The 103,179-nt window shown below is 37.2% G+C and overlaps 1 protein-coding gene and 1 pseudogene across 3 annotated transcripts; both read left to right on the top strand.

Moving 5' to 3' along the window:
- The first annotated feature begins 3,824 nt into the window (after positions 1-3,824).
- Positions 3,825-90,513, top strand: SLC30A9 (solute carrier family 30 member 9). 2 transcript variants are annotated; one of them, XM_082728777.1, is made up of 18 exons: positions 3,825-4,072; positions 15,155-15,322; positions 29,679-29,741; positions 31,868-31,967; positions 34,333-34,425; positions 34,798-34,880; positions 43,730-43,788; positions 49,422-49,489; positions 51,693-51,795; positions 61,421-61,476; positions 64,258-64,393; positions 67,375-67,414; positions 68,449-68,520; positions 68,979-69,086; positions 71,671-71,836; positions 75,331-75,460; positions 78,129-78,242; positions 86,959-89,374. In XM_082728777.1, exons 1-18 carry the CDS (start codon positions 3,961-3,963, stop codon positions 87,001-87,003), a joined length of 1,716 nt encoding a protein of 571 aa, XP_082584903.1. In that variant the 5' UTR covers positions 3,825-3,960; the 3' UTR covers positions 87,004-89,374. The 2 variants fall into 2 exon arrangements, with proteins under 2 accessions (XP_082584903.1, XP_082584902.1); XM_082728776.1 differs by having other exon boundaries at positions 3,834-4,072; positions 29,682-29,741; positions 86,959-90,513.
- Positions 24,930-26,499, top strand: LOC309863687 (ornithine decarboxylase-like; annotated as a pseudogene). Its single transcript has 2 exons — positions 24,930-25,481; positions 25,609-26,499. The product of its transcript is annotated as an ornithine decarboxylase-like (transcript).
- Positions 90,514-103,179: the final 12,666 nt, after the last annotated feature.

The raw sequence follows: 103,179 nt of genomic DNA, 5'->3' as shown, positions 1-103,179 counted from the left end.
TTTGCCCAACTGTAATGCCTGTAATCTGCTGATTACTCCTTTGAGGAAAGGAGTTAGGGGCCCACATGGTGAAAGATGCATATATATGAACTTATATATAAAAATCTTCTCCCAACTTAACAAAATGAATTGCAGAAGGGGCCATTATTGGAGAAGCTAGGATGGGTAAGACAGCTAGGACCCAGGAATATGGTCATCACTAGAGAAATCACTCTTTCTATTCCTGGATGGAATGGGCAGAGTGAACCTACTGAATGCAAGTGGAGTTACTATCTAGTTAGAACATGTAATAATTGTGATCGAGAAACAAGTTACTTCACAAATAATGTGGGGAGAAAACCCATCAGAACAACCAACCTCTGCCTCTCCCCCTTGTAGCCCATGCGCACACACATAGATTTGGAGTCAGAGGACCTGTGTCTGATTCCGTGTTCTAGCCCATCCTTGCTGAGTGGTCTTGGGAAAATCACTCAACAGCTCTGAAAAATGGAGAGGAGGATTAGCAGCCCGGTCAGACATTATATCAAATTCACATTTCACTTTCTTTACTTATGCAGATGTTTGCCTATACATACAGACTATGTGTGTGCAGACCCACACTGCTTCTGACTACGTTTGTACAGCAGGCGCTGACACACTCGGCTCTGGCCAGGGAGTCTCCCTTTTAGCCACATGTATGCCATTTTCTTTTTGAAGTGTTTAGGTGGGCAAGCTCCCTCCACCCCCAATCCTGCACGAAACAAACATGATGCCCACAGATAGATGGATTCAAAATCAAATTTGTGTTCTTAGCATACCTCATGATAGAACCACTCATTTTATATTGCAATGGACTAAGTCAATTTTCCAAATAAATGGCCAAGTTTGTCTCATGATCAGAATCACTGTTTTCCCAAAGCAATAGACAAGGTGAAACCAAGAAACAGTCAGCTCAATTACGGAAGCAAATTCCTGAAAGATGTAGGAACTTCTTCAGAGTTCATGGAAAACCCTGCAGGTGTTGTAGTGTATGCTAATAATCAAATGACAATTCACTCCTTTCCTACTTCTATTTCCATCTCTCTGACTTAATAATTATCTACATTTAGGCATCTATTTATATCATAAATCCTCATGAAACTATTTATTTGAAGCTGTATGTATGATCATGTTGATCATACATTAAGAAATGTAGGGACATGCTCTTTTGACCTACATTTCAGGAGATAAAAGATCATGTTTTCATTCAGATCATTTGAAAGACCTGGTATTTTCACCCACAGGATAAAACCCACTGATTTGGAAAGTAACCTGCGTGGTTAAAAGCAAGATTTCTGCCTTAGTTTCCTTATCTATAACTTGCTCAAGTGTTATGAATGAGATAATGCATGTGGAGAGTGTGGCGATTAGTAAATGATCAACATTATGACTAATAACATCATTTTTTAAGTAAACCAACATGGGGTTTACCCCAAACATGAAACTCAAACTGAACCCCAAGATCAAGAGTCGCATGCTCTACTGACTGAGCCCCCCAGGCACCCCTAATAATATCACTATTTGAAATCTTGTGTTTATTTTGAAATTTTCTGTCTTGTTTGATAGAAAATAAGCTCCATGATATTGGAATCTAATCCATGTAATACATATAGGCAGCTGCTGAACGTGTCTGAGTGGAGCAGTAAGGCAAAATCTCTTGGTAAGGATAGGATTTCTCATTTAGGATCACAGGAAATTCTCCTAAGGAGCTCTAATACAGATTGCTTCAATTTTCAGCACTTGGTGAAATTTTGAGGACTGTCCAGCAGGACAAGTATATAATAACAATATAGGTCTAAACACCAAGACAGCTGCAGAAATATTTTAATGCAAGTCCATGGAGACCTTATTTGACAGAGCATTTTGAGGCATAAACAAGAAAACTCAGCATAATCTGCTGTGTTCCTCAAATTTATTTGGCAAGTCAAGGCTTCTGGAGTTTTATCAAAATTAATACAGTATCCAAGTTAAGAAACCAGGGGCTACTTTAAGAATCCAAAGCAGGTAAGCATTATAGTGAAGGTCAATGGATATTTACATAAAATAAGAGCTAAGCCTTTATGTATTTTATATCCTAAAGTTGAATTTCTGTTAAGATCTATTTACAAGGAAGAGATAAGAACTTTCCAGTAATATGCAAGTATTTGAGTAATCTTGAGGTTATGAATATTTATGGCACAGCATTTTTATATATCCACTTAATATTTTTTAAGAGAAGGAAGGGAATCAAGTAAGTGGTAAAATTATTATTTTTTAAAGATTTTTGTTTGCGGGGGGGGGGGGGTGAGAGTACTGCAGGAGAGGAGCAGAGGGCGAGGGCTCCATCCCACCATCCGGAGATCATGACCTGAGCTGAAATCAAGAGTGGGCCGCTTTAGGGGCACCTGGGTGGCTCAGTAGGTTGGGTGTCTGCCTTGACTCAGGTCATGATCCCATTGTCCGGTCATTGGGCCTCATCTGGCTCCTCTCTCTTGCGCCCCCCCACCCCCCAAAGTCTCCCTTTGGTTCGCTCACGCCCTGTGTCAAACAAACACACACACACAAACACCAAAACTTAAGGGGGAAAAAAAAAAGTGGGGCTTTAATCAACTAAGCCACTGAGGTACCCTGACCATTTAACGTTTTAAACTATGTTTGTCATAGAAGTTAACTTTACCATTCTTGTGATAATTTCATCACTATGACTTCACTAATCTGGTTATCTCAATTAGCAAAAAAGACTTGATTCTCTCAAAATTAGGAACATGCTCATTTATTTCCCTTTGAAATAACTACTATGTAGTAACATAGTTGAGCTACTCAGATTGGTTTCAAAACAAACGACCATGCCATTGATTGGTTGTACCAGCTACTGTTTTACACCCTTGGAAAAAGCAAATGTACAAAACCTAAAATTCCAGTATCCTGACGCTTATTTTCGATTCTGAGAGACAGAAAATTAAAAAAAAAAAAAAAATACACTGATAATTTCGAATACTGATAAGCATTTGAAGAAAATATACAAGGCAACCGGGTAGAAAATAACCAGCCCTACCACACACAGCCAGAGCAGTTAAGGAAAGCCTCTCCCGAGTTTGCGCTGAGACGCGAACTCGCGTGTCCGGGGTAAACGCCGCGGTGCTTACCGCGGTGAATATCGTTCCTGTCTCTCTCTCCCTAGCACCAGACTGGCTCCTGCTCCGAAGTCTGCACCTCTCCGTTGACTCAGGCAAATCGTGAACACATGCTAGTCTGACTTTACTCCATTACACACGAGACTCAGGTTCAGAGGTTAGCACGGCCATACCGATCCCAAAGCGAGTGCCTGCCTTCATGCACCGGCTCCACGAAGGGGTCTTCCAAAAGAGAAGTACTGCGGCCAAGTACTGCGGCCAGGTTCGGAGAGTAGCGATCCGCAGGTGAGCTGCCGCTTCGGCTCACCCGGGAGGGCTCCGAACGCGGTAGAGAAGGCCAGCATCCTTCCTTCCCACCTGTCTTCCCACTTCCACCACCACCGCTCCCGTGCGCTCAGAAAACAGGAGCAGGCAGACGCCGGAAAGGTCCCTGTCACTTCTCCCACAGCTGCCCCGTTTCGATGAAAACAAGTTACGCGATGCTTTCCACCGAAAGTAAAAGACACAGGTGCTGCGAAAAAACAAAACAAAACAAAAAAACAACAAACAAACGGCGGACACCAACCCTGACTGCAGCCACGTCCTGCCCACGCCGGCCCGTCTCGCTCTGCGGAGACCGGGGCTCAGGGTTTGTGTTCCTCGTTACGTCACTTCCGCCGCCTGCCCGGCAGGCGCCGATAAACGCTGTTACCATTTCCGGGTCAGTGAGGCCGCCTACGGCGGCGCAGGCGTGAGTATTACCCGGTGTCCAGTCTATGGAGTCAGTTGTTCCCCGCGGCGTCGCGGAGGCAGGAGGTGGTGTCCGAGTGGGGGCCTTTGCCCCGCCAGGATGTTACCGGGCTTGGCCGCCGCCACTGCGGCCCACAGGTGTAGCTGGTCCTCCCTCTGCCGGCTCCATCTGCGCTGCAGGGCGGCGGCCCACGGCTCCAGCGAGCGCCAGGGTGAGTGTCCCGCCTCGGCCGCTGACTCCGCGGCAGCCGGCCTGGAGGAGCAGGCCGAGCTCGGCGCCTCGCCTCGGGCATTTCGGCCGCTTGACCTTCTCCAACCCCAGAACCTTCCTTTTGGGTCTGTGTCTTTGCAGTTCAGCTCGCCCAGGTGGCAGAGACCTCTGACAGCTCTCCCAGACCCTGGTTTTCCCCAAGGCCCTAGCACAACTCCCATGGAAACTGGCCGGTAGCTCCCGGGCCGGGTCACATACTTGAAGCCAACCATTTGTAGCAGATAAAATGCTACGTGCGCATCGCGGTGTCCCGCGATGTCAGCCCCTTTCCCCCAGGCAATGAGAAATTACGGAAACCTAAAAGCGCCAGGATCTTTCGAGTTCATCGGCTCCCCTTCGTTGAGCGCTTTTGGCTCAACAGATTTTCTTGCCCTGCTCCTTTTCCCGTTCTCCTAACTTTTCCCCTTAAATGTCCTAAAAAGGAAGGAGGGAGTGAGGGATGGGGGTGCTACTCATCATTTACGAATCACTCTTAAGTGTGAGGATACGACCATGCCACAGTCATTGAATGAATCCAGTTTTGGATCATAAAGCAAGCTGAGTGTTCAGTTTCGTTGAACGATCTTTACGGTGAAAGCGTGTGTAATGGAGCGTTAACTCAGAAAAACGTGGTTGACGAGAATTTTTATCCCTCTCCTTAAACACTCTTTTCTTACTCAAATTTAAGTTGTCCCGCAGTTTCCAAAATAGCATTGAATTTGTAAGTTTTAGTCAGGCTTACCTACGTTTTTGCCATAGCTTGGGATGCCATAACAGCTTGACCCCTCGAAAACAGAGAGAAAAACAGAACCAAATCCGCCCCTAGTCTAATTCCTTAGATTCTCGAGCACAGAGTGTTTACAGATAACATTTTCCAAAAATTCATGTTTGAAAAAGCTTGTAGCATGTTTGTGGCGTGGCAGTAGAAGTTAGAACTTGTAGTCCAGTCAACCAAGTTTAAAAGTAACAAGTTATAGTGACACCTGTACTGTGAAGATAAATGAGAATATATTAGTATCGTTTATTTGCAGTAAATGTAAAAGCTTTTAAAATTTCAGAATGGTTAATTTTAACATCATGTTCTGTGACTTTTTGGTGGGGATAGAAAAGTAGAGGTTTTTTTTTTTTTTTTTTTTTTTCTATATTGGCAATACAGCTGGTTCTCTTACGAACAAAATGAATCTCCAGAAATCCTCAAGTAAACTTTCTAGCATAGTTGATTCTATTTACCAAGCAATTTTGGCATTTTACACTTAAGTTAGGTATACTGGGTAACCTGTCTTCTAAGTCGGTAGAAAGGACTTGAAATTGTGTAATTTGTAATTATATAGTAATAATAGCCATCATCATACCAAAAATTATGTACTCTTTGTTTCACCCATCTGTGAACCACAGATAATAAGTACCTATTTCTTTGGTCAGGATGACTTTGCAAAGTTCTTTGGAATGTTTATCACCAGAAAATTAAGATGTGTTTTCACACTTAACACATAGTAGGTTTTAAAAATAACCTCCTTTGTGAAAATTTAGTTCCAATAATAACTGAAACAGTTTTTAAAAGGACAGCCATTATCGTAAAATTAAAAAGCATTAGGAAAGGGTACTATTTAAGTCAGATGCATGAAAGGAGAAAGTGATATCTGAAAATTTTCGGGGAAAAATAATCTAAAAACAGATGTTTTTCTTTGTCAAGAAATAAAATTTATGCTTCTAAAATTCTTGTATGGCAGAGGGGGTAGACTTACAAAGAATAAGGAGAGAAGGAAACCGTAAGGGAAATTCTTGCTTTATCTGCATACTTAAAAATGAGAAATGCCTATACACTGAAAGCTCAGTTTAAAGGTGAAAAGGAAAATAGTATTGTAGAGCCTTGCCATCCAAAAGAAAGATAACATGAGCCACGTATGTGATCTTGGGTTGTCTGATAGCCATATGTGAAACAGTAAAAACAGATAATTAATTTTAATATTTAGTTTAATTTAATAATTTTAATATTATTTTATCCAGTATATTAAAAATATTTAAATATGTAATCGAGATCAAATTTTTGAGATATTTTACATCATCTTTTTGTACTAAACCTTCGAAGTCCAGTGTGTATTTTACATTTAGCACATTTTAGTTCAGAATAGTCACATTTCAAGGGCTCAGTGAACAGTGACTACTGTACTGGACAGGGCAGTTATAAAATTAGTATCCCTAATTTATGAAGAATTCTTACATACCAGTGTATCTTCCAGTTTAAAAAAAAATGGGTGAAGAATATGAATGAGTTCATAAGGGAGTTCAGATGGCATATAAAAATGTAAAATGTACCATACTTACCAATAAGCGTAGAAATAAAAGCCTAAGGATTTGCTACTCATTGCCTGTCTTACATTGGCTATTTTTTCATATTGATACCTCATATTGAGGGTGCAGGAAAGCAGGAACTCTCTTTTTCTATTGATTGGGACATATAATTCAGTGTTCTGGTGGTCAGTTATTCTTTTATGAAAAGAACTTTAGGGGTGCTTGGGTGGCTCAGCCAGGCTTCTGTCTTTGGTTCAGGTCATAATCTCAGAGTCCTGGGATCAAGGAGCCCCGAATCCTGCTCCTTGCTCATCTGGGAGCCTGTTTCACCCTTTGCCTGCTGCGCCACCTATATGTGTGTGCTCTTTCTGTGTCAAATGAGTGAGTAAAATCCTAAAAAAAAAAACTTTAAAGGTTTATACTTTCTGACCCAGTGATTCTATTTTTTTAAAAGCTTTTATTTATTTGAGAAAGAGCTTGGGGAGGGGTTGTGGGGGAGGAGCAGAGGGACAGGGACAAGCACACTCCACACAGAGCCTGACATGGGGCTCAATCCCAGAACCCTGAAATCATGACCTGAGCCAAAGGCAGAGACTTAACTGACTGAGTCACCCAGGTGCTGCCCCCGCCACCCCCGAGTGATTCTATTTAAAACTATATAAAAAAAATAATCAGATGGGTATTATAATGTGTGCACAAGTTCATTATTCATAGTAATAAATTGATAACATTTATAGTTATAGAGAGTTGGAAACTTAAATATATTATGGTGCCTTTATTATGGGCTGTTGATACATGCAACATTAAAAAAATCAATTTAGAAGAATAGTGACGGGAAAGTGCTTTTAAATATATATGTTTTATTTATTTGTATGAGAGAGAGAATGAGAGAGAGAGAGAACATGAGGTGGGGGAGGGTGAGAGGGAGAAGCAGACTCTCTGCCAAACAGGGAGCCTGATGTGGGACTCCAGGATTGTGACCTGAGCTAAAGACAGTGGCTTAACCAACTGAGCCACCCAGGAGCTTCGGGAAAATGCTTTTATACTATTAGGTAAAAGTAGAAAAAAGTATGGTTAAGAATATATACTGTGCTGGGCGCCTGGCTGGCTCAGTGGGTTAAGCCGCTGCCTTGGCTCAGGTCTCGATCCCAGGGTCCTGGGATGGAGCTCTGCATTGCATAGGGCTCTCTGCTCAGCAGGGAGTCGGCTTCCTCCTCTCTCTCTCTGCCTGCCTCTCTGCCTACTTGTGATCTCTGTCAAATAAATAAATAAAATCTTTAAAAAAAAAAAAAGAATATATACTGTGCTATTAACAATAAGTTTCTCTAGAAAAATTTTTTTATTAACTGTATTTTTCAAACAATCTATAATAAACATAATCCTTTTACATTATAAAAATGTGACTTATTTCTGTAGTAAATATTTCCTTTTTAAGTTTCTCTGACTTTTCATAGAACACTTACTTTATTTTTCATATATTTATGCCTTGCCTCATTTGGCAAAAATTTGAGATGGGAGGCTTCTCCTTTAAGTACAGTATACCAAATTAATGGACACATGCTTTTGCTTAAATCTGAGGTTAATAGAAGTGTAGCTTTAAGTAAAAAGTATAAATTAAATTTTTGTATTTTACTCTTGTCTCTAATCTGACAAGAATTTTGTTTTGTTGTGCCCCCCCCCCCCCCGCCCTTTGAAGAACTAACAAAAGACCATTCTGGCAGGCTGACACCATGATTCTATGTAGTTCAAGTTAATGATAGGATTTGTAGCTGTAAAATGAGGCTAACTATACTATGTTCCTCCTAACTTTTAGTGCGTGAGGTTTGGTTCAGCAAAGAGGTCTGAGGCACTGTTGCTGGTGCTGAGCTGCTGAAGAAGACAGACATAGTATCCTCCTTTATTGGGCAGATACCAGGAATGAGAAAACATGGCTGAGTGCTAGGAAAGAAGTAAACCGGGTGATGGGCTAGAAAGTAGCTACGAGAGGCCATTTCTTTAGATATGCTGAGGAAGCAGTGACTGAGTCAAGTCTTGAAAAATGAAAATGAGCAAGCTACGTGAAGATCTGTGGTGAAGAACAATCTGGGTAGAACAAACAGGAACCCTAGAGACCAGACTACTAGTATTCAGGAGCAGAAAAGAAAACTGCTGTGGCTCGGGTAAGGGAGGGAAGGATATGAAATGAAGTTTGAGAGGTACTGGAGCCTTTTAGGCCATAGGTTTAAAAGGCTATACACACACACACACACACACACACACACATATACACATATATAAATAAATTATATACATATAAATAAATTATATATACATATGTATATATAATTTATTTATATATTTGACAGAGAGAGTGAGAGTGAGCACAGGTAGGCACAGGGAGAGGGAGAAGCAGGTTCTCCACTGAGCAGGGAGCCCGATGCGGAGTTCGATCTCAGGACCCTGGGATCACGACCCAAGCCGAAGGCAGTCGCTTTACTGACTGAGCCACCCAGGCACCCTAAAAGGCAATATTGTAAAAATAGCAGTCTACTTTGTGGAAAATGGGTTTGGAAAGGAGAGCGTGAATTAAAGAGATCTTTTGGGAGTTGCTAGGCAGACAAGGCTGTGGCAAGGCCTTGGTAGCTAGCAATGAAGATGGAGGGAAGTAGATTGCTTTGAGGTATGTTTTGGAATATAAATTATACAATGTGGTAATAGAGGTGAAGTATTTTGGACAGTGGCACTTGGTCAACCCTGAATATATTAGATATTGTTGTTTTTATTTGTCTAAGCAAATATTAATAAGAATTAAGTGCAATAGAAATGTATACCAAGAGGCAGTGCAGGAAGTTGCCCCGATCTCATATTCTTAAAAAAAAAAACCCAAAACCAAAAAACAGAACTTCCCTATTGGTGGATAAAAATCACGTCAGTAATAGTCCTCAAGGCTGAGCTACCTGATCTAGGTTACACTTCGCTTGGTAGATGATAGGCACAAAAGATTTTTCTGCATTTTTGGCTAGCCGAAAGAATTAAAATAAAGTAGATACTGTTACTATTAGTAGTAGTAATAATAGAAGTAATTTAGCAATGACTACATTCTTAGTTTTTAAAAATTTAGGCATTTTTGAAAGTACAGCAAAGTGTTATAGAGTAAAAATTGTGCATAATCTAGATATTTCCCCAGTCACGTTTTTAAAAAGTAGGCTCTGCACCTAGTATGGGGTGCAAACTCACAACCCTAAGATCAGGGGTCACATGCTCTACTGACTGAGCCAGTCAGGTACCCCCGCTAGCCACATTTTTAATAGTTGAAATCCCACTATGTTGTTTTGTCTCTTCCTTTTTTTTAAATGCAGCATGATGAATATTTTCCCACATTCTTAAAAGATTTAAATATATACACAGTGAAAATGTAGGGACCTCTCATAACTTAATTATTTTTCTATTAGGAAATGTTTAAGTTTTTTCCAGTTTTTGCCATGATAAATATTACCACAAAGAACAATTTTTGCATATTATTGTGTATTTAATGGGCCCAGCATGCCTCTGCTGTGCTACTCTGCTTATTATTGTGTATTTTAAGTTCACACTAACCTCTTATAAAATTAAGTATAACATGATCAACGTCAGTGCTTTAGGAATTTGGGGGCAAAACTACTGAAATAGTCTTTTAAGTAAAGAGATTGATCTTTAGAAGGTGTAAGCTACAATTTTGAGTCTCTAGCCCTTAAATGAGCCAGTAATGAAACAGCACAAACTGCAAGAAATCTTTTTGTTTATAGTTATGGTTATTGCAGGAGCAGCATATCCAGAAGATAGAATCGTCAGTTTGCATGAGACAGAGTTTCTTTTGTTGTTTGTTGTAGTGTGAAAAAGAGGGCCAAATTTCCTCTTAAAGCCAGAGGAAATGGTAGGTGACAAACCAGATTGGAGAGAGGAGACAAGTGCTTAACAGCAGTGATTGTGAGGAGCTACAGAGGCAATAACAGTAAAAAAGGCAGAGAGGACTGATTGTTGTAACTAGATTGACAAGATAAGAGTCTCTCCGCAGTCTTGATGAAGATACAGCTCTTATATATATACAGTGATGAGAAGTCCTCGTCCAAGCCCATAGAACTGTGAGCACCAAACTTTCAAAAAGATTAATCTTCTGTGTGTAGCTTATTTTAGATGTTACCTTGAAGAAAGGATATATTAGTGGTGGGTACTATTTTTTTTAAACTGTTTTTCTGCATCCTAGTATTAACTAATGGATTCAGTAATTGATTTAAAAATGGTTCTTTCTTTCTTTCTTTCTTTCTTTTTTTTTTTTTGAAGATTTTATTTATTAGAGAGAGAGAGAGCAAGCACAAGCAGAGGGAGAGGGAGAAGTAGAGTCCCTGCTAAGCAGGGAGCCCTTCATGACCTGAGCCAAAGGCAGGCGCTTAACTGACTAAGTCACCCAGGCACCTGCGCGTTTCCTTTTTTTTTTTTTTTTTTTTTAATGGTTGTCTTTCAGTTGCTGTGTTTTAGATATTATATTTGGCTTATTGAATCAAATGTGGTCCTATATATTTTTTAGAATATAAAATGTTAAAGATGGTAATGTATTCTTCAAGTTTTTGCAGTTTTTGATCTTGCATTAATGCCTGATGTGTACTTTTGAAGTTGCTGATACCTGAAATTCTACTGAAGTTAAAAATTAAGGACTTTTTGGGACAGCTAGCAAAGGTTATTGCTAGGTTAGTGTCTAAAGAATGCAGGAGTCAATTTGAAGAGACCCTTTTGGCCAAAAATGGGACCATTTGACCATTAATCAGAGCAACTAAAATGGATTGAAATAGATCAAATAATGTTTAAATCTACAAAATGATACATACACAAATTACTGTGTCACTACTTCAGGATAGTATGTAGTGAACTCATTATTTTGAGAACTAGTAAGTAAGGAGAAAATTTAGTCTGATTTTCTTGTAAACTGTACTGCTGAGTGACCACATATATGTGGGGAATTTTCTTTTTGAAGTATTCTGACAAATGAAGAAGTGGTAAAATTTGAATATCACCATTTTATACCCACCTAATGGGTAAATGGTTCTGGGCACTGAACAATAGCAGATACTACACAAATAAAGAAAGACAACCAAATATGTGGTACTTGATGAAAACACTTCCACTGCTTTTTTTTTTTTTTTTTTTAAGTAGGCTCTAGGCCCAACATGGGGCTCAAACTCAAGACGGTGAGATCAGGAGCTAACTATACCAGCTGAGCCAGTCAGGCGTCCCAGAACTCATCACTGCTTAGTAAATAGTGTTTGTTCTAATAAAAAGAATCAGAATTTAGATAAAACCTTCACATCCATGGATTTATATAGAAAATACAGAAGAACAGGTTAAACAACACCATGGGAATTAAGTCAGGAAAATTCAGATTGGAAAACTACCAGGACAAAAATTTAAGGTAAATAACTTGATTTCTTCAATTTAAAAATGGCTCTTTAAAAAAAAAAAAAGACATCCTGGGGGCACCTGGGTGGTTCAGTCGGTGACTGAGTGACTCTTGATCTTAGCTCAGGTCTTGATCTCAGGGTTATGGGTTCAGGCCCTGTGTTGAAAAAAAAATAAAAAAAAAAATACATCCTGTGGCTTTCAGGAGACTCAGAAGACATCTCAGTCAACAATAGTAAATGGATCTTATTAGGATCTGTTTATACACAAAAAATTATAACACTTGCAACGGTTGGAAATTGATGATATTTGATGATATAAAGCATTGCTTATTTTTTATCATGGTCGTTTGGCTGTGTTTTTTAGTTCTTGTCTTTTAGAATACATAAGGAAAATTTTATGAATTTAATTATTTTATGTCTGAGGGATGCCTGGGTGGCTCAGTAAGTTAAGCGTCTGCCTTTGGCTCAGGTCATGATCCCAGGGTCCTGGGATTAAGCCCCATGTTGGGCTCCCTGCTCAATGGGGAGTCCCCATCCTCCTTTGCCTCTGACCCTTCCTGCAGCTTGTGCTCTCTACCTCAAATAAATAAAATCTTTATAAATAAACATATAAATAATTTTATGTCTGAGATTTGCATCAAATTAACATGGAGGTGAGGAAGTATTGGTGCAGGTAGATATGAGACTAGGTTCACCATGAGTTGATAATTGCTGAAGATGGGCAATGAGCACCTGGCCATTTATTGTACTGTTTTTTCCTACCTCTGCATATGTTTGAAATTTTCTGTAATGTTTGAAGAACTAAGGAGAACCTTGAAAAAAATCTAGAATCACATCATGGAAATATTTATATTCTTTTTTTTTTTTTTTTTAACACAGAGAAAGATCACAAGTAGGCAGAGAGGCAGGCAGAGAGAGAGGGGGAAGCAGTCTCCCCACTGAGCAGAGAGAGATGCGGGGCTCGATCCCAGGACCCCGAGATCATGACCCGGGCCGAAGGCAGAGGCTTAACCCACTGAGCCACCCAGGCGCCCTGGAAATATTTATATTCTGAGGGAGGATTTTTTCAACTGTGAAGTAGGGACAGCTGGATGGCACAGTCGGTTAAGCATCTGCCTTTGGCTCAGGTCGTGATCCTGGGGTCCTGGTATTGAGTCCTGCATCAGACTCTTTGCTCAGAGGGGAGCCTGCTTGTCCCTCTCCATGATGTTCCCTCTGCTTGTGCACTTGCACGCTCTCTCTTTCTCTCTCTGACAAATAAATAATATCTTAAAAAAAAAAAAAAGACTGGAGTAGTCTCTCTTTAAACACTTTAGCACAGCTTATAAAAGCATTGTATCAGTGGGTGGAAAAAAAGCATCGGTGGCATATTGGCTTTGTTAGGTAATAATCACAAAAGATACCTTGGATTGGACTGACAACACCAGTGGCCATGGTAAACAGGATGCTTTTCTGGAGGGTGCGTTTCTTAGGAAAATTTGCTTTAGTGCTTGCTTCACTGATTTGGCTAATAGTAACAGATTTTACTTTTTAAAAAATATTTATTTATTTATTTGCCAGAGAAAGAAAGAGTGAACACAAGTAGGGGGAGCAGCAAGCAGAGGAGAGGGAGAACCAGGCTCCCTGCTGAGTGGGGAGCCCAATGTAGGACTCGATCCCAGGACCCTGGGATCATGACTTGAACCCAAGGCAGACCTTAACAACTGAGCCACCCAGTCACCCCTAGGCTACACATTTTAATGTGCAAGGAGGTGCATTATTATATTTGCTTTACTTTAGTGTAAGAGTAAGCCTTTAAAAAATAGAGGCAAATGCCCCAAAACATACTGGGCCTTCAACAATTATTTGCCAAATAAGGGAAACAGTAAGTTGACAGAGATAAGTAGGCCAATAGGCAGGCAGAGAGAGAGAGAGAGAGAGAGAGAGAGAGAGAGGAGGAAGCAGGCTTCCTGCTGAGCGGAGAGCCTGATGTGGACCTCGAATCCAGGACCTTGGGAACTTGGACCTGGGATCATGACCTGAGCTGAAGGCAGACGCTTTAACCCACTGAGCCACCCAGGCGCTCCTGGAAGATCATTATTAAGCAGTTAGAAAACTTTCACCCTCAGGGTGCATGGCTAGCTCAGTAGGTAAAGCACATGGCCCTCAATCTCAAGGTGGAGTTCAGTCCCCAAGTTGGGTGAGAGATTACTTAGGGGGAAAAAAAAAGGAAAGAAAGAAAAGTTCCAGCCCTTAAATGCATAACCCTCCACTCAGGAAAAACTTGACTATCTCTAATGATATACCTTCATTATTTCAGCTAACACTTTAAAAAATATGTAAATTATTCACAAGATGTTCAAGGTCTAGTACTCCTAATTTAAAAAAAATAGAGAGAAAGAGGGTCACATGAAAGTAAAGACAGATTTAGTTTTCTGCCACTTCAGTGCAAGTGTGGAATATATTTTTCTTCAGTGTTTCAGCCCTCCAAAGCCCACAGTCAACCAGATGCAGCAGCTGAAGTGCTTTGTAATTAGTCTTCTATTCTTCCTTCAATTAGAATTCCTGTGTACTGAGGGATCTCACCAAATGTTGATCTAATTATCTGATTAAAAAAAATCAGTGACAGTATGAATGATTAATATAATTCACTTATTGATTGTGAAATGAAAGAGGAATAAATCTAGCTAGCAGAAGGACACAGGGTAATTTTGAGGAGGAAGCCCTCCTTACCTCCTCCCTCTCAGAGTTCTCTACTCTAAAAAGTACATTATGCCAACATTTTTTAACATGTAACCATCATATACAAAATAAGAAGTATCATATGTCAGAGATGTTTCAGAAGCGGTGAATGATGAGAATGTCTTATCTGATTTTACATATTTTAAGTTTCCAGGGGCACCTGGGTGGGCTCAGTGGGTTAAACATCTGACTTTGGCTTAGGTCATGGTCTCAGGGTCGTGGGATCGAGCCCTGTGTCAGGTTGCATGAGGAATCTGCTTGTCCCTCTGCCTCTCCCTTTGCTCTTGATCGTGTATGCTCTCTCAAATAAATAAATGAATAAAATCTTTCTAAAGACTTTTAAAAATAAAATTTCCCATATAGATAAATTTATAAATTAGAGAATAAGAATATTATTATTTTTTCTTTACAAAGCATAGTCTCCATACACGTAGGGGTCAATGAAACACCTCTACAGAGAGGGTGGGTTGGCATGTGCTTTTGGGTATTTAGCAGAATGAAAGTTTTATTGTTACTCTGTAAAATTATTTTCTTTCTACCATAGTAGGTATGTTTTATTGGGTATAAAATTTTTCTTGTGAGTTTGTTTGACGTTAATTTTTTTTTTTTTTTTTTTGTAGAATGGCAGAATGTAGTGACATTGGGAAGCTTTTCAAACATGGTTCGCTATAGTCACCCATTTATTTGTACACTGAGTCAAGTGAAGTCATACTCCACAAATGTTCAGAAGGAAGGACAGGGATCACAGACTCTCAGAGTGGAAAAAGTACCATCATTTGATGAAACAGGTGTGTATAAATCTTTTAAAATCATTTTTTTTTCTATATACTGAAATAGCTTGTGTAAGATTATTTGTCCCTTGAATGTTTGATAGAACTTATGTATAAAACTATCTGGGTTAATGTTTACTTTGTGGAAAGCTATTAAACTGCTAATTTACTTTCTTCTAATTTTTCTGCTTTTGACTCAGTTTTGGTAAGTTCTATTTTTTTCTGGGAGTTTGTCCACTTAAACTAAATTTTTAATTTACTGGCATCAAGTTCATAATAGTCTCAGCATTTATAGCTTTATCTTTTTTTTTTTCATTCTTAATGGTGTTTGCCATTTTCTTGATTAATTTTGCCAGAACTCTGTCCATTTTCTTATTTTTCCAAGTAGTATCTTTTTACTTTGAATATTTATATTGTATGTTTGTTTCCTGTTTGGTTAATTTTTATTCTTACTTTAGTTATATCCTCCTGTTTTCTTTGTGCTTATTCTGTCATTCATTTTTAAATGATCAGATAGCTGTATTGTTCATTAATTCTGTACCTTCCTTTTCTTCTAAAGTAGGTGTTTAAGCCACCATAGCTCTGGTGGATTTGACAGACTTTCCTTCAACAGTTGTCCCTAAAATTTCGCTTTATTTATTTTGTAGCTATGTTATTAGATACATAAACATTTAGAGTCATTACATAACACTGATGCATTACACCCTTTCTTTTTATGTAACAACTCTTTTTTTTTTAGTGTCTTTACCAGATGTTATTAGTATTTGCCTGTTTTCCCATCCTTTAATTTTAACCTTTTTTGTCCTGATTTGAATCTTTGTCTAATAATTAGAAATTTGGTTTGTTTATATTTACTGTTATTACTAATATATTTGAGCATATTTCTGCCATTGTCTCATGAGCTTCCTTGTGGGTTTTTAAAAATTTTTTTAAATTTAATTTAATTTTTTGAAGATTTTATTTATTCATTTGTCAGAGAGAGAGAGAGCGCACAGGCAGGCAGAAGTAAAGGAAGAAGCAGGCTTCCAGCTGAGCAGGACCCTGAGATCATGACCTGAGCTGAGGCAGATGTTTAACTGACTGAGCCACCCAGGCTTCCCTGTGGTTTTTTTTTTTTTTTTTTTAACTTCTTTTTTGCCTTTTTTTTTTCTTTTTTCTCTCTGTGTTATCCTTTCTCCCCCATGTGCACATACATACATGCACTAGCTTGGGAGTTAAATACTCTGTGTACTTCAGAGTCTAAAGGTAATTAAAAAGCTTAACATTCCTGTGACTTTAACAATGACACCTGCTCTTCTACCTTAGATGCTGGGACTGGCATTGCTCTCAGTGACCACACTGTCAAGCTCCTTTTCTGGTATGACAGTACATTTGGCTACAGCAACCGGGTGGTGGATGTTATGATCCTCATGGCCTTCAGGGAGTAAGAGCCCTCTAAACCACCACCCTCAGTGAGAGCAGAGGAAGAGAGAGGCCCTCAGCTGCTGAGAAGTATTTGCCGTAACTTATCCCCAATACACTGAGAATCTCCCAACCTCCATAGTTTCCACTCCTTGAAGAAAAGGAGAGGCTTGGAGAGCCCTACATTGTTATGAACACCAATAAAATATGCTCTACCCAGCCAAAATAAATAAAGTCTGTTTTGTATGGGAAAAAAAAAAAAGCTTAACATTTGTTTCTGAAAAATATAAAGAACTTAGAATCCTTTAATTCTGGTCACTTTCTCCCAACGCACATGCTATTTATTGGCTAGTATTTTGTGTCTATTCTGATTTATTCCCTCTATACAATATACATCATTATTTGTTCAAATATCTCTAAAATCCTTGTTAACCACCTTTTCTTATTTCTCTGGTCTTTCTGTCTGATGTAGTACATCTTATACAAGTTCCTTTAGGTGAGGATCTTTTTATGGTAAAGGCAATTTAAGATGTTATTCCAGTGTCTTTTGGGTTCTGTTGCTGTTGAGAAGTCCATATCATGCTTTTGTTCTCATGTTTTTTCTATTTTATTGCTTTTTAAATTTGATTAACTTTATTTTGAAAGTCTTTTTCTTTGGTGTAAACTGCAATTATACTATGTATGTATTTCTGCATACTAGGTATGTATTTCTGTGTATTTATCCTGCTTGAGATTTGTTGGGCTTCCAGGAACTGAGGATTAGTAGTATTCTGTAATTCTCTGTCACTATTACCTTTTCTTGGTTCTCTCTCTTTTTAAAAAATGTATTATTTATTTAAAGATTTATTTATTTGAGAGAGAGATTGAGGAAGCTCATGGGGAGTGTCAGAGGGAGACAGAGAGAGAACCTAAGTAGATGTGGAGTCTGGTGTGCGGGTTGATTTCATCACCCTGAGATCACAACCTGAGCGGAAACCAGGAATCTCACTCACACTTAACAGACTTTGCTACCTAGATGCCCCTTTGCTCATTTATTTTTAAGATTTTTAAGTAATCTATACACCCAACATGGGGGTTGAACTCTAAACCCTGAGATCAAGAGTCACATGTTTCACTGACTGAGTCAGTTTTCAGTTATCTTTTATCTCTTTTTGGAACTCTAAGAATTATGTTAGATCTTTTTGCTTTATTTTCCATGTCTCTAAATCTCTCTGTCGTATTTTGTATTTCTTTATCTTTCTGGCCTGAATTCTGGATTATTTTTTTAGATCTGTCTAGTTTGCTAATTCCCTTGTTAGTTAGCCTCTGGTCTACTGGTTGATATGTATGTTGGGTTTGTGTGTGTGTGTGTGTGTGTGTGTTTTTAAGGTTTTATTTATTTGACAGAGAGAGACACGGCAAGAGAGAGAACACAAGCAGTGGGAGAGGGAGAGGGAGAAGCAGACTTCCTGCTGAGCAGGGAGCCTGAGGCAGGGCTCAGCCTGAGCCAAAGGCAGACACTTAACCGACTGAGCCACCCGGGCACCCTGTATGTTGGGTTGTTAATTTCAATGATTATATTTTTCATTTCTAGAAATTGTTTATTTTTCACCTTGCTTATTTGTTTTCTTGTTCCTTAAGTTTTCAAACTCCTGTTTTATCACTTACCATATTAAATGTGTCTATTTTATATTCTATAAATGAAAATTGTATCTGAAATTTTTTCATTCTTACTGTATTATCTTTTTACTTTGTGTACTCATTCATGATGCCATGTCTTTGTTTTTTAATTGACAATTATTCATTTTCCATGGAGTTTAGTATTTTGGAACTATTCGAAGGATTGAAGATGCATTTCTGCATAGTTTGCTTGTGCCTCACTTAGCTGCTGAGAGTACAGCCTGGGACCAAATTAACTTAAATTCTTTGCGCTAGACTTTTTAGACCACGTTGGTAGCATGAATTCAGACTGCAGACTTGTGTGAGGGCTGACTTAGCCTTATGTTTTTCATCCCCACTATTTAACACCAAAGGAGAGGTTGGCATGCTTTCTTGCTGTTCCCTTCTGTGTGTGTGCTTTTTTTTAATTTTTTTTTTTTTTTTAAGTTCACAGTTATGCTGTCTGTCTAGCTTTTTTTCTGGGAGTCTCCTGTTAGATGTTCCATCTGGAATAGAATGTAGTCATCTTCTATCTCTCATGCCTCTAACAGCAATGGAAGTAGAAGCTCAAAGACTATAAACCTCAACAGAGGGACACCTGGGTGACTCAGTTGTTAAGCTCTGCCTTGGGCTCAGGTCATGATTCCAAGGTCCTGGGATTGACTCCCACATCAGGTTCCCTGCTCAGTGGGAAGCCTGCTTCTCCCTCTCCCACTGTCCCCCAGCCCCGCTTGTGTTCCCTTTCTCACTGTCTGTCTGTCAATTTAAAAAAAAAAAAAAATCTTTAAAAAAAAAACCCACCTCAACAGAAATCTCAGGGGAAAGGTTGCTTGGCTTTGGTGTTCTCACTTAGTCTGTAGAGGTTCAGCTTTCCTTTTGTTTTTGCCCTCTTTGCATCATTTTTTGTGAGCTTAGCAATGTGTTTGAAAAGATTTCGTCCAAGATATCTAGTTTGCTGTGCAGCATTAAAATGAAGTCCTTTATTCATCTATTTATTCAAGAAGTGTTTTAGTTTTAAGGGTTTTTATTTATTCGTTTTGGAGATAGAACAGGGGGAGGAGCAGAGGGAGCGGGATAAGCGGACTCTGCTCTGAGGACAGAGCCAGACTCAGGGCTCTATCCCACATCCCTGAGATCATGACGTGAGTCAGAATCAAGAGTTGGGCGCTAAACTGACTTGGCCATCCAGGCACCCCAAGATGTATTTATTGAACGCTTTTTATATGGCAGCAAAATAGAATGACTCTGACTTTATTACTAAAATGAAAATTAAAACAAAGTTAAGCAAACAAAAATAATACTGCATGGTAAATACCACGGCGGAGGAAATACTGTGTGCTGCAGAAGTACTTAGAGGGGTATTGAACTGAGTCTTGAATGATTGAGAAAGGAGAAATTTTTCCATGAGGAAATGTTACCTAGTTAGGGACCTAAAAGAAAAAAGTAGGTACTGGTGTGATGAATGGTAGAGAAAGGCAAAACCGCAAGTGTTTTAGTGTGATTAGGTTAGTGAGTATGGGACCTGGTGATGATGTTGGTAGTTTTGAGAGCACAAGGAATGAATATCAGGTGGTCAGCAAAGTCAGATCAAGGTTTTGTTGAGGAATTTGGACTTTGTTTTCTAGACACTGGGAATCTGTTAGAGTATTTTAAGTAGGGGAAGTACTTGATCAGATTTAAAGTTTTAGAAAGATAATAGTTGCTTACTAGAAAACCCATTGGAAAGGAAGGAGAGTGAGAGCAGTATTACAAATGAGGGTCTAGACTAAGATAATGGCGATGCTTTTTTTAAGTGAGTAGATGAACTGGAGATTTAGGAGCTGAATAATTAGGACTTGGTGATTGAATTTAGGAAAAAGAGAAGAAGATCAAGTAAAGCATAGTGCCTGGTTACTGACTGGATTGGATGATTGTATAGATGATTCATTGATTTCTAAAATTGGGAATACCAAAACGAGTGTGTATTTTAATGAGAAGATGGTGATTTAGTTTTGGACATCTGAACTGTAGGTGCCTCTGTGACATCTTAACAGATGACTGGTAGGCAGTTGGGTGTGCTGCTTTTCTGCAGTGAGACATCATCATCTCATCATCTCTTGGCTGGATTACTGCCTACTCCCTGGGCTTCTACTCTTTCATGCTCGTTATTCTTCAGCCAAACCAGTCTCCCTTTGGTTCTTAGTAAATAAAAAAACCTCATTCTCATTATAGGGCTTTTGCTCTAGGTGCTTTCTCTTTTCAAGGTGACCTTCTACACATGGCTGACCCCTTTTGGTCACTTATATCTTAGTTAAAATGTCAACTCTGCACAAAGTCATTCTTTAATCATTTCATCTAAAGTAGCCACCCATTCAGTTGGTTAAGCGTGTCTGCCTTTGGCTCAGGTCATGATCTCAGGGTCCTTGGATTTAGCCCTGTGTGGGGCTCCCTGCTTAGCAGGGAGTCTGCTTCTCCCTCTGCCCCTCTGCCTTGCTTGTATGTGTATGCATGTGCTCTCCTTTACTCTCTCTCTCAAATAAATAAATAAAACCTTAAATAAAAATAAAGTGGCCACCCAGTCAGTCTTTAATATTAGCCTAATTTTAATTCTCTCTGTGAGTAGCAGTTAATACCGATTGATATTTTCAATATTTCTTTTATTTCTCATTCCCTCCTTGTTTCTAAAGCCCCATAAAAGCAGGAGACTCAGTGCCTAGAGCAGTGGTTTGCACGAAGTAGGGGTTTAATAAATATTTGTAAATGAGTGAATGCAGAGTTCTAACTTGGGGAGAGATTTAGGATTAGCTATTAACTATATCCAGGAGAAAACTGAAGTCATGAGTGTATCTGGGGCAGTTCAGGAAGGGAGTTCAGAGTGAGGAGATAAGATCTTCCAGTACAGAAATCCCCAGTGACTCAGGGGCAGATGAAAGAGGAGAAACCTGCGGAGAATACTTCAGAAGGAGCAGCCTGGAGAGGTGGGAGGGAAACCACGGGGAATATGGTGTCAGAAGAAGAGAGTGTTTGAGGAATAATAAACATTTCAAGACTACCTTTTCTTCAGTTGGATGCCTTTCACAGGGGAATATGTTACAGATTCCTAGAGAAACCTGTGCTTGTGTTTACAGTGCCTGTTTTTCATCCTTTTTCCTAAGCCCCATCCTCCCTCTGGGCTTCCTGTGCAGTTTTAACCAATTCGTTCTCTTTTCCTTGTGGTGATGGAGAACTGCAGGGACGAATATTGATTGAGAGTTTGCTATTAGAAGATGAAGGGATGGAGAGTGTAATGAGTCCCTCAGTTCCAGAAATAAGCATATTTATTGGAACATAGAAATGGGAAAAGAAGTGATAAAATCATACAATTCAGGAAAAAATATGTTATAATACTCTTCTGAGGTGAACATAGATTCAGGCAAAAGCACTTAATCTTGGTTCTGCTATACAGAATGTTTGAAATTGAAATCCATGACCAGGTTTCTTTTTTCTCCGCTGACTGAAATAAAAATGGTAGTTTATTTTCTTATATTAGAAATACATTGTTTACTGATGGTTTCATTTTGGGCTCAATTTTTCAAAATTTGCTCAGGTCAAATTAGAACTTGTTAGCCATTAGATAGAAAGCAAGTAATTGCTTGATTGAAAGATAATTTGTATATTTAAGGATTTGAGATTGACTTTTGAATAATTCAAATCACATGGTAAAGTCAGGAACAGCTCATTAAGAGGCAGAGACTTGCTAAGGAATCCTTAAATTTTTAAGGAGCATTCAGATGTTTTAAATTTTAGTAAAATTGGTTTTAATTTTGCTAATGACAGCAGATGTGTGGCAAACAGCCAGGGGTTGAGCTTTAAACAAGTGTCTAGAGATATTCATGGATAGACTATCTAGTTATTTATTGAAATCATAAAGATTCTACTCCAGTGATAGAATATAAGTTTATAAATATGTTAGTGTGCCAAATAAGTATTCATACCTGTTTTTGAACCATTTACTTGCATTTCTTGTTTATGATTCTTAGCACTATATTATTAGTAGCATCTAGACAGTTTGTAGTGAGAAAAATATCCAGAAATATCAGTCTTAGAGCAGATTGTTTCATGTGATGTGGTTGAATTACTTTGATCATTGTGAAAAAGTGGGTTGTCTCTGAAACTTTTGACGGTAGATTTTAGCTGTTCAGATACTAGGTGAGTGATGAAATGTTTTCCCTTACTTTTGTCTGTGCTATTCTCTCTTCCTACAACAAAATTTTAAGAAATTGATATATAGATTTTTATAAAGATGCTTTAGAATTTGCAAATAAATTAAAAAAAGACAAAAATGAAATCATATTGAACTGTTTGGTGTCAAGTGTTGTAAGCTGTAGTTATTAATTAGTGTGTTTTAAATTTTTAAAAAAATTTTTAAGTAATCCCTGAACCCAGTGTGGGCTTAACTCACAACCCCGACATTAACAGTTGTATGCTCTACTAACTGAGACAGCCAGGCGCCCCTAAATAGGAGTGTTTGATACTATCATGATGTACTTAGGATTTGATGTATAGTTAAAGCCTTTTGGATTTTGCGTATGTGTTTTAGTTATCAAAACATAATGTATCATGTTAAGTCATTTCTCCAGTTCACTAAAAAAAAACTCTAAGGATATACTAAAAATTAGATGTAAGATTTTTGCTTTTATTTTTTTATTTTTGAATATTTTATTTATTTATTTTTGAGAGAGGGAGAGAGGCACAGAGGGAAAAGCAAACTCTCCACTGAGCAGGGAGCCAGGTGTGGGACTCAGTCCCAGGACCCTGGGATTGTGAGCTGAGCTGAAGGCAGATGCATAACCGACTGAGCCACCCAGGTGTCCTTTGCTTTTATTTCAAAGAGCTTTGTCTTTGTTAGTGCCTAGGCTGTTGGCATGTAATTTACCTGTAAAACCTTTGAAGGAAGGTAAATCAGTGGCTTAGGCAGAAATTCTTATCAAGATAGCATTTTGAATAGATGCTTTGAGGTATCTGTTCTACTTTTCCTTGGAGTGATAGGTAAAATATAGAAAGAGAAAATTGAAGAAACAACTGGACTCAGAAAAAGTTGTGCTGTGTCCAAGGAGTGTAATAGAAGGTGCTGGACTGTGGTCTGTAATCAGACATTGGCCACGAGGGGTTCCGTTTGGTTAGGATAATAAATCTACAGGTGCTACATGCATGGCCAGGTGCTGGAATCAGACTCATTGTTTGAACTTACCCACACGCTCACATATCGGAGGCTAAACTGGCTTCTTCCATTTGTTATGTGAGGCTTTGTCTTGTAGGAAGTTGTAAGTTAGGGAGGCAAGAGGGAAAAAGAGGAATTGGATCCTGCTATTTGCTGGTTTCGAGACTGGATCGAGGGGTGGGAATTTCAAACTGGCGGTAGGAAATCTGGTTCAAGACAGAAAGACCAGATTGAGTTTTGAGGTAGAGCATGAGGAGAATGAAAGGATATATCTTACTCAGAATAGGATACTAATTAACAATTAGTTAATTAATAGGATTGTAATCTCCCAAACATAAAAATACACAAAGGATCATATTGCAATGTGTACATTTCAAATCAACACATTATACACCTTAAACTTATAAAATCTTGTATGTCAATTGTATCAATTAAAAAAATGCATGAAAAATCCTAGCTGTAAGAAAGCCAACAAAATCAAATGTGTATTATCTCTAGATGATGCTAAAATAACAGCCTGAATTGCTTTAAAATAAGTTTAATGTCCTCAGAAAAATAAGTGAAGTACTCATATTTGAAATACATACTGGCAGAGTAAAACCAGAACAAATAAATCTGGAAAAGAGCCAACTAGAAATCTTAGAAATGAAAGTGTAGTCACTAAAATAAAAATTTAATAGATTAGGGGCACCTGGGTGGCTCAGTAGGTTAAGTGTCTGACTCTTGGTTTTGACTCGGGTCATGATCTTGGGGTCCTGGGATCAAGCCCTGTGGTGGGATCAGCTTGAGATTTTATCTCCCTCTTTCCCTACCTACCCCTCTGGCTCCTTCTCACTCTTGAAAAATAAATAAATAAATAAAATTTTAAAAAAGATTTTATTTATTTATTTGACAGACAGAGGTCACAAGTAGTCAGAGTGGCAGGCAGAGAGAGAAGAGGAAGCAGGCTCCTTGCTGAGCAGAGAGCCCAATGTGGGGCTTGATTCCAGCACCCTGGTATCATGACCTGAGCCGAAGGCAGAGGCTTTAACCCACTGAGCCACCCAGGTGCCCCTAAATAAATCTTTAAAACAAAAGTCTTTTTTTTTTTTTTAAGGTTTTATTTATTTATTTGACAGACAGAGATCACAAGTAGGCAGAGAGGCAGGCAAAGAGAGGGGGGAAGCAGGCTCACTGCTGAGCAGGGAGCCCGATGCGGGGCTCCCTCCCAGGACCCTGGGATCATGACCTGAGCTGAAGGCAGCGGCTTAACCCACTGAGCCACCCAGGTGCCCCAAAACAAAAATTTAATAGATCAAATAGTCATCGTCAAGTAGAGGATTAGTAAATTGAATTGACCCTTGTGTGCATAGGGAAGCAAAAAGATTAAAAAAAAAAAAATGAAAAGGCACTTAAAAGGCATAAAGCTCTTGGCTACATTTAATAGGCCATTTTAGAGAGAATAGAGAATTTGTTGGGAAGGCCTGTGGTTTCTTCAACTGCTGTTCTCTTTTAAAACCCATGTGGCAAGCCCTGCAGCAGGAGTAGGAGAGACAGTAAATTCTGTGTTTACCGGAGCATTTTACACTGCTGCACTGAGGGCACATGCATCTTTAGTGGGACTTGGAATTCTGGAGAGTTGTCTTTATGAAAAACTGGTTATAATTTTCTTTAAATCCCATCTCTTAGTTTTCCCTTTTGTTACATTTCGGGGAACATCGAGAAACCATGAACAAATTTAGTAATGCAGAATTTGACTTCCGTTTCTTCATGAAGGCTTTACTGCCAAGGAAATTCTGGACCAAAAAATTAATGAAGTTTGGTCTTCTGATAATAAGGATGCCTTCTCTATTGCAGACCTGGGAGGTATTCTAAAGAAACATATGAGATGGTTAAAAGTTCTTTGGGTCATCCCCTTTTATGCATTCAAATGCAAAGATAGAACCATAGTGAAGACCAAACTTGGGACAGAGATCACAAGTAGGCAGAGAGGCAGGCATAGAGAGAGGAAGCAGGCTCACTGCTGAGCAGGGAGCCCGATGCGGGGCTCGATCCCAGGACCCTGGGATCATGACCTGAGCTGAAGGCAGAGGCTTAACACACTGAGCCACCCACACGCCCCAGATGATGACTTCTGATAGTGAAGTTAAACTGATGAAAATTGCCAAGTTACATCCAAAGGTAAAGTGGGTTTTGCAGATTGCCACTGATGATTCCAAAATAGTTCGTCTCAATTTTAAATTTGATGCCACACTCAAAACCAGCAGGATTCTTTTGGAATGGGTGAGAGAGCTAAACATTGATTCCATCGATGTCAGCTCCTACGTGGGAAGTGGCTGTACGGAGCCTGAGAGCTTTGTGCAGGCCATTAATGCCTGCTGTGTCTTTGACATGGGAGCTGAGGTTGGCTTCAGCATGTATCTGCTTGCTATCAGTGGTGGCTTTCCTGGATCTGAGGATGGAAAGCTTAAATTTGAAGAACTTAGTATCAAATTTATCAGTTATAAACCCTGCACTGGACAAGTATTTCCCGTCAGTCAGACTTGGGATTGAGAATCATAGCTGCGACTGGCAGATATTACATTGCATTAGCTATTGTGCTCGCAATTAATATCATTGCCAAAAAAACTCATATTAAAGGATCACACAGGCTCTGATGATGAGGGTGAGTCGAGTGAGACTATGTACATGAATGATGGAGTATATGGATCATTTAATTGGATCCTTTATGATCGTGCACATGTGAAGTCCCTTCTGCAAAATAGATGCAAACTGGATGTGAGGTACCATTCAGCTAGCGTATTGGGACCCACGTGTGATGGCCTTAATCACATTGTTGAGAGCTGTGATTTGCCCAAGAGGCATGTGGGCGATTGGATATTCTTTGATAAAATGGGTGTTCACACTGTTGCTGCTGCTTCTGCTTTGGATGGGTACCAGAGGCCAGCTGGGTGCTATAAAATTTAGGGGCTGACGTTTGATTCTGTAGCAAATCCTGAATCACGACTTCCTGCCCTAAGTAGAGGACTAGGACGTTAGCCCCCTGCCTGCATCCTGTGCCTGGGAGAGGAGGACAATGCGTTCTCCCGCTCACTGCCTGTCCTTCAGCTAGCATTCGCGTGTGAGTGCCATTCCTGTAGCTGTTAACTTCAAGTCTAGCTTGGGTTGTGGGATTTGAAGGGACAATTTAAATTAATTACTGCTAGTTTTGAAATGTCTTTGTAAGAAAGATTGGCACGGATGCAACAATATGGAACACTAGGGAGATGGAGTCATTTATCTGTGTTCCTGTGGAAACTAATTGAATTTTTTTTTAAAGATTTTATTTATTTATTTGACAGAGAGAGATCACAAGTAGGCAGAGAGGCAGGCAGAGAGAGAGAGAGAGGAGGAAGCAGGCTCCCTGCCGAGCAGAGAGCCCGATGCGGGACTCGATCCCGGGACGCGAGATCATGACCTGAGCCGAAGGCAGCAGCTCAACCCACTGAGCCACCCAGGTGCCCCTGAATTTTTGTTTTTAATGGGAGTTTTATTCACCTCTCACACCCGCTACTGAAGAATGCCCCTCAGCTGCTGAGCAAGCATTTGTAGCTTATACTTTGGCAGAATGGGCCAAAAGCATAGTGTTGTGACCTGTTTTCAAAATAAAGTATCTTGGGGTGCTTGGCTGCCTCAGTCATTTGGGTGGGTGTCCTACTCTTGGTTTTGGTTCAAGTCATGATCTCAGGGTCCTAGGGGCAGGCTCTGCATTGAGCTCTGCGCTCAGCAAGAAGTCTTTTTAGGATTCTTTCCCTCTTCCTGTCCCTCCCTCTCTGCTACTCTTCCTGATAAATTTCTTTGAAAAAATATTTTGAGGGGCACCTGGGTGGCTCAGTTGGTGGAGCCTGAGTCTCTTGATCTCAGGGTTATAAGTTAAAGCCCCACATTGGGTGGAGAGATTACTTAAAAATAAAATCTATATTAAAAAATATCTTGAAATTAAAAAGAAAAAAGAAAAAACTAAGTGACTATCCTGAATTTTGTTTTGAGCTCCAAAAAGGGAATAGATTTAAACATTTGTGTGTATTGTTTAGCTTTTTTTTTTTTTCTTTATTGTGTGGTAACTTATTGTGTATATGCTTTTGTGTTTTACTTCATTACATTTTGGTAAGATTTATCCTAATGGTATATGTGTCTGGTTCATTCATTTTCATGGGGATAATTAGAGTACATACTTTTGAGGGCTGTGTGAATTAAATGAGTTGATAAATGCAAAGTGCTTAGAATAAATAGTGGTTGTCACATAGTAAAGGCTCAAAGAAAGATGGCCATTATTATATTTATAATATTCACTACTATAAAATCTATGACTATAACAGGGTATAACTGTCAATGCTTGTAGACATTTGGGTGGTTTCCAATTTGAAGCAACAGACCAGTGCTGCTCTGAAATACGCATTTACTTTTCTCCTTGTACTCTGTGCAAGTTTCTATTAAGGCAAATATATTGCCCTAGAAGTAGAATTTGCTAGGTCACAGGTTACGCTTGTGTTCAACTATATCAGATAATGGCAACTTGTTTAGCAAGGTAATTGTGTCTGTTTGTATTTCTACCAGCAGTATATGAATTCTCATTGCTCCAATCCTTGCCAACATTAGCTATTGATGTATTTCTTCATTTTCTTCTAATGATGGTTGTAAAATGGCTTCTTGTAGTTTCGTTTGGGTTTTGTCCATAATGAGGCAGCCATTTCTTCATATGTTTATTTGTTATTTACATTTCCTTTCTTTCTTACTGTCTTCTCTGTTTTTCTAATGAGATTTTTTTTCTTGTTGATCTAGAGTAATTCTTAAATATTGGTAGTTATCATTTGTTGATCCTATTTATTAGAAATATCTTTTGCCAATTTGAAGCTTTTCTTTTCTTTTTTTAAAGGATCTTTTGGGCGCCTGGGTGGCTCAGTGGGTTAAAAGCCTTTGCCTTCGGCCAGGTCATGATCCCAGAGTCCTGGGATCAAGTCCCGAATTGGGCTCTCTGCTCAGCAGGGAGCCTGCTTCCTCTCTCTCTACTTGTGGTCTCTGTCAAATAAATAAATAAAATCTTTAAAGGATCTTTTGATGGACAGAAGTTTTGAATTTTGATTTAGCAGAATATACCCATTTTTTCTTGTTTAAGAAATCTGTCTGTACCATAAAAATATTGTCTGTTGTCTGTTAGGTGTGTAAATGCCTTAACATGTAAATCTTTACCTGAAATTGCCTGTTTATGGGGTGAGTTATATTTAATTTAATTTTTATTTAATTACTCATTTATTTTGGGGGGAGGGAGTTGTACAGTTGTCCCAGTAGCCACTTGATAGTCATCCTTTCCTCATTGTATTCCTCATATTGTATCTCTACAATAGTTTTTTTACCCCCAAGATTTTATTTATTTATTTATTTGAGAGAGAGAGCACAAGCAGGGGAAGGAGTAGAGGGAGAGAAAGAGGGACAAACAGCCTCCCACTAAGGAGGGAGCCCAGCATGGGTCTTGATCCCAAGCCCCTGAGATCATGACCTGAGCCAAAGTCAGATGCCTTACTGACTGAGCCACTCTAGGTGCCCCTCTAGAGTAGTTTTGAGTAAAAGAATTCATAGTATGTGTCATCGTTTTGTTCCTTATTTTAAGATTTTATTTATTTATTTATTTATTTGAGAGAGAGAGAGACAGTGAGAGAGAGTATGAGAGGGGGAGAAGGTCAGAGGGAGAAGCAGACTCCCTGTGGAGCTGGGAGCCCGATGCGGGACTCGATCCTGGGACTCCGGGATCATGACCCAAGCCGAAGGCAGTGGCTCAACCAACTGAGCCACCCAGGCACCCTGTTCCTTATTTTAAAGAAACACATCTAAATTTTTCACCATAAGGAAATCCCTTATGTTAATTTTCAAAGTTTGAAAGTTGTATGGGTGTTGAATATTAGTGAATGCTTTTTCTTTAGCTCCTGAAATGATTCTATAGCTCTTGTTCTTCAGTCTGTTAATTAGGGGCATTGATAGGTTTACTAATGTTTGACTACTCTTGAATTCCTAGGATAAATACAACTTGGTCTATCATGTATTATCTTTTTTATACATTGCCAGATTGTTAGCTAATATTAAGTTTATAGGTTTGTATGAAAACAACTACTTATTGTTACTTTTTTTTAATAAACTTTATAGCAGAAAATATAGGCGCTGAACTGAAAGCTCCACTTATTAAGCAAGAGCCTCTCCAAGTAAGAGGTAAATATATTTTATTCTGTTTTTCATTATAATGGTGTTTTGAATATACAAAATTAGTTTATATAGAGCTCTGTATAATTGTATTATTCTGAGTATACTGCCTATTTTTATTTTTCTTTAAATATACTGACTGTAAAGATTTATACTCCTGCTTATAAGCTAATTTCTACTGAAGTTCACTTTGCATTTGGGTTATAAATTTGGTGGTAATTATTTTTTCAAAAGCCCAAAGAAGGAAGTAATGGCAAATAAAAGTCACCCATTGCTTTATCATTTTTAGAAAAGTAATGTGATTAAACAGACCAGTACCTTTCAGTTCCAGCACATTCAAATCCAAATAGAGTTTGGACATTCTTGTCCAACTTTCTTTTTTAGGAATAACTGAGTGACGAAGGCAGTCTTGTTTGCAGCTCTGCTCTTTGTAATGAACTATGTCTCCTGTCTACAAAGCAGCGTGTTTGACAAGGGCAATAACTCTGTGACTAGAAGCATCATGGCTTTGACATCAGACAAAAGTGGATTTGGTTTGTGGTTCCAGGATGTATTAACTGTATGGCCTTGGGCATTTTCCCTGTGCCACAGTTTTCTCCCTTTTAAGACTGTGCTAAAAATGGGATTTCTTTTCTAGGATAACCTTGAAGATGATCCATAGTATATATAGTGACAGTTTAAAATAATTAACATTGATAGCTGTCACCATCATCAATACCCTGGCCAGGACAGGCCAATAGGGATTTCCGTATACTTTGAAGAAATCTTTAAAAAGTAATTTTAAAAAACACTCAGTTTTTCAGAAGAAAGAATAATTATTTGCTCCAGAGGAGCTCATCTGGATATAGAATTTTAGGATTATTAGAGTAAGCCAGTTTAGAGACTTGAAACTCACAGAAAAAGAATCCTGAACTTCCTTAGATGTTTTTTCAAATAAAGTTTTGATTTTTATACTGAACTTTATGTTTGGAATGTTCTTCTTATTTTTGCATTCGATTTTAATAGTTAATATGATATCTTAAGAGTCTTTTTTACCTACTGTATTGATGAATCATTTTAGTCTTAATTTGCTCTTCCCACTTCAAAGTACAGAGGAAAACTTGTTAATTAATATCTGAGAATAGAATATGAAGCATCAGGGTGATAGTTAGAAATGGAACACATGACTTTCTATTGTTTTGCCCCTGCTCTTCAGATATTTGCTTATTTTATTTATCTGTGTCATACAATCGAAAGTCTCAGTTTCTGATTTATAAATATAGACCTATATTGGTGTAGTTTTTGATTCACAGGCTATAACTGATGCCAAACTGATACTTTGTTATTGATCTCTGGGTTTTTTTTTTTGTTTGTTTTTTTTTGTTTGTTTAATGAACAACTTGATACTTGGTAGTAGGGAAACAGTTTAGTAGAAGGTAGTATTTTACCTATAATCTGTAGTAAACGTTCTATAATTTTTAACTGATAAAAATATTTCTTATGTTTACTTTAGCTTTCTTATGGACTATGGTGAAATAGTCCAGCAGCTTTAGGCTTTTTTGACTGCAAGTCATATAAGAAATATTAATGACCTCTACTATATATATATATATATATATACACACACACACACACACACATTATTGTATGTAACTGAAACAAAAGCTTTCACAAAACGTACTTATTTATTGTATGTGGTAATGTTTATTCACTTTTTATTTGAATTTTTTATAAAATGCCGGTTTTACCCTGCAGTTTAGAAAACATTGAACAAGCATGTGATTTTTTTTTATTGAAACCTCCTTTTTATTTAGACCCTAGACAATTTATTATTATTTTTGTAGACCTTTTATATTGTATTAGTACAATTTAAACAGACCAGGAATACCTATACAGGGTATCCATTAGACAAAGGGTTGAAATTTGGCGTCAGTTACAGATGACTTAGGAGATAAAATCTAGACGGCTACAAATGGAATTCTGTCCTAATCTGCACTTGGGAGACTTTCTTCTTCTGGTGCCATTCAGTGCATCAAGAAAAACATCAGTTTTTCTATGAAATTCATTAGTGAGCCCTCTTAAATATCAGCATATGTTCATCTTCCAATGTGATTTCTAATGTCCATATTTATGTTTTTTTATATTTTTGGATTTAGTCAAAGCAGTCCTTAAGAAGAGGGAGTATGGACCAAAGTACACTCAGAATAATTTCATCACTGGAGTCAGAGCAATAAATGAGTTCTGCCTTAAATCCAGGTATAGTAGTTGTTTTTTTTTTATAAAATGTGGTAGTTCTAGCTCATCTACATAACCTTGTATTTCTTAGAATGTGTTACTTGCTGCTATCCATGTGGAAATTTTCCCATGACTCCTTCCTAAATTGAAGAACTAATTTGTCCAGTTAAAAAAAATGTTGAAATTGCTAGCTTATGAAACTGAATTCTGCTTCAGTGCGGGCAATCCAGTCTTTCCTGGTATCTTAAATCCAAAGAAGCAGGTTCTTCAAGACATCTGTATCGCACAAGAACTTTAGGAATTTTATTATTATGTTAATATGTGGCATATAAGATATCTTATCAATAAGATATTTGCATATTTGTATGTTTAACTTTTTAAAGTGTTGGGTTTTACATTGAAAAAATAAAATTAAAAAAAAAGTGTTGGGTTTTTTTTTGGCTAGTGGAGTTGAATAATTTAGTTACATATATGTTTATACTCCAACTCTGTTGAGCATAAGTTATTTTTGTTTTCTGATATCTTTTTGTTATGAATTTTCTTATAATCATAGATTTGTTGAGATATTTGTCACAAATTAAAAATTTCCCTTCCTTTCCGTGTTTACCTAAGCAAGCCATATTACATGGAAAATTTCTTGACAATTTAGTTATCAGATTTAGCCTCTCCTCCCCCTCCGCCCCGCCCATCACATCCTCTATGGTTATATTATCAAGAAATAAGAATTCTTATAATCAGTTTTATAACTTACATACCTATTACCAACCAGTTGTGCCATTGATTGATGTAAAACAATGTCCTATTTCACATGGAGTATTTCATTTAGTTCTCACAAAAATTTTGTGAATTTAGTAGATTAGGTATTGCTAGCTCCACATTGTAGGCCAGAAAACATAGTAAAGACATCACTGATGACCCAGCTCATTTACTAAGTCAGCATCATGGGGTTAGAATACATATCTTTGATGCCTTGTCCAAATTTTATACCAATATGTGATGGTTGGTTGTTGATTTATTGTATTGTATTTATTTTAAAGATTTTATTTTTAAGTAATATCCATACCCAGTGTGGGGCTCAAACCCACAATCCTGAGATCAAGTTGCATGCGCCACTGACTAAGCCAACCAGGCAGCCTATAATCTCCCAAGTTTAATTTCATGGAACTTATACCAGCTTTCTTTATAGGCCTTTTCATAACTCTTCTAAAATTTCCATAGGAAATTTGATCAAATTTAGAATGACTGTCGGGGCGCCTGGGTGGCTCAGTGGGTTAAAGCCTCTGCCTTTGGCTCAGGTCATGATCCCAGGGTCCTGGGATTGAACCCTGCATCAGGCTCTCTGCTCAGCAGGGGGCCTGCTTCTCCCCCTCTCTCTGCCTGCCTATCTGCCTACTTGTGATTTCTGTCAAATAAATGAATAAAATATTTTTAAAAAATTTTTAGAATGACTGTTTAGCAGTGTTGATGAATACATAAACCTTGAGAATGGAAAATAAATAACATAGAATTGACAGACACTCTTTATGACTTGATACCTGTAAATAATATTACCATTTAGTATCACCTCACTTAGTATTAATCTGGATATAAACAAGTATGACTATAAATTTTTTTTTAAAGAATTTATTTATTTATTTGAGAGAGAGACAGTGAGAGAGAGCATGAGCGAGGAGAAGGTCAGAGGGAGAAGCAGACTCCCCATGGAGCTGGGAGCCGGATGCGGGACTTGATCGTGGGACTCTTGGGATCATGACCTGAGCCAAAGGCAGTCGTCCAACCAACTGAGCCACCCAGGTGTCCCTATAATTTTTTTTTAAGATTTTATTTATTTATTTGACAGAGATCACAAGTAGGCAAAGAGGCAGGCAGAGAGAGAGGAAGGGAAGCAGGCTCCCTGCTGAGCAGAGAACCCGATGCAGGTCTCGATCCCAGGACCCTGGGATCATGACCTGGGCCAAAGGCAGAGGCTTTAACCCATTGAGCCACCCAGGTGCCCCTGACTATAAATTTTTGATTTAAATTCTTAAGTAAAGGATGTTACTCTAATCCATGTTTTTTTCTACTTTTTTTCATACATCAGACATTGCAGCGGGGTGTCCATAGCAGATAAAATACAAACACTAATGAAGAAATTACATCTCTTCCTATCACGTTATGGTATTTTTAGTGAGCATCAAGAAAAATTTTTATTTTTTCACTGTCTCTAGACCACAATTTTGTGTACAAAATGCCATCTTTAAACTGATTTTTCCAGCCTTAAACTGATCTGTATAGCCTTTAAAGATCAGGATCTAGGTAGTGGCTTTTACCTACCCCTAATAATCCTTCTAAGAACAAAAACTATGTGAACCTTTTCAGAATAAATTCAGCACGTTTCTTTCTTCAGTGATCTAGACCAGCTTCGAAAAATCAGACGACGAAGTCCTCATGAAGATACTGAATCCTTTACTGTATACTTGAGATCAGATGTGGAAGCAAAGTAAGAACATGCTTCTTCTAGAATAAATGTACAAGGCAAATTTTAGATTAATAAAAACCAATATTGGATAAAGGCTTTTAAATGATCTACTTTAAAAGCAGAATATTTTTATCTTTGCAAACTTGTTTGTGAATTACTAATATGTACTAGTTAACTAAAAGTATTTGATAATTTATAAGAAAAGTTGATGTTGAATTTACTTACTATTTAGAGTTAATTTAGAAACATTTTTTAAGTCCTGTGTATTTTTCCTAAAGGACCTTCTGCTTTGTTGTAATCTTTTCATGTAGTTATAGTTCATCTTGATTTAAATATAATTGCAATTAAGGCATTAAAATTGCCCATTGTTGATGGCCATATATGTATGCACAGATCCTTGGAAGTTTGGGGAAGCCCTGAAGCTCTGGCCAGAGAGAAAAAACTGCGTAAAGAAGCAGAAATAGAATATAGAGAAAGTAAGTATATTCAGTTTAAAGTGGAGTTAATTGAAAAGTAAGTTGTAGGTAAAACTTGGACCTTTAATAATTGCACTCCCTAGTAGTTGCATGCCTCTCCGCTTAGGCTCTCTTGGTTCTAGCAAATACTAATTGCCACTTTGGGATTCAGTTACTTTTTAAAAACAGTATCAGGATGCCTGGGTGGCTCACTCATTTAAGCGTCTGCCTTCATCTCAGGTCATGATCCCATGGTCCTGGAATGAATCCTAGCATCAGGTTCCTGGGTTAGTGGGGAGCCTGCTTCTCCTGCCTGCTGCTCCCCTCCTTGTGTGTTTGCATGCTTGTTCTCTCTCACAAATAAAATCTTAAAAAACAAAATAAATAAAATAAAAGCAGTATCTATTTTCTTGTGTTTTTCCTCTATAGCTCTTTTAAGGATGATGAGAGGAAACAAAGCTGGTTGGTGGTTTATTATAAGATACATGAATGTTATAATTTATGGTCTGATTTGAAGATTATACTTGTTCTAAAAGTGATTGTGCTTTCTTACAGAAAAGTCTGTTAATTCAGTTTGCCCGTTTCTACTTTACTTTTCTAATTGTTCTATTTATTCCAGGGAGAGTCGCATGAATTGGGGGAAGGGCCAAAAGAAGGGGGGAGAGAGAGACACACAGACTCCCACTGAACCCAGAGATGCCAGGCTGATCTCATGTCTCATGAGATCATGACCTGAGCTGAAACCAAAGCTGGATGCTTAACTGATTGAGCCACCCAGGCACTGCCTGCCCCACTTGTACTTTAATTCATTCATTCAACAGATATTTATCAAACATTTACTGTGAACTAGAAGCTGTGGTTGATGCTTGAGATTTAGTTGCAAATAAGACTCTCTGGGCATTTAACACTCCAATAGTTGAGTGACAAAGCCACCTTTATAGAATTAGGATTCAGAATTATGTGAGATATAATTTAGCTAATTCTTTGATTTACATATATATATTCATTAATGTCAAAAGTGTTGCACACTTGTGATTTAAAAAAGGATACAAAAATATAAAGAATAAAAGTCTCCTTTCATTTTCTCTGGTCACCATCTCATTTTGCTTCCTATAGATAACTAATGCTGGAAGTTTGGGATATATCTATCCAGAATATTTCTCTGCTGCATTTTCAAATTTTATATACATCATTTTTTTCACTTAAACATAAATTGGTGACACTATACCTATTGTTTTGCCCCTAGTTCTTTATACTTAACAGTGTAACCATAAACATTTCCCCATGTCTACATATAGAAATCTACCTCTCGTTCTTTTTTAACAGCTGCATAATATTCCGCTGTGTGGATGTAATAAGCTTTATGTTCTTAAACTTTTTTTTACTATTACAAAGAATACAACAGTCAGTATCATATTTATTAAATATATAATAACATATTCTCTTATTGCAAATACATAGATAAAATGTTAGTAGTATTTCAAGGTCAAAGGACATGGGCATTTTAAAATTTAATAGAATATTCTCCAAAGGAATATGGTGCCAGTTTATATTACACTTAAAGTGTATGAGGGTGACTATTTTCTCAAACTTTGACAATGCTGGATATTACCATTGTTTTAACTTTGTTGTGTATTTGATGGGCAGTAGATGATATCTTTAATTTTGAGTCTCTGGTGACTGCTGAGGTTTGTTATCTTTAATATATTTATTTGTTTTTCTTAACTCTTCTTCTATGATAATTTTTATATCCTTTACTCCATCTCTTACATTGTGTATCTTTTTAAATTGATTTAATGAGGTTTTGGTAGATTTTAACTCTTTAATTTTGTATGTTCTAAATATTTTTTCTTTTTTTTTTTTTTTTTTGGAGTCACCTACTTTTAAAAAAAATTTTATTTATTTTTATTTCAAGTTTATTTAAACTCCGGTTAGTTAACATATAGTGTAATATTGGTTTCAGGAGTAGAATTTAGTGACTCATTGTTTACATCTAACACCCAGTGCTCATCACAGCAAGTGCCCTCCTTAATTCCCATCACCCATTTAGCCCATCTTGTGTCCACCTCCCCTCCATAACCCTCAATTTGTTCTCTATAATTAAGAGTTTGCCTCCCTTTCTTTTTTTTTATTCCCTTCGCCTGTGTTCATTTATTTTGTTTCTTAAGTTCCACATATTAGTGCAGTCGTACAGTATTTGTTTTTTTCTTACTGACTTATTTTGCTTAGCATAATACAGTAGCTCCATCCACATTGTTGCAAATGGCAAGGTTTCATTCTTTTTGATGGCTGAGTAATACCCCTTTGTATATTTACACCACATTTTCTTTTATCCATTCATTAGTCGGTAGACATTTGGGTTCTTTCCATACCTTGGCTGTTGTTAATAATGGCTGCTATAAACAACAGGGTACATATACTTTGAATCAGTATGTTTGTACGCCTTGAGTAGTGCACCTAGTAGTGCAATTGCTGGGTGGTAGGGTAGCTCTATTTTTAACTTTTTAAGGAACCTCTGTACTGTTTTTCAGAGTGGCTGCTCCAGTTTGGATTCCCACCAACAGTGTAACAGGATTCCCCTCTCTGCGTTCTCATCATCTGTTGTTTCCTGAATTGTTAATTTTAGCCATTAGGGTGAGGTGGTATCTCATGGTGGCTTCGATTTGTACTTCCCTGATGATGAGTGATATTGAGCATCTTTCCATGTGTCTGTAGCCATCTGTATGTCTTCTTTGGGAAAATGTCTAGTTATGTCTTCTGCCCATTTTTAAACTGGATTATTTGGGGGTTTTTTTGGGTGTTGAGTTTGGTAAGTTCTTTGTAGATTTTGGATACTAACCCTTTGTATGTTCTAAATATTTTAAGAAATATTTGCAAATACCTTCTGCCATTCTGCAGGTTGCCTTTTTGGTTTTGTTCTTTCCTTAGCTGTGCAGAAGTTTTTTACCTTCAGGTGCCTGGGTGGCTCAGTCAGTTAAGCGTCTGCCTTCGGCTCAGCTCCTGATCCTGGGGTCCTGGAATTGAGCCCTGTATTGGACTTCCTGCTTAGCAGCGAGTCGGCTTCTCCCTCTCTCTCTCTCTGCGATCTCTCTTGCTTTTGCTGTCACTCAAATAAATAAATAAAATCTTTAAAAGAAAGAAAACAGAAGAAGAAGAAGCTTTTTGTCTAGGTGAATAGTTCATTTCTGCTTTTGTTTCCCTTGCCTCTGAAGACATGTCTAGCAATAAGTTGCCATGGCTGAGGTCAAAGAGGTTGCTACCTGTGTTCTCCTCTAGGATTTTGATGGTTTTGTGCCTCACATTCAGGTCTTTAATACATTTTGAATTTATTTTTATATATGGTGTAAGAAAGTGGTCCAGTTTCATTCCACATGTGGCTGTCCAGTTTTCCCAGCACCAGTATGTTGAAGAGACTATCTTGTTTGCATTGATATTTTTTTCCTCCTTTATCAAAGATTAGTTGACCATATCATTGTGGGCCCATTTCTGGCTTTTCCATTCTGTTCCATTGATCTATGTATTTATTTTTGTGCCAGTACCATACTGTATTGATGACTGCAGCTTTGTAATATAGCTTGAAGTCCAGAATCATGATGCCTCCAGCTTTGCTTTTCTTTCTCAAGATTACTTTGGCTATTTGGGCTCGTTTGTGGTTCCATACAAATTTTAGGACTCTTTGTTCTAGCCCTATAGAAAATGCTGGTGGTATTTTGATAGGGATTGCATTAAATATGTAGATGCTTTCGGTAGTGTAGACATTTTAACAGTGTTTATTCTTCTAGTCTGTGAGCATGGAATGTTTTTCCATTTCTCTGTGTCCTCTTCAATTTCTTTCATAAATACTCTATAGTTTTCCAAGTACAGACCTTTTACATCTTTAGTTAGGCTTATTAGGTATCTTACAGTTTTTGGTGTAATTGCAAATGGGATCAATTCCTTGATTTCTCTTTCTGCTGCTTCATTTATGGTGTATAAAAAATGTGACAGATTTCTCTGTTGATTCTGTATCCTGTGACATTGCTGAGTTTGTGTATCAGTTTATTGCCCTCGCCCCGCAAGGACGACAAGACGCCCTGGTTCGGATGCATCTTCTCTCTCTTCTCTCTCTTTATTTCCGCAAGTCTACACACTTATATACGCTTACATGACCAATCAGTGAGCAGGGTACAGCAGGGAGCGAATCAGGCTGTGCACCTAAACGAACAACTCTGCTAGCAACCAATGCTGTTTACTTCCTCTTTGGGCGTTCTGCTTAGTCTCACGAGGCAATCCTCACCTGGCAACTAGCCAGGCGCCATCTTTTAATGGCGGAGGCCGCCCTGGCCAGGGGCCTGCCTCCGACATCAGTTCTAGCAGTATTTTGGTGGAGTCTTTGGGTTTTCTATGTAGAGTATCATGTTATCTGTGAATTGTTCCTTGCTGATTTGGATGCCTTTTATTTCCTCCTTTTTTTTTTTTTTAACTAGTGAGGGAGAGAGTGGGGCAGGGTAGAGGGAGTGAGAGAGAGAGAGATTGCTAAGCAGACTCCACACCCAGCGTGGATCCTGATGTGGGGTTCATTATCACAATCCTGAGATCATGACCTGAGCAAGAATCAGGATAGATGCTTAATTGACTGAACCACTCAGATGCCCCAGGATACCTTTTATTTCTTTTTGTTGTCTGATTGCTAATGCTAGGACTTTTAGTACTATGTTTAACAGTGGTGAGAGTGGACATCCCTGTCTTGTTCCTGACCTTAGAGGAAAAGCTCTCCCGTTTTTCCCCATTGAGGATGATATTAGCTGTGGGCCTTTCATACATGACCTTTATGATGTTGAGATATCTTCTCTCTATTCCTACTTTGCTGCAGGTTTTTGTTCTGAGTATTTTCTCATCTTCCTTCTTCAGTTTTTGTTTCATTCCCCCCATTTGTGGGAGATTTCAAACATAGAAGTACAGAGGAAAGTATAACCACTCTGCAGGAATCCATCACCTAGCTTTACAGTTACCAACACATGGTCAACCTTGTTTTATCTATATCTTTTTTACCCTCACTCTACTAAATTACTTTGAAACCAGTCCATTTCGTCTTTAAATATTTCAGTGTATATTTATGAAAAAACAGGTATTTGTTTTAGTTAGTTTACATGGTAGTGGTAGTTGAACTGTTTTAGAAAATTCACTAAGCACTGCCTGTAGTAATCTGTCATTTGGTCTTAACATCCTCTCAGTTGCACCTTGGCTGAAGATCTAGGATGGTTTTAGATAGTTTATATTCAGGCAAAGAAAATGAATGACCTTTTGCTCATTATTCCTTTTCTTGACAAAATTGAAAACATTTTTTCTCTTTTCAACTAATCTAGTCAGGAGGAATAAGGAATATGTTTGAGATTCTCATAGTCTTGCAATATATAATATGAAGTCATCTGCATGTTGAGCAAGTGTAGATTTTTTTGCAGAATCCAAGTCCTTCTTTAAATCATTAGTATAACATTTTGAGAAGTAATAGAGAGAATCAATAAATCTTAGTATCTGTGGGGTTTGGGCCTCAGAAAAAGCAAACAGTTGCTGATTATATTCACAGATATGCTAAAGAGAGCTACAGTTAAATCCACAGGAGTGAAATATTGCCTTAAGAGAAATATATATTGGGGTCAGGGAACTTCAGAATTTTGGTATCACTATTCAGTTAAAGGCTTCCATTGGGTTCTTTAAGGTAATAGAGATGCTAATTCAGGATATGATCAAATGTTGTTCCAGTAGGGCAGATTGCATTGGGGAATTAGATGGTTGCACTGCAGTTATAGTTCTGGTTACTTTGGGGAACAGATATAATGTGGCAGGATTAAAATAGAGATAGAGATGCTAGTATCTGAGAAAAAGGTATACGTACTTTTCTTTGACAGGCTTTATTTAGGAGAATCTGAATTCTTCAACTGTATTTCTAAATTCTTTATAGGACTAAAGCTTAAAGGTGACAGTATTACCTTCCCTTGATGAGTTGGTGAAATTTCTAGGTGGAAATTGAGAGACAGTTATGGTCAGTAATATAGGAAGAAAAGGGGGAGAGAGAGTTTTTTGAGAGCGTGGGAGTTCAGTATGAAGAGGGTGAAGCAGTGGGATAGGAAGGAGATCAAGGAGAAGGGAAAGAAGGTGGAGGAGACATGCTAGGAAGGAAAGAACAAAGTAGACAAATTAGTGGTGTTCAAATCATCCCAGTTTTGGCCAATGGGCGCACCTCACGTTGGTTCTGAAGTCCCTTTGTCATAACCCTAGTATTGTGGCATCCTTTCTTTTAAGTATAATAAGTTGTTTCAGGTTTATCTTGTACATGTTTTGCCCAGACTGGGCATTGCCCATCTCTGAAAAGAACCCCATTTTTTTTTTCCTGTGGTAAATAAAATTGAGAGATTGTACTTAGGCCTTTGGGGTACTTTTTTTTTTTTTTTTTTTTGAGGGAGAGAGGGAGGGGTGGAGGGACAAAAGGAGAAGAAGAAAAAGAATCCTAAGCAGGCTGTATGTCCAGCGTGGAGCCTGATGCAGGGCTCAATCTCATGACCACAAGATCACGACCTGAGTGGAAATAAAGAGTTGGACGCCTAACGGACTGAGCCACCAAGCTGCCCCAGTGGTACTCATTTTTTAATAGGTTAACATATTTTTAATGTCTTTCCAGTGGACAGTAATAAGAAATACTTCATTTTCCTTAAGAGAGAAGCTATATAGGCTATTCTGGAAAACTTAATGTTTTCTTTGTTTTGTTTTTTAACTTTTCCTTACACTGAAAATCTTATTCCTTAATCCAATAATATAATTATATTTTTGTTTTACTCTTATATGTGTATACATACATATAGAAAGAACATGGTATAGTTTCAAAATAATAATATCAATATTACTGCCATCAGGATGACCTGAGTGTTAACTTTCATTTTTTTCTTTAGTATATATTCCACTAGGGATGTATAATGTTTCTTTGTTTTAAATACACTTGAAATTTCTGTCTGCATAGATAAACCATCAAATAGATATAAAATGAGGTTCATTTGTTTCATTTTTGCTTCTGATATTTAGAAATAATTTATAGGATTCCAAAGTCACATCTACCAGAAAGAACCATCAGAGAAATTTGGTTTCCATCCTTATCTTCTCCACCCTGTTTGTCCTTCTCACATTGGTAACCATTAAAAAAATCAGTTTTGGAGTTATTTTTTCCATTAAAAAATATGCTATGAAATAGCATGTATATGGTATTAATTCCTTCCCCACCTCCTTTCATAAATAAGGTATACTTTCTGTCTTTGGTTTTTTTATTGACATTATGTCCTGAGGACCAATCTGTAGCAGTAAATAGAGACATTTCTTCATTCCTTTTATAATACTCCATTTTGTGGGGTACAACATGGTTTATTCAGTCATTCCCCCATAGGTTGTTTTCAGTCGTCTGCAATTAAAATAATGATACCATGAGGCTGTACATCTATGAAAGGAAATATTTAAACATGGGGTTTAAGAAAATAAAGTAATAGAAATTCGTTTTTCTTGTATTTTTAAACCTTGAGCTAAAAATTGAAGAACTGGTTCTTCTATCAAGATTAAGTAATTAATATTTTTAGATAATATTGAGAAGAGAATCTTGTATCAAAGTACCTTTCTGGGGCGCCTGGGTGGCCCAGTTGGATAAGTGTCCAACTCTTGATTTCAGCTCAGGTCATGATCTCTGGCTTGTGAGATCAAGCCCAGCCTCAGGCTCTGCAGTAGACACGGAGCCTGCTTAAGATTCTTTTTCTTCCTCTAATTCTGGCCCTTCCTACCCCCACCCTCTAAAATAAATAAATAAATAAAATATTTTTAAAAGTGCACCTTTCTCTCATTACATTTCTCTCTGCCTTTTTTTGTTGTGTTAAAAAGCACAACAGAATTTGTCACTTTAAAGGAATTATTAAGTATATTCACATTGTTAAGAAACAAATCTTTAGGAATTTTTTTCCAAGAGCTTATTCATCACATAAAACTGAAACTCTGTAAACAAATGGTTCCCCTTTTCTCCTACCTGTAGCCCTTGGTAACCCCTGTTCTACTTTCTGTCTCTATGAATTTGACTCATATAAATAGAAGTATACAATATTTATCTTTTTAACTGAGATTTCACGTAGCTTAATGTCCTCAAGGTTTATCTGTATGCCAGGATTTCCTTCTTTTTAAAATCTGAATAATATTTCATTGTATGCATATACTGCCTTTTGTTTATCCATGGACATTTTGGTTGCGTTCACTTCTTGGCTATTCTGAATAGTGGCGCTCTGAATAGGAGTATGTAAATATTTCTTTGAGACTTTGCTTCCTTTTTTCTTTTTCTTTTTTTTTTTCTTTTTTTTGGATGTATACCTCCAGGTGGGATTGCTAGATCATATGGTAGTTTTTAATTTTTTGAGGGACCCTCCATGTTGCTTTCCACGGCGGTTGCACCATTTTACAGTCCCACCAGCATACAAAAGGTTTTCACTTTCTTTACGTCCTTGCCAACACTTGTTATTTTCTGAGCTTGGTTTTGTTTTGTTTTTGGATAATGGCCATTCTGGTGGGTGTGAGGTGATACCTTATTGTAGTTTTAATTTGCATTTTTCCATAAGGCGTTTGATATGAGCATCCTTTAATGTGCTTGTTAGCCATTTGTATATCATCTTTGGAGAAAGGTCTGTTCTAGTCCTTTGCCCATTTTTTATCCAGGTTGCAGATCCAGATTTTTTATAATAATCTGGTACTTTTACTGATAGCCAATAGAAAATATTTAACATAGTCTTAAAGAGAATAATTGTGTTAGTGTAGAACATGACTGATAGAATATGTATGAGCTAAATGTATTTTGTAATTCTTTTTTTATAAAGGGCTGTTTAGAAACCAAAAGATACTAAGAGAATATAGAGACTTCCTGGGAAACACCAAGGTAAGATTTTCTTTCTGATAATGTTACACGTGTATATTTTTGCACAGTGAAATTTTAGTATCAGTCCACTGTGAAATTTTAGCATGTCTGATCATAATTCAAGATTTTCTTAAGCACAGTGTAATTTACTGAATTATATAATCTGTCTCTGTTTGGTTTTCTTGAAATTTAAAAAAAACTGGCACATAATTTCTCTTTAAATTCATAACATGTTATACACCATAAGTATATAGATACAGGTAAGGGAGAAGACTTTATTTTCTTAGGTTTTTAGTAAAATTTAACTCTTTCGTATACACCTTTAAGTTCCTTTGTCCTCTGTCCTACTTCTAACCCTGATTAAATATTCAAACTGCCACTTCTCTGCTTGTACTCAAAAAGTTTAGCCCTTGGACAAGAAAATTACACAGCCATTCTGATTGTTCTTACTTATTATATGAGTATATATAAAATCATGGACACAATATTATTTGACAGTCTTACTGAACTTCCATAATGCATTCAGTCTCTCACTCCGTGAAACAGCTGTTGCGTACTTTTCCTGTCTTCCCAAACTTCCTACAGCCTTCCTCTTCAGCTGATGACCTTGCTTCATCTTTCACTGAAAAAAATAGATGTAATCAGATAAAAGTACCTCACTTTTCATCCCTAGATTTACTAACTTATCTACTTGTGTGCCAGAATACTTCCTATTAGAAGGAAGTTAATACTGAGACCAGTATAGAAAGTTTACCTTTATCATCCTACCTCTTATTCTCTTCTGAATCCTCTTCCTTTGGGCTTTCATCCCCACAACTCCACTGAAATGGCTTTTATCAAAGTCACCAGTACCTCCAACATACCAAGTAATCATGTCCAGAACCAACGTTGCATTTAAACTTGGTTGGGAGATAGCTCCTGTGGAGAAGTGAAGGTCCTATTTGGAGAAAAGACTAGCTGTGCAGATTGTCTCCTTTCTTCTGAGTTACATTTCAGACATTGCTCCCTTTTGGCAAAGTTTTGGTTGGCAGTGATGACGACTCTAGTCATATTTTATTTGTTCTTTTCTTTTATATTCATTGTATTCAGAACTCCTTAATTTCTATTTCCTCTCTGAGTTTTGTGTTTCTGGCATCCCATTGGTGGAATCTTTGCCTCAGGAGCCAGCCTCTTCACTGCTGCTGTGGAATAACATAGGTTCGTGAGACCTGCCTCCTCGGAGAATCTGTTCCTAGGTGTTCTGTTTGTTTCCCATGAAGGGGTTCATGGTCACTAGATTTTTGAGAGTAGCTACTGACTTCTGAACTCAGTGTCACTAGAGGCCTTTTGAGGATTCATACTTGTCAACCTTGAAAAGTTCCAGGGTTTGAATGGAATTTTTTTTAAAGATTTTATCTATTTATTAGAGAGAGTGAGCAAGAAAGAGAACACAATTAAGGGCAAAGGGAGAGGGAGACACAGACCCCCTTGCTGAGTAGGGAGCCAGATGTGGGACTTGATCCCAGGACCCTGAGATCATGACCTGAGCCAAAGACTGATGCTTAACTGACTGAGCCACCCAGGTGCCCCCTAGAATTTGTTTCTATTATACTCTTTTTTTTTTTTTTGTAGTAATAGGCTAACACTTTAATTTCCCTCTACTTTTCCCATATTTTTGGAAAAAACCTTCACTCTCCTACTGAAGATGGTTGCTTTCATTCTCCAGAAATATATGGGGCTATTTCTGTTAAATACTTAATATTTTTAAATTAAATATGAAATTCTTCTACTCCCCCCACCTTTTGATCCACTTGATTTTCTGTGGTATTTTGCTTTGTATTAGAGGAACTCTAGTAGTGATATATATGAACTCACTAGTTCTGGGTCTGCCAATATTCTCTTATTAGAACAGTATCTAACTGTCTGATATCTAATTTCTCAATGTCCTTTTAATACATTTCTCCTTTAATACACCTCTCCTTTCTTGTGCCTTTCCTTAGAATTCTAATTCTGTGAAATTATTTGTGATAGTCCTTTAGAGCATTAGAAGTACCTTTATCTCCACTTGCAGTTATAATTTTGAAGTGTCAGTAGTGCTTTGAGTATTTTATGCTGATTTGCTGGTAGTCGTTTTTGAAATATTGCCACATTTTCTGTTTTTGATCCAATATTTTAAAAAATTATTATCAAAATTTCAAATATATACAAAAGTAGAAAAAATATTTGATAAACCCATCTTCCATTTTCAGTAATTTCCAGCGTGTTGGCCATTCTGCTCTCTAAGGGTCAGTTCTCCAATTGCTTTTATTGTGGAGTTTATGGGTGGCTTTAATAGGATGCTTCCCAAGGGTGTTGTGAATCCTGGCTCCTTGTAGATCTCTTGCTTTTCCTTAGACTTTGTCACTATTTCTGATCTAACAACCAACGTGTTTTCACCTTTTCTTTAATAATTTTTTATCAGCTATTTGAGCTCCGTAAATCTTTTTTTCCTTAAAACATTTTATTCTACTTTTTAAGATCTCATTTTCCTTCCTTGTCTGTCTTGTTTATCCCAAAAGTTCTTGCACCTTTCTTCTAAAGACATATTTCTCATCTTCCACTTTAAACAGCATCTTTTCATTTATCTCTCTGCATTTTTTTTAAACTGTTCCTAAAATAATTTTTTGGAGTTTAGTTTTTCTTTATTCAGCCAAAGGACACAGCACATTTCATTATAATGAAACAAACGTACTCTAGTTTTTATTTATTAATAAACAATAGAACTCAAAAATCTAGAGCCATGGTCAGCGTTTATGGTTTGCAAATCTAAGTTCAAGTAAAATCATATGGATAAGGTTTCTTCCTGCCTAATTCCTGGTCTTAGCTCTGGAGGAAGTTCAAAACAGAATTTGGGGGCATCTAATTGCACATTGTCAAGAGCTGGCCTTAACACTTAAAATCTAGAAGCTCTCGTGTTCTGTTGTCCACAGGGAACGTAGGAGGTGTTTTTTAAAATCCTGGTCTGCAGACCTGACTGCAAAACACTATAAAAGTGAGAAGAAATTTAAATAGGCATTTTTCTCTCCTAATTCCTGATATGAAATCTCACCTCAGCTTTCTTGGCAATAACCAGCCAATTCTATAGAAATTCTATAGAATCCAAGTGTACGCTGCAGCAGCCTGACTTAGAGGACCTGCAGTTTCAGTGCGGGCTATTTGTCCCTCTTCAGGGCCATTGTGGTGTGTGTGCAAGGGAACAAAACTGCCATAAGCTGTGGTGACTTACCAAGAAGTAAGTAACTCTTACATGGCATGACCCCAGTAACAACCTGAAATCTGACTCCTTATTTGTTTTCCTCATCTGTTTTTCAGAGTTCCAATCCATTACATTAGATCTTAAAGACTGTTCTAATCTATTTATTTATTTTTAAAGATTTATTTATTTATTTATTTGATAGGCAGAGATCACAAGTAGGCAGAGAGGCAGGCAGAGAGAGAGAGGGATAAGCAGGCTCCCCGCTGAGCAGAGAGCCTGATTCGGGGCTCCATCCCAGGACCCTGGGATCATGACCTGAGCTGAAGGCAGAGGCTAAACCCACTGAGCTACCCAGGCACCTCAAGACTCTTCTGATTTAGACTTAACCAGTAAAATGTTGACACCTCTACCTGTCTTGTCCAAATACAGAGCCGTGAAAGAACAGAAGAGAATGCCTACCAACTCCCAAAATAAAGGAGGGAGCTCATAAATATGCCCAGCACTCTCTTCTAAATTTACCTTACTAAACTTACTTAGTCAACACCCAGACAGCCACTGGGGAGGAGGGGATGCCACCAGTATGGGGAGGGGGGAAGTCTCTTCTCATGGAAATCCAAGAGGGAAGGAAGAGTCAAGTGCCCGTCACCAGCAGAAGTATTCTTTTTCCTTGGATCACCTTTTCTCTAGGAGCCTAAGATAGTCTTTCTCCTGGTTCTCCTTGGACTTCATTAATACCTTCACTTCCTTCATCTCTTCTGCAAAAAAAACTCCTCTGCTTATTTACTCCGTCTCCAAATATTAGAGATTCATTATAGACTCTTTTATATTTAAATCCCATTAGCAGATCCAACTGGCATTATCTCCAAGACAGATACCTATGTAACTGCTGCTCATCATGCCTCTTATTGAAACCTTAGTCTCAATCATCACCGTCCTTCACCTGGACTACCCTCCTAATTGTTTTCTCCGTCTCTGCTTTGTCCCCATAATTTGCTCCTGCTGATCAAGGAGCCTGATGTGGGACTCGATCATGACCTGAGCCAAAAGCAGATGTTTAACTGACTGAACTGCCCAGGCGTCCCTCTTCTCTGCATTTTAAGCTATGTCTTTGTAAAACCCAAATTAGACTATACCAAATATCTGCTTAAAATCATGGTGCCTTCTTTTTGCCAGTAGAACAAGAGTTATACTCCTTACCATAGTTTCCAAAATCCTGTGGAATATGGTCCCTGCCTCCTTCTCTGTCCTCAACCCCTACTATTTTCCTTGCTTTCTATGCTCTTAGTCACATCAAGCTTATTTTGTCCTTTCCACACACCAAGCTTATTTCTTTCCATGTCTTTAAATGTCCTGTGTGTATACTCCACCTGAAACCATTCTTCAGATTTTTTTCATGGTTGCTGCCTTCTCATCTTTGAACGTCTTTCATTCTCTAGCTAAAATAACCCTTTCCACATACACCCTCCCCCCATACATGATCTTCTCCATTCTGTTTTATTTTCTTCATTATGTTTATTACTATCTGATGTTATGTGTTTGTTTATGGATTTATTCTCTATCTTCCTGGACTCAATTGTGAGATCAGTGAAGGCAGGACTCTTGTTTACTGTCAGGTCCCAGCATCTAGAATTGTGCCAGGCATGCAGTAGTTGCACAATAAATATTTCTTGAATAAATGACATAAGGCAGACTATATGAAGTGCTTTAATAGAAATGTAAAGTTCAATAATAAATGTGCAGCCGAGTGAGTATTCTCTGTGACTGACCAAGAATGGCTTTAAATAGAAAAGTACCAGTTGGCCTAACATGGAATGGGATGAGTAAAAGCTAGACCAATTGTGGTAGAAGATGATGCTAGCATTCCAGGGAGAGGACAGAGCAGGAGAAAAAACAAAGTATACATTGAAGAAACAGCGAAACTACCTTTAACTCAAGATAAATAGCTTTCTTTACTTGGCTTGTTTCTTTTGTTTTGGTTCGTTTTGGAATTCAACATTATCACTTGAGGTCTTTGGTATTTAGAGAGTAATAAGGAGTTAAATTGGAGAAGCATACTTGGCTTTGACTGTTCCTTAAAAGTTAAGTTGCTCAAGAAGTGGAAAAATTTTAGAGTATATTGATTTTAGTTCAATACATTTTTATCATTTTATCCCTAGTGTCTGTGAAACCACCTCAGATCTTTCCTGGCAACAGGCAGGAAATTACTTACAAAGAGACAGTTAAGTTTTTGGAAAGAGATTCACATATGCTCTCAATTTCTGTCTTCTCACTTTTTAACATGCAGATTCTAGAGAAAAGGAAGCAAATAACTAAATCTAGATGTTTAGAGGGTTTGATAGAGGACATATTTTCTGGTGTGTCAGATCACTTATAAGCATCAAACTGTTCTCTGGAAATTTTAGAGATTTTTTGTGTGTTTTTGTCTGTCTGTTTTTTATAGCCACGGTCCAGGACGACATCAGTTTTTTTTAAAGGGCCAGGAAAAGTGGTGATGGTTGCCATTTGCATGTAAGTACCTCTTAAAATAAAAATATCTTATTTTTAATGTGTGTATCTGTGAATGTAAAAATTTATTACTTGGTGTTTAGGTGAAGAGTTAGATGTTTATGTTATTATAGAAGGAAGTTGAATGAACCTTTTTAAATTCTTGTCAGTAAAGTGTTGAAGGAAGAGTCCACATAGATACCCATGCTTGTGCTGGGTCTGTTTTTGGAGTGGTTAGGATCTAAGAATAGTTGCTCTCTGAAAATTCTTTTATTTTCATTGGGGTTGATAGAAGTTTTTTAGAAAGGTGAATTGGCTGAGATCAGTTTTTGAGTAAACAAGCCTGGGTCATATCCACTGAACAATATTTACATTCTTGTTTTGCCCCACTTATCTTGGAAGAACATAACTGATATTTGTGCCTCTTCTTTTTCTTTCTGTCTTCTTGATTCCTATTGTTCTCTTTTTTCTCTTTTGCTGATTAATCTATTTTAGGATATTTAAAAGTATTAATTCTGTAATTCATTAGTTTGTTTATTTCTAAAATATATACATATGACATGTCACGAATTGTGATAGGGTCTTGAAATACAAAAATAGAATTCATAATTCTCATCTTTAAGGATTAGAGTGACACTAGACTTGAGGACGTCATGTACAGTAATGCAGAGAAGAGACAATGATGCACTAAACTGAGATAATGAAGGTAGGGATGGAAAGGCATGTTTAGGTCCAAGAAATATTTAGGAGGCATGGTCAAGGATGGTGCCCAGGCTTCTGGTTTGGACAGTTGGATATCTACGGCATCATCATTGAGAGAAGGATCACTTGAAGGAGGGGCAGGGTGGCAGAAAAGGAAATGATGAGCTTAGTTTTGCGTTTAATGATCTACCTGTAGGGCACCCAAGTGGAGTTGGTCAACAGCATTAGTTCTTCCCATCAGTAACGTGAGGTTAGCAGTTAAAACTTTCTTCATTGGAAGAATGTATGTAATATATGTAAACTGCTTAGTGTAATACCCAGTACATAATAGGTACTTAATAATTTTTGATATAGGTTGGTCTGAAGCTCACAAGGAAAGCTAGATTAGGGACTTAGAGTTGAGAGTTATTGATATAGAGATGATAATTAAAGCCATAGGAGTAATTAAAGATCACCTGGAGAATGTGTATGAAGTGTGTGGAAGAAAAATCCCTTAGGAGGAAACCTTGAAGAATGTGAACATCTGTCTAATGGGTAGAGGAAAGAGCCTGCAGAGGAGACTGAAGAAGAGGAACGGGCAAGCAAGAAAGGAAAGCAAATCTGGAATGAAAGATCAGGGATATCATGGATGCCAAGAAAGACAGTCTTCGAAGAAAATAGTGGCATATGCTTCTGGGGGATTAAGGAAAATACTAAAGTATTTTCAGGAATTTAGTGGCAAGAAACAGTTGTGCTATTAATAATAATCGAGGTATCTGAAACATAAGCCATTGTTAAATGGACCGAAGACTTAACGCAAAATGTGGAAAATGAAGACAGCAAGAGGAAATACAATCCTTTCAAGAAATTATTTGAAGTAGAAAAGAGGAGAAAGGGTAGCTGGAAGGGGAGGTATAGTTTCCTTATTTATACAATGAGGATATTAATATTTATATAATAATAGTGTTACAGTAAAACATGGTAAGTGGCTAAGTGTAGTGCCCAAGATGAACAGTGCCAGTCATTACTGTTGGAATCTGAACAGCTAGCTGTTTATTTTTAGCATTATTATCTTATAGTGTGACTCTGAGACTGCTTGGTCTCGATTTGTTTTCACCTCTGGCATATGGCACCTTCACATCTGGCCTGTTTAAGTAACTAGACTTTCACCAAAGTCTTGGTTTTGTCAGTAGTATGCTGGACAATATCAAGTATAGATCTTTCACCTACATAAGACACTTAATTTCCTTCCTAACTTTACTTCATCCAAATATAAAACATTCTCTTCTCATCAGTTCTCAAGATACACTTAAGTAATTTGATTACACATATCATGTTTCTTCATTGGAATATTTAATGATATCATAATCTGTATTTTTCAAATTTATTCCCTTGTTACCTGAAGTATAATAAATTCTTAAAGGTTAGAGATTCTTTTTAATTTACTTGGAGCAGAATCTAGTATAGAGGTTTACGTACTCAAATAAGCTTTTGGTAGAAATTTTTATCAAAACCTATGCTAAATTGTTTTATCTTTCTCTCCTAGCAATGGATTAAACTGCTTCTTTAAATTTCTTGCCTGGATTTATACGGGTTCAGCAAGTATGTTCTCTGAAGCTATACATTCTTTATCTGATACTTGTAATCAGGTAAGGCGTAAAAGTTTTTTTCTTGTTAATTTTAAAGTAAATTTTTTTTAAGGCTTTAGTCTGAAAGTTGACCTATTTAAAAACAGAATGATTCCTATAGTTGGCTTGAGGAATAAAGTGAAAGTTGTTTTTACTTTTGATGGTGAAGTACATAGAAATTGATCATAGTATTTTATTATTATTTTTTTAAATCAAGGATCTTCTTTATTACTTTTGTTTTTAAGAGAGAAAATGAGGTGAGTGGGTAAGGAGTGGGGCAGAGGGAGAGAGAGAAACTCAAGCAGGCTCCGCACCCAGTATGGAGCCCAGTGCAGGGCTAGATCTCATAACCCTGAGATCATTACCTGAGCAGAAATCAAGAGTCAGATGCTTAACTGACTAAACCACCCAGGTGCCCCTGATCAGATTTTAAAGCAGGTTGTTATGCTTTAAGAACTTACAACAATGGAATATGAAGTATAAGATTATTAGTACTAAGTGTTGGGCAGAGGTTTTTGTAGAAGAGATTCTTATCATTAGGTAGAAATTTGGTCTCTGAATATGACTTCTTATGACTATAAGGACCAATTAAGTTTTTTGAATAAAGCTATAAAATAATTGGGACACCTGGGTGGCTCAGTGGGTTAAGTATCTGACTCTTCATTTTGGCTAAGGTTGTGATCTCAGGGTCTTGGGATCGAGCCCCACACTGGGCTCCATGCTCAATGTGGGGTCTGCTTGTCCCTCTCTCTTTGCTCCTCCTCTGCACTCATGTTCTCATGTGCACGCATGCTCTCTCTCTCTCTCAAAAAAGAAAGAAAGTCTTGAAAAAAATAAAGCTATAAAATAATCACAAGTGATTAGTGAATTAAAGTGATTTCACATTAGACTTTTTTTTCTTTAGATTTTATTTATTAGAAACAGAGAGAGAATGAGCAGCAGGAGGGCCAGAGGGAGGAGGGGCAGAACCTCAAACAGACCCTCTGCTGAGCATGGAGCCTGATGCTCACAATCTTGAGCATCTCACAGTCTTGAGCATCTCACAATCTTGATCACAGTCTCCATCTCACAAGGCTTGATCTCACAATCTTGAGGTCATGACCTGAGCTGAAATTAAGAGTTGGATGCTTAACTGACTGAGCCACCCAGGGGCCCATAAACTGGGATTTTTAATTCCTTTCCTTGAATGTGAATATGAGGAAAGATTTTTATAAAATTAAGAATAAAAAACAAAACCCAAAGTCAGCAGAAGGAAGGGAATAATAAAAATGAGAGCAGAAATAAATGGTATAGAAACTAGAAAAACAATAGTTCAGTGAAACCAGGAGTTGGTCCTTTTTTTTTTTTAAATGAGAGCGTGGTTGCCATACATAAGCAGTGGGGGAGAGAGAATTTTAAGGAGACTCCACTGTTACCATGGAGCTCCACATGGGACTTGATCTTACAACCCTGATATCATGACCTGAGTCAAAAATCAAGAGTCAGATCTTCACCAACTGATGCTTTACCAACCCAGCTACCCTGAGGAACTGATTCTTTGAAAAGAAAAATCAGCAAAATTGATAAGCCTCTAGCTAGATTGATCAAGAACAGAAGGACTCAAAAATCACAAATGAGAGAGAAATAAACAGTATCACAGAAATTCAAAAGACTGTCAGAATATTATGAAAAATTTTATGCCAACAAATTGGATAGCCTAGAAGAAATGGATAAATTAACCTACCAAAACTAAAAGCAGGAAGAAATGGAAAATTTGAACAACTGATGTTGAATCAGCAATCAAAAACTCCAGGGTTGCTTGGGTGTTTCAGATGATTAAGTGTCTGCCTTTGGCTCAGGTCATGATCTCCAGGTCCTGGGATTAAGCCCCTCATCTGGCTCCCTGCTTGGGGGGGGCGGTGGTCTGCTTCTCCCTCTGCCTCTCTGCCCTGCTCATGCGCACGCTCACTCTCTCTCTCTCTCACTCAAATGAATAAATAAGATCTTGGGGGGGGAAAAAACCTCCCAGCAAACAACAGTGCAGGGCCAGATGGCTTCACAGGTGAATTCTACCAAATTAAAGAAGAGTTTAATTAAAAAAGAGTTAAAGAGTATTAAAGAAGAGTTAATAGCTATTCTTCTGACACTATCCCAAAAAATAGAAGAAGGAAAACTTCCAAATCTATTCTCTGAGGCCAACATTACCCTGATACCAAGATCAAATAAAGATATCACCAAAAAAGAGAACTACAGTCCAAACCTCTAATCACATAGATGCAAAAATCCTCAACAAAATACTAGCAAACCAAATCCAACCATACGTTAAAATAATCATTCACCACAGTCAAGTGGAATTTATTCCTGGATTTCCAGAGTGGTTCAGTATTCCCAAATCAATCAGTGTGATATATCACACCAGTAAGAGAAAGGATAAGAACCATATGATCCTTTCAATAGATGGGGGAAAAGCATGTAGTAAAGTAAAACATCCATTCATAATAAAAACCCTGAATAAAGTAGGTTTAGAGGGAACAAACATCAACAAATAAAGTACTTACATGAAAAACTCACAGGGAACATCATAATCAATGGGGAAATACTGAGCTTTTCCCCTAGGTCAGACACAAGACAAGGATGTCCACTCTCACCACTTTTATTCAACATAGTACTGGAAGTCCTAGCCATAACAATCAAACAACAGAAAGAAATAAAGGGCATCCAAATAGATAAGGAAGAAGCAAAACTTTCACTGTTTGCAGATGACATGATATATATAGAAAATCCTAAAGACTCCACCAAGAAACTACTAGAACTGATAAGTGAATTAAATCAAATCTCAGTATACAAAATCACCATACAGAAATCTGTTGCAGTTCTATATACTAATAACAAAGCAGCAGAAAGAGAAATTAAGAAAACAATCACATTTACATTTGTACCAAAAATAATAAAGTCTGTAGGAATAAACTTAGCTAAAGAGGTGAAAGACCCATACTCTGAAAACTGTAAAATACCGATGAAAGAAATTTAAGATGTAAAGAAATGGAAAGATATTCTATGCTCATGATCGGAAGAGCAATAATTGTTAAAATGTGTGTTTTACCCAAAGCAATCTACAGATTTAAATGCAGTCCCTATCAAAATACCAACATTTTTCACCAAATTAGAATAAAACCTAAAATTTTTGTGGAACCACAGAACACCCCAAGTAGCCAAAACAATCTTGAAAAAGAAAACCTAAGCTGGCAGTATCACAATTCCAGGCTTTAAGTTATATTACAAAGCCATATTAATCAAAACAGTATAGAGCTGGCACAAAAATAGACACATAGATCAATGGAACAGATTAGAAAACCCAGAAATAAACCCCAAATTATCCAGTCAATTAATCTTCAACAAAGCAGGAAAGAATATCTAGTGGGAAAAAGTATCTTCCATAAATGGTGTTGGCAAAACTGGACAGCTACATGCAAAAGAATGAAACTAGACAACTTTCTTACACTGTACACAAAAATAAATGCAAAATGCATTAAAGACCTAAATATGATACCTGAAACCATAAAAATCCAGAAGAGAACAGAGGCAGTAATTTCTCTGACAAAGAATTGAGACTACATCAAAATAAAAAGCTTTTGCACAGTGAAGGAAGCGGTCTACAAGACTGAAAGGCAGTCTGTTGAGTGGGAGAAGATATTTGCAAATGACATTTCTGGTAAAGGGTTAGTCTCCAAAATATATAAAGAACTGATACAACTCCACACTCCCCAAAACAAAGAATCCAATTAAAAAATGGGCAGGAGACATAAACAGATATTTCTCCAAAGAAGATATGTAGATGGCCAGCAGACACATGAGAAGATGTTAAGCATCACTCCTTATCAGGGGAATGCAGATCAAAACTGCAGTGAGATACTACCTCACACCTGTCAGAATGGTAACATCAAAAACACAAACACCATTGTGGACAAGGATGTGAAGAAAAAGGAATGCTTGTGTACTGGAGTGCAAACTGGTGTAGTCACTATGGAAGACAGCATGGCGTTTCCTCAAAAAGTTAAAAATGGAATTACCTTATAATCCAGTAGTTGCACTGCTGTGTGTTATCCAAAAAATACAAGAACACAGGGGCATCTGGGTGCCTCATTCCATTCGGTGTCTGCCTTCGTCTTAGGTCATGATCTCAGGACGCTGGGATCAAGCCTTGCATTGGGCTGCCTACTTGGCAGGGAGCTGCCTTCTCCCTCTCCTGATCCCTCTTCTTGTGCTCTCTCTATGTGTTGAATAAAAAAAATAAAATCTTCAAAAAAAAATACAAGACCATGAATTCAAAGGGATACATGCACCGCTCTGTTTACAGCAGCATTATTTACAATAGCCAAGATACGGGAGCAGCCCAAGTGTCCATCAGTAGATGAATGATTAAGAAGTTGTGGGGGATATGAACATATATATTTGGGATATTATTTGCCATAAAAAGATTGCAGTCTTGCCATTTCCAACAACATGATTGTAGCTAGAGAGTATAAAATCAGTCAGAGAGAGACAAATACCATATGATTTCATTCATGTGTAGATTTTAAAAAACAAATGAGCAAAGGGGGAAAAGAGACACAAACTAAGAAACAGACTCTTAACTAATAGTTGAATAGTTGGATATGTAGTTGGCTGTATATGTAATTGGATATATACCAGAAGGGAGGTGGATGGGGGATGGGTGTAAGAGGTGATGGGGATTAAGGAGGGCACTTACGATGAACACTGGGTCATGTATGGAAGTGTTGACTCACTATATTGTATCCCTGAAATTAATGTAACCCTGTCTAATAACTCTACTGGAAGTAAAATAAAAACAATTAAAAAAATTCAGCAAATGATTGTCTCTGATGTTGGGAGAGACTGACTGAAAAGAGGTACAGGAGAATTTTCCGAGGTGATTGAAAAGTTCTGTGTCTTGATGGGAAAATATGTTACAAGGGTATTGATTTGCCAAACCTTTAAGAGCTGTATATTCAGGATTCTTGCATTTCATTGTGTGTGCATTTTACCACAAATTTAGAATTTCCATATGTGGAAATGTGATTACTGAGTGTATATTTTAAAATGTTAAGGAATTAGTATTAATATTTAAAAGTATGATAATAGTATTGTGTCTGAATTTCCTAAAATGCCTTCGAGTTTTAGTCATTCAGGTAAAATATTTTAAGATGAAATGGCATGAAGCTTCCAATTTACTTAAATATTCATGGGGGGTGTGGGTATGGATCAGAGAAAACAGATATGTTACATATTTACAATTATTAAAGCTAAGCAATGGATGAGTTGAATTTATTGAAATGTTCTGTTGGGTTTTTAAAAAATGTTTTACCCATCTCTCTCTATGTTGTCAGTTTCCATAATAATAAAGTGCAAAAAGATGTCATGTAGATTGTGATAATCTTTTTTTAAGCACACACACACCCCTCCCTGAAATCTGGCACAAATATATTCACAAAAGCAACATTAAAAAACTGTTTACAAGTATGTATGAAGATAGTCTGAAATATCCATCAGACTCTTAAATGATTCCCTCTCCTGTTCTATTTGATTTCTTTACAATGAGAATGCTAGTGTTCTAACTAGAAAAACATTAATTTTTGTAATAGATCGAGCAGCAACAGAGGTAAGTAAGTGCTAAAGTCATGTGGTGTTGGTGCTTTGAGAATCCTTGGTAAATAGTTTGTCTTGATTAAAGTGGTCAGAATGGCTTTGATGAAAAAGATTTCAACAGGGCCTTACTGAGTAGATGGAAATTGTATTTCTTATGGTCTTTTGAAAACTATCTTAGGGGCCTTTGGATGGATCAGTTGGTTAAGCATCTGACTCTTGATTCTGTCATAGGTCATGGTCTCAGGGTTGTGAGATCGAGCCCTACATTGGGTTCTTCACTGGGTTTGGAGCCTATTAACAAAACAAAATAAAACTATTTTAGAAGTATAGTAATATTTTAAAAAATTAATTCTAAAGAACTCCTACAACCCCATAGTAAAAGTTCTATCTGATTTAAAAATGGGCAGAAGATCTGAATAGATATTTTTCCAACTAAGACATAGAAGTGGCCAAAAAAGTACATGAAAAAGTGCTCAGTGCTCAGCATCAGGGGGCACCTGGGTGGCTCAGTGGGTTAAAAAGTGCTCAGCATCACTAATCATCAAGGAAATGCAAATCAGAACCACAATGAGCTATCACCTCACACCAGTTAGAAGGACTTATCAAAAAGATAAGAAATAACAAGGGTTGGCAAGCATGTAGAGAGAAGGAAACCCTTGTATGCTATTGATGGGAATGTAAATTGGTACAGATGCTATGAAAAATAGTATGGCGGTTCATAAAAAAAAAATATTGAACTACCAAATGATCCAGCAGTTCCACTTCTGGAATTCTCATCTAAAAGGAAACAAAACACTATGAAAAGATATCTGCACCCTCATGCTCAATGCAGAATTATTTACAACAGCCAAGACTTGGAAACAACCTAAATGTCGATTTTGATAGATGAATGGATTAAAAAAATGTATGTATGTGTACACACACATGCATGGATATTATTCAGCCATAAGAATAAAAAAAAGCCCATCCTGCCATGGATAGACTGTGAGGGCATTATGCTAAGTGAAATAAAGTCAGACAGAGATAGATACTGAATGATCTCATTTATATGTGGAATAAAATCAAAATACCCCCAACTGACAGAAAACAGGTTGGTGGTTGCCAGAGACAGGGAGTAAGTAGGTGTGGGTGAGATGGGTGAATGTGGTCAAAAGGTACAAACTTTCAGTTACTAAAAAATTAATTTGTTTGAATATTTTTATAACTATAGTGTTTTTTTTTTCTTTACCTCTGAGAGACTAAACGACCTCAAGTTTTAGATTTAGACTGTGCCTCTAGTGATACCTAGGTTGGCAACTTCTGTGGCAGCTCATTTTTTAAAACTTTATTGCTAAATAATATATAATACATCACTAATATTAATTGATAGGAACTTATTGAACACCTGAGTTTATAATGTAATATTTAGGAGAAATTAGACTTTGCTTTGTCTTCTGTAAGGAGGTCAAAACAACTAGAAAGATAGTCCAAGGTAACATTTAAGCAGTTGCATGATAGTATGATACTTAAGGAAAAATCAAAAAAGGAAAGGATAATCATGGAGGGGGAAGCATTTATAATGCTTCTTAGCCAGTAGATATTAATACTCATTATGCTGCAAACCAAACAGATGTAGGTTATATTTATATAACTGATACGTATATATCTCTATATATATTAGTGTGTATATTTATTTATGTATACACACACACATTGTAATTGTGCAGAAAAAGGTCTGAAATCTATCTCCTGCTACTCCTACCCCTGTGGGGAGTGAGGCGGACAGGATTAGGGATGTTCTGTGACATCTTATTTTTATAGGAAAAACTAACAAGTTTGGTCCACATTTCAGTTAATGAACAACTTGTTATCCTACACTTCATTTCATGGCCAACCTGAATATTAAGGACTTTAGAAATAATGAATACCCATTGGCTATTTTATAAGCATTATAAACACATGCATATATATATACACAGTGTGAATTAATGAATATTTCAATTTAATTTACAAGTTTAAAAGAATTCTGTGTTAATTTGCTCTCATTTCTTGGTTTGATTCACTGAAAAGCCATCATCTTGTAGGTAGTTTGGTTTTTTTTTTTTAAAGATTTTATTTATTTATTTGACAGAGAGAGATCACAAGTAGGCAGAGAGTTAGGCAGAGAGAAATGGGGAAGCAGGCTCCCTGCTGAGCAGAGAGCCCGATGCAGGGCTCCATCCCAGGACCCTGAGATCATGACCTGAGCTGAAGGCAGTGGCTTAATCCACTGAGCCACCCAGGTGCCCCTCTTTTAGGTAGTTTTAACCTTCTTTTTCTTTGGAATCCAGTAGAAAAAAACTTGTAATACTCTGTAATTAGGGTAGGATTTCCGATATCAAAACTTAAAAGTCCAGTCATGTATTTGTTTTAGCCATTTCAAGATGGTGTAATCTCTATTTTTACTAGAGAGAATGTTTCTGTTAAGGTGTTTGTTTGTTTTTCCCAAGATTTTTATTTATTTGACAGATCATGAGAGCAGGAACACAAGCAGGGGGAGTGGGAGAGGGAAAGCAGGCTTCCTGCAGAGCAGGAGCCCGATGTGGGGCTCAGTCCCAGGACTCTGGGATCATGACCTGAGCAGAAGGGCAGAAGCTTAACAACCAAGCCACCCAGGTGCCTCTCTATCAAGGTTTTTGTAACCTACAGGGAAACCTCATCTATGAAGAATTTGGTTATCTTGAAGCTTTACCTGTCTGATTACTTGATACCGTGCTGACAAAATGGAAAAGCCCCAGATTAGGCAAATAATATCATGTAGGATATTCACTCAGAGGCCTTCTGTTTTAAATAAATAATTCTAATAAGATAATCTTTTTATCTAAATTCACATCAAATTAGAATAGAAAGGAGTAGGCGCCTGGGTGGCTCAGTGGGTTAAAAGCCTCTGCCTTGGCCTAGGTCATGGTCCCAGGGTCCTAGGCTCGAGGCCTGCATCTGGCTCTCTGCTCAGCGGGGAGCCTGCTTCCCTTCCTCTCTGCCTACTTGTGATATCTTTCTGTCAAATAAATAAATAAAAATCTTAAAAAAAAAAAAAAAAGAATAGAAAGGACTTACTAGGAACAAGCATACTAATATCAGGAGTTTCCAGTGGATAACTCTTTTTTTAACAAAAGATGCAATTGAGAAACCAAGTAAGGAAAGGAAGAAAAGATCGAGTCCAGGGAGGATGGAAGGAAGGAGAGAGAGGTGGTAACTAGAATCAAAGACATGTTGGTATTTTTGCCATATTTACTTTGTTTTTGTTTTTTTAAAGAAATAAAATCTTAGTTGTAATTAACCCTACATCTTTATTCCCTCTTTCTATGCCCCAATAATCACTGCTCTGTATATATTGATATGTGTACTTCCTGTGCATAGCTTTGAAGTGTTCGTAGAAATGTGTGTATCTGTATAAAATGTATGGTATTTAAAATTTTAACTATCTTTTGTTTATTTAGCAATATGTTATTTTTCCTATAAAAATACCAGCTATCACCTACTATCCTAATCCTGCTTCTCTCCTCAGAGGTATAAACAGTTGAATGTGTATTCTTTTAGAACTTTTCCTATACCTTACATTATATGTTGTCTACAAAAACGACGTAAGTTTTTTTGTACTTTACACACTGTTCCTAAACTTGATTTTTTTTTTCTTCCACTTTAATGGTATGTATAGGAGCTTTTACCATGTCAGTACAGAAAGCTGTGTCTCCACTTCATTCTTTTAAACTGTTGGAGAAGTAACTGTGGTTTGGCACCACCATAATTTATTTTGCCATTCCTTATTGATGGATTTTTAGGTTTGCTTTCACATTTTTCTTCTTTATAAGCAAAGGTGTTTTGAACCCCTCAGGGTTAATCTTTATTTCTCTAAGGTAAAGACTGAAAACCGGAATTGCTGGGCTGTTGTGTATGTGCGTGTGAAGTAGTTCTTTGCTTTTGTCAGATTGCACACTCCAGATTAGTTCTATTATACTCTCCATCTTGCTAATAATTATTTATCCTTTCTTCTTCTCCATAGGGTTTACTAGCAGTGGGCATCAGTAAGTCTGTTCAAACACCAGATCCTACTCATCCGTAAGGACATTGCCTTTATTTTATTTTATTTTATTTTATTTTATTTTATTTTTGGCAGCAAGTCATTGAAATACAAGCAGTTGAATTTTAGAAGTCTCCTGCAATTTGTATATCTGCATTTTTGTATTAAAGATTTGTTCATTTCTTTCACAATAGTATCTAAGATACAGGATTCAACCACAATGTCAAAATAAACTCAAGATATAATTTGAAACTTGTTTTTAAATTATATTTTTGCTTTGTAACAGCATAGAGATCTTGTCCTCTTCATATTTGATAATTAAAAGCAAAACACATATATTAATCTTAGAGTTTTATTCTACTTTTAGACTAAGAGGCACTGAATCTAAAATTTTAATGATAACCAGATGCCTGGGTTGCTCAGTCTGTTAAGCGGCTGCCTTCAGCTCAGGTTATGATCCCAGGGTCCTGGGATCAAATCCCACATTGGGCACGCTGCTCAGTGGAGAGCCTGCTTCTCCCTCTCCCTCTGCCTGCCACTCTGCCTACTTGTGCTGTCTGTCAAATAAATAAAATCTTTAAAAAAATAAAAATAAAATTTTAATGAAAACTTTTATGAAATTCATGTTTAATGTATTTTAATTCTATTGGGACTTAGTATTCTGCTAACATTTCAAAATTGTTTATTTGTAAAATGAGTATTCTTTTATATTGAGTCACATCAGTTATTTGAGATACATATATATATATATATATTTTTTTTTTTACTAACATAACCCCTAATCCTTTTTTTTTTTTTTTTTTTTTAAGATTTTAAAGATTTATTTTAAAGACAAGCAGGGGGAATAGGAGAGGGAGAAGCAGACTTCTCGCTGAGCAGGGAGCCTGATTCGGGGCTCTGTCCCAGGACCCTGGATCATGACCTGAACCAAGGGCAGATGCCTAATGACTGACCCACCCAGGTGCTCCCATAATACTTTAGAATTCCTTGTGTATCATTTATTTAACAAGTTTCAGTAATAAAATTTGATCCACCTTAGGTCAAAATAATGTACTTTTATCTCTATAAAGGAGTCTATTTCTATATTTTATATAAATGCCTTTTTTTGTTTGTTTTTTGGGGTTTTTTTTGGAAAAATTTTATTTATTTATTTGACAGACAGAGATTACAAGCAGGCAAAGAGGCAGGCAGAGAGAGAGAGGAGGAAGCAGGCTCTCCACAGAGCAGAGAGCCCGATGTGGGGCTCGATCCCCGGACCCTGGGATCATGACCTGAGCCAAAGGCAGACGCTTAACCAACTGAGCCACCCAGGCATCTCAAGACACTACTGTTTTTTTTTTTTATAAACAGTCGTGTATTTTGAATATCTTCAAACTATCAGTAAGCAATTACAGAGAACAACTAGTTTTCTTATCTACGTATTAACATCATTATAGTATTTTACTGTGTCAGGAAAAGAATTTTTTTCTGATTAGTTTTATACACCAAAATTTTAAAAACAGGATAAAATTTTACAGTTTTAGGTTTTGAAGATTTCTTTTTAAGGTATTTTCAACAATCTGTTTAGTGCTGCTCAATAGAATTTTCTGTAGTGATGGAAGTATTTTATATCTCTCCAGTATGATAGTCAGTAGCTACATGTGGCTGTTGAGCATTTGAAATGTGGCTAGTGTAAAGAACTACATTTCAATTTTTATTGTTTAATTTTAATTTAAATAGCATTTTGTGGCTGATGACTAATATGGGATGATAAAGATCTACATAGTTAAAATTTTCAATAAGAACCTACAATTTTTTGAAAACATAGAGAAGGAAAGTAATAGGACTTAATTTAGATCTTAATTTACTTTAACTGAAATAAATATAAATATATATATCCTATTTTACTTTGAGGGAACATTTAGAGAAAGTAAGTTTTTCTAAATCAAGCAGTAGAACATTTTCACATCTATAAACTGATAATTCCCTATGGCAAGATTACTACATATTTGCAAAAATAATTTTAAAAAGCAGTTTTAATTAAGACCTGTTGTTTAAATTTGCATCTGCCAGAAGGGTGCCACAGAGTTTGGCTTTGGGAGTAAATTTCCCAGGAAATATTTTTATTAATGAGTGATTGCTTTCCTCATAAAGTATGTCATGTTTTTGAGCTTCTTAAAACTCAGTATTTTATTGATACATACAATAATAGAAGATAATACACATATTGACCAAAGATTCTTAAAAAATAAATGAGACTTTAAAAAAAAAAACTTGCCATAAAAACACCCAGAAAACTGAAGCTCATAGTCCTAATAATAATAGTTAGAAGTTAATAGTGTGTTAAACTATTCAGAACCAGCCCCAGGTATCCAACATCTAATTATAGGCAAGAAGACCAAATGTTCAGTTAGAAACTGTATTACAGGGTAATTTAAATGTCATCCTCTCCATTAAGCACCTCAATGCATTTTTAAAAAGATTAATTTTATCAGTATTTGTGCATAATAGTAAATTGACTGTATTTAATCAAAACATACTATTGGAAAAGGGATTAGCAAATACCTGAATTCAGTCATATTCACTCTGTTTTTCTATATTTTCAAAGATCTTGCAGGTTTTTTTGCCTTTATATGTTATTTTCTGATTGAAGTTACATTTTAACTTTGATACACTTACATTTTAATATTAAATAATATAACTGATACACTTATTTTAATATAAAACCATAAACATCTTTATAAGAAATTTTTTATTTTCTTTTTCATTGACTTATTTAACATATATTGTAAAATGATTTGTATTTCTTGTAAAGAATACAATTTTTTTCTATTTTTCAGGTATGGATTTTCAAATATGCGCTATATTGCTTCGCTAATTAGTGGTGTTGGTATTTTCATGATGGGTGCAGGATTATCTTGGTACCACGGAATCATGGGATTGCTTAATCCTCAACCAATGGAATCCCTTCTATGGGTAATCTTTTTTCAAGTAATATAAGTATGGGAGAATGCCTTTGTCATATTGATGTTATAGAAAGGGACTAACATATGCCTTTTTGACTCTAATTAAGGGTTATGTGTCTGTAGTTGTGTTTTTTAGAACATGAGTACACATGACCTCTAAATTCATACGGTTCAATGATGTTGAACAAGAGTATCTCTACAGGTACAGGGGCACCTGACTGGCTTAGTTGGTGGAGTGTGCGATTGTTGATCTCAGGGTTGTGGGTTCAAGCTCCACGTTGGGTATAGAGATTATGTAAAAATAAAATCTTAAAAAAAAAAAAAAAAGAGTAACTCTTTATGTACAATCATTAAATACTGACTCCTGGCTTAAAATCTTGGGCAGTTCCATTAATTTCTTGTTATATTGAAGAACAAGAAGATCTCTGTTCATTTTTAGTCCCAAGAATCATCTGTCAGGATTTAAAACATCCAGTGCCACAAGATAGTCATAAGTTGGAATTGTTGTATTTAAAGATGTTTTTTCCACTCATGTAGGTAGGAAGCTTGTACTGGGGAAATGGGAGGATGGGAGCATGGTCACCTAGATTTTCCTAGCTAGGGCTTCTGCCCTTCTCTCTTACCCCTGAGCTTGCCTCTGGCAGCATCAAAGGTAGGGACAGAAGACAGAAAAGTACTACTTTACCGGCACCATCATCATTTTGCATTGGTTTCCTCTGGCCTTTGTGGATGCTTAAAGCTGCTTTTTTCTCTCATTGGAGCCTTCCTGATAATTACCGTGTGGCCATTCTGACTCTAGCTCCTTTGACAAGCACAGATTGGTCATGTGACACCCCCTCTTAGCTTCTGCATCTTACGATGTAGTTCCAGACTCTTTCTGCTGAGGTTGCCTTGCATTTTCCAGAAGGCTCTTTGGGCAGTTGATCTCTTTTTAAGAGACTCTTACTCAGAGTTCTCCTTGGGCCCTGTGTGGTAAAACAGGCATCTTTATTACCCTCTCAGGGAGAGTGCAGTTTGTTTGTTTGTTTTTCAGATGTAATCATCTACTCTGTTGACACAATCTGTATCAGTAGACTTGTCAATAAATTTATTTTTATATGTGCATTAGGCATAGTTCACTGTATTCTCTTCTAAACACTAGGGACACACATCCAGCTTTCTGAACAATCTTAATGGCTTAATAGCTTTCTTCAAAGAATTCTTCACTTTTAGCCTTAACCTTAGCTCTTCCTCATGGGTAAGTGGTATGGAGCTAGGAGTTGTAAAATCGGGCTGGGCATTCTCTACGCAAAGCCTGAAGAGATGGTGTAGCACCTCATTTTGGAATGTGGGAGTACTTACACCCTCATTTGTTCTCAATTGGAATGAATCTCATTGAACATCTTTTCCTCCATTCTGAAAATGCTCAGCTGCTTTATAGATACCTCATTCTAATAGTATTCATCTGTTTTACTTCACAGAGACTAAGTGGTTAATGAAAATTAGTTAAATTTCAATTGCATATAAGTTTTAAACCTACTAGATGCTCAGGGTGCCTGGGTAGCTCAGCCACATAAGCATCTGACTCTTGATCTCAGCTCAGGTCTTGATCTCAGGGTCCTGAGTTCAAGCTTTGCGCTGGGCTCCATGGTAGGTGTGGAGCCTATTAAGAAAAAAAACTCTTAGAGGCTCTTCAGTCTTTTTGCAGCTAAATGAGGTTACATAAGACTATGACTTTTAGTTAATAAATTCAATGTACCATAGACCAGTTTATGTTTATTAAGTATTGGAATCTTTTGCTGGGATATGCTGTTTCCCTTTATTGGGTGATAAATGTGTCTTAAATCCTTTCAGGAAGGAGATAGAAGGATTAAAAAAATTATTGGGCAGTTAAGCTGTTCAAATTCTATTATAGGTTGGCAGTAACATTCAGTAGAGAGAGCCTAGAATTGAGACTGGAAAACCCATATTCTAGTTCTTACCCTGGTATCATTTCTATGTACTCAAGTGAATCACATAGCCCTAGGACATCTCAGTTTCCTTAACAGAATTATAAGAGTATTAGATGAGGCTCAGAATTTCCCAAACTTCTATTTCAGGGAAACCCAGGGTTCCAAAAAGATAATGCTGAAAATTCTACATATGTTTCGTTTGAATTTCATTGAAACTTTAAAAAATTCAAGTTGCTAGGTTGTCTCTTGGTTTAAAGCTTTTTTGCGATTCTTTATTTAATTCAAGTGTGTCCTGTTACTGCGAGGAAGATGATGTAATCCCAAATTGATCACTATTTATAACTGCTTATCTTTCTGAATCTGGTTTGGTATTGGGCATCCAGACAAACTCCAGAACAGAAGTTACATAGTTATGTGTATGGATCTTTCTTTTTGAGTTTCAGAGAGGGAAGGATTATTTATTTATTTATATTTTATTGACATATAATGTATTATTTGCTTCAGGGGTACAGGTCTATGAATCATCAGCCTTACACATTTCACAGCACTCCCCATAGCACATCCCCTCTCCGATGTCCATAACCCAGCCACCCTATCCCACCTCCCCTATTCCCCCAGCAATCCGAGGTTTGTTTCCTGAGATTAAGGGTCTCTTATGGTTTGTGGGGATGGATCTTACTATATCCTGGTATCCATACCCCAGATTTCAAATGTTTGTGTTCATTTTGAACTTCAGAAAAATTTTTATACTAATTTTTTCATCTCTTATGTTATGATTTTAACTTAGGTCATGGTATAACATTCTGTAGAGTGGACAGATTACTCTTCTAAGCCTTAAAAAATGAGATGACCATCAGATTTTTAACTTTTATTTTTTTCCTTTTATGAAGATATACCATCTATTTCCTTGCCTTCATTTGAGCTGTCTCCCATCACGATTCTTATCTGGCTAGGATTTAAATTTATGTTGCATTTTAAACATTATAAACTGTATGCATGAATCATTGTGATTCTCTAATGAAATATTAACTTACACCTTATTTTAATACTTATTTTCTAGGCATATTGTATTTTAGCGGGATCATTAGCATCTGAAGGAGGTATGTACTGTTACTATCTCTTTATTCTTAATTTAGTAATATATATTCAGCAGTCCATTTTTATAAATTGCTAAATTCCACTGATTAAAGAAAAACTATGGAAATAGGAATCTACTTCGAGGGAGTAAGTTCTTTGTATAATGTACTATGTTATTCCTCTAATGGATGTGGGCAAGGGAAAAGCTGTTATTTTGCTCTTGAGTATCTTAATCATAACCCTCAGAACATTTGGAATGGAGCCTAAAAACATACCTATATATTGAATTTTTAAAAATCATCTTTTAATGGGGCACCAGGGTAGCTCAGTCAGTTAAGCAGTTGCTTCCAGCTCAGGTTGTGATCTCAGGGTCCTGGGATTGAGCCCTGCACTGGGCTCCCTGCTCCGTGGGAAGTCTGCTTCTCTCTCTCCCTCTGCCTGTCCCCTGGCTTGTATTCTACTTTTCTTTCTCGCTCACTCTCACTCTCTCACAAATAAATAAAATTTTTTAAAAAATAAAACCTTGGGAAGGTTTTAGTAATGTTAATCATAGAAAGCTGACTCTTTGCAATAAAATATTTCCAGGTTTCTGCAGGTTTCAGCTGTAGCAAGTTTTATGACAGAGAAGTACTACATCATGTAGGAAACTGCCTGATTCATTGCTGTGTTCATAGTGTGCTTACTTACCATACGTTGTCATTTCCAATCCTGTGTTCCCTTAATCTTTGACAGTCTGTAAAATGGTGATAACACCACTGTCTCAAAAGGTCAGAAGGATCAAAAGTGTGTTTAGTGTGGTGCCTGCAACTAGTGCTGTCCAATAAATTAAGGTCATTAAGGTGGTGGTAATGATATTTAAATTATTACGGTTTAGAAATATGGGATTCCTTTCGTTTTGACGATAATTGGAATCTTAATAATGATTAGTTAATATAGAACTTTCCTTTATTGACAACCCTGGCATTTAAAGTGTTGTACCGATTTATTTTGAGATGTCGTCTTTAAAATTTGGAGGCATGCAGTTTTTTTCTTGCTGATATGAATGCTTTTCTTTCAGCAACACTTCTTGTTGCTGTAAATGAACTTCGTAGGAGTGCTCGGGCCAAAGGAATGTCATTTTATAAATATGGTATGTATGTTAGAAGCCAGGTGCTTTACTTCATCTCCTTTATTTTCTAAAATTGCCCAGTACTATTGCTTTTTCCTTATAGGGGTGTACAAAATATATCTTGATGTCTTCTCTGTGTGGCTCTTACATTATATATCATCTCTTTTAAAAAGAGAAATGTAATGTGATAGGAACATGAATACTTTATATTTGGATTTTAACTGAAGTGACCTACAGTTTTTCTATACATCTTTTTATAACCAGAGAAAGTAATTTGACTTTAAATTTCAGTTACTGTCAGCATTTAAACCAATAAATTATGTTTACATTGAACAGGGTTTTTAAAATCAAGATCTCATACATTTTTTAATCTTAATTTTTATCTTAATTTGAGATAGATACTTATTAAAATGTTACATGATGGTATCAGATTGGGATTTCAGAAAGTTTCTTTTCTTGTCTCTACCCCAATGATTAAGTAATGGAAAGTCGTGATCCTAGTACAAATGTTATATTACTGGAGGATACTGCAGCGGTCTTGGGAGTGACCATAGCAGCTACGTGTATGGGCCTTACTTCTATAACAGGTAAATATTTCTTAAGTTACAGGTGATTTATTTGTACTACTTAAATAATTCTCTAATATGTGTGTATTTTCTTTTATATCATTGAATAACTTTAAACCAAAAGATGGTTAAACGCTAATTCCATGCTGATCCTGTATTTGTATAAGACAGATAAGATGATAAAAGCCTTCAGAGTTCTCTCTCAGAAATAAAGAAGGCTGTTGTTAGAGCATTTCTCTAATGTGCTAAACCTTTGCCTTAATAAATTATGCAGCTACTCTGAGCCTAATAAGTATTGATAATATTTGGCCTAGTGACCTTGAAGGTTTATTAATATATGGGAGAGAACTTTATAAACCCTAAAATTGTAAATAAATATATATTGTAGCTCTTCACTTGTCTTCCACTGTTAGTGCCAATAATAACTGCTGTTGCTTTCCTGTTTCCCAGACTCTCTAGTTGATTTTATCCTCATTTTGGTAGCTAGTTAATTTGCAGAACAATTCAGTACAAGCCAGTGAGAAGACAGAGAAATCATTTTTATTTTCTAAAACAAAAGAACCATGTAGTATGAAAAGATTCCATTTCTGAGGATGGAACTCTCTTGGAATGGAACTTCTTCCATGCTTATCCGTTTGTCTTTGCACGTTTGAAGTAATTGTAGGTGATGAGCTTCCACAGTTCTGCATGTTTCTTAAAATATCTGAAATATGAATGAGTCTTACTCATTTCAAATGTACATCTCAAGACTAAACCAGCGTTCTCTGATATTCACTGTGATCCAGAATATTTCTAAAAGTTCTGAGTGTTTTTCTGGTTGACCTTACCATTTTAGACATTTCTTAGACAGATTATCACCTAGCAAAATCTTAGGCTTAAGGAAAGTGTCACTTGATGATAAGTCATCTATTAATAGATTATTTTCCTTTGGATAATAATAAAAGTAGTCAAATCAAACTTTTGTTTTGAGAGTTTTACATTGTTTTAATTAGTTAAATTAATTCATTTAAATTAAATAACATGCCAAGAAATAAATACTTTCCCACTAATATTTCTGTTTTCTATAGGATTATTTATACATGTATATTTTTAAATAATAATTAGGGAAATTTGGATTTTTAAAGAATAGTATTTGATTTTGAACTCTGTAATTACAAGCCTCCTAGTGGATTATATTTTACAAATGGATCATTTTTTTCTTCTTTTTTTAAAATTTTTAATTTTTTATTAACATATAATGTATTTTTAGCCCCAGGAGTGCAGATCTGTGAATCGCCAGGTTTACACACTTCACAGCATTCACCATAGCACATACCCTCCCCAATGTCCATCGCCCAACCAGCCTCCTCTCCCTTCCTCTCTTCGGCAACCCTCGTTTGTTTGGTGAGATTAAGAGTCTCTTGTGGTTTGTCTCCCTCCCGTTCCCATCTTGTTTCATTTTTTCCCTCCCTACCCGCCAAACCCCAATGTTGCCTCTCAAATTCCTCAAATCTGGGAGATCATATGATAATTTTCTTTCTCTGATTGACTTATTTCACTCAGCATAACACCCTGTAGTCAACTGGATCATTTTTAATACCTTAGCACAGATTAGTTTTTTTACTTTTTCAGTGTTATAGTCTAAGTGTTACTAAAACTAGTATGTAAATTGACTTCTTTTTTTAGTAAAATGTATATTCTATCAGGCATTAAGAGAGTTAAATTTAGTACTGACATTTGATCTTTGGGATAAAAAGACTTAATTATAAAAGCCTTGTATGTAAAATTTATTATAAAAATTTAAAATATATTTATGGATGTCTGTTTTGTAAATACAAACCCACACATTCATAGATAATAAATCAACTCTTCTCACTGGTTCTGGGAGAGAATTAAGACCTAACAACGTAAGGCAAAGTTTAGAATCACCTGGAGGGCTTGGGAAGACCAAGAATGTTGGTCCCAACTCTGGACTTTCTGACTCAGAAAGTCTTAGGTGAGGCCTAAGAACTTCATTTTTAGCAAGTTCTCAAGCGATGCTGTTGCAGCTGCTGGTAAATAGCTGTACTTTGAGGACTACTGCTCTAAGTTATCTGTAGCATGCAATAAATTAACTTCTCCCCTTTGTATCTGGAATGCTACTAGCTATGTATCATCCTTGGTTAAATGAAAAGAGAGATCCAGATCATTTTTTGTATGGCTTCATTCTCTCACAGACTCTTGAGAAGAATAAGAGACAAAAAGTGGTCCCTTTTCAGCTGTTGATCTCACAGTGTTGCCAGCGTGGGACAGGAAAAGTGCTACTGATACATTAAAAAGAAATGGATTTTGTTATATTAGTAGTATGTATATGATGTCTCAAAAATGCTCTGAACCCTCACTCATGTAATGACCATATGCAAGAATTAGATCTTGAATAATTAAACCACATAATACGCCTGTGTATTGTGAAGCATATGTAGCATCCCCATTTTGTAGTATAGTAAACTTATTAGGAGAAAGTCATTAAAGGATTTAGGAATGTATCGCAGGTCCTTTGTTTTACTAATTCTGGTTCTTTACTGACTAAAGCTTATTGAAACAATAGAAAATGTGAATTTACTGACCTCTCCTGTCCTTTATTTAGGTAATCCTCTGTATGACAGCCTAGGTTCTTTGGGTGTGGGCACGTTATTAGGCATGGTCTCAGCATTCCTCATCTACACCAACACGGAAGCGCTCTTAGGGCGATCCATCCAGCCAGAACAAGTACAGCGGCTTACTGAACTCCTGGAGAACGACCCATCAGTAAGGTCAGCTTATTCCAGTGATGCTGCTAAGGTTTCCAAAACATACTAAGAAATAGAAATGCTTGGCTTTTAAAAACTTCCAGAAGGGTTTGTGTCTCCCTAGCTTTTAGATAGAACTTTTTAATCTATGACTTTTCAGACTTGTAACCTTAAAAGAAAATAAGTGAAAACATTTAGGAAGCTCCCTGTTTTCTTTTAAATTCTGTGTATCTTTAACTTTTAAAATAAGGAACAGTTAGATAATGTAGTGGGAACAGAAGTTTACAAGCGATTGTCTCCTTAATGTAGAACCACTGTCGTGGAACCTTTGTATTTACTCTTGCCTCGTATTTGTATTATAATTACAAATTGCTATATTAAATTTAGGAAGATTTTTACTCAACGGGGAAGTGATTATCAAATTGAATATAAGTTATACTCCTTTTGAAAATAGACGTTTTGTTTTAGCTCATTTTACAAGTTTTTCTTTACAATCTTTGTCTTTTAAATGATGTAAAAATGAAAAACTGAAGGAGGATCTGGCTGGCTTAGTCAGTAGAGCATGCAGCTCTCGATCTCAGAGTTGTAAGTTCCAGCCCCACCTTGGGGGGGTGGGAATGAAGAACTGAAGACCTAGGAGATAACAGAATCAGAGTTCTAATTAGTACTTTATAGGAAATTCAAGTTTCAGAGTGACATGGAGGGAATAAGCCTTTAAAATCCCAATTTTCTACTAGCTACATATGTGTTAAACTTTAAAAGAATGTATTTTTCTTCTGTGTTATAACCAGATTTTTTTTTTTTTTAAGATTGTTTATCTGAGAGAGAGAAAACACAAATTGGGGAGGGGCAGAGGGAAAGAATCTCAGGCAGACTCCCCTCCGAGCATAGAGCCCAGATACGGGGCTTGATCCCACAACCATGAGATCATGACTTGAACACCTAACAGACTTGAGCCACCCAGGCACCCCTTAAAACCAGAATCTTTAAGTCTTTGAAGAATGACCTGTATATCCAAATCAGTAAAACAAATGAGTAAAATAATACTAGATTTATATTCTAAGCCCTATATTTTTAATCTGGAAAAGTAGTTACCATGCTAGATTAGACTAGAAGTTGAGTATTCTTAGAATTAGTATTAGGCTTAGTACTTGATTAATCCATGTTAATATCCTTTTCCTTATAATATCTTTGATTTTGGTATCAAGGTAATACTGACATTAGAGAATGAGTTGGCTTTTTGTTTGTTTTTTTAAGATTTTATTTATTTATTTGACAGATCCCAAGTAGGCAGAGAGGCAGGCAGAAAGAGAGAGAGAGGAGGAAGCAGGTTCCCCGCTAAGCAGAGAGCCCGATGTGGGGCTCAATCCCAGGACCCTGGGATCATGACCTGAGCCGGAGGCAGAGGCTTAACCCACTGAGCCACCCAGGCACCCCTAGAGAATGAGTTGGGAAGTGTTCTCTCCTCTAATATTTTTTTTTTTTTTAGAAAAGTTTATGCAGAGTTGGTATTATTTCTTTTAAAGTTTGGTACTAGTCACCAGTGATGCCATCTGGGCATGGGCTGTTCTATGTGGGTAGTTTTTTGATTACTTATTCTACCTGTTTACTTGTTACAGGTCCGATCAGATTGTCTGTTTTCTTCTCAAGTCAGTTTCAGTAGTTAGTGTCTTTCTAGGAATTTGTGCATGAGTTCTAAATTGTCTGATTTTTGGCATACAACCATTCATAATTTTCCTTTGTAAGCTTTTTATTTCTTAGGGTTGGTAGTAATGTCTCCTCTTTCATTTTTTTTATTTTAAAGATTTTATTTATTTATTTATTTGACAGAGATCACAAGTAGGCAGAGAGGCAGGCAGAGAGAGAATGGGGAAGCAGGCTCCCCACTGAGCAGAGAGCCCGACACGGGGCTCGATCCCAGGTCCCCGAGATCATAACCTGAGCCGAAGGCAAAGGCTTAACCCACTGAGCCACACAGGCACCCCTTCTCTTTCATTTTTGACTCTAATAGTAATTCGGGTCTTCCTTTTTTTCTTAGCCAGTCTAGCTAAAGGCTTGTCAATTTTGTTGACCTTTCCAGAGAACCAGCTTTTAATTTTATTTTCTGTTGTTTTCTCCATTTCATTAATTTCTGCTCTAATCTACATTATTTCCTTTCTTCTGCTTGCTTTAGTTTTGTTTGCTCTGTTTTCCAGTGTCTTAAGATGATAGTTTTAAGTTTGTCATTTGAGGTCTATCTTTTAAATATAGGCTTTTAGGGGTACCTGGGTGGTTCAGTGGGTTAAGCCTCTGCCTTCAGCTCAGGTCATAGTCTGAGGGTCCTGGGATCGAGCCCTGCATCAGGCTCTCTGCTCAGCAGGGAGCCTGCTTCCAGCTCTCTCTCTGCCTGCCTCTCTGCCTACTTGTGATCGCTCTCTGTCAAATAAATAAATAAAATCTTAAAAAAAAATAGGCTTTTACAGTTATGAATTTCCCTCTGAACATTATTTTATACTGTCCAATAATGAAATTCGTAATATTTTGTTAGGATTGAGGTAAATAAGCTTTTTAAAAATGAAAAAATTATATAGCTTCTTGCCTATCTGGACAAGTTTTGTTTCATTGGGTATATATAACTTTGTAAGTATTAAATCATTCATACTTTAATCATTGATAAAGATGCTTTTTTATTTCTGTCTAAAGAATTTTAGACTCACTATTTACTGATTTGCTCAGGATCACTCAGAAATTAGGGTCAAATGTTTTGAGTATTTGAAGCTCATTTAGGCATGTTTTCCTATAGCTTTCTATATCCCCAGGATTCAGAGTATTTTGTTATTTTATATATACCATAAAGAAAAGATGTTAATAGTGGTTATCATAGAAAGAAAAGAATTTCTCAACAGTTTTCTAAGGAAGATTCATTACTGAGGGCTAGGGAAGAAGGGATGAAAAGTAGTTACAACACTAGGACATTTCTGGGAGGCATAGTATAATGGAGCATTGAGTTTGGGTGTCTGAAGATCTGGAGGTGAGTCCTTCCTCTGCTGTTAACTAGCTAAATTACCTTAGGCAAGTCACTTAGGCCCCTCTAGGACTATTTTATAATCTGTAAGGTAAATTTATCTACTTCCCTGAATTCCATTCATTAAATGCCTGCCATTTAATGCACTCATTCTAATAGAGTGCTTCACTATTGTATGAAGACTTCTAAAGAAGCTTTGAAGAAAAGGAATTATGAGACAAAATTACAACATTGTAGAAAAGCAATTTAGAGTTCATTTTTTTAATCCACAAACTATGCAATTCATGTAAATACAGGCCATAGAATAATATTTTTTAAGTTTGTGTCTTTGTATGGCATTACACACAAATAGCTAAATGGACATTTGGGAATTTATAGATGGCACTTAATGGTGAATACTCTGAAAGCCATCTTGGTCCATCACTGATGGAAAAAAATAAGAATTCTGTACTTTGTGCCATTAAAATGTATATGTGTGCATATATGAATTTGTATGCATTGTTATTCATTGCAGGGCAATTCATGACGTTAAAGCCACAGATCTGGGATTAGGGAAAGTAAGATTTAAGGCAGAAGTAGATTTTGATGGACGAGTTGTTACAAGATCGTATTTGGAAAAGCAAGATTTTGACCAAATGCTACAGGTAAGTTTATGTATTTATTGTTTTCTTGTCAAAGTTAGAAAAATTACTTTTTTTAAAAAAAAAAGATTTTATTTATTTATTTGACAGAGAGAGAGATGACAAGCAGGCAGAGAGGCAGGTGGAGAGAGAGGGGGAAGCAGGCTCCCCGCTGAGCAGAGAGCCTGATGCAGGGCTTGATCCCAGGATCCTGAGATCATGACCTGAGCTGAAGGCAGTGGCTTAATCCACTGAGCCACCCAGGCGCCCCAGAAAAATTACTTTTTAAGTAAATAAAATAAAACTTTTACAGGTCTTAAAGTTACTTCCGCTTTCAACTTCTTAGGGTTCCAAAATCTGACAGCCATTTTATTTGCTCTAGAGTGGGTCTGAGGAGACAGCAGCGGAGCAAAGTACTATTCAAGTGCTTGTCATGGGCTAGGCGTTTTACATGTGTTTTCTAGTATACTCTCAACAACTCTGTGAGGTAAAGAAATAATACTCAGTTTTATATGTAGGCAAATTAAGACACAGAAGGATTAAGTAACTTGTCTAAAATTGCAGAGCTGTAATATGGAGTCAGATGTGAATGTAGAGCTCTGTGATTCTACATCCCTTGCTTTTATATTAAGAATTAAATTTAAAAGAGAATTGAGAGGATAATATAATGAACAGTGAAAGTTCATTTTATATTACCACTTGCCTTTATCAAATCTTAACATTTTATTCTACTGTGTTTGCTTAGGATCTTCAAAAAAGAAATGAATTGTTATAAAAACAGGTGAAGACCTTGTTTTCTCCTTCTAGACCTATTCTTCTTCCTCCATCCCTAGAACTAAAAATTGTCTTGAATTTAGTAGTCATTTCCATTCAGTTTTTATACTTTTCAACAGATTTTTCTTAGCACTCTAAGTATATAGTAACATTTTGAATATTTCAAAATTGATATAAATGATATCATACCATCTGATTCTGATTTCCTCTATAGTTTGCTTAACAGCATGGTTTTGAGGGGCGCCTGGGTGGCTCAGTCTTTAAGCCTTTGCCTTTGGCTCAGGTCACGATCCCCAGGGTCCTGGGATTGAGCCCTGCGTCTGGCTCCCTGCTGGTCAGGAAGCCTCCTTCTCCCTCCCACTCCCCCGGCTTGTGTTCCCTCGCTCATTGTATCTCTCTGTGTCAAATAGCTAAATCTTAAAAAAAAAAAAACAAAAAAAACACAACTCAGCATGGTTTTGAAATTCCTTCATATTATTATATATGTATCCACACACGCACACACATACACACACACACACACAAGTCTAGTTCATTTTTTTTTTAGTTCATTTATTTTAATTGCTATGTGATATTCTGTGAATATAGTGCAGTTTATTTATCCAGTCTTCATTTGATGCATATTTATTTCCACAGTGGCATTCTCTTATGTTTTCTGTTCAGACGTGTAAGAATTTCTTTAGGATACTGTACAGCTGGATTTGAAATAGTTGGGCTAGACTTGGCGCATCTGGGCGGCTCATGTGGTTAAATGTCAGCTCTTGATTTTGGCTCCGGTCTTCATCTCATGTTGGGCTCCATGCTGGGTGTGCTTACTTAAAAACAGAACAAAACAAACTTACTTTCATCTTCCCTAGGTGGCAGATTGTGCTCCAAATTGTGTCAATTTAATTTCCACCATCAGTACATCAAAGTTTCTGTTGCTTCACATTCTTACTAGATGGTATTATATTGACAGTTTTAAATTTTTGTCATTATGATAGATATGAAACTGATGATTTATATGTAATTATAATTTCTGTCCCCCCCCCCAGTAGTAACAGTGAGGTTATTAAACATTTAAATTTATTGACCATTGGGATTTCCTATACTGCTTGTTTTTTTAGTTAATTTCTTATTCTGAAAAATTAATAAACATTTTATTTTTAATATGCTGGACACTGATCCTTCCTCGGTTGTAAAATGCAAATATCTTTTTTTTTTTTAAGATTTTATTTATTTATTTGACAGAGTGAGAAATCACAAGTAGGCAAAGAGGCAGGCAGAGAGAGAGGAGGAAGCAGGCTCCCTGCTGAGCAGAAAGCCCAATGCAGGGCTTGATCCCAGGACCCTGAGATCATGACCTGAGCCGAAGGCAGAGGCTTTAACCCACTGAGCCACCCACACGCCCCATGAAATGCAAATATCTTTTACTGTGTGATTAACCATTTCACTTTGTTATTGGACAGAAGGTTTAGTGTGTTTTTTAAAATTTACAGTCTTTTTCTTTAGGCTTTTAATTATCTTGCTTGAGAAATACTTCCTTATTCCAGTATCATAAAAATATTCTTTTTTCTTCTAAATGTTTTGTGGTTTGTTTTCTACCCTTAGTTTTCGAATTCGCTTAGAATTATTTTTTTGTTTAATGATCTGAGATAGAGGTTTAATCTTTTTTTCCTATAGAAAAAGAATTGCCCTTGCACTGTTTATTGAAGAATAGTCTGTTATTTTCCCACTAATTTTGTAATGCTATCTTTGTGAAGTATTATACTTAATTTTTTGTTGAATTAAATTTTTTTGGAAGTAGGTGGTTCATCACCTTCAGCGTGAAAGTTTTGCTAAATTTAATGGTGTTTGTTACAATTTTTTAAAGAACTCATCGGTATACTAATACGATTTTTTAAAAAGTTATTTTGTTTTCCTGTTGTTTTCTTTATAGGAAATTCAAGAAGTGAAAACTCCTGAAGAACTAGAGACCTTTATGCTTAAACATGGAGAAAACATTATTGATACTTTAGGAGCTGAAGTAGATAGACTTGAGAAAGAACTAAAAGTAAGATGTACTCATAATAATCATAATGCTGACCCTTAAGTACTTACTCTGTGTCAGAACACTGTGCTGATTGTATCATATGTGTACTTCTCTCAGTAACCTCATGGTTTGTGGTTGTGAACAAGAAAAATCACTGGGTTCAAGGAAGTTGGGTAATTTACTCAAGGAAGTAGGGAATTGGGCATTTATTGGTCAGTTCCAGATTCTGTACTTTCAACCACTATTCAATAGTGCCTGCTTAGTTTCTAAAGTAGCTAAAGGTTTTGTGTTTGTTCTGAAATAAAAAGCATTTTGAAAGTTTCTAGAGAAATGGAAACTAGATTCTCTTCAAAAGTTTGAAAAAATAGAATGTGACCTTGAATATCCACAATCTTCCTTTTACTCCATCTGTCATTATTTTATTTTATTTTTTTTGCTTCTGTTCAGTTGGAGATCATTACAACCTATTGGTTTTTTACTGAAATATTACCTGATAAGACTATCTTTAAAACTCTCAGTATTCTCAAATTGTCATTTATTGACTCTTGAGTTCAAGTTATTGGAAAAAATAAAACTTATAAATGATCTTGAACATACATAGCTTATTGAAGGCAGTGCATTTTCTTCAGCTGCTGTTGACCGTTCTTCAGGTTTGTTAAACACTGAAGGCAAATAACAAAAATTGAAGGGCAGCATTTCTGTCACTACTTACTATTTTTTCTTTTAGACTCTAGTTACCAGAGTAATAGATGCACTTCAAATAATATGATCGTGTTTATGTTAATATAATAGTTTACAACATGATTTTCAAGTTTGTAGATGAGCAGTTCTCAAATATTTTCATCTTTAAGATTCTTTATATTCTTAAAAATTATTCAGGACCCAGAGAGCTTTTATTGATTTGAATTAATATTTATTGATATTTATTAAATCATAAATTAAAATTGAGAGCTCTAAAAATATTCATTTAAAAAACCATAATAAACTGGGGCGCCTTGGTGACTCAGTGGGTTAAAGCCTCTGCCTTTAGCTCAGGTCATAATCCCATTGTTTTGGTTGAAGAATAAGAAGAAAAGGGAAAAGGGAAGAATCTTAAAAAGTATTCTTAATGTGTTTTCAGATAATTGTGATACTCTTTTTGGATATGATACCAATACCTGACAACTCTTAGCCTCTTGAAGCTTAGTTGCAATGTGGAATCCTCAACTGTATCAGAGAAGTTTCACCTACTGTTTGTGAAGTTAGGGGGCACAGTCCACAAGATTACCCTAATTTCTGACACCAGTTACAAATTTCAAGGGGTTCCTCATGTCACCCTCAGGTTTGATAACTCATGAAAAGGACACAAAACTTACTGAATGCTTTTATTTATTTATTTATTTTTTAAGATTATTTATTTGAGAGAAGGAGAGAGAGCATGGCCAGGAGAGGGAGAGAGAATCCCAAGCAGACTCTACACTGAGTGGGGAGCCCAACTCAAGGCTTGATCTCAGCACGCTCAGGTCATGACCTGAACTGAAATAAGAATTGAGTGCTTAACTGACTGCACTGCCCAGACACCCCCACTGAATACCTTTAGACTCATGGTTATGATTTATTACAGTGAAAGGGCACAGATTAAAACTAGCCAAGGGAAGAGATACATAAGACAGTGTTCTAAACACAGAGTTTCAGTTGTCCTCTCCCCATGGAGTCATGGACAGTGTTATTTTCTGACAATGATGTGTGACAGTTTGCACAGAGTATTGTCAACCAGGGAAGCTTAACTGAGCCTTGGTGTCCAGAGATTTTACTGGGGCTCCTTTGTTGACTGCTTGGCTGGTCAACCTTTCATCTCTGGCCACTCCAAGGAAAAGCCCGTATTTTTTGTCTCCAGTCCCTTGTGGATATAGAACATATACTGTGTGGCCAAAGATAAAGACAAAATTAATCAGGGCATTCCAAGGGCCTAGAGATCACCTCCCATAGCCAAGGGCCAAAGCCAGATGTCTCTCTAGGTATGATTAATTATCTGCTATACACTATTACTTTAAAATCTATTAGTCTGTCTTTGTACTTTGAATCTTTTAACCCATGCATGATTCTGGAATGTTATGAATTGGCCAGTTAGAAATACTGATTCACTGAATTTGTACATATCTTTCAAATGGTGATACATTTCTAAGTATTGGGAAGCTGTTGGGGTCGTAGTGGTAAGATAGAAGTTTTTCAATATTCTGATTTTCATTAGAAACCTTCATTTTATCATTAGCAACAAATATTATTGTTTTCCTTAAAGTAACAAATTTATTTTGTTCACTTTTAAAGAAGATCTCTGCCAAATACCCAAATTTGAATAATCATAGTTTGTTAGTTTTTCTTTCAAGTAAAACTGGGTTTTAGATAAGCTCACCTTTTTTTTTTTTTAAAGTAGGCTCCATGTTCAGTGTGGGGCTTGAACTCTTAAACCCTGAAATCAGGAGTTACATACTCCACCAACTGAATCACCCAGGAGCCCCTAAATGGTGTTTAGATTAAAAAGCATCTCCCTCAACCCATAATTCAAGTAATCACAGAGGCGCTTTTCCTTGTGAGACTTCAGAAGCAGAGGGGCTTTCGAAACACTTTCCATTTTGTCATGGAATATCTTATTTATTTTTTAAAGATTATATTTATTTGTTTGAGAACAAGAGTGCATGAGCAAGTGCAAGTGTGGGGTGGAGCAGAAGGGGAGGGAGAGGGAAAGAATCTCAAGCCGACTGTGCTGAATGCAGGGCCCACCAAAGGCGGATCCCCCAGCCCCAGAGTCACCCCCTGAGCCTCACCACCCAAGTTGAAACCAAGTCGGTGGCTCAACCAACTGGGCCATCCAGGCGATGCTTCACAGACCATTTTAAAAAGTATTCTCAAGGGTTGAGGTTTAGTAAACCAATGTTTTTACTACTTTATGAAGGGTATTTACTTTTTCATTAAGGACATTTTGGTTTTTTATTTTTTTTTTTAAAGATTTTATTTATTTATTTGTCAGAAAGAGAGAGAGAGAGAAAGCACACAAGCAGGCAGAGAGGCAGGCAGAGGCGGAGAGAGAGGCAGGCTCCCCGCGGAGCAAGGAGCCCGATGTGGGACTCGAGCCCAGGACCCTGGGATCATGACCCGAGCCGAAGGCAGCGGCTTAACCCACTGAGCCACCCAGGCGCCCCACATTTTGTTTTTTAGATATTATTTATTTTAGAGAGAAAGAGAATGTGAGTGAGGGGAGGGGCAGAGGGAGAGAGAGAGAAGGAATCCCAAGCGGACTCTGTGCTGAGTGCGGAGTCCGACTGGGAGCTCAGACCCAAGACCCTGAGATCATGACCTGAGCCAAAATCAAGAGTCAGATGCTTAACCAACTGAGCCACCCAGGCACCCTGATCATGAAGGGCATTCTAAAGTGAAACTGGCTTTTTTTTTTTTTTTTTTTTTTTAAATTACATGTCTGACAATAAAGAAGCCCAGTGACTGTCTGGTTTGGTGCCAGTTGCCTTAAATTGTGCAAAGATGCCATCAGATTTATCTGCCATTGCTTTGATATGTCATCAGAGGAAATACCAGCATAGTTTATTATTTATTTGAAGGAGAATGAGTGAGAGAGAGCATGAGAGAGGAGAAGGTCAGAGGGAGAAGCAGGCTCCTCAGGGAGCTGGGAGCCCGATGTGGGACTTGATCCTGGAAGTCCGGGATCATGACCTGAGCCGAAGGCAGTTGCTCAACCAACTGAGCCACCCAGGCGCCCAATACCAGCATAGTAAAGGCAAATAACATCAGTGGTTATTATGAAAATAGTTTTGACCTTGAAGCCCCCTTGACAAAGTTTCAGGGGCTCCTTGGTGGCTCAGTTGGTTAAGCAACCAACTCTTGATTTCTGCTCAGGGTGGTAAGATTGAGCTCTGTGTCCCAGTCAGCATCCAGGCTCTGCACTCAGCGTGGAGTCTGCCTGAGATTCCTTCTCCCTCTTCCTCTGCCCTTCCCCCTGCTCGTGCACATTCTCAAGTGTGTGCACACGCTGTCAATAAAACAAACAAACAGATATCTTTAAAAGAAAGAAAAGGGGACGCCTGGGTGGCTCAGTTGGTTAAGCAGCTGCCTTCGGCTCAGGTCATGATCCCAGCGTCCTGGGATCGAGTCCCATATCGGGCTCCTTGCTCCGCAGGGAGCCTGCTTCTCCGTCTGACTCTGCCTTCCACTCTGTCTGCCTGTGCTCGCTCTCGCTCGCTCTCTCTGACAAATAAATAAAATCTTTAAAAAAAAAAAAAAAAAAATTTAAAAAAAAAAAAAAAAAAGAAAGAAAGAAAAGGTTTCAGGATCTTTGGGCCACACTTTGAAAAATCACTTTTCTAAACATAATGCCAGGTGACTATTTTTGTGCAGGGTGACATGAGAGTAAATAATCTTTGCTTTTCCCATTCTGTTTGTTTTTATTTCCCTGACATGGATAAAATAATGGACTTTTAGACTAAATCTTTATTTTATCTTTAATAGGAACAATAAGTCAGAAACCAGGTTTGAGTTAACAAATTGGTCATTCTTATATTTACTTTTATCACAATCAGGTAAATTTATTATTTTTGTCTAGCTAACTGTGTGCTTTAATTAGAAGCTATTAAATCTTTAAGAGACTAAACTAATCCATACATGTTTTTGAAATATAAGTCTCTCAAACCAGGAAACAAAGTTAACTTATACCTTTAAGTTGAAAACCTCTCTGACTAAGGTAATAAGGTGTAATTTATCTTTTTTAAAAAAGATATTATTTGGGGCGCCTGCATGGCTCAGTGGGTTAAAGCCTCTGCTGTAAGCTCAGGCCATGATCTCAGGGTCCTGGGATCGAGCCCCGCATTGGGCTCTCTGCTCGGTGGGGAGCCTGTTTCCCTCTCTCTGCCTGCCTGCCTCTCTGCTTACTTGTGATCTCTGTCCGTCGAAAAAATAAATAAATAAAAATAAAAAGATATTATTTATTTATTTGTCAGAGAGAGAGAGAGAGCATGAGCAGAGGGGAGAGGGATAGAGGGAAAAGCAGGCTCTCCACTGAGCAGGGAGCCTGGTGTGGGACTCCATCCCAGGACCTTGGGATCATGACCTGAGCTGAAGGCACATGCTTAACCAACTAAGCCACCCAGGTCTCCCTAATTTATCTTAAAAGAAAGTTCTTCATAGTTGAGGCACCAAACCAACAGAGTGCATGAATTTAATTCTTGTTTCTTGTTAGGAAAAATAGCTGATTTTCTTTTGAAAACTAAAACTTTGGCATATTTCTTTCTTTTTCGTATCTAAGCTTGGTTGCCTTCTAGGTTTAAATTTAATAATTATTCAGTTATTTTGGAAGATCAGCCTCAGTGATAAAATTTAGCAGTATGGCCATCTCTTTTGAGTAATGCCATCGATCTCATTATTAGAATGGATGGTATTTTTGGCATAAAATCTATAGCATGAAAAATAATAGAAGCTAATTTATAAAGTCCCATATTATAAATATGAAATATATTTTGTTTTTATTTTGAAGTTCTTTGAACTGCTAATTTAAATGTTTTTTTGTTCTACCTCTATGTCATTCTGTGGCTAGACTCTTCTCCTGTCCCTCCATGAAGTTTTTTTGTGTTTGGGAGGCAACAGTTCTGTTGGGAATTAATTTAGTGGGAAGATGCCATAGTATTTGCAAATTCCTAATAAGTAGTATTCCAGTTAAATGTTCTGCTCTTTAGTCCATCTTTTGCTTCTTGAATTGCATGCTCTTATAGCATTTTCTTGAGTCTGCAGCATTGCAAAATAAGTTATACAATATGGTTTTCATCTCTCCATAGCGAGTTTTGAAATAAATTTGTGGTATGCAAAATGTTCAAGTTGGATACTGGCTAGGACATAATAAATCAATAAATATTTGTTGAGGGATGCCTGAGTAGCACAGTCTGTTGGGCATCTGACTTTTGGTGGCTCAGATCATGATCTCGGGGTCGTGGGATCGAGCCTCACATCAGGCTTTGATGTGAGACGGAGAGATTCTCTCTCCTTTCCTTTGCTCCTCCTGCTCGTGCTCTCTCTCTCCTAAATAAATAAATCTTTTAAAAAAGTTAAGTATTGAAAAAAATGAATGAAAATTGTAAGTTGAACATCACTTATTGATTTTCATTTCTATTTAACAAAGTTTATTGTTTCTGCTATGCACATGATCTCTTATTAGTCACTAAATATTAAAATTTAAGGATATTCTATTTTTTTTCATTCATTCAGCAAATATATTGTGTGTTTCTTCTTTGTATTTGGCACATTAAATTTTAGGAATTTGATAGTTTTTTCTCTAAAAACTTGATTTTAAAACAGACTATATCAGCTTTTTACTTTTTCTTGAGATTAAATTTTTATTGGTACACATTTGTTACATAGTGTTTTTTTAGATAGAATATTTTCAAATTTTTCATTAATAGCCAAACTTTTTCAAGTCATATTAGGATGGTTAGGGAGGACTGGGAAGGGAAAATAAAATTGAGTTTCATTTCTCTTTGAGGAAAAGGAAATCTTTTTTGTTCTTTAATGAGTTTAGGGAATTCTAAATAGAGCAAATAGTTTAAGGTAAAGAGAGCATTGAGAACAAAAGGGTACACCTGTGTCTGGGGGGGCCCTGGCCATTCTTGCATTAAGATCCAAGAGGAAAGAACCCTCAAGTATAGTTGAACAAAACTAGTTATAAGAAAAATCTCAGTGCACACTCAGTAGAATGCTCTAACTGGAGCTCAATTCCAGTATTACATCAGATTTTTGTCTTTATACTCAAATTCCTTTAATACAGGGAATATGCAAATGTTCCTAGGATATTATTTTTTTTTAAGTTAGGAATTATTAATCCTGATTGACTATCAGAATCCCTTAGAAGAGTTTTTCCTCCCATGTTGATTTATCTATCCATTTATTTAATATTTATTTAAGTAATCTCTCCATCTAATGTGGGGCTCGAATTCATGACCCCCAGATCAAGAGTCACACGCTCTCCCAACTGAGCCAGTCTCACCATCCTCAATCCTTTGGCTCAGAGATAACCATGTTAATATTTTTTATATTTTGTACCATATTTCTATATGAAAGTCTTAAGCTCCTCATGATTTAAACATTATTTATTTCCTCTTTGATAGATGTAAGGTATATAATTAGTTTTATACATTCTCTCTGCTCTCCCTTTTCACAATGTCATTCTGTTCCATCTTACTACATTTTTAAATTTGAGTTAGGTGTCCTTCCTTTTTGTACTCGTAAAATCCCAAGACCTTTACCTTGTTTTTCATTTTTTCTGCCTTGCTCTTCAAGTAGCAGTCTGTTAAAATTGCCTGCTCACCTACCTGCATTTCCTCACCAGACAAGAGTTCATCGAAGACAAGTACCATTTGTTTCCTCTTCATTGCTACATACTTCAGTGCCTGGCACAGAGTAGGCCCATAATAAAGATATTTTCTGTTGTTAGTGAAATGAAGTCCTTAAGCTAGCATTTAAGATTTTTCACAAGTTGGTTTCTGTGTGCCTTTCCTGCCTCCTTACTGATCCTACCCACCCTGCAACTTCTTTTTTTTTTTTTTTTTTGAAGATTTTATTTATTTATTTGACAGACAGAGATCACAAGTAGGCAGAGAAGCAGGCAGAGAGAGGAGGGGAGGCAGGCTCCCTGCTGAGCAGAGAGCCCGACGAAGGGCTCGGTCCCAGGACCCTGGGATCATGACCTGAGCCAAAGGCAGAGGCTTTAACCCACTGAGCCACCCAGACACCCTCACTGCAACTTCTGTGGCTAACTGTACCATGCTGCCAGTGCATGCTTCTTGGGCTCCCTGACTTTGCTGTCTGGTCCTCTTCATCATCTCTCTGGAAAAGTCACTACTTTCAAGTCTTGTTTAGATATTACATCCTTAGTGAAGTCTTGCTGGACCTCACAAGTTAAAGTAATAGACCTGACATTTTTGTTCCCAGAGTTAGCATCATTGTAATGCTTAGGAGCTTGGAGTCTGGAATCTATCCTGGCTTCGTCAATCACTTCCAGCTCCTTAAGTTTGGGCAGGATATTTAATTTCTTCAGACTTCTGTTTTCCCCCATGGAAAATGGAAACGATTGAGTTAGTAGAGGGCTTTAAAACACACACATGCATGTGAAGCCCCTTCCTTAGCACAGTACTTGGCCAAACAAAAGTAACTGCCCCTCAGTGTTAACTGTCATTATTGTTAATGTTAATGCGCTGGCTCGTAGATGGTTATTGATATACTTGGCTTGCTGGCTAAACTGAGTCTCTCAAGGTCAGGAACAGGCTTATTTAATGATCATAGTTCCACTTTCTAGCACAGTGTGTGGCCCTAAACTATATGGCTCATTGCTAACATATATAGAATAAGTGAATATTTTATTTTCTTTCAGATTATTTCTTCTGATTATTATTATTATTATTGTCTTCCAGTGATTTTTCTTTTTACCCCAAATGAGTATATTGTGGAAGTTTTGCAGTGTTTGGCACATAGGAGATTTTTAATCCATTCTTGTATTAATGAACATATGAACAAACTCAGGGAGGTAGGGCTCTTTACCATATTGTTTATAGTGTGTAATATTCCTCTGTTGATTTTTATCTTGCTAACATACTACCATGAAATTGTTTGACCATATGGTTTCAGTGGCTTTAGTGATCTAAAGGAATAAAAGGAAGCAAAATTCTCTTATGTTATGAATAATGTGGTGGTGATTTTTTCCTTCCAGAAACGAAATCCTGAAGTGCGACATGTGGATTTGGAGATATTATAGATTTGATGGAATGAATCGCCTTGGAAGGAAGCCTTGGAAACAAGTTTGGCGAGCCTGCTCTCCCACATCGAAGGAGTCCATGCTACTCAGAAGCTGTTTTATTAAGATGGAGGAAATACTTAATGTGAAGGGCAGTTCAGCCGTCTACAGAACTAATACTACTTCATATTTCTGAGAGACATATTACAAGTTGAATCAATTTGGAAACCTTGTTTTTATGTTTCAGTAGAGAACATTTTAGTTGTCTAAATTGTTCATAATTTTTCATTTTACCCCATCAGGGTGTATTGTACCTTGCAATCATGTTTCCTTTCTTCACATTGGTAAGAATAAACAACATCCATAGGATTATAATTTTTAATTTTATGACCACTGAAGATTTCACTCCATCAAAACCCATCAGTCTTGAACATCCTGGCTAAATCTTGGTTTTTAAACAGTCACGCTGTGTTTTTTTTTTTTCTTACAGAATGTGGGAATTATTTCTACATAATTCTGCCCTGAGCACTAAGAGGAACACTTTCCTAACCGAGTTATCCACAAATGTTCATTCCAGAAATGGCTTAGTTACTGAATTGAGGGAAGACATGTCAGTCCACTCTTAGGCTATAGTAGTTGCCATTTTGTAAAATTTCTATGTCTCCTTAACTTTTTTTCTTTCTTTAGTTTAATTTTTCCAGTGTAGGAGATCCAAAATAACCCTAGATGTTTCCATAGGCCAGTTTGATGGCTGTTTTTGTTTGTTTGTTTTCATGTTTTTCACTGGCTTTGGTGCCATAATGTGTATTTACTAGGAGGTAATGCATTTATAAGCATTTTAACATTCTGTAAAATGGACTAGAAATATTTATAATTTTGCAGACAGGACAGCATTTTATTTTTAATTTATTTAAAAAGGCACTACTCATGTAAATCTGAACCGTGGGGTATTTCTTGCTTTAAGAGAAAGAGAAGTAAATCTCTTCTTATGCAGAAACTTGTGGCCATGATTTTGTATAATGTCATAGTCAATAGTGTGTCTGTAATATGAGTTTTTTGCAGTTACAAATGGGCATTTAACATAATATGTGGCTAAAACATTATGTAATTAAGTAGCTTTCTAGTGATCATCAGGTATCATGGTGAAAAAGCATACAATTCAGTAATGGAAATTTAGTGCAAAACTATAGCTGTGTCTCCATTCATCAGAATTACTTGGGGCACCTTGGTGGCTCAGTGGGTTAAGCCTTTGCCTTCAGCTCACGTCATGATCCAGGGTCCTGGGATCAAGCCCCACATCGGGCTCTCTGCTCAGCAGGGAGCCTGCTTCCCTCCCCCAACCCCCGCTGCCTACTTGTGATCTCTCTGTCAAATAAACAAATAAAATCTTAAAAAAAAAGAAAAAAAAAAAGAAAAACAACAACAAAAAACACCCAACTCATACGCACTTTAAATTGTTCAGGTAGCAGAGAGAATTGTCCAGGCAAGACTGATGGCTGGGTGATTTCTTTTGCTGGATAAGTGAGTGTTTGACCTAAGGACCTAACTGTATGAGGTCAGTGTCTAAAAACTTACTTAGATTGAGGTTTATGAATCACAGCAAATTGTAATCCTGGAAACAAAAAATAAACATTTGGTTAAAGGGGTTGTAATGGTAGTTTTTTGATCCAGGAATGTCATTTATTGGAAAATTATGAAAATTTACATAAGTGTACTTTTTTTTTTTACCATTACAGAGCATTTTGCATGTACATTTTAAGTGAAATAACATTCCAGTTTTATTTTTGAAGATACAAAATTATTATATACATACATATACACATGTAACACACACAGTTTGGTTCTCTTACGGTTTCAAATTCTTTACCCTTTCTTTTTTTTTTAAACTGTTTTTGACCCATTATACTTTACTCCGTACTTCTAATGTCTAGTTCCCACTTGTCATTTGTCCCATGTCACTGTCATATGGGAAGGTACCAAATTACATGCAATTTCCTCCCAGTAAAATTACTCTGAAAAACTTCACATAGCTACATGAGAATAATTAACTCATTTAGAAAAAAATGTTACAGTTGATGTGCACAAGTTATTCTAAATGGTAGATTTTTTAAGAAGGATTCCCTAAGAAACCAATTCCTGATATTTCATTGAGTTTTCTAATCTGATTTTTATTGAAGTCATGCCAGTTCTTAAATAATAATAGAAGGCTTATGTTTGTCTTTTCTTTCCATTTTTGTTCTGTACTAATATTGTAAAGTTTAACACAATTTGACATAAAGACGTATGGCATAATCTAAGAATTTGAGTATTTCTGTGAAAATGTATGCTATCACTGCTCTGTTGTATTTTTTTTTTTCTCCTTTTAAATTAGAGTCCAGTTTGAATTTTAAAACCAGAGAATTGGGGCCTCTTTTTTTTTTTTCAAAATAAGAGAATATCTGTTCAGGTTTCTTGGTTTTGTGTTTTTCTAAATTAATGATTCTATTTTAAGTCTTGACCTGATGATGCATTCATAGCATTTGAACATGTAAGCGTATAAATCTTGATCTTTTCAAAGGAAATAGCTTCCGTGATAAAGTAATTGTGAAAGTAGTGTTGGAGAGTGAGAAGAGCAGTCAGAGCCCTTGACTCCTACTTGCTGACCTCAGGAACTCAAAGGTGAACACATACGCTGTTTTTAGTCCCAGCTGAGAATGGACCTCCAATCAGCTGTAAGTAGTAGGCCCCAAACTGGGTAAGGTGGCACATTTTTAAGATGACGGCAGTTAGGAGAATGAGGGATGGAGACCTATTTTTAAGTTGACCATCTTGGTGGCCAGTAATATCCAATTTCAATGAGCGAGATTCCTGAACGTGTACTAAAGAAACTGAGATAGGATTAGACTGGAAATTTTTCAGATTTTCTTCAAAAACAAAGTTAATCTCTGCATACATACATCCTACCCACACACCAAATAACCCTGAATAACAAAATGGCATAAGACTTGAATTTTGGGCATATGATTTTAGTGTTACCTTAATTGTCCCATAATTTGGAGGATGCTTTTTGCTAAAATTACACCATCTAAAGGAAATGACTTAAGTTTTAAATTTGATAACTTTTTGAGGTAGAATGCTAGAAACTACAGAAAATTGCACAGGCATTTAGAATTTATACTATCTTAGATTGCATTTGTCAAGCTTTGGCATTTCTTTTAAATGTGATGACCCCCAATTTGCCAAACTGTCAGAAGTCAGTGAAGCAAAGAATTGAAGGTAAAATGTTGATTCAAAGTTTGTCTCCCCTAAATCCCTCATCCCTGTGCCTGAAATGGAAATTTGGAAGGCATTTATGTAGAAGATTGGTCTGGCAGCCTTTATATTTGCATTAAGTTTAGTAGCATTTCTAGACTTTGGTTTTATGGAAGAGAAAATTTTTATTTTTATTATACTGTATTTCATCTCTCTGATTTTGCTGGCAGATTAAGACGGCCCTAGCCCCTCAGGATGCTTTTTCCCTAATAAATGTCAGATGTAAGTAAGAGCAGTTCACTTCTTAGTTTGGGTTTGTTCTTTTTTCTTTCCTGATAAATGTCTCATCAACTTAAATCCTCCTTTACCTCATGTACTAGTAAGAACTAAACTGTAAACTAAATTGATACATTTTACCTTTAAAATGCCTGTAATTTTGAGCAGAATTTATTATTCATTGAGTATCCTTGTTTGTAAGTTTCCTGGTTTTACAATACCAAAATATAACAACTCAATCATTTTATAACCAGTTTCAGGATAAAGAGAACCGTTAACAACATACCATTAGGAAGAGAACTGTTACTAACATACCATTAGCATATCATATGTTTGGTAAAAGCACAAACTCCAAATGTTATATCCCTTATTGGTATATTTTATTGCATTTTGACGAAACTAGATTATTTAAACATGTTAATTAGGTTATTTCTTCTGAGATGTGTCTATGTAGCATATTTAGAGGGAAAAAAAAAAAACCAACACAACACTAAAAGCTGCAACCTAGAACCAACCTGCTCTGGGGCCCATGATGAATTCTCTACTAATCCTAATATAGGAATTCTAACTGTACTTTCCTTTTTATAAGAAGCTAAACCAAAGTAATTACTGAAAGTAATTTGGTATTTTGAGAGCACATAGTTCCCTCCCCTAAATCAAAATTTATTGAAAATTGAAGCACAGGGGTGCCTGGGTGGTTCAGTTGGTTAAGCGTTTGTCTTTAGCTCCGGTCACAATTTCAGGGTCCTGGGATTGAGCCTAGCATCATGCTTCCTGCTCAGTGGGGAGTCTGCTTCTCCCTTTTCTTCTGGTGCTCCTCCTCTTACTCACTCTCTGCGTCAAATAAATAAATAAAATCTTAAAAAAAAAATTAGAACAGAAGCACAGTTGTTTAAAATTTGCATAGCAAAATACAGAATTCTGTCTGTATCTTTATGGGCTTGTAGAGGCTTTAAAACAGACTTAAAACATAGCTATTATGATAGCTATCAACAGGATAATTTGAGGTTTTTTTTTTTAAGATTTTATTTATTTATTTGACAGAGAGAAATCACAAGTAGATGGAGAGGCAGGCAGAGAGAGAGAGGGAAGCAGGCTCCCTGCTGAGCAGAGAGCCCGATGCGGGACTCGATCCCAGGACCCTGAGATCATGACCTGAGCCGAAGGCAGCGGCCTAACCCACTGAGCCACCCAGGCGTCCAGATAATTTGAGTTTTTTATGTCAGGTACCCTTTTACATATATTAACCCATTTAATCCTTACAAAGAGCCAGTGGAATAGAGATGATTTACTTTTTTTACCTTTTTTAGAGATGATTGAATGCAGATGAGGGAACTGAGATACAGGAGATCTATGAAACCTGAGGATATGCGGCTGATAAAGGGCAGAGTCCAAATTTGGATGCAAATAAATTTGGCTCTTCCAAGTCACTCTGCTGAGCACAAGAGCCCAAGAAGAGTAGCACTCAATAGAAAGTGGAAGCAAAATAATCATTTTATTGTGAAATAAGCCAGTGAGTTAATATTCAGTAGTCAGAATACCAAGCCATGTCTAATTTAGACTTCTTGAAATGGAGCTGGTGAGGTGGGCTTGGGTGGGACATTGACGCTTTACAGAAGCTGAGGAATTGGCTGTCACTTCGAAGTTTTATTTTCAAGTATTACTTAGAGACCACCTTAGAGACCTATGCAGAAGGCACTACTTGCTTAGTTCAACTGTCAGTCATTGATTTGAACCATGCAGGAAAAATATTTAGGGAAAGGTGTGGAGGTTTGCATTAGTCAAAAAATTATAGAATGCCCTAAAGTTTATTTGAATAGATGAAACTTAATGTGATCTAAAATTAAACATTATGTGTTCAAACAGATACATCAGGAACATTCTCTGTTCTGTGACCCCTAGTTACCCATCTTCTTCCAGAGAAAACTTTCTCCCAGAGAAAGCTTATGATGTATCCTTACACATAATTCAGTGTATGTATGCACACCCACATGCAAGTTTATAGTATATATATTTCCTCTGTTCTACACAGATGGGAAAATACTTACACAATAAGGAATCTTATAATTTAAGAAGTACATATCTGATTCCAGAGTTTTGTGTTCACTGAAAATTGTTACATCAAGAGGATGGAACACTATAGTGCTGTCCTTTACTGTATGGTAGCCACTTGTGACATGGGACTATTTTGTAAATAAGTAAAATTGAAAAATCAGTTCCCCAGTTGCAATTAGCCACATTTTTATGTGTTCAGTAGCTAACATGTGGCCGGTGGCTACCATGTTATACAATGTAGATACAGAACATTTCCATTTCACAGTTCTTTTTGGACAATGCCAATAGGATAAAGTCATTCTATCTAATCTGTTTAGTATTTGAGAGTATCTTTATAGTGTATAACAAAATACAGATCTTCCTTAACCTACAGTGGTATGTCCCTATAAACCCATTGTAAGTTGAAATAATCATAAGTTGAAAATACATTTAATACACCGACCCTACCAAATGTCACAGTTTAGCCTAACCTACCTTGAATGTGCTCAGGACACTTATATTAGCCTACATTTGGGGAAAATCATCTAACTCAAAGATTGTAATTAGTGGGGGCGCCTGGATGGCTCAGTGGGTTAAAGCCTCTCCCTTCAGCTCAGGTCATGATCCCAGGGTCCTGGAATCGAGCCCCGCATGGGGCTCTTTGCTCAGCAGGGAGCCTGAGTCTTCCTCTCTCTCGGCCTGCCTGCTTCTCTGCCTACTTGTGATCTCTGTCAAATAAATAAATAAAATCATTTAAAAAAAAAAGATTTTAATAAGTTTTGAATGTCTCATGTACTTCATTGAATTCTGAAAGAAAACAAAGTTTGTATGGGTACAGAAATATCACTTCACTTTTGTGTTTGCATGAGTAAGTAGGATTTGCTGCTCATTGCCTCTGCCCAGCATCACAAGAGAGTGTCCTACCACATATTGCTAGCTTGGAGAAAATATCAAAATTCAAATTTTGAAGTATGGCTTCTACTGAATGTGTATTTCTTTTGCACCATTGTGACGTCAAAACACTGTTAAGTTGAACCATCACAAGTCAGGGACCCTCTATAGCATCTATTATTTGTGGTTGGAGGAAGGGGAAAGATATTCTAGCTTAGTTCTTAAAAATGTATTGATGTATAATTCGGTCTTGGGTATGACTTAAGGCTACAATTCGTCAGTGTTACCTTGAATATGTAAATTTCTTTTAAAAATAGTTGGAACTGGACTTCATCTCGCATCCAAACGCACGATCAACATTCTGAGCGTTACGGAACAAGTCGACCCTTTAAAAAAGTGTTGAACCATCAGAAATTCTTACCCAGATTGATATAGTATGTGATTCCGAGAGTCAATGTTAGTTTAACGTGGTGGCCCAGCAAACAGCTAAGTTGGTTTGACACTATTCATCATCTGAAGGCCTTAGAAGATGAAAACTTGGGATCAAAACTCCCCATTTCTTCACCTTGCCTTCAAAAAAAATCTCTTACAATCTTTTCCTTTTCAGCAAATGGCACCTTCATTTTTTCAGTTGGCCCAAATCTTGACAAAGCCCGGCTCCTCCGCATTTCTTCTACAAGGGACAATTCAACACCTTAGCAAGATCCACTGCCTCTACTTTCAAAATACACGTAGAATCCATTTCTCATCATCTCAATTATTACTTTAATGTCAGCCATGATCACACCAGTTGAATTTCCAAAGTAGCCTCTTAACTACTTAACACATTCTATTTTGACATAGCAGCTTGTGATTTTTTTGAAAATCTGTCCAATCGTGTCATTTCTCAAAGCCTTCCTAGTGCCTACTGATCTCATACAGGACAGCAAAGTCCTGATCAGACCTACAGTCTTCCATGGGGGGGTTTCCTCCACTGTCTCTCTGACCATTGTCTCCTAGTCTCTCAGTGTTCCAGCCAGACTGGTGTTTCTGCTTTTCATACATCCTACGTAGGCTTGCTGGGTCTTTGCACTGCCTGGACTACTCTTCCCGCCACATACCCACACAGCACACTGCTGCTTCGAGTATCTATCTCGAGTATCTATCTGCTCAGATGCCATGTCATCAGTGAGGCCTTCTCTTACTGCTCTGTGTAAAATAGGGGAAACCCTCTCCATCTTTCCCTCCACTTCCCTAATTTTTCCCTGATTTGTTTTTGACCATAGAATTTATGACCTGGCATACTATAATTTTACCTTTGTTTATTTTTTGTTTATCTCCACTAGAATGTAATACCCATTAGAGCTGTGTCTCCAGAAACTGGAATGACATCTGACACCTGGCAGACATTCGATAAGTATTTATTGAATAAGTGAATGTTTTGTATATGATGCTAGTCTGTTGAAGTATAAAGATAAAAAAGACATAGACTTGGTCTTCTGGCTCACAGTCTAGTTAAATTTGACAAGCAGCAGCTCATACAAATGATTGCAATCCAGCATAATAATGTGTTTATCAAATATTTAACTGGATTAATATTAATCTTCATCAAAACCAGGTTTGTAAGATTGGCATGCTGATTTGCTGCTGAGGGGAGTGTGAATTGGAGCCACTTATCTGTAGGTACCAAGAGTCAAAAATGTTCATACATTTTGACCTTGTCATTCCACTTCTAGAAATACAATCTAGGGAAATAGAGCTGCTTCAGTATGACAATTTTTTTTTTAATTTGGGAAAATGGTTACAGTACGGCTTATTTATTTATATTGACATATAATATATTACTTGCCCCCAGGGGTACAGGTCTGTGAATCTTCAGGCTTACACATTTCACAGCACTCACCATAGCACATACCGTCCCCAATGTCCATAATCCAGTCACCTTATCCCTACCTTCCCTACCCCCCAGCAGCCCTCAGTTTGTTTCCTGAGATTAAGAGTCTCTTATGGTTTGTCTCCCTCCTGATCCCATCTTGTTTCGTTTTTTCCCTCCCTAGCTTTTACAACTCCCCACTCTGCTTCTCAAATTCCTCATATCAGAGAGATTGTATGATAATTGTCTTTCTCTGACTTATTTAGCTTAACATAATACCCTCAGTTCCATCCACATTGTTGCAAATGGCAAGAATTTGGGGGGTTTTGATGGTGGCATAGTATTCCATCGTGTGTGTGTGTGTGTGTGTGTGTGTGTGTGTATACACAACATCTTCTTTATCCATTCATCTGTTGGTGGACATCCAGGTCCTTTCCATAGTTTGGCTATTGTGGACATTGCTGCTATAAACATTCAGGTGCACATGCCCCTTTGGATCACTACATCTGTATCATTAGGGTAAATACCCAGTAGTGCGATTGCTAGGTCGTAGAGTAGCTCTATTTTCAACTTTTTGAGGAAACTCCATACTGTTTTCCAGAGTGGCTGCACCAGCTTGCATTCCTACCAACAGTGTAGGGGTGTTCTTCTTTCTACACAGCCTCTAAATTATGGTATATTTATAAGGTAGAATACAACGCAATCTTTGGAAGCATTTTTTTTTGCAGAACACTTAATGATATGACAAAATGCTTAGATAAGAAAAATGTAAGAATACAAACCTGGACTTCCAAGTGTCATAGCTAAGGTTTGGGGCTGGGGTAGGAGATGTTACTTGCTTTTTATTGTACACACAGGAAATATTTTTATGAGCAAATATTTTGTAAATTTTAGAAAGTGCTTAGACTCATATTTTTAGTGAAAAAATAAAAATAGGATACATGACTATTCAGAATAATTCCAATTTTGTGTACATAGAGCACTGAAAGGAGATACACTAATAGTAACAGTGCTCACACATGGGTAATTTTTATTTTCTTTTTTATTTCTCTTTTGTCATTTCTAGGTTTTCTACTATGAGCCTGTCTTTTAGAAAAAAATGATAATTAAGGAGAACAAACAAGTCTTCAGAGATAATTGATAATATTAGAGTGTCTCATGTGTATAATAGAATATTAGTAAAAAAAAAAATCTTGCCATTTGCAACAACATGGATGGAGCTAGAAAGTATGATGCTAAGTGAAATAAATCAGAGAAAGACAAATACCATACGATTTTGCTCATGGAATTTAAGAAACAGAACAAATGAACAAACAAGACAAAAAAACAGGGGACGAACTGGTAGTTGCCAGAGGGGAGGTGGGTAGGGGGATGGGGGAAACAAAAGAGGATTGAAAGTACACTTATCTTGATGAGCATTGAAAAAATGTATGGAACTGCTGAATCATTATATTACACACCTGAAGCTAATATAACACTGTGTGTTAATTATACTTGAGTAATAATAAGACAACCCTGAAGTGCGAGGGATGCCTGGGTGGTGCAGTTGGTTAAGCACTCGCCTCTTGAGTTTGGCATGGGTTGTGAGATGGCGTCCGGCGTCCTGCGTCAGGCTCCACACTCAGCATGGAGTCGGCAGTCTGCCTGAGCTTCTCTCTCTCTCTCCCCCATACCCTTCCCCTTACTCATGCTTGCTCTCTCTCTCTCTAAAATAAATAAATCTTGAAAAAAAAAAAAAAAACCTAAGGTGTGAGAACCCTTGAATTAGAATCTTAACACTTTCTTTCAAAAGGAGGTGAGAACCAACAATTTTAAAGGAAAAGACTTGGGCTCATTTCTTTTGATTATTTTTTAACTTGGATTTAATACCATTCAACTTCAGAAGTTTCCCATAGGGATTTCCACCCCTAGTAATAGGGGCATATATTGTTGGAAATCAATATGGTGGTGTGCTTGACTCTTTTGTTTATATAACCTGAAATACTCTGAGATCTCACTGTGGGTCATGGTAAAAACAGTATGTTTGTCAGAGAAGACTAAGGCAATTGGAAAACTGAAAAAGAAATGTTAAAAACAGCCTTCAGGGGCAGCTGGGTGGCTCAGTTGGTTACGTGTCTGCTTTGGTTCAGGTCACGATGCCAGGATCCTGAGATCGAGCCCTGCATCCGGGTCTCTGCTCTGTAGGAAATTTGCTTCTGTCTCTCCCTCTCCGTGCCGCTCCCCCTGCTTGTGGGCTTTTGCTCTCCCTTCATTAAATAAATAAAAATCTTTTTTAAAAACCCCGAGCCTTTGATTACTGTATACGCTCACTAAATACTCTTTTCTTTTGGGGTATAACTGACGTGTAACATTACAGTTGACCCTTGAACAACACAGGGAGTAGAGTCCCTGATCCCTTATACAGTCGAAAACTCACATATAACTTTTGATTCCCCCACAACTTAACTACAAATAGCCTACTGTTGACCAGAAACCTTACTGATAACAGTTGATTGAGACGATTTTATATCTTATATGTATTATATACTATATGCTGCATTCCTACAATGGAGTAAGCTAGAAAAAAGAAAATATTAATATCATAAGGAAAATACATTTATGGTATTGTACTGTAAAAAAAATCTGTTATAAGTGGACCCACATGGTTCAAATCCATGTTGTTCGGGGGTCAACGGTATAGTCATTTCGAGTGAACAGCATAACAATTCGATACTTGTATACATTGCAAAATAATCACAATAAGTTTACTTAACATCCATCACCACACGTAGTTACAAAAGAAAACTTTTGTGATAACTTTTTTTAAAAATTTTATTTATTTATTTGACAGACAGAGATCACAAGTAGGCAGAGAGGCAGACAGAGAGAGGGGGAAACAGGCTCCCCGCTTAGCAGAGATTCCCCGCTTAGCAGAGAGCTGGATGCAGGGCTCGATCCCAAGACCCTGAGATCACGACCTGAGCCGAAGGCAGAGGCTTTAACCCACTGAGCCACCCAGGTGCCCCTGTGATATCTTTTAAGATCTGTTCTCTCCGCTACTTTCAAAAATGCAATGTAGTATTATTAACTGTAGTCTGCTGGCTTTACATAACTTTGCCATAACTTACCAATTTTATAACTGAAAATTTGTACCTTTTGATCCCCTTCACTCATTTCTCCCACCCCTCATCCCCTTATTCTGGCAACTACCAATCTGTGTATTTATCATTTTTTGAGGTTGATTTATTTTAGAGAGAGAGCGGGCGTTGTGTACAAGTCAGGGGAAGGGCAGAAGGAGAGAATCTTCAAGCAGACTCCCTGCTGGGCGTGGAGCCCCACGCAGGGTTCCATCCCACAACCACGAGATCATGACCTGAGCCGAAACGGAGTGGGACGCTCAACTGACTGAGCCACCCGGGCTCCCCATCTTCTCTATATTTATGAACTTGGCTTATTTCTTTTTGTTTTTTGACAGCTATTTTTTGAGTGCCGTGTGTCACTAGGCACGGTACCACCTCTTAACTACCCAGGATATGGGGACAGAAATGCCCCCTTGAGGAAGTGCTCTGTAAGGCCAGGCACCAAGAGCAGGATGAAGAGTGTCTTAGGCAAGATGGATAGAATGTGCACAAAAATATGGCTACTGTCTTCAGTTGATAACTCTGTCTAATCAGGCTAAAGCATCTTATTCAAACAGGAAAATCAGAGTGCATTTTTATTCGTGAAAACCCTTCCCCTGACGCTAGGGCAGATTGTCTTCAGCCTTCAATATTGAGTGAATTCCACTTTGCGACATTTCTGCCGGATCTAGAGAATCATAATCGATAAGAGACTCATGCCTATTTTGAAACGGTATGTATGGTGTCTCTGGTGGTTCCGAATATTTAACTTGCTTCCTCAGAAGTGTAGCTCAAGGTATTGTTTCTTGCTGGAGTTCTGAATTGTGATTTATCCATTCTCAGTAGAAATACTGAATAAATCTTGAAAAAACTCTAAAACCCATTTTTATTGTAATTTTTCTTATTGAATTCTAGATGTAATCTTAAGATGATTTAGGAAGACATGAAAGGAGAGGTGGCTGTTAAACTCAGATTGAAGCAATTTAAAATTTTTATAGAAAGTTCTATTTGATATAGAATTTCTCAGTTTATTCCAAATGCGAAAAAGTTTGGACCTGCTGAAGGAAAGAAATAGATGTCACAGCTGTTTCCACCTTATTTGTTCCGGTGGGACTCCTGTTCTGCCTCAGCCTTGCAAGTTTCCTCCCAGGCTCTCTGAGTTACCTTCACTTCTTTGAGGCCCGGGGCCTTTCTGTGTCCTGAGCACAGGCCTAGTTTTGCAACAGGACTACCCCTCAAAGTCTGGCAGTGTTTTCAGACGAAAGGGATTCAATTTTCTCATAAGTCGTTTACTTAATTTTTTTACTTTATTGAGGTATAATTGACATATTAGTTTCAGGTGTATAGAATAATAATCTGATATTTGGTACGTTGCAAAATGATTACCACAACAAATCTACTTAACATCCATCACCTCACATAGTTTTTCTTATGATGACAACTTCGGAAATCTGATCTCTTAGCAACTTTCAAATATGCAGAACAGTATTATTAACTGTAGGCACTATGCTATATATTACTTCCCCATGACTTATTTATTTTATAACTGAAAGTCTGTACCTTTAGACCTGCTTCCCTCACTTCTCCCACCCTTACCCCTGCCTCTGGCAATCATCAATCTGTTTGCTGTGTTCACTGTGTCTGTGAGCTGTTTCGTGTTGTTTTTTAAGATTCCACATAAGTGAGATTATAGCAGTATTCGTCTTTCTCTCTCTTATTTCACATCACATAATGCCTTCAAAGTCCATGCATGTCATTGCAAATGGCAAGATTTCATTTTTTTAAAAAAATATTTTATTTATTTATTTGAGAGAGAGAGAGAGAGAGAGAGAGACAACAAGAGAGGGAACACAAGCAGTGTGAATGGGATAGGGAGAAGCAGGCTTCCCACTGAGCAGCGATCCCAATGTGGGGCTTGATCCCAGGACTCTGGAATCATGACCTGAGCCAAAGGCAGATGCTTAATGACTGAGCCACCCAGGCGTCCCAAGATTTCATTCTTTTTATGGCTGAACAATATTCAAGTGTGTGTGTGTGTGTGTGTGTGTGTGTGTGTTGTGCGTAACATCTTTATCCATTCATCATCATTTGATGGATGCTGGGCTGTTTCCATAATCTGGCTATTGTAGATAATGCTGCTATAAACATTGGATGGCATGTATCCCTTTGAATTAGTATTTTTGTATTCTTTGGGTAAATACCTAGTAGTGCAATTGCTGGGTCATAGGGTAGCTCTATTTTTAACTTTTTGAGGAACCTCCACGCTGTCTTCCACAGCGGCTGCAACCGTTTGCATTCCCACCAACGGTGCACGAGTCGTCTTTCTCCCCATCCTCTCCATCACCTGTTGTTGATTTTAGCCATTCTGACAGGTCTGAGGTGGTATCTCATTGAGTTTTGATTTGCAATTCCCTGATGATGAGCGATGTTGAGCATCTTTTCATGTGTCAGTTGGCCATCTGTATGTCTTCTTTGGAGAACTATCTCTTCATGTCTTCTGCCCATTTTTAATTGGATTATGATAATAGCCTTCTAACAGGTATGAGCTGTTATCTTGTGATTTTTTTTTATTTGTATTTCCCTAATGATAAGTGATATGGAGCACATTTTTATGTGTTCGTTGGCCATTTATTTATTTAAAGATTTTATTTACTTATTTGACAGAGCACAAGTAGGCAGAGCGGCAGGCAGAGGGAGAGGGAGAAGCAGGCTTCCTGCTGAGCAGGGAACCCGAAGCAGGGCTTCATCCCAGGACCCTGGGATCTGACCCCAGCCGAAGGCAGCCACTTAGCCAACTGAGGCACCCAGGTGTTCCCATTTATTTATTTTTAAAAAAGATTTATTATTTATTAGAGCATGTGCAAGCAGAGGGATGGGCAGAAGGAGAGAATCTCCAACGGTACCCACCCCTCTCCACCCAACACAATGAGCTCCGGTGCTGAGGTGGGCTTGAGATTGGCTGAGGTGGGCTTAATCTCAAGATCGTGACCTAAGCAGAAATCAAGTGTCCCACACTCAATTGCTCATCTGACCAGCCACCCGGGGATCCCCTTTTGGTGATTTAAATGTCTTTGGAAAAATTTCTGTTCAGATCCCTTGCCCATTTTTAAATGGAATTGCTAGGATTTTTTTGCTATTGTGTTTTATGAGTTCTTCAGATAATTTGGATATTAACCCCTTATCAGATACATGATTTGCAATATTTTCTTCCATTCGGTAGGTTGCCTTTTCATTTCATTAATGGTTTCTGTTGATGTACAAAAGCTTTTTAGTTTGTACCCTCACTTGTTTATTTTTGCTTTTGTTGCCTTTGCTTTTGGAGTTTGATCCAAAAAGTTATCACCAAGATTGATGTCAAAGAGCTTACCACCTATCTTTTTGTCTAGAAGTTTCATAGTCTAGTTATTTAATTTTTTGATACTCATCTCTGGTCTAACTAAATTTGGCTGAAGTTCTCTTAAAGATTTACATTTCTAAAATTTCACTGTAGAATTAACTTTCTTCGTAATAAAGATAGTCATCACTAACTTCTATCCTTTCCTTATCTTCATTAGTTGTTTCATTGGCATTATAACTTATCTTGTCTCTTCATAGAATCAGCTGGAGCCGTTTCTTAAATTTTAACCTGCATACAAATCACCTGGAAATCTTGTTAATGCAGATTTCCTGATTCAGGAGATTTGCAAGTGGGGCTGAGATTCTCTGTTCCTCACAGGCTTATAGGTAATTAATTCTGAAGGTGCTGGCTCATGGACTACACTTTGACTATCAAGGACTAAGATTATTATCTGATGTTTGGATATGCAGCCTACTGGCACAGGAATATCCAACTTTTTATAATACATGTATCTCCAAAAAAATATTCGTAGTTACTGTGGTTGTAAAACTGACACCCTTTTAGAAAGAAAGATCACTATGAATTCTCATCTAAAGGAATGCACTTCCTACCTAGTTGATTTCTTGGAGTAAATCTGGAATGGGCAGGAGGCTGGGCTAACGGGGTGATGGGTATTAAGGAGGCACCTGTGATGCGTACTGGGTGTCATACGTAAGTGACGAATCACTCAGTTCTACTCCTGAAACTATTAAATTATATGTTAACTAACTAGAATTTAAATAAAAACTTGAAACATTAAAAAAAAAAAGTATGGCCATAAAATAATGTCAATATTTTAAGTAAATGTCAGTATTTTAAATAAATATTAAAGACCAACTAAGTGTTCTTTTAAAAATAATCCCGTGGGGGCGCCTGGGTGGCTCAGTGGCTTAAGCCGCTGGTTTCAGCTCAGGTCATGATCTCAGGATCCAGGGATCAAGCCCTCAGCAGGGAGCCTGCTTCCCCCTCTCTCTCTGCCTACCTCTCTGCCTATTTGTGATCTCTGTCTGTCAAATAAATAAATAAGATCTTTTAAAAATATAAAAATAAAAATAATCCCTTGTTGGGGCACCTGGGTGGCTCGGTGGGTTGAGCTTCTGTCTTTGACTCAGGTCATGATCTCAGGGTCCTGGGATGGAGCCCCGCATTGGGCTCTCTGCTCAGTGGGGGAGCCTGCTTCCCCCCCGCTCTCTCTCTGCCTGCCTCTCGAACTACTTGTGGTCTCTGTCTGTCAAATAAATAAATAAAATCTTAAAAAAAAAAATATCCCTTGTGAGGCTATAGGATTATTCAAACAATGCTGCCAACAGTTGCTTGGGAGTTAACTAGCGAAGTTGTCACCCATCTTTTAAAGTAGCCTTCAAAAATGATAAATATCTTTATCTTTTGAGGATAATTTTGACTTTCTTGGAAGCAGCCAAAACTAGTTGGATATAAGA

Source organism: Mustela nivalis (assembly GCF_964662115.1).
Source record: "Mustela nivalis genome assembly, chromosome: 4".
Classification (NCBI taxonomy): domain Eukaryota; kingdom Metazoa; phylum Chordata; class Mammalia; order Carnivora; family Mustelidae; genus Mustela; species Mustela nivalis.
The sequence above is the reverse complement of the archived record's forward strand: the minus strand, read 5'-3'. Positions and strand labels throughout refer to the sequence as shown.

Excerpts from the sequence above, each read along its gene's own strand:
- SLC30A9 (XM_082728777.1), top strand. The coding sequence starts at position 3,961 with ATGTTACCGGGCTTGGCCGCCGCCACTGCGGCCCACAGGTGTAGCTGG. Across the intron at positions 64,394-67,374 it reads CAATGGAATCCCTTCTATGG|GCATATTGTATTTTAGCGGG; the intron begins GTAATCTTTTTT and ends CTTATTTTCTAG. Across the intron at positions 68,521-68,978 it reads AATGTCATTTTATAAATATG|TAATGGAAAGTCGTGATCCT; the intron begins GTATGTATGTTA and ends CCAATGATTAAG.